We start from the raw sequence: 144,179 nt of genomic DNA on the forward strand, positions 1-144,179 counted from the left end.
GTATTGTTGTGTACCAAGAGCATCTAGTCTGAAATTTTATGAAATGTGGTCCCTGGAGGAAGAGAGAGAAGGTCGTAGCCTTCTGTAGGCCTGCACCTACGTACTAGTAAACACTTTGGCTCTTACAAGATCTAGGGGGTTGTAGCTCCCTTCCAATAGAAGCTGGAAAACGAGAGAAGGTTGTAGCCTTCTGCAGGTGGGTGCCTGCATACTGGTATGAATTTGTACCATTACAAGATTGTAAGCAGATTTTCTTATTATTAAAAGAAGATAGAGACGACAGCAGCAGGTGGTCTTCACCCACATTGGGTTTCCACCTTAAATCTTGGTGTTCATGTGTGTTGCTTATGTGTGATGATTTATTATGTTTTTACCGCACTTTTTAATAAGTTAATGATGCACTGGTTATAGATAAACACATGATAAATTAACTAAATCAAGTTCTTTGGGTATACGCTAGTTTCACTAATCACAGTTGCATGTACACGCTAGTTCACTTCACAAAAATAGCGTATATAAATCTGTTTGGGAAATGAAAAATTATTGATCTGATAATACTGATTCACCCCCCCTCTTAGTGTTATTTCCAACAAACACTTCACCATGTCACTCTTTAGCTCTAATAATAAACACTTCACCAAGTCACTCTTTCGCTCTAGTAATAATGGAACATGAGTGGGATGTTCATCCATATTAAATTGACTCAAATGTTGTGTAAAGTTAATGGAACATTGATTGGATGTTCATCTATATTAGAATGCTTAAATGTGGCATAAAAATAGTTACCTCAATATTAAACATAACTTTTTAAAAAATGTTATTTTCTTAATGTAATTATCTAAAAGCATTATATCATATTCGTCAAACCAATTATCTATAAATTAAAATTGATAATATGTCAAGTCACTAAATTAGTTGGAATATGGTTTCATGTCTTATGAAGTGATATTTTGTTTCTTTTTTGACATTAAAAATGGAAATACATAACTTAATGTATAATAATTATAAATATCAATTGTAATTGCAATGAGATTAAGTGGATGTAATTGAAAGAAAACACCCACTATGACTCTTCTCAAAAGTATTTTTCCATCATGAAGATGTTATTATTTTTTGTTTCTTTTGATTCTTATCCTTCCCATTCAATAAATGTTTATACACTGTTTAGTAGGAATGATTTTATTTACGCCATAATAGATTTATACTGCAAGGTACAAGTCACACATTTCTTTTTAAAGAATATACCAATTGTGCTTGTGTATATAAGACCGATCCAACATCATGTGACTCCTTATTTTCAACATATATTGTTATTCTAATCCTTGTAGAGTGATCATCTACACTCTAATATTATGTACTATACTTCTTGAGATGACCATCATGTCTCTTTATGACCAAGAGGGTATTGTGAATGTGTTACAATCTTTGCATGATTTTCTCCATGCATGATTCATATGTTTCAGGTGTAGCCAGGGGGTCAATAGCCTTTCAGTCCAACAAAGCCCCCAAAAAAACAAAAAACAAAATATTGTTGAATTTTTGCTTCCATTTTTTGCGTTGTTCAACACATGATTTTCACTTTTAGCAGTTTTGTGACAGATAATGGCTCAACCCATGGTTTTGTAATTATGTTTAAATAATTATATTTGTATTATAATCTAGGGTTAATGGATTGGGGGATTATAGATGTTGCAAGATAAAGATATTGTATCATAACATTGTAAAGATATAATATTGAAAAAAATCTAATTTTTCCAGCTTTTGGTTTCCAAGGTAAAATATCTATGTTAATATGTGTATGTGTATCATTGCATATTTTTATTTTTCATTAAGAATGTGTTTGTAGCAATTAACTATATAGGGTTAAAACCAACGTTTGATATAAGGGTCATTTGGCTTCAATGCTATGTCATTGTGGCTAAGAACTTGGACTTAGGCCTATGGAAAACCTTGTTATAGTGGGGAATCTACAATATCAATTTTTATTGTGAAGGGAAATGTCAAGCAATTCAAAGATAGAGATCAAGAAATTCAATAGGTAGAGTTTTGAGTTGTGGAAATAGAAAATGGAAAATATTTATGTGGACAAAGATCAATAGATCGTTGTGGATATGGGTATTGCACCAAGGGAGATGCCAGCATAAGACAATACCAAGATGGATTAGAAGTCAAAGAGGACATTATGATTGTGTCTCTTAGATTTAGTATTACTTAATGTTTCTGGAAAAGCTATAGCGAAATCATTATGGAACAAGTTAGTGAATTTATATTAGCCCAAGTCCTCGGTGAACAAATTGTTCCTTCAAAAGAAGTTGTATAACCTCATGATGAAGGATGGAGACTGAGTGATAGCATCTGAATTCCTTCAATAATATGGTAACTCAGCTATTATCTATTGATATTAAGATTTTAAATGAAAATAAGTGTATTGATTTGTTGTGTTCTCTACTAGACTTGTTGGATAATCTAGTTGTTGGATAGGAAATAATGAAAATACTTTAAGTTTTGATAAAATTATCTCATCCTTGTTATTGGAGAAGATGAGGTGAAACATGGAAATTCAAAACATAGATACCTTATCTATAAGAGTATGCTCCCAAGATAGAAATAAAAATAAGTCTTCAAGTGGAAGACCTAAATACAGAGAAAAATATAAATCTCAAGGAAAATCCATAAAGGTACGTTGGGCATGTGGACAAGAAGGGAATTACAAGAAACATTGTAGATCTAGAAGTGTTGAAAAAGGAAAGGGATATGATGATACTCCTATAGAAGAAAAATCCTCCTCAAATGAAGGAGGGGATGTGTACTTGGATTCTTGAAGCACACATGCAGTTCAAGACGCATGGTTGGTCAGAGTAGGTGCATATTTTCATATGACTCCTAACAGTGAGTGGTTTTCCTAGTATGAAATATATGATGGATATGATGTTTTCCTAGGAGATGACTTGACAACCATTATCATAGGATAAGGAAAATTCTAGTTGAATCTCATGGATGGAAGTATTAGAGCAATCTTGATGTTCTACACATCCCAGAATTCCCCAAAAATTTTATTTTTGTAAGCAAGATGACCTATGCAAGTGTAAAAATTGTGACTAAAAAGGAAACCTATATGGTGGTTCTAGGAGCAATAGTGTTGTTGAGGGAATTTTGACTCTCTATAAAGCTACTAAGAACTACTAGTGGCGAGTGCAATAGTTCCATTGTTCCTAAGAGTGGAGCTATGGAAAAACACCTATGATCGCTATAGAAAGGATTATGTTGAGCATCAAAGACTAGGAAATATTAGAGAGAAGGACCTTTAAGTACCACTTAGTGAAAGTATAGTTGAAGGTATGTCTAATTGTTCTCTAGACTTTGATTTGTGTGAAGTTATATTGCTTATATGGAAGTAGAATTAGATACGAAACTCCTTTGGTGCTAGGAGGGAGAATGGAATATTACAATTCATGTATAGTGATGTGTTTGGAATTGAGTTGATTCCATCATCATGTAAATATGTGTATTATGTCTCATTTATAGATGACTTCTTGAGGAGTACATGGATTTATCTATTCATGAATAAATGAGGTCTTTGACATATTAAATAGTTTAAGGCTCTTGTGGAAAATCAAATAGAGAATAAGATTAAGGTGCTAAGGATAGATAATGGTAAAGAAATTTGTGGGGATGAATTTGAGGAACTATGTAAGAAGTATGGTATAACAAGGTAGAAAACTACTCCATACATACCTTAGCATAATGGGGTTGCAAAAAGGATGAACAAGGCATTGATGAAGGAAGCGAAGAGCATGTTCATTGGTGTCAGCTTAGGATAGGAATTATGGGTAGAGGCAGTGGGTACTATGTGTTACCTAGTAAACAAATCACTCCCATCAGTATTAGATGACAAGACTCCACATGAGGTATGGAATTTTAAGAAACCCTCACTTAAACATTTCAAGGTATTTGGCTATGATGTTTATGTGCACATTTCAAATGAAAATACGATTAAGTTGGATAGTAAAGTTTAGAAGTGTATCTTTATTGGATATAAAGATGGTCTAAAATGTTATAAGTTTTGAAACTTAGAAACTGAGAAGGTTTCATATAGTCCAGATATGGTATTTAGAGAAAATAAATATTGTGAAATGGGAATTCATACCAAGGGAGAAAGAACTAGAAAAAATAGAGTAACAATTAAAGGATGACAAATCAAACTCTACAAAAGGACAAGAATTAGAAGAAGAAGAAGAAAAACTACATACTTTGGTACTGAGGAGATCGGTTTCAGAAAGAAAGCAATCAAATACGTTTACTCCCCATAATTCCATTCCAATTTGTGTTATTTATTATTGATTATGATCCTAGAATTGTTAGTGAGGTGGTGGATTTAGAAAATGGAAAACTCTAAAAACAGACCATGGTTGAAGTAATGGCATCCTTGGAAGAGAATGAAGCTTAGAATCTATAGTTGATTCGTTGGTTAGAAGAAATACCATTGGTGGAAAATGGGTGTTTAAAAAAAGTTGAATGCAAAAGGAAAAGTGCATAAATAAAAATATTGATTAATAGCAAAAGGTTGTTCCCAGGTAGAGGGAATTGACTTTGGTGATATATTTTCTCCTAACACAAGTTAACTTTTGTTATATTTATTTTATCTATTGTTATTGCTTTTTATTTTGAAGTAGAATAGATGGGCATGATAACAACATTCTACATGGGTATCTAGAAGAAGAAATCTACATGAAGTAGCCAGAAGAACTTGTAGTGAAGGGAAAAAATGAACTGATATGCGGGATAAAAAAAAAAAAGTCCCTATATGGGTTAAACAATCATTAAGAATGTGGTATCAAAAAAGTAATACTTATATATTGGGACTTGGATTCACAAGTAAAGTATATTAATGTGTGTATTTCAAATTAGTTGGTGATTGTCTTATTTATTTGGTCTTGATGGGGATGGTATGTCTTTTATTGCGAATGAAAAGGAAATAATCTAGGGTGTAGAAAGTCGACTATGCTCTAAATTTGATATGAATGATCTTGGTGCTGCAAAATTCATTTTGGGCATGATTCATTTTGGGCATGGAAATTAAAAGAAAACGAACATACAAGAAACTTTGGTCAAATCAAAGGAAGTATGTGGAGACAATATTGTAGAAGTTTAATATGCAAGAATGTAAACTAGTAAAGGTCCTTATTCCTATAGGACTAAAGTTATCTATAGATCAATGTTCCAAGACACAAGGAGAGTTTCATATGCTAGTGTGGTTGGAAATTTGATGTATGCAATGGTTTGTATTAGACCAAATATTGTACATGCAGTTGGTGTATTGAGAAGGTAGATGTCAAAACTAGGGAAGGAGCATTGGGAAATAATAAAAAGGGTTTTCAGGTATTTGTGTGGCACTATTGATTATGGATTGTGCTACCAAGGAAGACCAAGATTAGATGGAGTGTTTGGCATACATAGCTTTGTTGATGCAGACTTGGCTAGAGATTTTAATCTCAAAATATCTACAAGTGGGTATGTATTTCACCTATTTGGAGCAATTAGTTGGTTGAGCGAGAGACAATATGTAATGGCATTCTCAATTACAAAAGATGTATACATGCCAATCACTCATGCAAGCAAGGAAGTATGGTTAAAAGGATGGTGTTCAAGTATTGGGTTGGTACAACAAATTGTAAAAATAGATTGTGACATAGTGTAATATTGCAGTGGCATGATCCGGATTATCCACAATTTCATGTTCATTCCGTCGACGTTTCAAACCCCAAAGGGGGTCCATCATCAGGACTAAATCAGAAAGAATATGAATGAAAACTTATTGAGAGAAGAGTTATAATGCCCTGGGTATAAATAAACCTAGAACCCTAATTTTTAAGAAGCCGACACTTATGTAAATAATTTTTTCATTTATTTTTATTTATTTATATAATTATTATTTCCAAATTAGTTATTCCTCTTAATTTACCTAGAACCTAAAATATTTTAATTGATATATCTGATTCATGAATAAGTTTAATTTTTCATTTCCTTCTAACTGTTTTTATTAATTTAACAAATTTTAATTTTATTTGATTAATTAATTAATTAATTAATATAATTCTTACTTATTGTTTTATTTTCATTTAATTAATTAATTTGAATTTAATTGATTAATTAATTTAATTTATTGTTATTTACCATTCTAATTAATTAGTTAATTAATTACTTTAATTTAATTAGATTAATTTATAATCTTAATTATTTATTAATCTAATGTTAATCCTTGGTTATTACTAATTTTTAATTAATTGACTAATTTTATTTAATTTTTATTTTGATTAGAATAGAATAACTAAATTAATTAAAAAAAAATGAAAAAAATATTTACATAAGTGTCGGCTTCTTAAATTTTAGGTTTCTAGGTTTATTTATACCCAGGTCATTATAGCTCTTTTCTCAATAAGTTTTCATTCATATTCTTTCTGATTTAGTCCTGATGATGGACCCCCTTTGGGGTTTGAAACGTCGACAGAATGAACATGAAACTGTGGATAATCCGGATCATACCACTGCAAAAAACTACCACAGAAGCTTAAAATCTAACATAGTGTAATATTCTTCGCAAAGAACCCAACTTATCATTCTAAGATGAAACATATTGATGCTCAATATCACTTTGTGAGAAACATGGTTGAAGGAAAGGAGGTGCTACTGGTGAAGGCGGACACCTTGAAGAATGTTGCAAATTCACTAACAAAATATGTGAGCACTGAGAATTTCTTTTGGTGAAGAGAAACAATGGACATTGGTACCCTCGATTGTTGATTATGTACTTTGTGACCTCTTGTGTGCAAAGAAAATATCAAATGTGTATGTGTTATATTCTTTGCACAATTATCTCCACACATTATTCATATGCACCCAGTGTAGTAGGAGGGCCACAAGGGGGGAAACAAGCCCCCATGTCCGAGGGGTCACATCAAGAGTAGAGAAACAACAAAAAGAAAAAAAAATGGGTGGCCTTTTACATTTTCTTTGGGCAGTTTTTGACACAATTTTCGCTTTTAGTGGTTTTATGGCACATGGTGATTCAACCCATGGGTTTGTAATTCTGGTTAAAGAACTATCGTCATATTCTAATCCAAGGCTAATGGATTGGGGATTTACAGATGTCACACAATGTACATATTTTATTTTAGCATTGTAAAAGATATAATATACTAAAAAATCTCTCTAGTTTTTCCGACTTTAGATTTCCGAGGTAAAATCTCTATATTAATGTGTGAGTGCATGTCGTTGCATCTTTTATGTTTTCAATTAGTAATATGTTTGTAGCAATTGATTGTACAAGGTTGAAACCAACAAAGGATATAATGCACTTTCATCAATTATCTTATAACATAACCCGTTTGCAAAATCTCGAGTATTTTTTTTTGTCATATCACGTTGACTGCAACACAACAAAAGCAAAATTTCCATGTGTAGTCTCAATAATCTAGATCAAATTTTAAATGATGACCTTGGATAGTGATCCCAAGAGAACATAATATGTGATTGAATCTTATTGTATTAGTGTGTTTGTTGAATGATAATAGATATAAGCATTAATTTTCACAAATGGGTTTACACGATCATAATATGATTAATTAATAAATCCCAATTGCATTTAAATTATTAATGTAACAAAAGTTTATTTTCGCCACCAATCATGTTTTATCACTTTTTATGATGTGCACGTTAAATAATTTGATAGGATATAATTATTGTTTTATTTAACTCATTTTTAAAATGTGTCCATAAATTAATTAGTTTTATTGCTAAATTACCATGCATTTTTTCATTATTATTACGAAAAGTTCTAAATAGCACACGGAGATAATGAATGGATCTCAATGGAAGGAGGAAAGCATTGAGAGTTACAACTTAATCCTAAAACAACAAACAATGATGCATGGTTATTTATCTTGACACAATTTAGAAAAGCATAGCGAAAAATAATGATGCATGGTTATTTATCTTGACACAACTTAGAAAAGCATAGCGAAAAATAGCAAGGATTAATGATGGGAATTGTTAGTCTAACAAGGGACAAGATGAGTTGGATTTGGTGGGACCTTGGATACTATTGGGAAATCTTTCCAAGTTGTCACATAATTGCCTCAACAACTTTGAACTGATAATCCGACAATTCCCTTATCCTAGCTAAGTCCTTGTCTTTCATGGGATGCAAAGTTCCATAATTCTTCTCATGAGCCAAATCTTGGTTTTGGATCAATAAATTTGACATCCAAAATCAATGGTTTTCTCATACATAGGAAAATTTAAGATGCAAACTCCTATATTCCCTGTCACAAGACAAATTTGAGATTAAAACCCCTATATTTTCCCTTACAAGACAAATTTGAGATTAAAACCCCTATATTTTCCCTTACAAGTCAAATCATGGATTTTATTGGGGTAATTTTCCCATGAAAAATCAATGATTTACTCAAATTTGAAATCAAAGTCTTTATATTTTCCCTTACAAGTCAAATCATGGATTTTATTGGGGTAATTTTCACATGAAAAATCAATGATTTACTAACACACAGAAGGACATGAAATGAAAACTCCTACAATTTCCTCTTCTCAGATTAATCTAAGATTTCCTTTCACAAGGAAAATATGAGATGTACCTTTTCTAGATTCTTGTCACAAGTCAAATTGTAGATTTGCCCTAACAAATTTGACATCCAAAATCAAATAATAAAAACCCGAGACGCAAACTCCTAGATTCCTCTAAAAATCCACATATGAGATACAAACTCCTAAATTTACTCTCACAATCCAATTCTAAGATGCTCACTCCCGGGCACCCTCTCACAAGCCAAAGTGTAAAGTTACCTCAACAAATTTGGCATCCAAAATCAAAGATTTTCTCGTACATGGGAAAATCCGTGATATAATCTCCTATATTTCCTCTCATCACCCAACTCTAAGATGCAAATTCCTAAATTTCCTTTTACAAGCCTTTCTTTGGTATATTTCACCTCCAATTTCCTTATAGAAGTCAAATTGTTACCTTTCCTTAATGAAACTTGCATGCACAAAAAAGGTCATTTGATAGTGATTTATCTTATCTTAACTTAACAATTTTCATTTTGTAACGGTTCCATGTAAGCATTTTGAATCTGGAACTGTTATATTTTGAATCACACTTGAAATGTTGACTTATACGTCTTATGATTTATATTTTTTAAGTCATAATATGTTAATTTTTCCTATTTTGTCATATTCTGGGTTTTTGTTTTAAAATTTTATTTATTGTGTATTGGATGCAAGAGATAGTGATGTCCACCCTGCACCCACAAAGTCTGGCTACCTTGGCATTTCTATAAGGGTGTTTGAAGGTGAGAGAGAGATCTGCCCACTAATCTTGATTTCAAAAATATCAATCATTCCCCTCCACCTGCACCCACAAACCCTGGCTACCTTGCCTATTATCCCTACACTGGCGCCAAAAAATATAAAATGCAACCTTAATGCTCTATTTCCAGGCAAAGCATAACTAACTAAATTTTTCAATGTGCTATCTGGAATATTTGATCCAATTACCTCTCAAATTTATGGAAGGAAAAGGCAAAAATAATAGAGGTTTGATACTGAATCAAATATGCCTACTATATTCAAATTTCAATCACCTTAACTGCGATTCACGTGATGTTGGATGTTGTCTATAGCCTTCGTCGGAATTTACTTTGATGAGTAATCTTACTTTAACAAGGTTTATTATGAGAATTATGTAATCATACGGTGTTAGATTTCAGGTACGATCCCGTGGATAAAATCAACCACATGCCATGCGTTCTGCATTTTCTTGATACTAGAGACCATAAATTCCAAAGATGTAAAAACTGAAATTTCAACCAGGCTCACTGGATGTTTTATTCCATGCAGTGCATCAAGCACCGTACATTATGTACCGCTAAAAGATACTTTTCATGCTGCCATGAAACAGATCTGACAAACCAAAATTCGTGTTGTATTTTGAGCATCCTCAGAAAAGTATGCCTAGTCGTTGTAGCATTCAACCTAGCAGTCAAATTATCATCATCACCATCATCAGAAATATCACCCGAATATTTAAGGTCTTGCAGAATTATCTTAAGCTCTGGAATTCTACTTGATCAGAAGTTGATGATGGGCTCTGAGCATCATAATATATCTAAGCAGGAAAAGTATGAGACATCATCCATTGATGGAAATTCTGCAAGGTGCTGAAATGTCAGTGTCTCCAGAACTCTATCTGGAGGATCGGTGAAAACCTCTCTGAGAGAATCATGATGACTATGAGCAGAGTTTTGGGGATCTGGCTTTAAGTGAATACCTACATCAAGAGGATTCATAGTCTCAAACAATGACTTTTGTGGATCCAAATCTGATTCACCTTTTGGAATCCTTTCATCACTTTCTCCTTTCAAATCAAAATCAGTTTCCTGCTGTCTTCCAGGGGTTGGAAAGTGGTTAGATTCAAGGCTACATGATGGTCCAGAAAAACACTGAATAAGTTTTCTCAAATGACAGTTTGCATTGTTCTCGCCTTTTAGGGAGTTCATCTCTTCACCGTCTTCAACACACCCTGGAGCAGCATTTGCAGTCAACTCAGAAATTCTATCTGCTACAAGATTGACGGCAGAAAGAACAATAGCTTCTGCACTTGCAGCAGCATCTGCAAGTGTGTGTGCAGCACCTGCAGCATCCTCAAAGCACATCCTTTCTTGAGCTTTTTCTCTTGATGGGGACTCTTCATTTACCCCACCTTTTTTCTCCAAATCAGTGAGAGAGGGTGATAGAGAAAAAAATGGAACAAATTGCTTCTCCCCATGTATTTCACTAGAAGCACAAACAGATGATGTTGGTGATGAGACAGGGGAACCTATATTGACAACTGGAATATCTAATCCAATGGGCTTCATTTGCAAAATGGTTTTACGATGTAATCTGAGAAGATTACTTTCTGGCACAGTTTGTGAAGCTAGATATGCTGAAGATGCATGTTGCAACCTAGGTGTTGGAACACCTTCCCTCGATCTCGAAGACATTTCCTGCTTGGAAACATGTGGAGCTGGAAAAATTAACCGTGTCTCTGATATCTTAGAGTTGTTAGGAAGCTTGATTGGAGTAAAGTGAGATTCATCTTCTTCCTCATCAGGAGCCAATACATTTGTCAGAGTAGCAACATAATTTGGTCCATCCTAGAAAAGGGAAATCAGACATCACATTTGCAGTTTTACTCGCAGATTATAAAAAAGAAATAGTAAATACAGTACATACTCTTTACTTCAAAGAACACGTCAATTTAAGTTTACAACTCACCATCAAATCTTCTTGCAGATTCAAGAATTCAGACTCTGTAATAGATGAATGCCAGTCTACTTGACGCTCTTCAGCTATCTTTTCCATTATCTTTGATTTCACCTCAGCAGTTGGAGCACAAGCTGAAAGTTTTCCAATGATCTACATGTTAACAAAGGAGACATAAATATCTGCAGCTGATGAGAATATTGGTCATTTTGCGTAGACCAACACATACTTATGAAAAGTTCTCATCAAATGTCAAGTATGATGTTATTAGACATGCTAATATTATGCTTACTAACCATTCGGTTAACACCACAATCTGGTTGTAGTTCTGTAGCAGCAGCAACAAATTGCTTTCCATACTTGGCACAAAATAAATTTTGGACCTGCAGTAGTTCTGGAAGATCAGAACATCTAGGCGCAGCAAAAATTAAACTGGTTATTGACTCTTTCAAATCCATAGGACACTCCCTGCAATCATCAAAAGTCACTACATGAAATGAGGTCTTTTAAATTACAAAAAGTAAAAGAAACCAAAGGAACAGAAATCAAATGGGAAAAATTGACAAATAGGAACAAATGATAGTATACAGTCCATCACCTAAAAGCACATAGTCTTCAGCAAGAAAGAAATCAGCAAATGTTGAAGAACTTACTAATGAGTTATTTCCACTTGAAACTTAACACGCTCCATTCTGCTTGTCTAAATCACTAAGACAAATTATCCATTGAGGTAATGCAAAAAAAATTGTCAAAGTGAGAATCCTTGAAGTCATCATTAATTAGAAACCCAAGACACTGTCCAGTGTCTGTGAAATCTTATCATAGGCTACAGCTTGAAAAGTGAGCATATTTCCACTTGAAACTTAGCAAGCTCCATTCTGCTTGTCTAAATCCCTAAGACAAATTATCCATTGAGGCAATGCAAATATAATTGTCAAGGTGAGAATCCTTTAAGTAAACATTAGTTAGAAACCCATGACACTGTCCAGTGTCTGTGAAATCTTATCATAGGCTACATCTTGGAAGGTGAGCATATCCTCCCAAAGGGAGTGGGAACTAAAGAAACGAACTTCTGAAAAACATAAACTTGAAAACTTGATTGGAGTCCAGGAAGGGCAAGAGTGGACCATTTTTTCCTAAGCTTTGAGTCCGAGACAGCTTGTTGAAAGAGGTTATCATTCAATTCACCCTTAGGTCCACGAGTCAGTGGTCATCAATGTTCTTATGAACCCTTTGAGTAACGTGGTAGAATATGGTCATCAGTAAACTTCCCATGTAACCAAAACTCATATAGTCAGCGCCACTTGGCATTCATCCTTTTATCTCATGCAGACAAATATCACATTGTCTAACTCACTAACCTGTGGCTCCACCGAATTACCATTCCTAAGCTCACTTATTAATCAAACGCAAAAAGACCCACATAGGGAATAACTCGATCACGAATTACCATTCCTAAGCTCACTTATTAATCAAACGCAAAAAGACCCACATAGGGAATAACTCGATCACGAGGGTTTCAAATACATTAACCAATGAATATCACAAGAACATTCACATATAGAATACCTCAATCACCAATCTCGTATTCACCTAGAGACCATTTAAATACAAGAAGCAAGCGTATAACCTCCAAGCTATAGAACAAAGCAATGAAACAGTTCAGAGATAGAGGACCAACATAGCATTTGATTACCCATGATGTTATCACCCAACATAACACAACACACAAATAATAATACAGTAATTTGCAACATCCACTTAGAAGAATAGAATAAAATAGAACATTATTAAAACATATACAAGGCCAACTAATCTATGGGATAAAACAACCTACATCTCGTTGTGGCAATTCTTTACAGAAGTAATAAAGCCAAAATGCAAGGAAGGAGAAGAGGAAGAGACAATATCCCATATATGGATGTCGCTAAAGTTATGTTTCTCAGCTAGGTGTGCTCCCTAGAAGGGTCACTTATTGTGATTGTGTTGGTTTGCAGCATCCTATCCCTAAAGCAAATCATCTTTGATGCCCTATTTGTTGTGTCATTTACCTGTGATTCCCAGAAAACTACATCTGAATCATTGTTGATATCCGTAGTTGAAGAAGGTGTTCTTCTAGCTTTGCGTCTTAGCATGGAGAAGATTTCCATCTTTTGCCTCTTTGGGTGCTTGCATGCAAGGTGCAAGTGACTTTTTTATTTCTTTCCTAAGTTTAACTTATGAAAAGTTCAATAATGAATTATTGAGAACTATTATACTCAAGTCTAATGATAAGTAAGTTACTTATTTTAATTTTTAAGTGACCTAGATGATATAGTCTAAACCGTTGATCTCAACTGATCTTAGGATTTAATCCTAGCAATTGATAACTTAGGAGATTGGGGTTAGGGATTTGGCCTAATGAATTCATTAAATAAGCGTAATGATAAGGGGAGAGACAATTTTTTGGTTGAGCGCTTGAGTGAGAGATTTTCCCAAGAGGTTGGCTTGACTTGATTGAGGAGAGAGGAGGAACTTATTGAGAAATTCAGAGGGCCAAGTTGGAGAGAGGGGGGGGGAGGGAGACAGCAAGGAGGGGACTGATTTGTTGGCAGCAGCTCAAAAATGCAGCTGAGAGGAGACTGTAGCTCACTCGCGCAGCTGAGAATGTTTGGGCACCTGATCGAATTTCCTTGCAAGCCGAATTTTCCAATAGCAAAACTACTTTTTTCTGAGTGGATTTTCCTTGGGAACCGGGTCATAGGTTTCTCGAACAACTGATAATTTCTCTATGTATTTCTTTGTGGGTCTTACCCAATATTTTCCATATGTAATAAAAGTGAAGGAAAAGTGTTATGGGTAAATTTTTCTGCTGTCGCATGTCATTGATTTCTCAATTTTGTTCCGCTGCAAATTAATTTACGGGGTTAGAATATTAGTATATTTATTTTACAACAATTTCGATATTTATTTGCAAGAAATATTTTCTGGATTTTGCACTAATTGCTAAGATAAAATAGATCAGGGCTCATATTAAAAATCTAACATGGTATCAAAGCTCTAAAAACTCTGAAGACGAGAGATCAGTGATTTCGATGGTAGATTTTTATTTTGACGGCATTTTTTTAAGGGTTTTGTGGCTAAAGCAACAGTATGGCAGCATCAAGGTTGAGGTATGAAGACAAGTTGGGCAGGGCTGGAAATTTCAGTCCATGGAAGGAGAGGATTTCTATTTTTCTCAAGTCGAATGGCTTGTGGGAGTTTGCAAGCACAAAGATCCAGGTTCCTACAGATGCCACACAAGCAGCCAAGCACAGGTTGAAGGATGTGAGAACTAGAGGCATTATTTTGGACGGTGTGAAGGATCATGTGATCCCTCACATAACAAGAAAGGATACAGCACATAAGATGTGGACGACCTTGACCAGCCTATACTAGAGTAGTAACCAGAAAGAAGATGGTGCAGAGGAAGAAGCTAAAAACCATTTGCATGAACAGATCAAAGATTGTGACTTCTTATCTCACTAGGATTCAGCAGGTTCACGATGAACTATCAGCCATGGGGACGCTGTGGATAATTCAGAGCTTGTAAAAGTAGCTTTGAAGCGTTGTGCCAAGCAATGGACCCCTTTTGTGGAGGGGATCCTTCCTAGGTAGCAGCTTCCAAACTAGAACCGATTAAGGGATGACTTTATCCAAAAGGAGATCTGGGAAAGTTCGATGACTGGTGGGCAACGCAAGGGGGGAGATGAGGAGAACCTTGCTCTTGTTGGGCAAGTGAAGAAGGGCAAGGGAAAAGCCAAGAAGAACTAGGGTGGAGGAGCACTTTCGCAAGGGAAAAAGGACATGAGCAAAGTTAAATGCTTTGCATGTCACAAGTTCGATCATTATGCCGAACAATATCCCAACGAAAAGGAAAGGCAAAGGGAAAACTTCTACTGCGGCAGCAACACAAATGGATGAGCTTTCCGAGAAGTTTGAAAAGGAGTTTGGTTTGGTCTCTTGCTAAGTTGCATGAAATGGGGAAATGGGTATAAGTTTCCGAAACAGGCACAGGTACGAAACGTGACCCCCCCCCCAACCCAAATTTTGGAAACGGGGAAACACAATATAATATATATATATATATATATTAGAATTTAGGACATTTAAGAAATGTTATGTACAATCATAAAGCATACATGATACATTATAATTTATTACATTTAAAGTTTAAACATTATGATTAAATTTACATCACATTTGCTCATGAATGATCACATAATGAAAATAGCAATATCAAAAATCAACCTTTATTATAGATACTAATCTCAAAATCAGCCTTTATTATATATATGAGGTTGCAAGTACAATAAAGACTATGAGGCTGCAAGAACTTTAAAGACAAAAGACCAGTGCTCTCTTCCTCTTTTCTCCTTTGCTAAAATCAGTTGTCTCCAAGAGAAACGACTTGCTCAATTGTGTGATGAGGGAATGAGGCGAGTCTTTTTATAACTTGAGAGAGGCATCTAAAAGCATCCACAAGATATTTTGTTCGCCCAATAAAAAATTAGAAATGAAAAAACAAAAACAAAAAATAAAAGAAAAATTGCAATATGAAGTGGAAACTCCATCGTATGGCCTGGAAACTCATTTCCGACCATACTCGCCATGTTTCCCCAGGCCGAAAACTCGTTTCCAGCCTGTACGGTACGCGTTTCCGCATTTCTGCTTCGTTTCCTGGCTGAAACAGACTTGGGGGCAACGTTTCTTGCAACATAGGTCTCTTGATTTTCTAGCACCATCACTCGTGGTGCGTGGTTTTTGGACAACGGAGGTTCTCGTCATATGACGGGATCTTGAGACCTCTTTACCAACTTTGCCAAGGAGCATCGATCTCCATGTAGAGCTTGGAGATAATGCGAGAGATGCAGTGGAGGGTGTTGGGAGAATACAGTTCCAGCTGGACATCAAGGGTCCTATGGAAGTTAGGGAGGTATTATATGTACCTAGGTTAGATAAGAACTTTCTCTTTTTATTGGCCATGGTGGATAGGGGACTTGAGGTCAACTTTTGATCCAAATTTATGAAGGGAACCAAAGTTATGACCCAAACACAGAGATACAATGAAACTTGACTTTAATTAATAAATGGAAAATGTTGAAATTGTATACATGCAGAATGAAAGCAAACTAGCTCGAACAATGGTAGCTTATCTCTAAGGAGAGATGTTACGGCTACGCGCCTTCCTGAACTATGTTACAATGAGGCTCGAAGGCCTTTTTATCATAAAAAAGCAATAACAAAACCTAAGCATCCAAATACATAACCCTACGAGATGAAGCACCAAAGGCTTATGGGACTCGATGGTACAAACAAAGTTCGTTATAGCAGGTTAGACACTCCAAAAGACTTGGAATATGTAGATCTCCATTGAAGATACAAGAATATATATTAAAATGTATGAATGAAAATGATGTTACAAATGAGAGTGAGGGCCTGCTTATATACCCTAGGCAGGTGCCTCTTCATGGAAGGTCATGTCCCATTTAGACATGCCTATTAAGTACTAATTACTAATTAACTAATCATTATTACAACTATCATCATTATTTATATTTATATTATTTATATATATTTTATTCATAACATTGCCTTCCTCCTCAAAAATCTTTGTTCACAAAGCTTATTGATGAAAAGGCTTGATTTATTTTTCAGTTTCGAATGTCTTCTTGTTTCGGAGTTGTCATCTTCATTGAAACAAGACGATATGATCCTCCAAGTGATAAACAAAATTGTCGCACTGAGAATGGATCTGGCCATGCTAAATTAATCTTCTGTGGTATCTTGTGGTTACTGAATACTTCGTGTGAATTGTTATCACAAGACTGAATTGTACTAACATTAGTAGTCTTTGGAACATAAGTTTGTTGTTTATGTTCAGAGTGATATGGATTCGTAGATTGATTGAGATGTTTGTTCTTGTGATGGATGTAGATAAGGAGTTCTTTTGGTTTGTCTTTTCCCTATCATGTGTCTGGCGATATTCTGATTTACTTTAGGTGATGATGTTGTTGAATTGGCTACAGAAACTTCACTTGGGATGTTTATCATCTGAATTGCAACATCTAAGTGCGTCTTTTCTTCAATCGGTTTGCCTTCTTCTTGAGTTATGATATTCACTGGATCAATGTTTATTCCTTTCTCTTCAACTTGGACTTCTACATTCGATGCTTCCTTCTCGATAAGTTGTTGTACCTTGTTTTCCAACGACTTCTTTTCCTTTTTAAGTTTCCTAACTTGCATCAATAGTTTTTCACTATGGTCTTTAAGCTGAGATACTTCTTCATTTTTTTCAACAATGATCTTGTCAACTTCTCTTTGCATATTTTGTTGTACTTTTTTACGTTCTTGAAAAATTACTTTTGAGATATCTAGTATGTCTTCTAGTATTACTGAATTTGGCTTCACTGTAACATCTTGTAGCGTTATTTTTTTCTTTTTGTAAGAAAATTTCAAAAACTACTTCTTCGTATTTAAGATGAATGAACCCAGGGTTTCCATCCAAGGTGAACCTAAAATAATGTCACCTTGATTGCTCCATAGGGTTTGAACTAAGTATTGTGATATGAACGTATAATCTCCAATGTTTAATTGTAAATTGGTTATGTCATAATTTATTTTGTTAAAACAATCTAATTTTCCGATTATATTAGACTTGGGAATCACTAATTGGTTTGCGATTTTAGGTTTTATATAATTTTTATTTTCAACCAGCGAGATAGCAATAGTAACATCGTTCCCTGTAATAGACCCTTTAATTCTAAATAGCACTGAGGCATAGTTATATGAAGTTTCTGGGAATCTTCCAACCTTCATTTCCGAATTAGACTCCATTCCTTTTTCACTTTAATGATTGACTCTATTTTGCCTTATTAATCATTTTAGGTCAACAATACTAGGATGTCAACAATAGGTGACTTTTTAATATTTTTCTTTTATAACTGAACTTGGGCACTCCCTTAACATTTAACATTTATAGCTTGACTTTTTTTTTAAATATATATATATATATATATACGTATATATACTTGTACTTTATTAAAATGATGTCCCAACAATTTAAGAAAACTTTTTTTTATTATGCACTACTTTCCAAGTTTCTCCTCTTGATAATTAAAGTAGGTAGGAGTTTATTTGAAGTAATAAATAAGCCCAACACCTTGTTAATTAATTTGACCAATCAATATATTGTATGGGCATACCCCTTCAGATTGAAAGTTTAATTTTCCTAAAGATAATATTATAGTATAACCATATTAATATCAACGTACAGATTGTATGGACTGTGGTAAAACAACAAAATTTACTGATTGGTGGAAGGTATAGAGGCAACAAAAAATCGACTTGGTGGTTGTTGGATACGGTAGCAGTTAATAGTGAGAACAACGTGCGGAATTTTTAAGAATGCAGGGAACAGCACACAAACAAGGCAACGGTCTAGTTCGAGGGCAGTTAGACAATGTATGGCGTTCGCAGTGGCGACTAGAGGCATTTGTGTTGATGCAGCGATGGCTTAAAGCGGTGGCAGAAAATGGGTGCAGTGGCAGGGGTAGCAGTAGTCATTTGCGAAATCGGCAACAGTGGACGCAGGTGATGAGAAACCGGGCTATGGAGAACATAGATTGTGCAACATCGACTATGCAGAGATTTGGGTGGTGGTGGTGTAGAATACGGGACAGGGTTTCGACTGTCAAACAACGAAGGAGTTGGGTGGTCAGCGAGGGGACAGGGCAGCGAATCAGGAGCTGTTACGATCGGATCAGCGATCTCGACAACTAATTTTGTCCTTGACAGTGGATGATTTTGGGTGACTGTTGGTCGACAAAGTGAGCAGCAACGGTAGATGTTCCTAGTGGTCAATGTCAATGGCGGAGAAGGCCGCTACATGTGGGGACGCCAATGACAGAGAACGCGGCTGCGAACGGCCAGTCGGCTTGTGTGTTGCAGCTGCATGGTGAACAATGGCCCAGAGGAAGTATGTATGTGTCACGACCTTTTCTTTGGGGTTGGCTTGTTTATGTTTTTAATTTTAATAATAAAAAAATTCCAATTGAGTGTTTTTTTTTAATGGCCAAAGGCCTGAGGATGAAACCTGCAAAATGGAGAACCTCCACACTATGTAGCGAAATGCTTCAATAGCAACAAGTTTGACGAATTCCGGCGGCCAAAGACCAGATCAGACTGGCTTTGTGCAGTGGTTGCGGCCAGAGGATCGAACAGCTCAGATACCAATGGTACGAACAAAGTTCGTTATAGCAGGTTAGACACTCTAAAAGACTTGGAATATGTAAATCTCCATTGAAGATACAAGAATATATCTAAGTCACCTGACACGGGGATTCGGGATTCATAGGATTCAGGATTCGTGGTGTCGGATTCGGACACGTTGACCCCTCGGAACAGGACACGTAGGATTCGTTATATATTATTTTATTAAAATATATATATATATATATGTTTAAAAATATATATATATATATATATTAAAAATTAGATATTTCTTACACAAATTTTACTTAATGATACAAATTTATTGATTTCAAACATAGATCTTCATCTATAGCATGCATAGTACATACAAAATTCAAATACATGTCAGTGGTACTGATCACATAAATCATGATTCATAATTCATAACTGAAAGACAACTTACAACTACAAGATAGTAAGATAAACACACTGACAACACATTTCTGTTTAAAGCAAAGTGATAAATATCTCGAGGCATTGAAATCTAATATTGGTGGAGAGTACAGCACTAATGAGATTGACTCATTTTACAGAGAGCATGGTATCAAGTGGAAATTCACAATCTATGCCGGAGCAAAATGTGATTGTGGAGGCATTAGGTCGATTTTGTTTATGTTTCTAATCAATTACCTGGGATAAAAGGATTTAAATTACCCCAGATTTTCCAATGTGGGGCAAGCCTCAATAGCATGTTATTTCACATAAAAGTTGTAAACCATACACACACTGCAACTTTGTGCATAGTTGCGCCCAAAAAAGATATGGAAACAAGAAAACCAAGTCCATCAAAGAGAATATGAAACATTCTATTGAAAATCTGGATGATACATGTAGAAAAGGAAAAATATAAACCACCATAAATGACTTACAAATAAAACGGCTATCTTGTGATCCTATAGTTGAAAGATTCCTCAATCAAAACTTCTCGTTCAAATAACTTACTTGATTAACATCATCATGAACAAAACCTTAATAAATACATCCTGAATATTTACTCAAATCCGACTTCCACTATACATTTAGGATTTCCAGTATACATCTAACCGTGCTACACTATATCTTGCTAGAAATAAAGGGAATGCAACCAGCAAATATCTTCCAAAAGATGGTCCGGCCAAACACAGGTCACTTTTCCGCCAAACGAATCCTGTACACGCTGTCAAAAATCGGGACACACTGGTGAATTTCTTGACACGCTTGGGATTCGACGTGTCCGGATAGGATTCGACGTGTCATGTTTTTTGGACACGTTTTTCGGGTGAATCGTGTCCGACACGCCGGATTCGAACACGTGGCCCCTATATAACGAATCCGGTTACTTAGGAATATATATTAAAGTGCATGAATGAGAATGATGTTACAAATGAGAGTGAGGGCCTGCTTATATACCCTACGCAAGTGCCTCTTCATGGAAGGTCATGTCCCATTTACACATGCCTCTTTAGTACTAATTACTAATTAACTAATCATTATTACAATTATCATCATTATTTATATTTATATTATTTATATATATATTTTATTCATAACACCCGATGGGGTAAGTTGAAACATCAACTTCCCAGGGTCGTAATTTTGGCATATGATCTTCGTTTGGAGTGCACGATAGCCCGTTGAAAAGGTCTATACAAGGAAAACAATTTTTTATTGTCGATGACAGTCTATCATTTAATCAGCCCATTTCCCCAAAAAAATGCCATTTAGGGCCTCAAAACAGCTCTAGAAGTTCAGGACCTAAAAACTACCAAAAATAGAAAACTATAAAAATAGGAAATTTGTGTTGTGAGCCAGTGGAATATGTGGGTCGCCATTGATATCCACTCGGATCAACTTCATGGGAGATGAAGTTTCTATAAGGCCTAGAGTAGCAGATCCCAGCATGAGGCATATGATAGTAATGTTTTAAAACTCCAACTCCGACACCGACTCGGCCGAGGGCCGACTCCAACTCCGACTCCGACTCGGTATTGACTCGGCCGGCTCGATTTCAGTGAGTCGGTCGTTGTAAAAAATACATTAAATATTTTTTTTTTATAAAAAACATAATTTTAAAGATTTCCATTCATGTTTCCAAACACACAGCATCAGAATATAGATGGAAGACAACATATGATCAAAGTAGGCTCATGAATATATCCATTATATCAAAATGGCACCTAGTGCACTATCCAATACATACATGATCAAAGGTTCAAAACAAAAATACATAACCAAGGAGGCTAGAAATGGCCTCTACAACAAAAGTAAACTGTGACCAATACTACTGGCTAGTAGGTACTGCCAGAGGAGCCAAGATCATGTGGATCAATCTCTGGATCATCATCAGAGTCAGACAAGAGGCCCCATGGCTCCTCCTCATCATCATCTCCAACTGCAACTATAGAAGTGGTAGCACTAGCAGGTTGTGCAGCAGATGCAAGCTGAGATAGACGAGATATGCGGTTGCGCTTCTGTCGTGGCTGAGCAGAGGAAGCGCCTGCAACTAGAGGACTTGCTGGCTGTGAGGCTGAGGCTAGTACAAGTGGATCAAGATCTGCATTCAATTGAACATCATGTTCGAGTGATGCCTCCCCCTGTAAATCCAAATCAAGATCCTCATCAGAATCAAACTCTGCTGGATGACTCTCCACTACCCAATCTGATGTTGGATCAATGTCTTCCAACGTAATGGGATCTAAATCGGGTCTTTTGTTCAGCAATTGGTTGCGTCTGAGCCGGAGGTTGTATTGGACATAGACTAGATCATTTAACCATTTTTTATCCAAACGGTTTCTCTTCTTTGTGTGAATCCTCTCAAAGACAGACCAATTGCGCTCACACCTAGTAGCACTACAAGTTTGATTCAAAATAAAAATTGCAAACTTCTGCAATTCAGGACAATGGCTACCAAAAGCCTCCCACCATTGTGCTGCAAAAAACATAGGAGTGTAATGAGTTAGCTCAACAAAATTACAAATTATATCCAACTTTCAAATTATAAACGATTTAACAAAATTTAAAAAAACTATTAAGAATTTGAAAATTGAAATTTTTGTTTACCTGGCTCATCTGCTTCTCTTGCAATCTTTGCTAGGTTCTTCCCAAAGGTACTTGAGGCATTGGTGAAGGTCGTGACCTGTCGGTGTATCTCCAGCTGATCAGACTCCAATGGGATCATGCAATCAATGCAGTCAATCAGTCCATCTCTAACCTCCCCCCTCAAAGCTCCTATCTCCTTAGCTTTATAATGATACCGTGGGTTCAAAAAATACCCAGCTGCATGTATAGGGCGATGGAGTTGATTGTTCCATCTTTCATCAATGATTGCCCAAATGGGCCCATACTTAGCCACTTTATCCTTGTATGCCCTCTTTATTTTCTCCTTTGCTTGATCCATAGCCTCATAAATGAAGCCCATAGCCAAACTTTCCCCATCCACCAACCGCAACACCTTAACCAGTGTCTCAGCAAGCTTCACAACCTCTACTGCCTTTCTCCAAAATATTTCTTCATTAACTTTCTTTTTCAATTCTTTGCCTTCCAATTTGTGAGACCACTGGCTTTGATTCCATTCATCACTGGAAAACAACTTTTGCAAGTTTCTATGTTGGGAAAGCATAGATTGCAATGTCAAAAAATGAGTAGCAAATCTAGTGATGGCAAGCCTAATAATATCCCTGCCCCCAGTGTGTTTCCTCATGAGGCTCAAAATCCAGGAATAATTGTAGATAAATTTTGTTATGCTTTTGGCATGATCTACAATGTTTTTGACCCAATCTAATTTTCGAATATCCTCAAGCATGAGGTCTATGCAATGTGCAGCACATGGGGTTCAAAAGATGGTCTTGTGTTTTTCCTCTAACAGTTTACCAGCAAGAACATAGTTAGAGGCATTATCTGTGATGACTTGAACAACATTAGCCACCCCCACCTCCTCAACAACATCATCCAATAGCTGAAACAACAATTTCCCATCTTTTACCTTATCAGATCCATCAACTGATTTTAAAAACATGGTTCCCCATGGGCAGAAGATAAGAAAGTTTATGATGGTACGGTTTCTTTGATCAGTCCATCCATCTGACATGATGGTACATCCTGTTCTTGCCCATGAGTCCTTGAAATCTTTCAAATACTCATTAATGGATGAAATTTCTTTCTGTAAATGATACCCCCTTAGCTCATGCATAGTAGGGCCTTTGAAGCCTTTTCCAGCAACATGTATGGCATCAAACATATGCTCATAATATGGTGAATAGGAAGCATTGAAGGGGATATCAGCATCATACCACCATCTTGCTATGTAATCACAAGCAGTCTCCCTCAATTCTTTCTTCCAATGGTCATCTAAAGTGGGCTGCATTTGACTTCTACTAGCGTGAGGACCATGTGCATTTGATGGAGAGGAGGGAGTGAAATAACTTTTGATATTCATATCACCCTTTTTCATTCTACCCTTTCCCTTTTCTTGAATAGAATCAAAAGAGGGAGGAACATATCGGAAGGGGTTGGATGCATTAGTACAAGGGATAGAGGAAGAACCCTCAAAATCAAAATGGGGGTTGGTAGCCATCATTTTTTGTATATCCCTCTTCCTCCCAATTTCAGCCTCTAACTCTTTTTGCCTAGCCTTATCTTCTTTAAACTTCTCAAAGCTGGCTAACAATTCCTTCCTAATCTCCCCAATTTCTGGTGAGGTACATGGAGTAATTTGGCCTCTAATCCCCGCCAAGTGTTGTTTCAGCCTATTAATGCCCCCAGGACCGTCCTTAATTTTCCTATGGAAAAATTTGCAATGCATTTGACTTTCAACCATTTCAACATATGCCTAAGCAGCGTCTTTCACTCTAGGTGCCATTTTTTGACTTGGAAATGAAAGCAAACAATCTGAAAATGAAAAAAAAAAATACATTGATTCAATGTTCATTTCTTTCACAAAAAACACTCTTTAGGATTTCTAGATTTGCACATAAAATTTAATAAGCAAAAATAGATTTGTACAAGTGAAAAAAAATACCTCCAGGCACAAACTGCCTCCTCAAGCTTGCTCTAAGAAACCAACTCCTCAATGCTGCTCCAAATGGCTGCCCAAGAAGCTCCTCACTCCAGCTACAATGCTTGCCCAAGACTCCTCACTGCTGCTCCAAAAACAAACTCAACAACTCCTCACAAACTCTCACTGAAATTCTCACTCAAATGCATGAGATGGCTATGAGAGAATGAGAGGGGTTGAATGGGTTAAATAGGGTTTGGAAGAGGGGAATGGACGCCAAAGACCACAAACCAATTATTAAACCCTTTTGGAGTCCCTCACCCTTAGCAAATATTAAAAAACAATAATAAAAAAGCCATTTTTTTATGTCACCGGGCCGTTGAACGTAACACGGCCAGGTTGATACGGACTCGGCGGAGCCGATCGGTTAATACCGAGCCGGCCGAGTTGTGTAACAACTCAGCCAGCTCGGTATTAACCTGGTGGGCCGAATTGGTTACTTGGCCGAGTCACAATTTTCAGGCTTGGCTCGAACCAACTCGGCCGAGTTGGTTTCGAGCCAGCCGTTTTTTAAAACATTGTGTGATAGGCATCAAGGAGAGCAACCTATATCTGTTGAGAGTCGCATCCTGTGAAGCCCCTGGTGCATGACAGTGACAACCATAGTGAGCTTTGGAATAGGAGGATGGGACATCTACACTACAGGGCTTTACCACCGTTCCAGGAAATGGTCACCGGTTTTCTGGAGATTAGGGTGGAGGAGGAGGGTGTGTGTAAAAGATGTGCACTTGGAAAGCATGCCAAGGCAACCTTTCCTCACAGTGAGAGCAAGTCCAAGGGAGTATTGGACTTGGTGCATTCAGATGTATGTGGTCCTATGTCAATGGAGTCAATCACAGGGTTCAACTACTTTGTGACCTTCATAGATGACTATTCCAAGAGGGCATGGACCTACTCCCTAAAGACCAAGGATGAAGTCTTCGATTGGTTCCAAAAATTTAAAGCTCTTATGGAGAACCAGACTAGGAAGAAGATCAAGGTGTTGAGATCAGACAATGGGGATGAGTATAACTCTAATGAGTTCAAGGGTTTCTACAGGGAGGCAAGAATCAAGACAGAATTCATACTGTCATACAACCCTTCGCAAAACGAGGTTGCGGAGAGGAAGAACAAGACCATAGTTGGAGCAGCGAAGACAATGATCCATGATCAGGATTGCCTATGTTCTTATGGGAGGTAACCTGCAATATAGCAGTATACCTACAAAACAAGAGTCCTCACAGGAAGGTGGAGGAAAAGACTCCTGAGGAGGATTTTACAAGACTGAGACCAAAGGTGAGCCACCTTCATATATTTGGTAGTCCAACTTAGGTCCATATTCCATCAGAGAAGAGGACTAAGTTGGAGCCCTCTTTTGAGAGAGGGATCTTTGTGGGCTATAGTGAGGTATCAAAGGCCTATAGGGTCTACATTCTAGCACAAAGGAGAGTCATCATCAGCAAGGACGCTAGATTCGAGGAGGGTAGGACCTTTATGAGGTCACTTGATACTGAGTCAATGGCGGTAGAGGAACAGGAGTGAGAGGCTCTAAATGTTGAAGAGGGGCCAATAGCACTAGCAACAGGGACACAGCCTTCAATTCAAAAGGAAGAGCGAGATGTTTGTTCTAGCTCTACCAGGAGGCCAAGATGGGCCAAGCAGACATTGAGAGATGTAGAGGAGCATGCAAAGGCTCCTAGTAGGATATTCAGGTAAAGTACACCACCAGCTATATTTTTCAGCCACATGACCTTGATGGACAACATCAGTGATTCCAAGCCTTCTACTTTTTAGGAGGCAATAGAGTAGCAAGTTTACAGGGATGCCATGGTTGAGGATATAGTTCCATCATAAAGAACGATGTGTGAGACATAGTGCCAAGTCCCGAGGGTAAGTCAGCAGTCACTTCTTGATGGATCTATAAGAACAAGCATGCAGTAGATGGCAGTGTCAAGAAGTATAAGGCAACGTTCGTGGCAACAACATTCTCCTAGAAGGGGGAAGTGGACTACACGGAGACCTTTGCACCTGTTGCCAAATATGGATCTATTAGGGAAGTCATATCTATTGCTTCAAAGATAGGGTGGAGGATACATTAGATGGATGTGAAGATTTCCTTCCCCAATGGGATGATTGAGGAAGAGGTGTATGTTGAGCATCCTCAAGGATTTAAGATGCATGGGAGGGATTCCCATGTATGCAAATTGAAGAAAGGTCCTTTGTGGACTTAAATAAGCACCATGCGCATGGTATTCCAATACCGATGGGTACCTTCTTGGATTGGGCTTCACCAACAGTGAGGCAAACTCAAACTTGTACTATGTACTTGTTAAGGGTGAGTCGCTCATCTTGGTCCTCTATGTTGACAATCTGTTCTTGACAGGATCGGAGAAGCTCATTGGGATGTGCAAGGAAAACCTTGCTTTGGAGTTTGAGATGAAGCTTATTGGACTTGTTGACCACTCCATATCAACTACCCCATAGTTGTACATTTTTTTGCGCAAGGACTTCCATCATGTCCGAGCACCCAAATGATCCACAGATTCATCATTATCAGCTATATGTACAATGGAGTTTTGTAAACCTATTTCGCATTTTGTAATGTAAATGATCCTAGTAAGACAAATGTATATAACAACCTAGGTAAAATTATTTTTCTGATGATGATTTCTATCCTAGGAGGTTTTTCGTCTCACCGATTCATGTGTTTCTAAACACGGATGATCGACAGAGTTTTTCTTTCCAACCTCACCCCAAAGCTAGAGTGGATTTTGTCGTAAGGGTCTTAGATGAGTCCTAGTGTTATTTATTGAGTCTCTATAAAAGTGATTTGGAAATAATTTTAGCTATTTGGTTAGATTATTTTATTACAAGTCACTTAGTCTACTAGATCATATTTTGAGTCGCAAAAAGGGTAACTTATAAAGGGTCTATAACGAACGGGTGTTCCCCCTTCATGGGTTAGAATGTATTATTTCATGTAAATATTATTTTAGCTATAATGCTAAAGTATTAGAGGGTTGGAAAAATTAATAATCCCCTCATGAGTCAATTAATTAAATTTTCTGACTAAAATAAATTTAAAAATGATAAGCCAAAAATTTAATTAATTTAGGTCCTAAGAAAAATTAAATTCTCCAACATTTAAAATTCTTGGGTTTTAAAGTTTTTAATTTTTGGAGGTCCTTGGCCAAGGGAATATTGAAAATTTCAAGATATTTTGGACCCTTGGGCCTTAGTAATTAAGTCAAAGTCAATTTTTTGAGGCAATTAACTCAAAATAATCATTTTTTAGTTAATTAAAAAGAAATTAAAAGTGAAATTCGATTTTCCTCAAAAAGGTAACATAATTTCGATGGCGATAATTAAAAAATCATTTGATCTTCATAAACGGTCTAGATTACTTTGACGGGGTCAATCCATCTAGCTGTTGAAGAATTTAACTATAAATTAGAAGTATCTCTCCATTATTTGGATTGGATCATTGAATTGTGTACTTGCTCTGAAAAACTCTAGTAACTTTTTTTTGGTTAATAAAAAGCAAAAGACTTTAGGGTTTCAGACGGTGGTGTTCCTCTTTCATATTTATGTGGTAATATTGCTCTTAATACTCAGCGTTTTTTATTTGTATTTGCTGGATAATAACCTTTGAGGATTGATCTGTGCACAGGTATCTTGCACAGATTTCTGGGTTTTTAAAATATCATTTTGATTTGATAGAACTAGCAGTTATCTCTATTTCTTGATGATTTTATGATTATTTTGAATCTCTATTAATCTAACAATCAAATCTAAGTGTGCAGAAGTTATTATTCAAGATTTGGGCGTTTGGGGAAGTCCTCAGCTGGACCAACTGACTCTCAGATTACAAAATCTAAAGAGCCTACTGTTTTTAATTTCTAAAGTCATCTTACAAAATATTTTATTTGCAGGGTTTTTTGGGCTTGTGCCTCTTTAAAATTTCCAATTTATTTATAAATTCGTGCAAAATTGTTTAGATCTGGCTAATAGAGGGCTTTGATCTGCAAATTTGGGAGCAGAGTTGGACTCGTACTCCTCAAATCTGCTAGATCTGTAGAATATTATTGTAGATTTGTAAAATTCAATTTTTTTTATATTTTTGTATATACATGTTTTGGGGTTTTCTATCTTTTGTTTGTGCAGGAACAGATTGTTGGAAATAATACTAAGAGGGGGGGGTGAATCATTATTATCAAATCAATATAACTTTTCCATTTCCATATTCAGATTCATATACGCTACTTCAGTTAAGGCAAATCGTGTGTATACGCAACTGTGTTTAATGCAACAAGCGTATATCCAGTAAACTTATGATTCAGTTAGTTGATCCTTAATGAGTGCATCAGAACATTATTAACCATATGAACATTAAACAAGAGCAGTAAAACAGAACAGATCATCACACACAAGAAGCACACATTAACACCATGATATAAGGTGGAAACCCAATGTGGGTGGAAACCACCTGCTGCAAATCATCTCTATCTTCTTTTAATAAGAAACTTCTTTTTACAATATTTTTGTACTGGTGTAGTCTTATACCAGTACACAGGCTTCTACCTGTAGAAGGCTACAACCTTCTCTCGTTCTCCAGCTTCTCCTGGAAGGAAGCTACAACCCCCTTATCTCTTGTACTAGCCGATGTACTAGTACGTAGGTGCCAGCCTACTAAATGCTCCAACCTTCACTTGTTTTCTAGCTGCTACTGGAAGGGAGCTACCACCCCCATAGCTCTTGTACTAGTTGATGTACTAGTACGTAGGTGCCAACCTACAGAAGGCTACAACCTTCTCTTTCATCCTCCAGGTACCACGTTTCATCCAATTTTCATATTGGACCCATCAATATCATTGAAGCACAAAATCAATCAACACTAGCATCATCAATCTCTGAATCACCCAATACTGAAACACTGAAACCCAGTCAACAAACTGCAATCACCAGAACACAGAACTCTGCAACAATATTCAGAACCAACTGTATCATCAGAAATCATGCATACGCTATGTGGAAGAGCCAAACCAACGTGTATACGCAACTTCACCAAAGTGAACGAGCGTATATATCAACAATTACTTACAGATAACTTCGTTGCACTTCCTGACTTCAGACATACCCAGATCATTACATATACAAGGATAATACATATGTTAGCAACCAGATCTAGTCCATCAGATCACATAAAGATAAGTCATTATGATCCTGATCCATTATAGATCTCATCCATCAACACTGAAGCTAAACACAATCAACCAAACTGAATATGCAGAATACTGACACCAGTAAACAGTCACCAGAACTCAGACTTTGCATCAACAACCAGAACCACTTGTAACTTCAAACATCATAGTTCATATTGTATACGCTACTTAGATGTATCTAACCTGCGTATGTACGCGCTTTTATCAAAGTCAACCAGCGTATACATCTGTAAATATTCATTCATGTTTTGCAGCTATTTCAATCTTAAGTTATACCCAGATCAGAACATTACATGCGTCAGTATACAGATCTAGAACAAGCATGATCAAACCATATAGAGATGATTCATTCCAAACCATTTGATCCCGATCTATCCTTAGATCTTGTTCTCCATCAACTGCTGAGATTCCTCCTTAGCTCAAATCAAGCAAAGCATCATGAACCCATAACCTGCATACTAGATCTCATACATCATCAGATATTCAAGACTTTTTCTGAATACATTTGCCTAGTGATCTTCTTCTCCTTTTATAGTCTTAGGCCTTACTCAATACCATGGTCCAAAACCATTTAAAACCAATACTAGGGACCCAATACCTGGGTTCAACACTTCGGATGCAATACCAAGGTCCAAAACCATAGGTCTAAATACCACGGACCCAAAAATAAGCTTTCCCACATGTACGCGCTTTTTCGTGCATGAAAGTGCGTGCATACGCATACGCGACTTTTGATCAACAATCCCGCGTGTATACGCGCCTTTGTATATAGTGAACCTGCGTGTATAACCTGCATGTATACACTACTTGGTATATAGCAAACCTGCGTATATACGCGACTTGGTATATAGTGAACCTACGTGTGTACACGACTTGGTATATAGTGAACCTGCGTATATACTTTTCTTTCTTCATTCTTTGTAGTCTGATCATCAATTCTTTGCTACTGACCTGCTGCACTATGATCTGTCATCTGTGTGAGTTGCCATCAAGGACAACACTTGTATCATAATGCCAACAATCTCCCCCTTTGGACTTGATGACAAAGCTAACTTGCCATACTAAGAACTGTCATCTTAATGAGTTGTCATTGTTCATTACATCTGAACTGATCCCATGTATTATGTCACATCTGATATCTCTTCTGTAGATTCATCTAGTTATATATAAGCGAGTTGTTCTTCTACAAGTGGGTTGCCATCAAGTACAACACATGCATCATAATGCCAACACAGATCTAAAGATTGCCGCCGATTTTTGTGGATTCTGGAGACAGATCTAGGCCCTGGAGAGTAAGCTCTAATCTTCATTTTATTTGCAGGTCAAAGAAAAATTTCAGAAAGGAAACTCGTAATATTTCGATCTGGGTTTTGCAAATCTTGTGAAAGATCGTGGGCAAAATTATTTTAGGGCCCAGAGGCCCTGCACTGGCCATCTCCAGCGCTTGTCCCCCTTTCTTTCCTCTCGGCCCTCACCTCCTTATTTCTCCAAGCTCCTTTCCTTCCCCTCTATCCTCTCGGCCCATCTCACGGCCTCCCTTATCCCTCCAACTCCTACCCTCGGCTCCCTTGCTCCTCCTTTCTCCCTCTCCCTCACGGCATCCTCCCTTCCCGCTGCCTTTTCTCCCTCACTTCCCCTTGCCCATCTCCCTTACGGCCTCCCTCCTTATGGCCTCCCTCATCTCCCTTATAGCCTCCCTTATCCCCTCGGCCCCCTTTCTTTCCTCCTTCAGCCCTCGGTCCCCTACCTCCTCGGCCCTAAGCTCCCTCTCGACCTCCTTCTGCGCTAGCCATCTCCAACTCTCGGCCTCAAGGGCTTTCCTTCTCGGCCCTCATCCTTGCAGCCTCTCTTCCTTCACCCTCTTTCCCAAAAACTTTTCACTAAACTTCTCCCTGAAATTTCCAAAGATTTTTGACAAAAATTTCTAAAAAAAAATTAACAAAATTTGAACAAAAAAATTTCTCAAAATTTTTATGAGTTGGCATATGGATCTGAAGATCTTCAGTGATTTGGGCAGCTTATCTCCAAGTATCTTCAAGCCCCTAAGGGTTGATTGGTGCACATCCTCTAAACCCTTACCCCATTTCATTGATCTGATTGAGAGCAAGACTAATACTGGCGTAGTGTTTCAGTTAGTTGAAGTTTGACAACAAATTTAGTTTGCATCTTTTACTCCAGTACATTTCAAAAATAGAATTATCTTCAGAAACTTTTGCATGCTAATTGACAAATTTCTTAATATTATTTCACTGCTTTTCAGTAATTTATTTCTGAGTTTTAAGATCAAATGCATCACTAGATTGGAAATACTTAAACCCAGAAATTTTCTGAATTGTTAGTTATCAGTTTGTCATGTGAAGTTTTTGCTATTACACATAGAAAAAATCTGAATCTTGAATGGTTATAGGATCACTGTTTTAAAATAAATTGGTAGCATTGTCATTTGTTTTAAGAGCAGATTACTAGAATTAATATTTTAGACCTTGCACCTAATTGTTGTAATATGAGTTTAAACACTTAATTTAATCAATGTTCCACCAAGACTCCGGGACGGGGAGACGCACAAGGGGGACATGTGGGAGTACCCTCAAATTTTAGGGAAATTTAGGCAGGACGGGGGGACGTCGGGGTATATATATATTTTTTCCTTTTTAACATATATATATATATATATATATATATATATATATATATATATATCAAATTCATATTCAATAATGAAAGCATAAATACAATGATACATACATAATTGAATTAAATAATGAAATACAATGATCCATACTCATCATCCTTACTAATACATACATGATTCATCCATAGATCACAAGATTCAATAATGAAATACTCCCATCCATATTCATTATTCATTATTCACCATTCTAGAATCTACATTGATTTAAAAACTAAATTCATCATTCATCATTCTAGATTCTAAATTGATTTAAAATCAGAATTCATCATTCATCATTTTAGAATCTAATTAGTACTAAGCAAAATAGACTATAATAGATACTGAAATCTGAATACTGGAATAGTAAATTGATATAACTAAAACTCAAAAACAGTGGAGTGATGAGTCTAAAAGTCACTCTAAATTACAAAGAGGGCTTGGTGCTCTTGATTAAATACTAATTCCATACCCTTGTACATGACAAAATGCAATGGAAACATTGCAATCCATCGAATCCTGAATTCCTGAAAAACTGTTAAGTCTGCTGGATTCTGAGTGAGATCTAAAATTATACTTTCTCCATATGAAATCCAAAGAGGTCAGAACCACTCTCAAACATCCTGAGTCATTTCATGGTAATGTTAAAAATTTAAGTAAAATGATGAAAATGAAAGATAAAGGAAAATGTCACTTTTACTTTAAAAATTTAACATTACCATGAATTGCATAGCATTGGTAGGGAATTATGGTCAAATACTAGGTTTTCCTTGTCATAAATCATTGTTTAAAAGCAAATTTAACAGGGGACACATAGCCCATATTGAGGGAGACGCCCAGGATTCCCCCTTTCGGGGAGCCGCGTCCCCCACACTGGGGAAACGTCCCCCCTGCGTCTCCCCGCGTCTCCCCAAAAGGGGGACGTGGGGAAACGTTTCCCCAGATGTCCCCCCGTCCCGGGTGCGTGGGGTGCGAGGGGTGCGCCCACCCAACCCTGGGAGACGCGTCCCCGTGGAACACTAAATTTAATCCCTGGAGTGCATTTGTTTTTACATGCTCATTCAAGTAGGACTAATTTAGTTTTACTTATGCATCTAATGATTTCTGATTGAGTACCTCATACAAATGGATTTCTGAATATAAAGTGTTTTATTCCCAGCATTTTACATTGGTTTCCTATTGTGTTTTCAGTAATTACTTGTGCAGACTTCATATTTTATGTTGCTAGTAAAGTATTTTTTTCTCACATTAAGATCATTTTTCTGAGCCTTAAGTTAAAAAACATTCACGACATACCTCAGAATAACTCATATTTTATCATTTCACTTTGTATTTGCATACTAAGCTAATACTTGCACATTAAAATTTTACTTCCAAGCATAACTTGGTCAATAGAAGCATTGAGGGATCAAACTTAGAACAAACATTTAACTAAAATTAACCAAGTCCTTGCATTTCACACAGTTTTAAGTTTTGCATTTGCTTATAAGATAGTCAAATCATTTAACAACAGTTTCCCATCCATCACTTGGCCTTTATTTCCTTAGCAAGATAGTTGACTCCACGAGGCACTGGTATCATTTTCCTCAAGTCAAATTAAATCCTTCAAAATCTTGCACAATCTAAACAAGTATTGGTAGCTTAACTGTGTCTCCCAGATTAGTTGGTTCCCAACTAATCTTCTCTCATTCCATTTCCATAGGGTCTCCCCCCTTAGTCTACTATTGGGAGACAACTCAAACGGAGAGATTGGGGATCAAGGTGACAGACCCCAATCTGAGTCATTGTCGCAGTGCCTAGATATTCTATGCAACAACAAGACTCATACACTATTTTTTGAGATTGGAGGTGTGGCAGCAATCAAGAGAGATTTTCCTTGGGCACTAGACTAGGCACTGCAAAAATATTTTTACCTTCTCTCTCTTTTTCTAAGCCCTAACCCTAGTCTCCTAGGGCATCAAACAAAATCAATTGTAGCTATCCAAACTTGATGAAATTTGGTCTAGAACTGCGCGATATATACTTGAGAGGTCCTCCAATTTTAAAGTTATTCCGAAGATGGAATCTCAAGTTTTGCCAAACCCTAGCTTGAGAACCATTCTCCCTAGTTTTCGTTTGGTTAGTGACTTCATATAGGATCATTTCATTGTGGTATCGAGTCAAATCCAATCCCTTTGTTCCTTTTCTTCTCCCTCACTTGGTCAAGACCCTTTGTTTGAAGTTTCACCCCAAACCCTTGACCTCGTTTGGGTCCACTAGGGTTTCTTTGTGGTCCCGCAACCTTGTCACCCCAATTCCACAAGGATTACTTAGATAACCCTATTCTTCTAAGATTCTTAGGTCTAGGGTACTCCATATTAAGAGATACACCTCAACCCTAGGTCTAGATCTCCCTCTAGCCCTTCTCGGAGAGCCACACATCCTAAGTCACCTTGTTCGCGTTCGTGTTCGAGTTCAGAGGCCTTAAAATTTGAATAAAGTTTGGCACTAAAAATTTTGCCAATAAAATTCAGCATAAAATTCAACATATAGAAATTTGAACATATATATATATATATATTCAATTTAAATTTAAGTAGGCTGAAAAACACATTTAGCTACAGTTCTTCACAAATAAATCATGTAGACTGCCCCATAAAAAGCAAAAAATCACCATAAACTTTCAGTAAATCCATAGAGACAATTACAAAATTCCACTAGCGATACATCACAATGGAATTATATCTCGATTAACAAAACTATAAATTGACAAAAATTAATTGTTGTTTTAGTTAGTGAATTTTGTTAACCGAACTGGACAACAATTTGTTATTCATCCCGATGATTCAACCCTCTCGATGGGTTGGTTGACAAAAGCATTACTTGAAGAAGATTGATTATCATCCCATTAGAAAAGTTTGTTAATCGATTAGAAACCTTTCTCATTTTTTCTATGATTCCAAATGCCCTAGTGGCCTAGTTATCAAACTCCCTAGTGGCTTGGTTATCCAACTCCCAAAGGCCCGATTATCTCACTAGTTGGCAGTGGAGTGAACCAGTGTGACAGTGAATGTGAGATTTTTGTGCAGCACCAAGTTTTAGTTACAAACTTACCATTTTAAATTATTTTTAATTATAAAAGATAGAAAAATGCCGAACCACAAAACCCTGAAATGAACTTCAACGAATTTTTGGCAAATTTCATCAAATTGTGTTCGACATAAATATCGTGTTCGTGTTCGACATAAAGTTCGGCAAACAGAAATGAATTTGTTTGAATTGTTTTGAGGTTCGGCGAATTTCGAATCCAAAAGATTAAATTCGCCAAACCCGGTGACTTAGCACACATCTTGCTTCTAAAGCAAGCAAGTCCTATCGTTAGAGTCTATCCTTTGAATAGGCCCTTGAAATCACTGCCTCCACACCATTGATACATTATTCTTAGTGATTTCCCTAATACCAAGACTCCTCCCATTGGTGAAAGTCCGTAAAGAGCAAGGAGATTTAGCTGATGTGACAATGGACTATCGCTCCATTGTTTCCACTTGACCTAGTAGTTGCTCTATAGGACCCCTGCTAGATTGAGCAGTAACATTTTGGCATCGTTGTCAGGGACACGAGATGTGTGTCTTATTCCCCTTACAACATCATTGTATATCATTCTTGGCGACTCCATTGGAAGAACAAAGCCTTAGTTCTTCATTGAACTTTAAGGTCCATGGTTGTAGGGTGAAGCAAGCATTTCTCTAAGCATCTCTAAATTCGCCATGGCGACTCCTAGATAATTTTCATGTATATCTTAATAGGATGTCTTTCTTTAATGATTTCCCAGCCTTGGACATCGTTCACATTCCTGGACGCCCCAAGCACCTTACGTAGACTGTCATATGTGGGGTACCCCAGTTTGATGGTGATCCACTATCTGTGGTTGATCATGTGGCAAGATTTGTTGCATATGCCTCACATGTTGGGTTGGTTCATCACGATGTCCTCATGGTGTTATTCATGAGATCCCTCCATGGTCATAATTCATGGCTACTTAATTACAAACCTAGGAGCATCTCATCAATTAAAATATTCTTTAATAGCTTCCTTGAGCATTTTCAAGCTTGCCAAGTATTTGACATTCAAGAGGAAGCCTTCATTGAGCATCATCATGACCTTGCGAATCTCGATGATGAACAGGAAGGAGGGTCTTACTTGGGTCCACATGATGAAAACAAGGATGAAGATAATTTTGGGAGCACGTATGATAGAGAGGGTGAGTCTATAGAAAGTGAAGATGAGGTTAGCCCCACCCTTTTCGAGGATACTATTTCTAATGATCCACTCTTTGAAGACCTTGGAGAAGGTGATAATGTAACCCTTTTCGAGGTTCACGGAAATCATTTTTGACAAGGACCCTCACTATGACACCGATGATGATGATATCAATAGGACCCTTGTCTTCCCTCACAATCCTATGGTTTTAGTTGAGTCTCATGTGGACCCTTTCCTCAACCCTTCTTACACTATCAATAATATTGAGGAATCCTTCCTCTCTGAAGTGTGATCATCGTGGGAAACCTGCTTGTTATGTCTCTCCATGCCATCAGTTTCCCTTTCCTTCTAATAATGACCCTATGGTGGCCATGAAGCATGACATAAATGATAAGGACCATGATGGAGATGATATGTCTGAGGTTGCCATCCATCAAAAGTTTATGAGCTTGATTGTTGACATCTCTATCTTTTGGTTAGAAGAGAGTATCTCATGGAGTAGATTAGAGCCCTTTGTTCCCTCTTCTCCCGTGAAGCTCCATATGTGGGCATTCTATTCCCACCCCCCGCCCTGGTGACCCTCCATATGATTGTTCCTATCCTTGCTCTTGGATTTGTTGCATAAGTAATCATTGCGCAAATGTTTTTATATTGATCTAGTGATTTCCTGGTTGCATTGGCTCTATGATTACACTTGGTACTTGTACAATGTAATATGCATGTTAAAGTAGGATGCATTGCAAACTGATTTTTCGCATTAGAACTAACATCATGTGACATTATCATGCTATATGAATTGCATTTAGAATAAATTTTATTTCTTGTTGATTTTTTATGGTCTAATATAACCATGGGCGATCATAAGATGCCACAAAAACATGTTTCCCCGTGTGCTTGGTCTTTGACATGTGCAGGTAATAGGTCTATGGTCCCAAGAGATTGTTGGTGTTCTCACGACCTCCCCGTTCGAGTACTATGTGCACTCTTTTGAGAGATAATGTCCCAGTTCGAGCCAAATGTTACCCACCACCTGTGGATGACACCCACAGGAGAAAATTTTCTCCTAGATGGTCCTCAGTCGGCAGCCAACAGCGCCTTGCAGCCACCAGATAGCTCGATGTGCCACTATCTCCGCCACCTGAGCCAACCATATGCTCCCTCGCCCATTTGTTATGATCGTATGTTTGAAGGTGGGCCTTCCAACCCCGAAGGTATGGATTTTCATTATGTAGTTGGGTATTTTTGTTTACTTATCATGGACACTTTTGGGTATGGATTAGTGGGGGGGATTCAGCAGAAAGAGTGGGCTTAGTTTGTGCTCCTGTGTCCTCTGTTCAATTTGATGGTTAACCTTCTATCTTAATCTCATGGGATCTCCTTTATTGGCTACTAGCTTTAGGGGCGACACTACATGAAAAACCTCGATTTTGGTTGCGTGGTCCCGCTTCCCGACACCATATACATCTCTCCCTCCTGCTTATTATAACCCCTTTCACCATATTTCCCATCTGGGTCCACATTTGTCCACTGGGTCCATAAGGAGTTAGCCTCCCCCTCTCCTTGTCTATACCTTTAGTCAAGCTTGGAATGATGCCCTGGAGGTTGATGTAGCTAACAAGAAATAAAAAAGCACAATTTGGCCACTCTCAACAAGAAACGTACCACAAAATGAAAAAGATGGTCAGGACATACAAATTTAGCACGTAGGCAAAATCCAAACATGAGCTCTACCCCTATCACTATGGCCATCACCCTAGTTCCTAAGGCCACTCATGTCGGCCCCTTACATCATTGAGGAACCCATGATTGTCCCAACCCTTGGTGGGCAATGAACTACCTCACCTGAAGGGGGTATTCATTGCTATATCTTGAAACAACATGCTCTCATCCCCTGGAGCCACGAGCAGTTATAAAAGAAAAATCAATAAAAGGATAAAAGGCATATGAAAAAGGGTGGAAAAACAAAGGTCAGGGTGACTCATATAATATGATTGCTCCCTCCTACATTCAGACACCCAAGCGTGGGCTTCACCTATCATAGCTACCCTTGTAATGTAACATGTGGCTTGGACCACTCTGTTTCATCATTATATCACATGTCACCTGCCATTTGATGGATGTACCATGGACATGTCACCCCCTTAAACGCTGAAACCACCTAATAGGGTCCTTGGTTAACCTTCCTCTTGAACTTGGAGACACTTGTAGGTTTTAAAGCCCATTATGGAAGGGCATGCCACTACAAAGTTCCCACTTGGTTCCATGATTTGTAACCTCATTTACTCAATTACACTAATGTTTAGTTGAACTGAAAGGTGAGGAGATGCATTGGATCTTATACAGGATTGCAGGTGCCTCTTAATTTAGGGTTTGGTCTCCTTATTCGGGGTCCAAGCCCTCCAAAGGGTCATATTGGCATTTGTAGGGTGAGTGTTGAGAGCCATGGGCCTCCACCATAACAGAGAGCAAATTGCCACATCATGGGATCCTTCATTTCCAATCATTGCTTGCTCGTGTTCCATTTATTTGACGATGATGATGCACTTGGACCACCTTTCCCAGTGAGCTAAACTCTTGCACCACACACTTGGTATTTGATCCAGGGACCAAATGAGGATGTGTCTCACCATGGGAGAGAATGGGAGGGCTTGCATCACTCTTTCAGCCCTTACAAATGGGATACAGGCTTGTTCGATCCATTTGGAGACCCATGAAGATGTTTTGTGCCCCCATAGCCACTTTGAGGCACCACAGGTCATTTGCTTGGATATCAAGGGGCGACACCCTTTATCACTAAGTTTGGAGCCCATTCATTCATTTTGGCACACATTGGACTCCACTAGGCCTCTTCAATGGCCCTTTGACCTATTGTATCTATCATTTTTCCCACTTGAGGGGCTTATTTTTGTCTTATGTAGCTATCTTGGTAGGCTTGTCACCAAGGAATGTTGTTTTTTCACATTATTTTATTTGTTGCGGCATAATTGGGCCTAATTAGGCAAATGAAACCCCTTAGAGGAGGATATATGTTGATGTGATGATCATTTCATTTGAGGATCACTTGGATTTGGCTCTTTATCTTTTCTTGATAATTTCACCATAGCTACTGGAGGACGAGTTGGATATCTTTAATGCACTTTGATATTTGGAAATATTTTCTTGGTCTTGGAGCTTCAATTTTTGTCTTTCTTGATGATTGATATATTCGTTATACTTGTAAGTGCCATTTTCATGATTTATTTCTCTATTTCATGTCAATGTATAATGTATGAAATTTTCGCTCATGAAGTTGGAGTTGTTGCCCTAATGGGAATGTGAATTAGTTGAATCTTGAATGTTTTTCATACGTTTTGTGCTTGGTATATAGTGAATGAATGTTTCTAGGGGTATATGATCTTCATAATTGCCTTGATAAGTCATCAATTGCGGCATCAAGAAGTATAATTTTTTCTTAGTGACCTAATTGTTTCCTTTAGGGCTATGCGAAGTTGTTGGGGAACCCCTTGATTGGGTAAAAGAAACTCTAAACATTAAAATCTCATTGACTCCATTCTCCCAATAGACCAGGCACTGGTCTGATCCTTGATGATCACCTAAACAAAAATATTTTCACCTTCTCTCTCTTTTTCTAAGCCCTAACCCTAGTGTCCCTATGGCATCACACGAAAACAATTGTAGCCATCCAAACTGGATGAAATTTGGTCTAGAACTGCATTGGTGTGCCCTTGAGAGGTCCTCCGATTTTTATGTTATTAGGATGGTGGAATCTCAAGTTTCCAAGCCCTAGCTCGAGAACCATTCTCCTTAGTTTTCCTTTGGTTAGTGGCTTCATATAGGATCATTGCATTAAAGTCTCAAGTCAAATCCAATCCCTTTGATCCTTTTATTCTCCCTCATTTGGTCAAGACCCTTTGTTTGAAGTTTCACCCCAAACCCTTGACCTCTTTTGGGTCCACTAGAGCTATTTTGTAGTCCCACAACCTTGTCAATCCAATTCCACAAGGATTAATTAGAGAACCCTATTCTTCTAGGATTCTTAGGTCTAGGGCACTCCATATTAAGAGATACACCTCAACCCTAGGTCTAGGTCTCCCTCTAGCCTAAGTTACCAGAAAACGGATACGGGAACAGATACAGGTACGGGGTTTGAAACGAATACGGCAAATTTTCAAACAATCTGGATACGATACGGCAGGAAACGGCACACACACACACATATATATATTTTAAAAATAAGAATTTCATATTACTATTCATATTTCAGAATCTAGATTATCATTTATGATCTATCATGATTCATCATCGTCAATTCAACATATGCCATAACCATTCAACATTGTCAACATCATTAACGATTATCGATAAAATTTGAATTGTGCCTCAAAGAAAAGCATAATATATTAATACATCCAAAAACAGTAAAACAGGGTTGATGAAACTTCAAGAAAATGGCAAGTAGTTAACTTTTTTTATATAACTTCAAGAACAGGTTTGAGGTTTCTCAATCGGAAACCAAGAGAGTGAATTTACTAACTTGGAAAGAACTTCATCGGGAACAAACACACGTTAATCAAAACTACATGATGGCATAGTATTATAAAAACATCTGCACCAGAACAAATCACTGATTCTCCAGACAGAAAAAGATTTGCTTATTGCCATTAAGGTCCAAAATGAATTATTATTTTTATTTATTCTACAAGACGTTGGAAAGAACTATAAATAGTTCAACCTACCTCACAAAATAAAATATTATTTTTATTTATTCTAACATATGTTGAGAGAATTATAAAAGTATCCTAAATGGGCGAAATAGATTAATAGAGCCTACACAAAACACAACATGAAGAAATTAGATGGACTTGGCGGCCACATCAATGCCCTTGATACTAGATAATGGGGATGGCCCCATCATGAGGTTGACCAAAACGCCATAATATGAACGGCTCTCTCTACAACGCTCAGGTCAACCGCATGGTTAAATCATCTCCTGTAAACCATATCTTCGTGGACCCGAAAACTGAACCTATATTCGCGTCCTCAAAGACCAGAGTTCAACGAAAAGAGATGTAGCGTTGAAATACTTTTTGGCCCCTTCTAAGCTCAATGCATTAATTATATCAAAAAATACCTTTCGCTGACCACCCATGAAATATCGAGCTCATAACTTGTTTTAACATGGTTCCGTCCAATTTATCATACTTGGCCGCTGCATAAACGATGCGGATTGGCAAGGTGCTTAGCTATAATGTGAAGGCGGCCCATTAAATTTTCCAGATTACCATTCATTCGGTTTAAGAAGCGATCCCTGATAAAATTTTTGATATACAATAATGGAATATGGCTGCCAGAAAAAATGGATGCGGTATTTGCGGACCTCAAAACAATTTTTTTTGTTGTAAAACGTTTAAAATTTTTCCAAATACGTTTTAGAATTTCAGAAAACGTTTTCAAATTTTTAAAACAGCACGTTTTTTCTACAAAAACGCCATTTGAAAAAAATGTCCCGTATCCAAAAACAAAAAACGGCACCAAAACGTTTTTCTGGCGTTTTTCCGGCGTTTCGTTCCCGGATCCGTATCTGAAACGGGAAAACGCCGTTTCGGGGGTTAGGGTAGCCGTTTCCGGTAACTTAGCCTCTAGCCCTTCTTGGAGAGCCACACATCTTGCTTCTAAAGCAAGCAAGTCCTATCATTAGAGTCTCTCCTTTGAATAGGCCCTTGAAATCACTGCATCCACACCATTGATACATTATTCTTAGCGATTTCCCTAATACCAGGACTCCTCCCATCGATGAAAGTCCGTAAAGAGTAGGGAGCGTTAGCTAAGATGACAGTGGGCTATTGCTCCATTGTTGCCACTTGACCTAGTAGTTGCTCTATAGGAACCCCTCTTAAGACCCCTGCTAGATCGAGGGGTAACAACTACTTTTAATTATATGCCTAATCTAAGTAAACCCTTCTTCTCAATTCTTTTGAAACTAGTCTCGAACGCAAGTTGTAGAGACAAGCCCAAAGGAAGGAGGCTAGGGCCTCATTAACAATACTTCCTGTGGGGTTATAAGCACCTAGGTGCCTTCGTTCCTACAAGGGACTACCCGCAAGAGAACTGTAAGGTCACCTATGTTAACTGTGAATGAGGATCTAGAGTCCTCAAATTGTTTGGAGAAGGTGGCCCAATCTTCTTACAACCAAATAAGCTTGGAGTTATGTTTTTAGAAATGCACTTCTAACTTAGAATGAAAATGCAAGATGTGAATGGCAGCTTCAAGGAGATTATTAAGTGAATTTAAGTACTTCAACAAGACAAATTACTTGAAATGCTTATAGTGATATCCAATACAAGAGAAACTAGATAAAATACTTAGAGCGCAATGGAAACATTATCTCAATGAAGCTAGATAAACAATTTTAATGAACACAATTAGCAATTCCAACCGCTTCAAGAGCTTATAAGATTCTTCTAAGAGAGATAAAATTGGAGCAAAACAATGAGAGCAATATGTTCTTATAACATTTATCAATTAGAGACAATGTTTTCTCATTTAGTTATGCCATGAGACAAAAATGTAATCTCTCTTCGGCACAATTCATAAGAACCCTAAAGAATTATAGAGATTGCTAATAGTGATTTTAAGAATGACAAAATAAGATGCCAAAAATGCAAGGATGCAAAATGCAAATGGGAGAGATACTTCAACGCCAATGCAATGCTTTGCAATGATGCGATAAGAGATGCAATGAACAAGACTTAAGATATTAGAGAGCTCCTTTACAATAAATCATTGCTATAGATCAGTCCCAAAACACTTGTTGTAAGTCAAACAAATCAATGTTCATTCATCCCTTTAATCAAGATGACGACTTTTTAGTACATTAAGCTTATTTAGATGAGTTTTTAGAGCAAGATGTCAACAATTATACTACTGCAACACTTATATCAGACCTCTACAAACTCAGATCAGACTTCACGAATGCATAGGACGGCCATCACAAATCAATTAAATTGATGGATTAAGCCCTTACAATCAATGTGTGATGTCTTATATGGGTTATTAGTTTATTAAGGACTTGTTTAGGCCTATGTTTTGATTTATATGCCACTGAAATATTAATATTCAGATCTGATTACTAATGGAAGACATCGAAAAAGAGAGAAAGGGAGAGAGACCGAACCCTCTAGACCTAGCGGCCTAGCTTCAATGGCAAATTTGAGTTGTTGGAGCACCAAGAGATGATCCTTAGGCCCTCCAAACACCTGCAACACAAAAGATTAGCCCTGAAATCCAAACAAAATGATAGACCAGACCTTGAAAAGCCATCAGCTAGGCTTAGAAAACTTGCGGCCTAGTGGAAAGAGGCTTTAGCCCTCATGGCTAGGGTGTTTAGCCCTCTAACCCCAGTGGCCAGGTCAAGAATGGCCTCTAACCCTTGCAGGTAGGCCAAAATAGCCTTCAAACTCTGAAAACTGCCCAAAAATGACATTAACCTTGAGAATCCACCTGCAAAACAACTTTAGAAGATAAATGCTCAAGAAAAACCCTAGTTGCAGCAACAGAAAAGCCCTCTAGGGTTAGTGGCTTCCTCAAGGAAGTTGGACATTGCAAAATTATGACTTGGGTCTTGTAGCTTGAGGTGTTTAGACCCCAAATCAGCCCTTATAGGCTGAACGACTTGCTCTCTTAGGCTGGACAGCTCTTTCCAAGGCTGAAACCCCCTCCCAACCCTAGTCGTCTAGGCTAGGTAAGGGTTACGACCTTCACACTTAAGTTTCTCTTTGAAATTTTAGTCCCTTGGCCCCTGTAAGAGGAATATATAGAGACCAAAACACAAGATCTAGAAATTTCTCAAATAAAACCCCAAAACTATTATTTACAAATCAAAAAATATAATTCACAAGGGTTAGAAATAATTTACAAAAAATATTTACAATAATCTACAAAAGAATATTGGCTCTAATTAGAAAATAATTCATTAATAGCTCAAGTATAAATTTTGCAACATGATTTGATGGAAACAATTTTAATATTTATGCACAAACCCAAACTCTGCAAAATAAATTTGTTAGATAAGCTTGGGGTCCGAACAAAATGTGATCACCTCAAAGTCCATGAACTTGAGCTTTCCCCAAGGGTTGAATCACCTAAAAGATCTATATACACTTGAACAATAGATCATTAGTCTCATAGGGTTTCGATTCACACAAATAGGCCAGTGATTTAAAGATACCTGCTAGATCAACTAACTTCTAAGTGTTTACTACAAAAACCTAAAGCAAGATACATGTGTTAATAGATACTCCAACCACTGGCTATGAAATAATAATCTTCAATGATGATACAAAATTAGAGCATTAAGCACATTCAACAGATACCATGAATCATTAAGTGAGAGACACCTTGAATTGCCACCCCAAAGTATTTATTAATGCAGAAATTTTGGTAGAGCTTAGCTCAGTACAAAAAAAATCGATCTAGTGAGATCAAGATACAATGACGAACTTGAGAGCTTCCTTATATAGAAAAACGAGAGGGAATAAGCCCTCCAAGTGGAAATAACGGCTAGTTCCTTGATCCATGGCTTGATCCTCGTCAAAATAATTTGATCCGTTGATCTTCTTGAAAAAATTCGATCTCCTTAGTTGATGGAGAAAAATTCTTTGATCCCAGTCAAAATTTGAATTTTATTCCTTGATTTTGAGGAAAAATTCGAATTCCACATTAAACCCCTTTTTTCTTAGTCCAAAAAATAATATTTTGAACTTTTACCCTCAAAAAATCTTCTTTGACTTAACCACCATGGTCCAAAGGGTCAATTTCTCTTAAAAATTTGATTTTTCCCTTGATGGATGACCCCAGAAAATTAATTCTTTTTTTGACCCACGAATTTTTGATAATTTTCCACTTGGAGAGAATTTAATTTCTCTCAAATTAATTTTTTGACTCAATTTAATTAATTTTCTGGCTAATTATTTTCTTTTAATTTTTGCCAGAAAAATTAATTAAAAGACTGTAGAGGGGAATAAATATTTTTCCATCCTCTATGTGTATCGAAAAAATAATTTAGCCATGGTGTCTAATTATGAGTAACCATGCACTAAATTATTCCTAGACACACTTTTACATCAAAACATTATATTAAACACTTATAGAAAGGGAATTTACAAATTACACAACCCCTTACACTTAACCAAATTCTGCGACACAAGACACATGATCCAATAAGAAAAATACATTGACTCGATAACACTAGGACTCACCTAAGACCTTGTCAATGAATTCCACCCTAGCTTTGGAATATATCTGGGAGAAAAACTCTGTCAATTATTCATGTTTAGAAACACAAATAATTTGGTGAGGTTAAAAAACTCCCTAGAGTGAAACCCTTTGAGAATAATCATATGCTTACTTAGGTGTTGTTACATGGCTTAATAGTCATACTAGGATCATTTGCAGAATTTGGAATTACATGATGACAATAATTTTTTGAAAAAAAATTGATCCATCTAACTGATACTTTGCTTCCTAGAACAATGGACACATATGTGGTCAACAAGACTAAACACGGAGATTATTTGATCCTATCATAAATAAATCGTCAGCATATATAACCAAATATCAAAGACATCCCTGCAACCTTGAAGAGAGGTTGGAGTCTGCATCCAATGATCATCAATCCAAGTATGCCAAGAGCAGAGGGCTTGTTCAAGTCCATATGGGACTTTCTTCCATCTGAAATCATGAATCTCATCTCATGTGCCTCAAGGCTTTGAGGTAGGTCCAAGTACACTTTCTTCCTTATCTGCATCATGTTATTTTTTGTAACATCGGATGTGTTCTAACCACTAAATTTGGTGGAGAGGCTAGAATGCATGAGATCTCCAAAACTCAGAAATTGTTTCTAGAAATTCCCCCTAGAGATGACTTAATTAGATTATTAACCTATTTTTTAATGTTTCCTAAGTCTAAACTTAAGAAAACTTGTTGATTAATCAGAATTAATTAAGTCAAGGTGAGAATAGTTTAGAAACTGACACAGATCGACTTCAAGATGATCCTAGCCCTTGATTAAGTTTTAATTTTGGTCATTGGTGCTCCAAAAGAGGATTATCAGAAGAAGTTGATGGGCACTCAGAGGACACACAAGAGACACTTGAGCAGTTCGATTTCCTTAGCAAATCGATTTCCAAAGAGCAGCAGTAGTTACCAGAGAGCTAGAGATCGAAGCAGAGATGGTGAGGTGCAGGGACAACCGAAGGAAGTTTTCCAGATCCGAAGAGGCAACAGCAAGTGACAGAAGTGATCCACGCAGAAGCAATGCAGAGACTGTGCAGTAGCTGAAGCAGATCAGTTTGAATTAGCTGGGGAGGAAGTCGATTCAGCTTCCAGTGGTCGAGAAATTCTTCCAGAGGGTCGTAGAATCACCTTCCAGCAGCAGAGACAGGCTAGATAGCTTGCTCAGAGGCAAATTTGAGCCACACATGTGGAAGGCAGAGCAAGGACCGCATAGAGGGCCTACGTTGGGGTTTGGACGGTAAGATTTTCTAAAGGCACTAGTGTCAGGATTGCTTGTGGGGTGAGAGAATTTTCTCTCTAAATTATTTCTATCAGATACTTGCTATTTGGATTTTCAGTAGGGCATCCATATATTGTACTTAGATTTCATTGTTGCATAATAATAAAACCCTCAGCTGCTGCACCAGTTTTCCCAAGTTGGATTTTTTGGGGGACATTCGTCTAAAAATAACTGTCATATTTTTACGTGCGCTAGATTTTCTCAATTTCCAGGGCTATTTTTCTTCCGCAGTATTTATTTGTGAAAATCACAATGCGAATTATTTGGTATTTGTCATAGCAAAACTACAAATAAATTAAGAATTAGGAAAATAATTTCCAGATGCTGTGATAGATGGAATTTTCACATGGTATCAGAGCGTGATTGATCAGTCGAGAAGCTCAGAAGTAGAGAAGGGACTTTTGTTGTTTAGTGGGAATAGCAGGCTGAAATTCCTAGAGGTTGTGGAATTCATTAACAGGAAGGCCGAATTGTTGGGACATAAATTCGATTTTCAATTGCAGGATGGCAGAAAAGTCGAGTTGCCCGAAATAGTGATTCTAACAGTGAGAAGGAGCAACAACAGCTCAGATTTTCGCTGAGAAGATTCCTTGGTTGGGCGCAAAGGGTTTTGCAGCGGCAGAATCAGCGTCAGGTGGAAGAGAAATTTCACATACAGGGGGAGATTTCTCTCAGAGGGTTCCTAACCAAGAAATCTGATTTTCCCAATCAAAGATTGGTAGAAGCAGCTAGCAGACCTGCGCATTCAAAGAGGGAGTGCGAGTAGCAAAGCAGCAACCGAGCAGAGGAAGAGGGAGTTTCTAGATCAAATCCAGATATGACCACAACAGGGCTTAGGGATCAAGATAGGTTGGATGGAGCTTCCAACTATGTCATCTAGAAGGCTAGGATGTCCTTCCTTCTAGATGAATATGACCTAAAAGCCTACATAGATAATGTGGTGGAAGTTCCCCAGGATGCGTATCAACTCAAAGAATACAAAGGCGATGGCAAGGACGAAACGGTTGATCTTAGATGGAGTCTGAGATCATATAGTCTCACATGTGGCAGACAAAGGAACTACTAGGGAAATGTGGGTAGCTCTCTCTATGTTATATCAGGGTACTTTCGAGCAAAGGAAGATGTTCGTGGAAGAAAAGTTGAGATGCATCAGGATGCAGAAGGGGGAAGGCATAGATCCCTTCCTCGCCAGGATTCAGGAGGTCTAAGATCATCTTGCAGTTGTTGGGGCAGTGCCTCAACCATCAAAGCTAGTATGGTTGGCACTAAACAGTGTCTCGGAGGATTGGCAAGTCTTCGTCCAAGGTATACTGGGCAGAGACACGCTACCTAGATGGGACAGGATGTCAGACAACTTGCAGCGAGAGGAAATGAGGCGAGCTTTATTTAAGAGCTCTATCAATGGAAGCAATAACAGCGGATCAAAGGGTGTGAAGGAGGAGGAGAATGTGGCCCTAGCATCGAAGGGTCCCAATCAGGGGCAGGGGGAGCAGAAGAAGAAGAAGGACCTGTCAAAGGTCAAGTGCTTCAGGTGTGGTGAGTTCGGTCACTATAGTACCCAGTGTCCTCTCAGGAAGAAGGACAAGCAAGAGAAGCAAGACTAGCAGGCAGCATTCGCGGAAATAGACAAGCTTTCCTCTAGGCTAGAGGAAGAGTTTGCTATGTTCGCAGATATACCTCCAGGAGTGAGGTGGGGTGATTTGGTGTTGTAGCCCCAAAGAGCTACAGATATTGGGCAGGGTCCTTGAGGAGTCCACCTCATGGATCATTACCTAGCTATGAGGGCCCACAATATTCAGTAGCAGGATGGATCAGTGACAGTTGATCTAAGTTGCAGGAAATGTGGGTCCAGGGTCCATTTCCGTACAGAAACGAAACGGAAATGGGGAAACCCGTACGGTACGACCCAGAAACTCGTTCTCGGCCATACTGGCCTGTTTCTCGAGGAGGAAACGTGGCCAGTACAGCCGGAAACGAGTTTCCGGGCCGTACGGCGGAGTTTCCCCACGCAGATTGACTTTTTCTTTTCTTTTTTTTTATTATTTTGTTTTCTATTTTTTAATTGGGTGACTAAAGTGGCTTCTAGTTGCTTCTAGATGCCTCTCTCAAGTTATAAAAGTGACCTTCGCCTCATTCTCTCATCACACAATTGAGCAAGTTGTTTCTCTTGGAGACTAGCGATTTTAGCAAAGGAGAAGAGAGGAAGAGAGCAGTGATTTCAGCTAGGGTGTTTTCAACAGTGAGCAAAGGAGATTTCAGCAGCAGATTTGGAGTGCAGAGTTTCCAACTACGACATTCTTGGCTTTTTGGCTCAGCTACAGCCATATTTCTCGTCTTTTCTGGCATTTTGGGGTAGCTTCAGCTACAGAAAATTAATTTGGGTAAGCAACATTCATTTTCTTAGTTTTTTTCCTACTATTTCTTCAATTTCTCAAGGGTTTATGCTGCCAAAAATATGAAAAACGTTTTTTATTTACAGATTTGTTTTTTTTATTTATTTTTGCAGCAATGGCTTCCAACCAACGTGCAGCTGCAAATTCAAGCCCTAGGGCCAACCCAAGGGCTGAATATTATCCTCTTTGGAGGCATGTTCAGAAGCTTCAAAAATGTGGAGGTGGTGGCTCATGGGAATGGCGATGTAATCTTTGCAATAATTCGTACAAGGGCTCCTACCCAAGAGTGAAGGCACATCTTTTGCATGGAGGAGGACAGGGGGTTATGGGTTGCACAAAAACAGTAGATCAATTGGCAAGGAGGGCATATCAAAGAGAGCAAGATGAGGTGGATGTTATTAAGAGAAGGCAAGATGAGCTTACTCAAGCTACTCCTCAAGCTCCAACATGATCAACCAGCACCCAAAAATACTAGAGGGGCATCCCCTTCAGTTCAGGATAGGAGAATTGCTAAATTGGTGAATGTGCAAGCAAGAGAAGAAACTGATTCCAGAGTGGCTAGGTGCATTTATGCATGTGGTATCCCATTCAATGTTGTTCGCTCTCTTTACTGGCAAGATATGATAAGGGCAATTAACAAAGCTCCTCAAGGGTACAAGGGGACCAACTATGAAAAAGTCAGAACTCAGCTTCTCAAAAATGAGAAGGAGCTTGTGGAGGATATTTTATCACCAATTCATTCTTCCTAGAGTAGCTCTGGGGTTACCATAGTCTCAGATGGATGGACAGATACAAGGCGCAGACCATTGATAAATATCATTGCCACTTCCCCCAAAGGAACAATGTTTATCAAGGCGGAAGACCGCTCAGGAGAGGTAAAAGATGCACAGTTCATTGTTGATGTTATTATAAAAGCTATTGAACAAATAGGGCCTAACAAGGTGGTGCAAGTTATCACGGATAATGCACCAGTTTGCAAAGCTGCAAGTTTAATTATTGAGGGGAGGTATGACCACATCTTTTCGACACCATGCATTGTCCATAATTTGAATCTGATCTTAGAGGAGATCGACAACAAAGTTTCCTCGAAAAAGGAAATCATAGGGGAAGCAAGGGAGATTGTCAAATTCATCACCAACCACCACCAATCTCAAGCCATATTTCAAGAGTACTCCAAATTGGAGTTGTTAAAAGTTGCTGAGACAAGATATGCCTCAAACTTCCTGATGTTGCGCCGCCTTGTTGAGGTTAAGCATGCATTAGTTTCTATGGTGGTGAGTCACCTTTGGATTGAGTGGAGACAAGCAGATTCAGAGCGGGGATATATGGTGCGTAGATTGTGCCTTGATGAGAATTGGTGGAGCAAGGTAGATTCCTTGCTAAAGTTCACAACCCCTGCATTTGAGCTTCTTCAGAGTGCTAACACTGACCAACCTTTCTTAGGAGAGGTATATGATGGCATTGATTCCATGGTTGAGAAAAATATGGAAATCATTTCGCAAGAGTCTCCACAACTTTTGTTTGTTGATGCTCATTTTTCTGGTTTAGTCAAGAAAACCATTGTTGATAGGTGGAACAATTTCAACACTCCATTGCACACTTTAGCACATGCCTTGAATCCCAAATTTTATGATGAGGAGCTTATTGCTCAAAGAAATGGGAAGAGAAAGGCACCCATAAGGATAGAGAGGTGGCTAATGGGGTGAAAAAAACCATGAGAATGTTTCCTTCTCATCTACACAGGGAGGTAAAGGAAGAATTTGCCAGTTTTACTACAAGAATAGATGATTATGCAGATATATCAGCTTTGGAGGAGAGAAGCACCATGAATCCAGTTAGGTGGTGGATTTTTCATGGAGCAAATGGTGTACATTTGCAAAACCTTGCCATTCGTATTCTTTCACAAGTGGCAAGCTCTTCATCAGCAGAAAGGAATTGGAGCACTTATGGTTTTATTCATTCTGTGAAGCGCAATAGGTTGGGCTCACAAAAGGCAGAGGATCTTGTTTATGTGCACTCCAACCTTCGCCTTGCGTCTCGTAGGGGTCTAGAATACAACAGTGGTCCTTCTAAAGAATGGGATGTGGATGTAGAAAGTCCTGATTTGGATCTCTCTCTTGCTGCCCTGAATATTGAGGTCCAGCCTGGAAGTAGAATTGGCCCATCATCTTCTTCAGCACCAACATCCACTGTTGGGCATGGTTCTGCTTCTATTTTTTATGAGGATTATGATGATGAGGATTAGTCTTTTGTCTCTATAGTTCTTGTAGCCTTATAGTCTTTACTGTACTTGCAGCCTCATATATTAATATATAATAAAGGTTGATTTTGATATTTGGATATATAATAAAGGTTGCTTTTGGATATTCTGATATTTTTATTTTCATTATGTGATCATTCATGAGTAAATGTGATGTAAATTTAATCATAATGTTTAAATGTAATAAATTATAATGTATCATGTATGCTTTATGATTGCACATATATATATATCTATATATATATATATATATATATTCGTGTTTCCCCTTTTCCAAAATTTGGGGAGGTTGCATTTCGTACCCGTGCCCGTTTAGGAAACTCGTACCCGTTTCCCCGTTTCGTGCAACTTAGTAGTTGATGCAGTTAGCACCAAAGTGACAATTCCAGACTAGTAGCAGTCAGTGCTGAGGAGCGCAGTGCAGTGTTGACAGCAAAGCAAGTTGCTTAGTGTAGAGTCAGCAGCAGTGCAGAGTCTTTGTTAAAATTGGACAACTAGGTCCAAACTCCATGTTCTGATGCTCAGATTAAGAGGCTAATATTTTTGTTGGATTCCTCTTTCTGAGAGGTGTAAAATCCATATAAAAATAGTCTTAATCCGATGAGCAGAACTTATATTTTGAATTTATTATTCTTAATAAATTATATGTGCAAGGTCAGCCAGTTTTGTAATGTAGGCTCACATGCCCAACAGATGTGTCACACACCCTCATTGATGGATATATATACAGGAAAAGTTGGAGAGAATTTGAACACAACCAAAACTCACATCTTCCTCTCTCATCCTAAAAGTACGAGCTACCAGGAGGGTTGTTGTGACACATGCTGGGCTGGCTGACCAAAGGAGACTTTGCTGGTTGAAGCATCCTGTTGACCGCCGAAACGAACACATTCATTTTTCTTGTTTCTGATTTGTCTTCTGTAAGATCTGCTTATATGTTCTATCTGCATTTTGCTTATCTACTTGTATGATTGCTGTGAGAAAAGTGAAATTGCTCTTAGCATAGAACATCTACAAAACTTTACATGGTATCGGAGCTGAGGTGAAGACAAACTCTATCTATAGCAATCATCATCGAAGAAAACACATTCTTGAGGTAATCTCCTCCTCTCCACGTCTTGGGTTTTTGGAGAAGGAGTGAGACATCAAGAATAAGATGCTGGCCCATGATGCCCTAGCTCTAAATCTCAGCAATATGAAACCCTATACGCTGGTCATGAAGACTCATACGCAGTCTTGGATGCCACAGTGATCAAGCTGCAATTATGAAGAGGTCATTACGTATGATACAGTCATAGAGGAAGCACAACATTCACGATATATACGACACCTTAATTATGCACAGCATACAGTCACGCAGGAAGTATATACGCACTTCATGATACATCATGCAGGAAATTATGTATATATGCTGTCATATATATATATATATATTGGAACGCAGTTATATATAATATACCACGCAAAGTTAGCCACAGTGAAGGAAGGAAAACAGCGTGGATGTATACACGTTGTCATACCACGCAGCCCTAATCTGCTTCGGTCATAACTATAGTGATACGTTAGTTATATTGAACGCATTATGGGATGACAGCAACGTAAGCCAATGCAGTCACATTGAACGCAGGGACGCAGTCATATTATATACGCTGCTGTAATGTAAATGTTGGATATATACGCTGGGCACTGGAGATATATACGCTGGGCACTGGAAATATATACGCTGGGCATTCATATAAATATCTTGGAACGCAGTCATAACATATATCTTGGAACGCAGTCTATACACGCACAATTGGAGAACTTAGCCGCTGTTCACATGGTAGCCGCATTGATATATTGACATGTTGGAACCCACAGTCTATACGGGAAACGCATTCAGGTATGGAAATACGCACAGCAAAGAAGAAAAGTAATACGTTGCTCTGGGAAAATCTAGCCACAGTTCATGAAGAGATACGCATCAACTCAGTCATGATATATGCTCACAGGCCCTAATCCATAGTGAATCTGGAAGCGTGGTTACTGACAACACTTATACGCCGTTTATGAAGAGATACGTGAGTTCATATATATGTTGGGGTGATACGCTAGTCGATGGACAGTGTATGCTGGTCTATGGGCAGTAATCCGCTGTAGCAATATATTTATATTCGCAAGCAAACCAAGCAGTGATATATACAACTATATATACCTTTCCACGCTGTCATATACACAACAATATATACGCTGTCATGAAAACACTTCTTACGTTGTTCATGTAGACATACAGTGATGCCCTAGCTGCAGTGGCCGCAGTGAGGAAGACATCTAGCTGCAGCAGCCGCAGTGAGGAAGACATAGTCACAGTAGCTGATTACATACGCAGCCATGGTGATAGTTAATACGATGTTCATGTGATACCTTTATTCGTTGTATACGCAGTCATAACCACAGTCAAAGAATTGGCATGATGAACAGTCTCGGCCTAGATGGAAGATAAGATCACACGTTGGATCTACTTCATAAGCAATCAATGTATATGTGATACATTGAACTTAGAACCCTTACTGTTCTCCTTGTCTCGGATTTCACAATGATCCTTAAGGTACAACCTCAGTCTCGATATATATATATTTTGGAAATCGCTGGAAGTCTGGGCACAATGAGAAACAATGTTGAAGGTTTCAAGAAATGTCAGTGCTGCTGTAGTAATGACAGTGATAGTTACATTCTCAGCATAATGGAAGAAGCTGTGTCAAGAATGATCTGAGACAAAGACATGATCTAGTTCTTGTAAGATCATGATCTCGTTGAAGATGTAGAGATTACCTCCATGGTAATTTCAAGGGACAGCCATGGTGCAACAATAATGTTATCAATGATGGTAGCAGTACTGAAAATATCAGTGATGCAGTAGTATAGCAGTGATAGATTGGTGGCATACTTGTAGCAGCAATAAACAACTATAGGTAGTATATCTGTAGAAACCCTATCACATGAACAACAAAGGATGAACAGTCTCAGATCCTGATGATGTAAGATGCAGCATCATAGACATGTTCGTAAATGGCAGCACGATGATGAATGAGACAACATGATGCGGCATGATGGTGCTACACAGTAAGGTGCAGCAAACGAACGATATGCAGCACGATGATAGGTGAAGGAGTCACCTTAGATACTAATCTTTCTGAAGCACTTTCTGACATGGTTGAAAGGGATACTAATCTAGAAATTATCCTTGGGGATAATGCCACTTATCCTGTGAAAGGGACCGGGACTGTGACCCTCCACTTGTCTCAAGGACAAGTCCTCCATCTACAAGATGTACTCTATGTACCCAAATTGAAGAAGAACCTTGTGTCTGTATCTGCCATGGAAGACAAAGGATTCAATGTAACTTTCTCTGATGGAAAGGTACTCATGTGGAAGAAGAGCTTCAAGGAAGCTATCTCAATTGGTTTTAGAGTTGGTACACTCTACCAGGTTGGAAGGAGTCCGTTGGGAGCTATGACTTGTGATACTATCCGTCAAACCGAGCTATGACTTGTGAACACTTGCCATTCATATGCAGCACGATGATAGGCGAAGGAGTCACCTTCCTTCCCGAAGCAAGGAAGGAGGTGACAGGGATGCCTGATTTTGGAAATAATCATAAAGGTGTATGTAAGGGCTGTGCTGAAGGAAAACATACAAGGGGACCTTTCCCCTCAAGTGTCACAAAGACATCTAAGATATTGCAACTGGTCCATTCTGATCTTTCTGGTATGTTGCCTGTAACATCCCTGGGGGGATGTTCTTACTATATGACATTTACTGATGACTTCTCTCGCAAAACCTGGATATACTTCTTGAAGAAGAAGGATGAGGCTTTCATGTGGTTCCGTACCTTCAAAGCCTTGGTGGAAAATATGACCGGAAAGAAGATCAAGATTTTGAGGACTGACAATGGCACTGAATATGAGTCAAATGAGTTCAAAGACTTTTGCAGAGAAGCTGGCATTAAGAGGGAGACTACCACTGCATATACTCCTGAGCAGAATGGTGTTGTTGAACGCAAGAATAGGACTATTGTGGAAGCTGCCCGTGCCATGCTATGTGACCAGGGTCTTCCAAAGTTTCTGTGGGGAGAAGCTGCAAATACTGCTGTGTACATTCAAAATCGATGCCCTCATTCCGCTTTGGACTCCAAAACTCCCGAAGAAGTTTTCTCTGGTAAGAAACCTGATGTCTCACATTTTAGAATTTTTGGATGTCCTGTCTATTTTCATGTGCCGAAAGAAAAGAGAAGTAAGCTGGATGCTACTGGGAAGAAAGGAATGTTTGTGGGCTACAGTGAGACTTCTAAGGCATATAGAGTCTATGTCCCTGGTCAAAGGGAAGTAGAGATAAGCCATGATGTCACTTTTGACGAAGATGCTTCCCTGAAGAAAGTAGTAGATCTTCCTAGATCTGAAGAAAACCATGAAGAAAGCCCTCTATGGGTTAAAGCAAGCACCCAGAGCTTGGTATGAGAGGATGGATAGTTACTTGATGAAGCTGGGCTTCACTCGAAGCAATGCTGATCCAAACCTTTACTTTAAGGTTGAGGAAGGAAAGCCTCTCATTCTAGTGCTGTATGTGAACGACCTCTTCCTGACAGGTGATGACCCTCTCATTCATCAATGTAAGAGGGAGCTTGCTGCTGAGTTCGAGATGAAAGACCTAGGACTGATGCACTATTTCCTAGGCCTGGAGGTCTGGCAGAGACCTGGAGAGATTCTCCTTTCTCAAGGAAAGTATATTGTGAAGCTTCTGGAAAAATTTGGGATGGTGGACTGTAAGTCCGTGTCGACACCAATGGAACTCAACTTTAAGAAGTTGAGTGGCAGCGCTGCAGGGCCTATCTTGGCCAATCCTACTGAGTATCGTCAACTCATAGGAGCTTTGATGTTCTTAGTGAACACCCGTCCGGACATATGTTTTGCAGTGAATACTTTGAGTCAACAGATGGTTGAGCCTCATCATTTTCACTGGGTTGGTGCCAAGAATCTTTTGAGATATCTTCGGGGCACGATAAACCATGGGCTGAGATACACTGCCGGGAGTGTGATACTCCAGGGATATACTGATGCCGATTGGGCTGGCAGTGTGGTGGATCGTAAGAGCACATCTGGATGCTGTTTCAATCTTGGTTCTGCTTCGATCTCATGGATGAGCAGGAAGCAGAAGTCGGTGGCTTTGAGCACCGCGGAGGCCGAATACATTGCTGCTAGTATGGCCTGTTGTGAAGCAGTTTGGTTGAGGAAGCTCTTTAGTGAGCTGTTCCAACATGTGCTAGATACCACTGTAATACTCTGTGATAATCAGAGTGGGATTCGTATGACTGAGAATCCTGTGTTCCACGACCGATCCAAGCATATTGATATCAGGTACCACTTTATCCGGGATATGGTACAGCGAGGCACCGTAAGGCTCGATCATATAGGAACTGATGAGCAGGTCGCGGATATTCTCACTAAGCCCCTGGGGAAGGTCAAGTTCCTAACCTTCCGTGAGAGTCTTGGTGTCGTGGAAAGACCCTATGATATGGGTCCTGTTGGACGATGAGCTCTGGGAGCTCTGGGGGGCTTTGAGGATAGCTTCTCGGAGCTATAAGCACTCATAATGCTTCTGCCCCACCCTTGTGATTATTGAGCTGGTTCGCCACTCATTTAATCTGTGCCCCGTATGCATCCTACCCATTGAGTTCAGGGCTCATGGGAAGTACCTCTCATTTGGCCAATGAGGTGTGGAAAAGCTAGAGACTATTAGCAAAGACTGATGGACGCATCAGAGATTGCCGTACTCTCTATCTAGGATGGCATGGTCCAACCACTTGATCTGGGATCAAGATTTGTGAGGTCTGGGACCTCTGGACTGATTATGTCAGTCGGGGAATGATGTCTTTGTGACTGACCCACTTCTGTTCTGAAATAAAGAAGCCAGCAAAGCAAGTTTCGGCGGGATGACTCACGATGTTAATTGCACTAATAGATGGAGTTCTCCCTAGTTGAGAGGGAGTGTTAAAATTGGACAACTAGGTCCAAACTCCATGTTCTGATGCTCAGATTAAGAGGCTAATATTTTTGTTGGATTCCTCTTTCTGAGAGGTGTAAAATCCATATAAAAATAGTCTTAATCCGATGAGCAGAACTTATATTTTGAATTTATTATTCTTAATAAATTATATGTGCAAGGTCAGCCAGTTTTGTAATGTAGGCTCACATGCCCAACAGATGTGTCACACACCCTCATTGATGGATATATATACAGGAAAAGTTGGAGAGAATTTGAACACAACCAAAACTCACATCTTCCTCTCTCATCCTAAAAGTACGAGCTACCAGGAGGGTTGTTGTGACACATGCTGGGCTGGCTGACCAAAGGAGACTTTGCTGGTTGAAGCACCCTGTTGACCGCCGAAACGAACACATTCATTTTTCTTGTTTCTGATTTGTCTTCTGTAAGATCTGCTTATATGTTCTATCTGCATTTTGCTTATCTACTTGTATGATTGCTGTGAGAAAAGTGAAATTGCTCTTAGCATAGAACATCTACAAAACTTTACAGTCTTCAGTGACAGTGCAAAGGCTAGTAGCAATAAGGATTCAGGAAACAGATGCATCATACTAAACACAAATGATGCAGTATTTCGGATGCTTCTCAGTTGCAGTAGTTGTAGATGCAGCAGCAACATATGAGAGGGAGTTGCAATGCATATGCAAGGTTGTCAGCAGCATGACAGTGTCAGCAACAGCAAAGATGCAGCATCAGAGTTATGCAGTGGTTGGTGGGCAACAGTGGCCAGACATCAACAGTATGATAGGAGATGATACAAAGACAGAGTGTTGTGGCAAGGTGTGCAGCACTAAAACACAGTCCTCGCTAAGAGGGAGGGTTAGTTTTTGTAGCATTGGATGTGTTCTAGCCACTAAATTTGGTGGAGAGGCTAGAATGCATGAGATCTCCAAAACTCAGAAATCGATTTTAGAAATTCCACTTAGAGATGACTTAATTAGATTATTAACCTATTTTTTAATGTTTCCTAAGTCTAAACTTAGGAAAACTAGTTAATTAATCAGAATTAATTAAGTCAAGGTGAGAATAGTCTAGAAATTCACACGGATCGACTTCAAGATGACCCTAGCCCTTGATTAAGCTTTAATCTTGGTCGTTGGTGCTCCAACAAAAGATTATAAGAAGAATTCGATGGGCACTTGGAGGACACAGAAGAGACACTTGAGCAGTTCGATTTCCTTGGCAAGTCGATTTCCATAGAGCAGTAGCAGTTGTCGAAGAGCCAGAGATCGAAGCAGAGATAGTGAGGGGCAGAGACAGTGATCGGAAGAAATTTTTTCGGGTCCGGAGAGGTAGTAGCAAGTGACAGAAGTGATCCACACAGAAAAGCACAAAGACTACGCCAAAGCAGAGTAGTTCGAATTAGCTGGGAGGAAATCGATTCAACTTCTTGTGGCCGGGAAAGTCTTCCAAAGGATCGGAGAATCACTTCCAGTAGCAGAGACAAGATGGACGCCTTGCTCAGAGGCAAATTCGACCCACACGTGTGAGAGGCAGCACAAGGACTATGCAGCAGGCCTACGTTGGGGTTTGGACGCCAAATTTTCTGAAGGAGCCAGTGCCAGGATTGCTTGTGGGGTGAGAGAATTTTCTCTGTAAATTATTTTTGTCAGATATTTGTTGTTTGGACTGCCAATTAGGCATCATCCATAGATTGTACTCAAATTTCATTGTTGCATAATAATAAAACCTTCAGTTGTTGCATCGGTTTTTCCAAGTTGGGTTTTTCCGGGAACATTTGTCCAAAAATAATTGTCATATTTTTGTGTGTACTAGATTTTCTCAGTTTCCAGCGATATTTTTATTTCGCAGTATTTATTTGTGAAAATCACAGTGTTAATTATTTGGTATTTGCCGTATCAAACTGCAAATAAATTAACAAATAGGAAAATATTTTTCACACATCATGGAGGAAGCCAACTTCATATACATATAATTAGTACATCCGGCAATAAAATCTACAATCCCCTCCTCTGAGTGTATATGCCTTATCACTGATGAATTTTAATATCACAAAAGCATCTGATACTATTGTATCTTGCCATGTAGAATGTTCCTTGATGTATCTGATACTATTGTATCTTGCCATCTAGAATGGTCCTTGCATGAAGGGTATATAGCTCTTATCATCTTATCGGACTGCTGCATTGAACTTGACAATCTACTCCCTCTGACAAGGAAGCCTCTTCAATCATGGTTGTCAATCTGGGAGACTGCAATCCTTCCTTCAAGGTCTGAGCTCTTGTCCAACTTCCAAGTGTCTACTTTATTCATGGGATGGCTCGACGTTCTTCTTAATCTCGATATAGAGGATTTGGTCCTCACATTTGTCAGATGTACCTGTTGATCCCTGAACAAGAGCAAGAGCAAAAATAACGATAATGAAAATGTACCTGGTGATGAGGCAGGATTGGCTTTCTTTAGATATTATCCTGCAACAACTCCCTTTTGAAGTTTACTTTTCCTGCACCAGCTCCCTCTTGGAGCTTACTCTTCCTACAACCCTCTAGCCACAAACCTCACTTTGAATTTCTCAATGCTGCCATCTGCAGCATGCTTTACCTTGTAAAGCCATCTGGAAGTAACCACGGATTTGCCCTCAGGCCTTGGCACCACCTCCCAAACATCATTCTTCATGATAGAAGAATACTCCTCCTGCATGGTCTCTCTCCAGACCTGCTGGCTAGCTGCCTCCTCATAGCTAGAAGGCTCAGAGTCAAGGATGCTGGTAACCATCGCCATATAGCTACAAAACCTCTCAGGTGGTCTACTCTCTCTGACCGGCCTCTTCGGCTCAGCAACAGATGTGGCATCTCTCAAGGTGTCCTGAAGCCACTTGGGCTTTCTCTTCCCTGAGCATGCTTCTCCCATAGGAGAATGAAACTCCTCCTCCTCATCACCATCAGTAGCCTGAACTCCTGATTGTCTGTCTACTGTCCTCTTGCCTGCACCTGAACTTGTAGAAGCTGAGGCACCGTGTGAACTGTCCATCAATGGACTCCCTAGTGAACTGCTCTGTGAACTGCTTTGCATGCTGCCCGGAGCACCACCCCTCTGGCTCGGCGAGCCACTGCTCACTGACGGAACTGACATCCTCATAGATGTACCTCCGGATCCTCCTGATCCCTGCCCACTGGATCCCTGCGACTGACTCAACCGCTACTGAGGGTCTGGCTGATCTAGATACTCTAACTCCCGTGATACTCTAACTCCCGTGACCTCCTAAAGGCACCAGCTCCCTCTTGGAGCTTACTCTTCCTACAACCCTCTAGACCTTCGCTCCCGTGGCTCGATATACTTCGATCCGCTCCATTATATCGATAGCAGCAGAGATGGGTTGGAAGATCCACCAGATGGATGTGAAGACCGCATTTCTCAATGGCTTCATACAGGAGGAGGTGTACATTGAGCAGCCACAGGGCTTTGAGGTGCATGGGAAGGAGTCCCATGTGTGCAGACTGAAGAAGGCCCTTTATGGCCTAAAGCAAGCTCCCAGAGCTTGGTACTCCAGGATAGATACATATTTGCAGGGGATGGGTTTCACAAAGAGTGAGGCAAATCCGAACCTTTACTTTATTGTGATTGGTGAGGAGCCTCTCATTCTGGTGTTGTATGTGGATGACTTGATCATTACAGGTGCAGAGAGACTCATAGAGCACTGCAAGAGAGATCTTGCGACGGAGTTTGAGATGAAGGACATCGGCTTGATGCATTACTTTTTGGGTTTGGAGGTGTGGCAGGAGGAAGGGCATTTCTTCCTGGGGCAGGGGAAGTATATTGTGGACATCTTTAGCAGATTCCACATGGAGGATTGTAGACCCATGTCGACACCGATGATCACCAACTGGAAGAAGCTTCATGCTTCGGATTCCGAGTTGGTGGATCCCACATTGTACAGGCAACTGATTGGTTCCTTGATGTATTTGATCAACACTAGACCAGATATCTGTTTTGCAGTCAACACAATGAGTCAGTTTATGTGTGAGCCTAGGAAGGTTCACTGGGTGGCTGCAAAACACATTTTGCGGTACTTGCAGGGGGCAGTGGATTATGGTCTGGACTACAGGCAGGGAGATGGAGTGAGATTGGCAGGATACACTGATTCTGATTGGGCAGGTTGTGCTTCTGATAGGAAGAGCACTTCAGGGTGATGTTTTGGGTTGGGTTCAGCAGTAGTGTCATGGTTCAGCCGGAAGCAGCAGTCAGTAGCACTGAGTTCAGCGGAAGCAGAGTATATGGCAGCCAGTCTAGCTAGTTGTGAGGTTATCTGGCTTCGCAAGATGTTGTTTGGCTTATTTGGTCAGTCGTTGAGACCTTCAGTGATTTACTGTGATAATCAGAGTTGCATTAAACTCACGGAGAATCCAGTATTTCATGACAGGTCAAAGCATATCGGGATCAGATATCATTTCATCAGAGACTATGTTCAGAAGGGAGTTGTGAAGCTTGAGTATATTTCCACTGATGAGCAGGTTGCAGATATCCTTACCAAAGCCTTACCACGGGGCAAGCATGTCTACTTCAGAGACAAGATGGGTGTGGTGAGGAACACCTTCCTCGGTAAGAGGGAGTGTTGAAATTTGGTACCAGAGGACAGGTGGTTCCCTTAGGCTTTGATCTTTGGCCTAGGGAAAAGTGTCCAAAAGAATTTAATTTTTCTCCTAAAGTGACTTTATAATTTTATAAAGTTAAATCTAATTTAAAAGTGACTTTAAGTGATAAAGTTACTAAGTCTAATTTTAAAGTGACTTTTATAAAGTCAATGAAAAATTAGAAAGGAAAAGTGACTTTGGAAATAAATGACTAAGTGGGTCTTTATTAAAGTGGGGTGAATTAAAAAATAAAAAGTGAGATTTAAATGAGCATTTAATCTCAGCCATTGATCTAAATCTATTTCAGCCATTGGATTTAGAGATCACCCAAAAGTCACTTGGGTCACCCAAAAGTCATTTGGAGTTATATTAAGGGAGGAAAAGGAGGAAAAGATCACATTCGATTCAATTCTTTCATGAGCAGATTGGGAGAAGGAGAGCAAGAGAGCAAGAGAGATTTCTGAGCAGGGAGGAGAAGGAGACAGCAACTTGGCACACATTCCAAGGCAGCAGTTGAGCAGATTTGTACAGCTGATTCAGCACACAGTGAAAGGCAGATTTTGGCACGATTTTCGAGGAGAGGTTTGCACAAAAATCGAGGAGCAGTTTGCTGGTTTTTCTGCACGCAAAACGAGGGCCATACAACAGCATTTAATGCTTAAAGTGGGCACGAAAATCGAGGAGACCGTACAGCATTTATTTCTGTCCTATTTGCTGTAATTTCCAGTTTGTTGTGAAGCATGGGAAAAGAGATAAGTTGTAAATTTGCTTGCTGATTTTTTGCTGAAAATTTCTCACTGTAAAAGGCAATTTTCAGAAATAAAGAAGAGCTCTTAAACTGGTTTTCCCCAAGAGTTGTAGGGGGTTTTTCCAGAGTCACATTGACCAAAAATCTCAGTGTTTAAATGTGTTTTAATGGCTGTTTATTACTGCTGATTTTTATTTCTGCAATTTCCAGCATTCTGTAAAATTTCCAAAATTTGTGTTTTCAGCAAATTTATTTTTTCCAGCTTGTTAAATGTATGGTTATGGGAAAGGGCATTTAACTACATGGGAGAAATAAGGTGAAACTGAAAACCGGGGTGGGAAAACATAAATTTCTACACCATTGTTGTAGTTGCTCCCTCTGAACTAGAAGACTTCCATGCTTTCTTTTGCGAAAACTGATCTGAAGACCTGTTCTTTCCCACCATGCTCTACGAGTCTATCACTTCAGTCATAAGTTCCATGTACCTTGTGTACCTCTATGGTTGCTTCCTCTGGCTGAAGGTGATAGTGCAAGATCCAACTCTATCTTGATCTCCCTTAAACGTATCCTCTGCCCACTTGGCTCGAACTCTACCTATACTGGGAGTCATGAACTGAGTGGTTGCCTCCACTTGCCCTGGGATATTGTCCTCATCATCCTGCTAGTCAGCCCAACTGCCAACTAGCTTAGACTCAAACTGAGATAGTGGCTAAGGCTCCATCTTGAGAGCTTTGTCCTGCTCTCGCTCAACTATCACTTTTCCCTTTTGAGAACTTCTTGCCTTGTTGCTCATGGTTGTTCCTATCTCTACCTGCAACTTGTAGAGATTCTTCACCCTCACACCTATCTGCTTCTTACATCCAGAAGCTAAGTTTCAGAGGTAAGCCTTACCTCTATTGAAGATGACATCAAAACCCTTGTCCTCAAGGGTAGCTACCGAAACAAGATTCTTATTTATTCTTGGAACATATAGGACATCTCTAAGATGGAGAGAATTACCTGACTCCATCTGAAAACTGACAATGCCAACTCCACTAGCGAAATGCATGCCATCATCTCCTAGCTCAATCTGAAACTGCATGTCCTTCTCCTTCAGGTGGCTGAAATTCTTCTTGTTCCCGGTCATGTGGAAGGATGTTCCTGAATCAATATACCATACATTGTTATCTACTGAGCTTGCCATGCAAGCTATCAATGAGAAATCTTTCTCGAACTGGGCAGAAAATGCATCTACCTCCACTAATGCAGCTACATGATCCTTACTAAACTCCTTCCGCTTAGGACACTTAGTGGCATAATGTCCAAACTCATGGCAATGGAAGCACTTTATCTTGCTTAGATCCTGCTTGTTGCCCTTCTGATTAGACTCGGCCACTCCTTGGCCTTCCTTGCTCTTGCTTAACAGGGAAAAGTTCTCCTCGTCCTTTGTCTTCATCGATCGACCATCTCTATTCCCCCTTCGGATCTCTTCCTAAACGCAGTCAGTCCAAAACTTTTCCCAATTGGTAAAATTCTCTCTACCATTAACAGCATCCTAGAAACCATACCAAGGCTTGTGAAGTTCCAGTAAGGCCAAACTCACAAGGTCATCATCCGATACAATCACGCCCGCACCACTCATCTCGTCTTGTATCTAAGTGAACCTTGACAAATATGTGACGGTGAGCTCATCCTTTGCTCATGTGGATACTCCTCAGCTTCTCCTTAATAGCTCGCTTCCTGGTATCACTGGTACTCCAATATAGTTCTAAAATAGTTTTGAACATATCAAAAGTTATCTTCTTCTCATGGATATGAGGAACTATATGATCTAGAATAATCATCCTTCAATTGATATCATTCTTAGTATGTTGGGTCAACTGTTGGGGATCTTGTGGTGGTGTTATGACCTACTTCACAAATTCTCCCAACCCATTATCCTCCAAAACTATCATGATCCTCCCTTTCCATGGAACAAAGTTTGAGGCTCCCTCTAAACAGTGGTCTATTCTCAACCCTTGGAACACCATTCTGCCTACTTAGAGAACTCTCCAACACCTGCCCACTAACAGTCTTGTAGTCCTTCACAAGAGGTTGTAATTTAGGGCACAATAAGGCAACTTCTAATAGCACTTGACCTATAATTAAGATGCCCACCAAGCTATCCAAAAGACTTCACCACTTAGCAATGCATCAACATGGAAGAACAAAAAACATACCTCAGAAAAATAACTTCTTTTTGCCCTTCTTAGGTCATAGTTTTGTGGTTGATCTCTTAAATTCTCTAACTCTGGTTAGGACACTTGTCCACAGTGCACCAATCCTCCAACTCGGCCTATGAAACTCTCTCAAATTTGCATTGTCCCCTCTTCTAACCAATCCAACTCCTAAGTAACCTTATGAGCTAAGTTGCACAAAACACTGAAACATCTAGAAGCTTTCGAAATGAGTACGACTGGAAACGCAACCCCCAAAAAACAGAAACATCGGGCAAAACATCATATATGTATGTATGTATGTATGTATGTTTGTATGTAATTTTTTTTACAAATAAGTTAATAACGCATCATGCAAGAAAAAAAGAATGAGACACATAAATGACATTTTAGAAGGAAAACCCAGTCTATGTTAACTTGCATAGATGATTACATGATTCAAAATCCAAAATTATGCTTTATAAATGAGGTTGTACATCAAAGATTCGAAAATCAACCTTTATACACGAGGCTTTACATCCAAAATCAACCTTTATACATGGCTATATATGCTGGAAATGAAATATAACATGAGCTAATGACAAATACAATTACATATTTTATAATCCTAATCCTCATCTTCATTAACAAAAATAGAACAAGTTGCTTTTTTAGGAGAACTAGAGTATGGATAGATTAGAAAAAAATTAGTTTGTGGAGTTGTTAGAGATCAAATTTAGCGTTATATTAAATCTATTTTGGCCATAGAAAGACCCCACAACCTTCTTGGGTGCTTGAGTGAACCCGCAAAAGCAAAAAAGTCACGGAAACGAGGCAAAATTGGGGTGGAAATGGGGCATATTTGGGCCAAAATGCTCCTGAAATGTTTCAATGGCATTTCGGTTGCGTTTCCAATTTAGGAAATGCCACAGGCATTTCAACCGCTTTTTGGTCATGTTTTGATGGTGTTTCAGGGAGTTTCGGGTATAGGTATGCCACCTTGGGGGTCGTTTCCAGCAACATAGCATATGAGGTTACTCGGCCCCTGTTCCAGCTCCCTCTTAGAGCTTGCGACCCTCCCAAACCAGAGCTATAGGAGCTCAGCCTCCTTCCCAAAAGACACAGTCACTGCGGCCTGGTTAGTACAGAATTACGCCCAAAAAGACGGTTGCACAAAATAGACTAGAATTTGTCCTCAACCACTCAGCTAGCTTTCTCCTCAACTCGGCCTGTACCTGTCACAAGAAGAGACAACATAATCTTCTTCTCCACTTCAGCCATACTCATAAAGGTTATGACTCAAGCACAAAGGTCTTCACCTTAGATGCTTGCACTCAACTTGTGTTGGTCTTTATTCTATTCATAACTCTGATACCATGTTGAATTTCCTTGGAATTTTGCAACCACTTAGATGATTTCTGAAAATTGAACTAGTTAACTTATCACCAAGATACAAAATTCCTCATCAATAGAAGCAGTGGAATTACACACAGAAATAAAGACACAATTACACAAGATTTTTCTAGGGAACCCAACTGGGAAAACCCTCTGCTTGTTGTAGATTTTATTGACAGAAAATTGAACAATTAATCTCTTTACAAGGAAATGTGTTTCAATAGAAAAACAACCTAGTCTTCACTGCTAAGACTTGTGAAAATTCCAAACTGGAATCCTATTGCAGCAAAAGTAAATTATTCTCCTAATTGTTAATTTTATTTAACAATTTATTTGTTGTTCGCTACGGCAAATACTGAATAAATCACACTGCAACCTAAACAAATAAAACTACGTAAGAATAAACGCTGCAAGAAATGCTAGCACACACATAAAAATAACACAATTATTTTTGGACAAAAGTCCCCGAAAAAAACCCAACTTGGGAAAATCGGTGCGACAAATGAGGGTTTCATTATTATGCAGCAGCAAAGAATCTGCGTACAAACTGGATGCCTAAAACTGGCAATCCACAGCAAGAAAATCTGGCAAAATACTGAAGGGAATTTCCCTTCTCCAACAGGCACTCTCTAGCACGACTTGCATTCAGAAAATTGGTCGTCCAAACCCCAACGTGAGCCCTTCTGCGTTGCCTCTACGTTGTCTCCAACATGTCTGGCTCGAAACTGCCTCTGATGAAGTCGTTCTACCTCCAATTGTTGAGGAAATCATCTCTCCAGCCTTCTGGAACCTTTGTCCGACCTATGGAATTGAAAACGATTTTTCTCACCAGCTAATTGATTTGCCTTGTTGAAGCTACTGCGCAAAACCTTTGCGCTGCCTCTCTGGGATAACTCAGGCCTCTTGTTGTTGCCTCTCTGGATCTGGAAAGCTTTCCTTCGAACTCATTGTCCCTGCCCCTCTCACACTTCTTCGGTCTCTAACTCTCTCTCCGACAACTGACTGTTGCTACTCTAGAAATCGATATGCTCATAAATCGAACCTCTCAAGTGTCTTCTCCATCGCTAGATCAATCTCCTCTTATAATCCTTTGTTGGAGCACCAACGACCAAGATTAAAACTTAATCAATGGCTAGGATCATCTCTGGATCGATCCGTGTGAGTTTCTAGATGATTCACGCCTTGACTTAATTAACATTGATTAAGTAACCATATTCCCTAGGTTTAGACTTTAGGAAATATTTAAACAATGGTTAATAATCTAATTAAGTCATTTCTAGGCGGAATTTCTAGAAACGATTTCTGGGTTTTGGAGATCTCATGTGTTCTAGTCTCTCCACAAAATTTCAAGGCTAAAACACATTTGATGCTACAAAAAATAACTCCCTCTTAGCAAGGAATGTGTTTTAGTGCTACTGCACACCCTGTAGTAGCACCCTGTCTCTGCATCATCTCCTGTCACGCTGTTGATGTCTAGCCATACTAACCACCAACCACTGCGCAACTTTGATATACGTTGCATCTGTGCAGCTGCTAACCCTGCTGAACTCCTGCCAACACTGCATCTGCACTGCAACTCCCTCTCATCTGTTGTTGCTGAAACTACAACATCTGCAACTGAAAAGCGTCCAAAATACTGAATCAACTTTGATCAGTATAATGCATCTGTCACCCGAGTCTTTGACTGTTGCTAGTATTTGCACTGTCACTGAGGAATCTACGCTACTACTGACTCTGCACTATGCCAACTGCACTGCTGCCAACTCTGTAATGCGCTCCCAGCATCTGACTGCTACTAGTCTCTGCAACTATCACTCTGGCCTTTGACTACATCAACTATCACTGATCCATCCTGCTACTGAATATTGTGGGCCCCTGTAGCAAGGTATTGATCCATGAGGTGGACGCCTCAAGGATCCTACCCATATGTAGCACTTTGGGGCTACAACACTAAGTCACCCCATCTCACTCCTGGAAGTATATCGGCAAACATAGCGAAGTCTTCCTCCGTCCTGGAGGAAAGCCTATCTATCTCCGTTAAAGCTACCTGTTGGTCCTGCTTCTCCTCCTTGTCCTCTTTCTGAGAGGACACTGGGTACTGTAGTGACCGAGCTCACCACACCTAAAGCACTTGACCTTCGACAGGTCCTTCTTCTTCTTCCTCTGCTCCCCCTGTCCCTGACTGGGACCCTTTGATGCGAGGGCCACATTCTCCTCCTCCTTCACCTGCTTCGATCCACTGCTGCTACCACTAATGGAGCTTTTTAGAAGAGCTCGCCTCAATTCCTCCTATTGCAAATCGGCCCACATCCTGTCCCACCTTGGCAAGGTATCTCTGCCCAAGATACTTTGGACGAATACCTACCACTCCTTTGAAACATTGTTGAGTGCAAATCGCACTAGCTTCGTGGGTTGAGGTGCTGCCCCAACAGCTGCAAGTTGGTCCCAGACCTCCTGAATCCTAGTGAGGAAGGGGTCTATGCCTTCCCCATTCTGCATCTCAACTTCTCCTCTAAGTACATCTTTTGTTGCTCGGGAGTCGGAAGTACCTTGGTATAGCGTGGATAGAGTCTCCCACATTTCTTTGGCAATATCTTTGCCAGCTATATGTGAGACAATATGATCCCGGACACCGTTGCTCGTGCCATCTCCTTCTTGTACTCTTTCAGCTGATCTGCATCCGTGGGAACTGCTACCACTGCATCAATACATGTTTTCAAGCCAAATTCATCTAGCAGAAAGAACATCCTTTCCTTCCAGATGACGTAGTTGGAAGCTCCATCCAACTTGTCCTCATCACGAAGCCCAACAATGGCTATCTCAACGATCTGTCAAAAACTTCCTCTTTCCTTTTGCTCAGTTGTTGCTCTGTTATTCGCACTCCCTTCTGGAGTGAGAAGATCTTCTCACGATGACTGTCTATCGCAAGGAAAACCAAAAAGACTAGAAGTTCCTTGAGGAATTCCCTCTGTGTGTGTTCTTCTCTCTTCCACCCCAACGTTGGCTCTGCTCTAGCACACTGCTGCAAAAACCATTGCGTCCAAGCTAGAGATCTGCTCAACGAAAAATCTGAGCTTCTCCCTCTACTTCTGGAATCACTCAATCTAGTAGGATCGAATTTTTTTGCCCCACTCAGAAAAATCAAACCTCCACAAGTAACTCGGCCTCCTGGCATAATGATTGCGCTGCCCTTGGGAATTTTGTCCTGTTGCCCACAATAAGCAGCGAAATGCCTTCTCTCTTCACCTCTAAGCTCTCTAGTTGATCAACTGTGCTTTGATACCATGTGAAAATTCCAAACTAGAATCCTATTGCAGCAACTAGAAATTATTCTCCTAATTGTTAATTTTATTTAACAATTTATTTGTTGTTTGCTATGGAAAATACTGAATAAATCACACTGCAATCTACACAAACAAAATTGCAGAAGAATAAACGTTGGAAGAAATGCTAGCACACACACATAAAAATAACAAAATTATTTTTGGACAAAAGTCCCTAGAAAAACCCTAATTGGGAAAACTGGTGTAGCAGATGAGGGTTTTATTATTATGCAACAGTGAAGAATATGAGTACAATCAGGATGCCTAAAAATGGCAATCCACAACAAGAAAATCTGGGCAAAATACTAAAGGGAATTTCCCTTCTACCACAGGCAATCTCTGGCACGACTTGCCTTCAAAAAATCGGTTGTCCAAACCCCAGCATGAGCACTTCTGTGTTGAATAAAGTGTAAATAGGTTCTGTCTTCATAAATGTAATTTTGATCTTTGTACTTGTAAAAGAAAAAGAATTATTATTTCTGTCAATTGCAAAAATGAGTTTCTTGCTCATTGCATAGGTCTAGCACATGTTAAGGTGCTATAGAAAGTCAAAGAGTCAATGTAAATGTTGAAGACCCATGTGGGCATGTTACACAATGTAAACATATGTATTAGAGTCAAAGAATGACCTCCAAGCAAATTCATAAGCCTTCTCCTTATGTCGACCTCAACAAAAGGAAGTAATTCGGAATTGAAAGGACAAGTTGGCCTCAATTGATCAAGTCGGCCCAATAAGTGGGACAGACTCCTATATATAGGGCCATTCGACCTCACCAAAAGACCACCAAGTGATCTCTGAAATCTGTGAAAAGGAGGTCTAGAAAAGGGTGTGAAGAAAGCAAGAGAAGGTGTCTCTACTTCAACATAGAAGGAAGGGAAGAAGGCCGAGTTTGGAAGAACGATTTTCGGCCTTATTACAGTGACACACGCGAAGAGAAGAGGCTCAATCTGCTGCCACATCAAACCTATTATTACAGTTATGCGAAGAAGCTTGTTTGGGCTAGCAAAGAGTGTCAAGTAGGCCTCTTACTCCAGCGAAGGAAGAGACTACTCAAGCGAAGGAAAGAGAGCATGCATAGGAACAATTCCTGAAGGTATCCCCTCACACCTGCGAAGAATTAGGGCCATACTACTGTTGTCCCAGATCTGCAACTACATCAGAGAAAAGAGCTCAATTGGGTTAAGAATAAGGTCATCTTCCTGATTAAGAAATCCTACATCTCAAGCAAAGGAAGAAAAGAAGAATGTCCCTTCTAGGGCATGCAAACTAGGGTTGTTGCAATAAAGCTATCAGTTGTCGGAAGAAGGACAAAGAAGGAGAACGAAGTGCTGCAAGAGGAAGTGATCTCGGATCAAAAGGAAAGGCTTGACTTGTGCTTGGAGGATCTTCTTGTCAAGGGTCTAGGGTTTGCCATTTGTCAATTGAAGCTTCAATAAGAGAAATTTGCAGAAGGGTTTTCCTCTCTAGGAGAGAGGTTTTGCCCTGGCTGAGAGCCAACATCTTGTGTTCTTGTCTCTTTTGTTTTGGTGACTGTTTGATGAAGTAAGAGAACATGATCTAATAATAATAAGAGGAGATTGTGCTAATAGGAAAAATTAAAAAGTACTTCACAAATAGTTATCATCGTCAGAAGAATCTCATCATACCCAGATGCCCTAGATTCTTCAACATTTTGCACTGCCTCTCCCACACGTGCGGCTCAAAACTGCCTCTGATGAAGTCATTTTGCCTCCAGCTATTGAGGAAATCGTCTCTCCAACCTTCTAGAACCTCTGTATAGCCTCTAGAACTAAGAACGATTTTTCTCACCAGCAAATTGATATGCCTTGTTGAAGCTACTGCACAAAGTCTTTGCGCTGCCTCTCTAGGATAACTCGGCCCTCTTGTTGCTGCCTCTCTGGATCTATAAATCTTTGCTCCTGACTCATTGTCCTTGCCCCTCTCACACTGCTTCAATCTCTAACTTTCTCTCCGACAACTGACTACTACAACTCTGGAAATCAATATGCTCAAAAATTGAACCTCTCAAGTGTCTTCTCCATCGCCACATCGATCTCCTCTTATAATCCTTTGTTGGAGCACCAACAGCCAAGATTAAAACTTAATCAATGGCTAGGATCATCTCTGGATCGATTCGTGTGAGTTTCCAAATGATTCACACCTTGACTTAATTAAAACTGATTAATTAACCATATTCCCTAAGTTTAGACTTAATAATATAATTAAGTCATTTCTAGGCGGAATTTCCAGAAACGAATTCTGGGTTTTGGAAATCTCGTGTATTCTAGCCCCTCCACAAAATTTCAAGGCTAGAATACATCCAATGCTACAAAAACTAACAATAGTTAGTTGAAACTCCCTGCAAGAACACCTGATCCAACTCCTCTTCCTTGTGTTATCTAGCTCCTATTATCTAGCCCTGGAAATCCCTATTTCCTAACGCAGATCTAAGCCCCTATTTCCTAGGAATGTAATAGACTAGGACAATTTGGTTTATGGTTTACAAAAAAAAATATTTTATTTTTTAGTACAGTTTTCAAATTTAATATATTTTTTGAACAGTCAGTTATTCTTGCCACCTACACCTACCCGTTAGTGAGAAAAGCCTTCATCCCCATAAGGTGTGGTTGGTGCCTTGGTGGCAAGGGCAAAGAGTTGGGTCTGTCACCTATTCCCAACTCTCTCCGTCTAAGTTATATCCTAGGTTAGCTAAGGGGGGTGGTCCCTAAATGAAAAGTTATATGATGGGAGTTTCTAGGAGATTAAGTTAGTGTTAATTTGGATTACTTGTCAAAAAATATCTTGTTTCCAAGAAATAAACAAGCAAAGTTGAAATATAAATTCAAAATGTAGACTAGTGCCTTCAAGTAAATAACAATTGCTTGCTCAAAATGAAATCAAAATACAAATGATAGACAGTTCAAATGTTAGACCAAGATAAGCATGTGAACATCAATTGGAACTATAAAGGAAATAGTACTTTGGAAGTGAATGCCCCGAATAACAAGATACATCAATTACTCATGAGCATAATGATCATCAAAGCAATAACATGAAATAGAATTGCACCAATTCCAAGTACAAGAAAACTAAATGTTGCAAAAGCAAAAGAATTCACAATCCTTGCATAATAAATGCCTTTTGAAATAAAAGTGATATTTGCAAACAAGACTCAAGTAAATTCAAGATAGCATAAATAGGAGAATTGCATTTGTAAGTAAAGTAAAGTTGTGATGTAGATGTGCTCTTCGTTTATTTTATTAGTTGTATTCTAAAGCAAGGTTTCAATTGAACTCCTATCCACAGACCTCACCCTCGCCCGAAAAGTCGGATATAACAATGAGGAGTCAATAGAGGTGGAGGGTCCCTAAAGTCTATACAACCAACGTAAGTTGGAGGTAAGTTTTAGTGATGTTTGGTGCATATAAGATTACCCAAAGTAGCTTTGCAAAAGGAAACTAACTTGAGAGATTAGATTGACATAAAATAAATGGTTGCTTTGGAAAATGAAATTGCCCAAATACACAATGCATCAATACTCAAGATATGAAAATGTTGCACAATAATGAGGCATAAGTGAACTTTAGACAATTACCAAGCTAAATGTATCAAGTTAAAGAGGTGCTTGCATAAAAATAAATTGCTATGAAATGGAATGTAACTTGTGAATTGTAGAAATCAATGTAAATGGTGCAAGCGAATTGTAGTGAAATTTGGTAAAGGGAATGTGATGTGTAATGTTAATTTCCAACTTAAAGCATGCATAAGATGTGAGCAAAAATGGAAATGCCAAAACTAACAATCAATCTACCTACAAGCCCTCTCACTAAATGGAGAGATAGGATGCCAATGGGTTGAACCCACGCTCCCACAAAATTTTATTTTTTTTATTATGGTTTACAATGAGGTTAATGGCTCTTTGAGAGCTACCCGAGGAATTGGTGGAAGTACAATATGAGGCTTTGAAACCACAAGGAAAATCCTTCAAGTATGGAACCTCAAGAGAGATGAAGATGGTGCTACAATTAGGAAATACAAACTCCCAAAGCAATGCACGTCCTAGCCTTTTTCACCAGCCCTCCTAATGCCCACGGACTCCTTGAAAATGGAACTTGAAGCTTGAGAGAACCTACAACAAAAATGTTAGGGCTGCAAAACTAAAACCAAAGTTAGTGTGAAAAAAAGCATGCAAAATGAGTGATAACGCTACAATATAATATACAAAAAACTAAATCAAGTGATGGGAAAAGACCCCACCACTTGTCTAGCTTACAAGGAGCTCTTAATTAGCTAGATAAGAAATGAAAGCACAAGAGTTTATGAGATAAATTTGATTGAAATATTGACCTATGCACAAACGATGTCAAAAGGACTTTGCAAAACAAAACACTTTCAAAAGATAAACTTATGAAATTCAAATAACGATAGGAGCTCCTTGAGAGCTATGCCAAGAGTGGGTTGGTCTCTTGAAGACTTCCCCTCACGCTTGTTAATCGATCCAAAGATGTTCCCTACAAAACTTCACATGCACATTAGCTCATATGGATTTAAACAATACACAATAGCAAGAAAACTCTAGAATTTGTATGAAAATAGATAGAGTTGTCTAGCCTAGAGCATATCAAATAAACAACTGTAAATGTAAGATAGTTGTACATTCACAACTCGATAAAGAATATGAGAAAATGGAAAAAAATAAAGCATAAGTAGAGAAGTATACCATCATTGAAGCAAATACAACCTCCAAGACAGAAACACCCATGAATGAATCCCAAAGACTTTTTTATTCATATGAAGCACAGGTGTATGATTCTCGCCACAGTTGAAACACTTGACTTTACTCAAGTCCTTTTTCTGCTTACCCTTCATTCGTGCTGCAAGTGCCATATCATCATTAGAGCTCTCTTCTTCAAATGAAGATCCTCATCTCACAATTCTTCCTTAATGAAGTCACCCCACAACTTATTCCATTCTAGAAACTTCTCTTTGGCAGCAATCCCCTTGATGAAGGGCTTCCATTCCTCGGTGAACCCTTTCAAAGCAATCCTCACCATATCAGAATCTGAAATAGTCACACCGACGACAGCAAGTTCATCTTTGACCTCAGATAATTTCGTCAGATACAAAGTCACTCCAACCTGCATCATCTTGGTGGACTTCAACTTATCCTCCAATACCAATACCTAGTTATTATTCTTATTCTGGAACAAATTATGAAGAGCCATCCGCATCTCATGTGCAGTGTTCTTCCCAAACAAATGAGGTATTAGGGGATCCTTCACACCATCAAGGATGAACAACCTTGCCCTCATATCCAAATCCTCGTATGCTTCCAGCTCCTTTGGGTCAATGGCTTCTTGATGGCTTTCTCGGCGAACTCCCAGATCTTGTTGACCTACAAGACCAACTCGATCCTTTCCTTCATACCAGAGACAATCTTGCTGCAGTCTCTATGTGGTATCTCGTCCTATCGGTCCTTCGCTTCCATTTTGCTCTCTAGCTACCCCTTAGTCCATCAAAGGAAAATCCCTCCAACATATCCTCATATCGGAGACTAGCCTACAACTTTGACATTGTAATGAGCCCTTCACCTACAATGTAACCAACTCCCTCTTAAGTTGTACACACTCTAATTCACTGTCTTCCAAAGTAACTCAGATACTCTCTGATACCATGTTGAATTTCCACGATCTTAGGTCTAGGATAGAATTTTAGAATCTCTGACACTACCAAACCAAGAATCTAAACAAAGCTACTTTGCACAATGGAATAATATAAATCAGTAAATCACACATGCACAATTATAGACAACATTTTACAAATTTCAACCCAACTTTGTTATATTAATCAACACATAATACAACTATCTAGGGCTCCCATACAAGGAATAATGGCCCTCAATTATCCACAAGTACAAATATACAAGATACACTGACAATCTCGACGCAGTCTCTATGTCATATCTCGTCCTGTCGGTCCTTCACTTCCGTTCTTCTCTCTAGTTTCCCCTTAGTCAATCAAAGAACAACACATAGAGTCTCCAGGAGGGTTGCCTCCTATCACTGCTGCAAGTCGCTTCTGCTACACTGAACACGGGTTGATGCAATCTGCTCTTCTAGGTTGGCCAACACCTGAGCTTTAATCTACCTTCTAATAGCTTCTTTCGTCCATCAAAGAGCTACACATAGGCTCAACAACTTCACCCAACCTTCAGCTATCAACCTCCCTTTATAACTGCTTGTCAAGGGCTCCTTTGGGCTATTAACACGCTGCTCTCCACCAGTCCAATGATGCCCAATACTTCATTGTGAAATCTGCGCCAAGGAAAGGCTTCTAACCACCACGTTAAGCCTTCCAATTGGCTCCCACAGGCTACAAATGTAAACTCATCCAAACTGATCCAAATACTAGGATCCAACACAAGTCACCAATGGAGAAATGACATACCTCTTCATTGTTGTTCATGAACAGAGTTTTGGTCACTGGTTAGGGCTTCTTCTGTAGCCTACAGTAGCCCACTTATCCAACCAAAACTCACCTTATTTGCTGCTGCTTCCTTCCCTTCATAATGTTGGTGACCTCACTGCTTGAGTAAGCTCCTACAGCTCCCTATTTAGGGTTGTTTGTCCCTCAAACCAACCACTACAGGCCTGCGGCCTAATCATCACAGTAAGGTCATCACTTCGGCTTACTTCAAGGATGAAGTCCTATGCTCTATTTGCCCAAAACAAGTCTCTTCTAATTCGGCCTTCCAACAAACTTCACTGCACCTTCAAACAATCACCAAGAAGCCCCAACTGAACTCCTTTCCTTTCGTTGAAGATGCTTTTGTTCTACGGCCACCACAGAAGTGTCACTCTTCTCTACGAGTTGCCTTCTAAACTAAGTTGCACGAAATGCCGAAACGTTTTAGAGTTTCCGAAACGAGTACATTTAGAAACATCACTTCCCCCAAAAATGGAAACGTCGGCCGAAACGTCATATATATATATATATATATATATATATATATATATATATACACATAAGTGAATTACACTTTATCTTGCAAGAAAAAAGGGAATAAGACCCATAGATGACAATTTAAAAAGAAAAACAAGTCTATATTAACTCTAATAGATGATTACATGATGGTCGAGTTTCAACCGAGTTTCGGCCAAGTTTCGGAATTTTGGGTATGGGTACGGCCCGAAATGCCGAGTTCTTTGAAGTTTCGTGCAACATAGCTTCTAAACCTCTTTGTTGTCCTTGTGTTGCTCACTTGGATTGTCTCAAATGAAATCACCTCACCTCCTTTTTATACACTAAAGGAGGGCTCCTTTAAGACATCCACATTAGCATGACAACCTATCATCAGGCCATTATAACACTAGGCCAACCTTAACACTTGTTATCCATTCCCACTCCTTAACTTAAAAAATTCATAACTCACTAAGGACAACTCGAATTTTGACGATTCTCGAAGCGTTGGATTCACCTCGCCATCCTCTATCATCTCCATCCATCACATGTCCAAAATGCTCCATGGTTATGGCCCAAACATCGATGGATGAAAAACCCAAACCTTGGGTTCCAAGCCCACAAGTGACTCTTGTGGTGCTCCACCCTCCAAACCCTGAACCCTAGGGCTTGGAGTATCTCCCAAGCTACTAAAAAATCAACAGTCCACCAGTGCATCCATGTTTGACAACCAAAAAGTATGGACAACAAATTGTCCACAGGTAGAGAAGGCCAAGAAGAAGACATTCAAGGAGACTTAAGTGAGGACCCAGTAGTGATAAACCGACATGATGAGGATGATCATGAGGGGCCGCATGACAAATATAGTATGCAGGATAAGCCATTTCTAGAGATTCGGTCAAAGGTTCAAGTTGGAGCTATGATAGTTGAGTATGTGGTGCAAATAGATACAGAGGCATTCAGCAGGGCACCAAAATTGCCAGTAGAGGACTTTCGAGAAAAGATCATGCATTTCAAGACAGATCTTATGATGTTGAAGCAGAGAGTCTCGACTGTCTGAGACACTGTTTTAAAGGAAAACAGAAAAATTGAGGAGCTCATAGGGGTATGTGTCAAGTCAGCAGCCAAACTGTCTAGTGTAGAGGAACATCTCAAGTCCCTCACAAGGCAGCAGGAAGAATACAGTTGGGAGTTCCAAAGCAACCCTCTACAAGAGTACATAGATAGGGCTTGCGGCACTATCAACCCACCTTTATACATTAGGAAGAGTAGGGCAGAGTTCTCCAATGGATCATGTTGGGTGACCGGGCAGAGCAGCATGAGTTAAGCATGTGCTGGCAACACCAGCCTAGTAGACTTATTCCATGTGCTGGCACTCATGCATTAGATCCTTCCCACAAAATGGATTGGCAAGAGCTTATGATTTGCAACCAATGCTACTTGGGAACGGGAGCGAAAGCGGGGAGCGGGAGCAAAAACAGGAGCGAGAGCGAAAACAGGGGTGGGAGCGACATTTTCAGAAGCTCCCGGTTTGGGAGCGAATCCCGAAGTGTTTTTTATATAATATATATATTTTTTATATTTTGATACATATATGTCGACAAAAACATGTAGAATAATGAATTAGATATAAAAAACATAAAGAACAAAAAAAAAAAACAAAACAAAAAACAAAAGCAAAAACAAAAACATAGATTGAACCATATAACAACAATCATCTAGAAGTTATAATCTTCATCAACCACGTCCACAAGTTAGTAACATACAACATATTGAGTCTCATGATTCATCAATCTTAAAGTTTCAAGCTTTCAAAATTCAATATATAACATTTATCATCATTGATCACCAAAGTTGTACTTGTAAGCTAAAACCATTACAACAAATAATATCTAACATGAAATGAAATGTTATAAAATGAAATGAAATGAAACAAATTTCAACTTTAATGAAGCATCATATTCATAATTCATTACTAATGAGTTATAATTGCCAACTTCAAACTTAAATTGTCATATAGTGTCTAAAAAAATATCATAATAAATATGAAAGAGTCAATAGTTATAAAATCTACTAGAAACTAGAAAAGAGAAGTAAATCTATTATCTATTTCTTATGCTTGGGCCTCTTGCCACCACGAGAAATGTCTAATTTTTTAGTCTTGTTGGAAAATCAGGATCTTTGTCATTAATATCACCCTCTAAGTATTAATATCCAGAGGTATCTTTGTCATTACCTCTGTATCTATATAGGGATCTTTGTCATTAATATCACCCTCTAAGCATTAACATAAGATAGAAAAAGCATAGCATGTCAAGTCAAGATTTTGTTTGAGTGATGCGTACATTTTTAGGAGGGTCATGATAGAGGTGTTCGACAACCAATGTCACTAACATCAAGGTACATAGAGGGATTGGTGCTCTTGATTAAATATGAGTTGCATACCCTAATGTATGACAAAATTCAATGGAAACATTGCAATCCTGAAATCCTGAAAAATTGATAAGTCTGCTGGATTTTGAATGAAATCTAAAATTCTACTTTCTCCATATGAAATCCAATGAGGCCGGAACTACTCTCAAACATCCTGAGTCATTTCATGGTAATGTTAAAAATTTAAATAGAAGGATGAAAATGAAGATTAAGGAGAATGTCACTTTTACTTTAAGAATTTAACATTACCATGAATAGCATATCAATACTAGGGCCTAGACTTGATCATTAAGCTGCCCCACTCAAAAATTATATGTTTCTTTCAAAAAAAATTGCATTTCAAACATTACTACAAAAAAAAATTGCAAAAAAGGCAAAACGCTCCCTAGAAGGCAGGGAGCGAAAAAAAATTTAGGGAGCGCGGATTGGGAGCAGGATCGAGGGTTGGGGGGGGGGGGGGAGCGCGCTCCCCCGCAACACCGTTTGGAACTCTATTGATGGAATGATTCCTAGGAGGATACCCTTAGCCAAGGGCATATTGCAGCTTGGGCTCTTAGGCACGAGTAGTGATAGAGGGCTGAGATGGTATCATAACCCACAGGTCCCAAGACTTAGGCGGCATTGGGATCCAGGTGAATCTATTGAGGGCAGGATTGGCCAGAGGATTTTCTGGGATCCAGGTATCGAAGGATTCATTCAGGATCATTTAGCATGGAGACATGGAATAACACACTGGTTTGTATGGGATCCTGGTATCATAATACAAATGCTTTTGCTATGGAAAGAAGTGGATTGCTTGAGGGCAATCAATCTTTGGGCGGGAGGTTTTGTAATATACCCTTTTCTTGATATGTTCAAAATGGATGGAATCTACCCATGGTATTTGCCCATGGTATTTGCCTTCGTTTTTTGAGGAAAAATAATAAAATGAGGTTTCTGGAGAGTCCATCAAGCCTATTAAAGGGATAGGAGCTAGGAATTTGGGGTATCTTGAGTTTATATATCTTATTGTGTTTTTCTTGAGAACTTGGCATGGCCAGTTCCAGTTTGATCCCAAGGACGAAAACCCCGTGGGTGTGATTTGTCTGGTGGATCCATCCAGGGTCCATGATTGTGCTTCAGTTTTTTGTTTTCTCTTTTGATGAGCAGTTGTGCATGCCATTGCAAGGGCTTCAATATTATTGTATGGGCATGTACTATTTTCTTCAGTTAATAATATAAATAAAGGCTGCATTTCCAGATCCCGTTGTGTTCAGTGTTTTGATTGCAAGCATTTTTAACTAGAACACTAAAGTGTGCTAGATCTTTAAAAATTTTAAGGTTTGGGATCTTACAGAACAAGGGACATTTTGAAGGATACACGGTGACCTATACTAGTTGTTAGAGGAGAAGGACATTTTGGAATATTTGTCTGATCTAGTTCTGAGTTAATTTTGGTTTGGCAATAGATGTATCTTTGTGATAATGCCTATATTAGAGAGTTATGACTCCTTAAAGGAGATAATGTAATGCTGTAAAGCATCTGCAGATTGTAATCTTGTTTATTATATGCAAATAGAATTGCGAAATTTTTTATTGCACATAAACCAAACAAAAAAATTAAAGTGATAAAATGAAAAAAAGTAGAGCTGTACTCCAATATCAGCATTTAAAATGCACATGTTATTCATGATATATTCTAAGCACAGAATTTGAATGATAACAAGGCTGTTAAAACTTAATATATCTATAGACATTGAGCATCTAGCCTGGTTAACAATCGTTGACAATACGATCATGGAAGATGATTAACAAAAAGTAATGCATAGTAACCAAGCTAGTGTATGACCGTAGATGCATAGGCAGTAGAACCATAAAGCACTTGATGCATAACCAACCTCTGCTTTTCAATAACAGGGACGTGAACCACCACTATTTCACAAAAAAGCTCAATAATTTCATACACATCCGTCATGTTTTGCTCCCATACAATTTTCTCGACCTGAGAGTGACATAAATGATGAAATTTAGTTGCAAAAAGTCATTTCTGTACCTCTTTTCACACAGGAAATTTTGCTTCATGGAAATTAGATATTAAAAGAAAGCAGATCATTCTCAAAAAAATTATGAATGTGCGAAATTTTCTTCTAATACTAGGAAATTCACACTTCACTGATTAATGCCCTCTCTTACGCATACACTCATAACACTGATTAATGCCATCTCTCACACATACACTGCCCTCCCAAATAAACTGCACATATAACTGAAATTGTCACACACCGAGATGTAAGCTGCAGCCTCCTTCCCAGTCAGAAGAAACTCTCCAATCTCCTTATGCATTTGCTTTAGACGATTCGTGCTCTTTTTTCTCAGCAACTTGATTCGTGAAATAGTAAGCTTCAACAAGGTTTTGCTATTCAGGAAAACATTAAGTGGTCATTGTTCAGTTGAATAGATGACAAAATCTAATGAACCAATAAGCTAAGGCTGCTTAGGTCTTAATCAACCTAGTAAAAATATAGAAATTCCGAACTTCTTTGCAACCAAATCTCGTCATACACTTGACAATAAACAGGCAGCTGGGCAGTGATGATATATTATAATGTTCATATAATTTCATAAGCATTAGGGGACCATGATAAGCCAAGTTCTGTTGGTAATTGATGTCAAATTTCATGTTTTCTCATGTAGAGGACCCGGGTAAGTTTTTGAGGGAAACAGAGTAAGTTTGTTGTGAAGACAAATGCAGCAGATTCCACGTTTTGTGGTCATTAGTTCAATTCCCAATCCCAAAGAGACAACACACAAATTAATCCTAAACAGAGAAATAAGCCTGCTTAGGTTAATGATCCGGACATTGAATGAGATTTTTTGTATTTTATTCCAGTGTTGCCATGTACATATGATTTTCATGTGCGGCTTGCAAACTGCAATTATCAGATGATAACCATACACCACACCTACATTGTACGTGTGGAAACAGAAATCCATTGCTGGTATTTGGGCTAAGGTCTATGAAACTAATATGGAAATGGTCAAGGAGGAAGGGAGAACTCAAAACTAATCATCTTTCTATTACTTTGTCTTATGAAAACAGTTGCAAAGAACTTTTCAAAATGAGAGACAGTTCCCAAATCTATTAACATTGCAGCTCAAAAGTGATAATCCTTCCTCTGACTATCCACGGATTTACTTTCGGAGAAAATCTACTTCAGAGAACATTTGTGACAACCACCCAAATTACCTCCTTTCATCCACTATGGGGCACTGGGGGAGTAAAATGTCCCAGAGCCACTCAGTTGAGCAGTGCTAGGGCCATCTGGTATTTCTACTTAGCCCGTACCACCCAGACTCCAGATCATCTCATGTCGAGGACGCCTAGGTGGATCAAAGCCGCTAAGTAGAGCTGCCACTGCAGAACACCTACTCAGAGATGCATCACTATTTTCTTTCCTTCTAGCATGAATTCTTCTGCCATGGATGCTGGGAGCGCTTCTACTTCTTATTCATTTTCCGCCCCAACCACCATAAGGTGCATATTCATGTTACCAGGGATTATTCCTAAGGCCCTATCAATCCAGGCCACTCTGCAGAGAACATTATTCTAAAACAACTTGGTGTTAACATCTGCACTATTGATTCAGATGATAAGCAGGGATAGCTCCTTTCTCTCCCCTTGTGGCAGCTAACTTTTGTCGCAGTATGTGTGTCATTACTATTTAGTGGCCGCCCTTCACTTTCTAGGGCTTTCCTCTTTGGTATAGCCAATTTATACACCCTTATTTAGGACACTTTATTTCATGTCATTTTTGTATTCATTTTTCGTTTCATTTCAGTTCATTTTATAGATGCTTTCAGCATCTGTCTCTCTTGCTTGGCTACAATTGCTGATTGTAATCACTCCTCGATTTAACCTATTTCGGTCGCCGGTAAAAATTAAGACAAATTTCAATTTCAATCTCACAAAGCGGATGTATCATTCCTGTTGCTGGTTATGTCAATTAATTTCCAAAAATCAGAGTAATTATGCATGCCGAACGCTTATTATGTGTAATCTGAAATTTTGATGACAGTTTCCAGCACTTATCTGGAAACACGAAAGGTTACATAAAGGCAAATTCTGGACACTTATCCGGATCAATACTTTCAGATAACCATTGGGAAATGAATGTTTACATAAAGGCAAATTCTGGACACTTATCCGGATCAATACTTTCAGATAACCATTCGGAAATGAATGTTTACATAAAGGCAAATTCTGGACACTTATCCGGATCAATACTTTCAGATAACCATTCGGAAATGAATGGACACTTATCTGAAACAACATTTTCAGATAATCATTGGGAAATGGAAGGAAAACAGAAATATTTTCAGACCAACGGTATGAAAGCAAAGTTCGATAGTTCAGACGACGAAACATGGTAGGCTATTGTTACTGAGATTTAGTATTAAGTTTCAACAAAGACCCCTAAAATCACAAGTCATCTTCCAATGTTGCAATCACAACCACTCTATAGACACCCAAAAAAAATATAAAAGGAAAGGAACATAATCTTACCATTTTGCTCCATCGAATCTATTATTGAAGAATAAATCTAGCATATACATGGTCGCTTCGATCTGTTCTTTCCCAAAACAAAATGAATGCAGTAAAAAAACTGAGACCCAGATGATAATCGCATCAAAAGAAACAGACCCAATTTCTCAAAGTTGTTGCAGAAAGACATATATCCTTATAGTGTTCTTCCTATACTACTACAGTCCCGGATAGACAACCCAATATTTGCAAAATGGGTTAGAGCTATATCCTTCTTTCCTGTATATTGGTTGAGAATGATTATCGCAGAAAACAGGATTGAATTTGAATACCCTGCAACGTGAAATTGCGGGTCATCTAAGGATGACACATCAATCATGCTCACGGCGGTTGCGTATATCACACTGCACTCTTTGTTCTGTACGGCTATAATCTTCTGACACGTACCTCAGCAATCCTCGTATGTGTTCTTAGCTTTGCATAAACATAGGGGCGTATGAAAAAATATTACATAGATCAAAAACACTTTAAAATCTGCCTAAAACGCATGGAACTATTTTTGGTCTAGAGTCCTTTGCCAGTCCTTATTTGGATGGGATCAAAGACACGTGTGTGGATTCTTAGGCAGAGTCGTGCTAGTGGGACGAGAACTGAATCAGGGCTAGACTGGTTATAGTAAACTCCAATTCATTTTTGAATGAACTGTTACCATGTCGGCCAAAGGTGTTGCGTCTATGTATGTATGTGGGACATATGATTAGTTGTAAAGAGAGCCAACAAACTGAGTGTGCTGGCCACGTTGTTGGTCTATGCTCAACAAGGACCAGTAGATGACATTTTAGCTCATGCTATAAGAATTTTATATCTCACGGTGGTATATGTGGATAGGAAGAGTAGATGAGTTCTCGAGTGATGATGTAAGAATTTCATTTCTCACGGTGGTAGGTGTGGATGGATGGGATGAAAGGGTTTAGGTTAAATGTAATTTATTTTAATTGAATATATGGATTATTTTTGGTAGTTTAAAGGATAAAAAAAAAAGATGTTTTATAAGATTAAAAATAGTTTATAGAATAAATGATATTTTAATGTTTACGAGACTAAAAATATTAGTCTCTTTGTTTTTTGCTTTTTGCAATTTAATTATTTTCTTACTCAAATTGATGATGAGGTGATCCAACCTACTAAGAGTCCCTTCACTAAAAAGACAATGTTAAGGAATTGATGTTAACATATTGCCATAATTGTCCATGATGTCTCTGAAAGCATCACATTCCAAAATGAAATGCCCTCACTGAAAAGACAATGTTAAGGAATTGATGTTAACAAACTGCCCCAATTGTCCCTGATGTCTCTGAAAGCATCACATTCCAAAATGAAATGCTTTTCCGATTCCATTGCCCATAAGTGCAAAAAGTACACACCCATTTTTCCCGAGCTTCTTTAGGTCTCTTCCACCGCACTGTTTCACACCGAAGTTGATGTAGTTAGTTCTTAATTGAGCACTAAGAATCTTTTCTCTCCACGGAATGCTAGCTCCAATGTACTCTTTTTGTTGGAGATCACAAATGGGCTTGAATTCCTGAACATAGTACTTCTTCTTTCTACCCAACTCTTTTTCCCATATACGCTTATAAAACTTCTCCATAACAAAATTCTTTAATTCCTTGTTATTTGTGGGACATGCATTAAAGTAAATATTCCATTTTTGCATCCATTTGTTGTTTTGTCTCATCCATGATTTCTTTCTTTCACTCATGCCTTCATTGAAGATAACTTTCGACCATCTACCTACTCCCATTTGCTCAATTCCTTTTAGATACTTTATAAAATGCACCATAGTAATTGCTTCGATGGGAGTTGCTCCTATTTCACTCAACATTATCTCATAAGAAACCCAACTTTTTATTTCAAACTTCCTCATGATCAAGCATTTTTGGATTTTCTCAATTTATTTCCATTTTGAAACAGGGATGTTACTAGCCCACAGTTCACACCCATATAATATCACTGGACAAACTAGGAGTCCAAAAAGTACTTTAATCGTTTTCCAATCCCGTAACTTTGTCTTGCTACATCTATTTTGAAGTGCATATAGTGCTTTCCACCCTCCTAAAATTATCTTCTTTCTACAGTCCTCCCAATTAAGTTTGTTGTTGAAATTGATCCCGAGGTACTTGTGTTTATTTACTTCTTCAAGTATGTTGCCTTCAAAGAAGAACGTATGTTGGCTGTGCTTCCTTTTATTAGAGAAAATCATTATTTTGGCCTTATTGGTATTGACTTGTATCCCCATTACTTTACAAAAATGCTCAAGAGCATATAGGTGCATCTGCAATCCATGGGCCGATTTAGCAATCAATACAATATCATCAGCATATAAAAGAAGCTTTATCACAAACTCCCCCAACTGAACACCATCCCCACTTTGCAGATTTAGCCACTCTTTCAATTTGTCAATATATAAACCAAAAAGGGTAGGGGATAAAGGGCAACCTTGTTTGACTCTAATGTCACTTCTAAAACTTTTTGAAATGTCGATTGAAGTTCTAATTTTGACTTTCACCTCTTCATAAAGCCTATGGACAACATCTCTATATTGTAATGGTATTTCAAGTTCTTCCCTTCGACGCAACAACTCATCTCTAAGGACCATGTCAAATGCCTTTTTGAAGTCAACAAAGCAGCAAAATACTTCTTCTTTGTCCCCCCAAACCTTTTCAATAATGTGTCTCAGCGTGATACCATGATCTACTGTAGAATGCTTCGACTTAAAACCCACTTGCCCTTTTGCCCTCTTTTCTTTTACTTTTGCCCACTTACTGATTCTATTTTCTACCATGCCGCTGAAAAGCTTTGCAAACAAAGGATTGATCATAATGGTTCTATAGTTGGAAGGATTATTAATGTCTCCACTTTTAAAAAGGGGTATTGCTAGACTAGTTGTCTAGTCCATTGGGAATCCTTGCCGAATAACGTTGTTGAATATTTCCATAATGTGCGGTGTCAGAATGTTGATTCCCCACTTTAGATATTCTGCTTGAAGTTCAACCAAGTCCTTTGCCTTCCCTGTTTTCAACTTTTTAATTCCTACCTCCACCTCTTGTAATGTGAAAATATTTGTAGTTGTGTTGATCTTGGGAGGAGGCTCAACCTCTAATTCTTTTTCATAGAGTTGTCTTGCATAGTCAAACCATTGATTGGTTGTAATATTATTTTCAATTTGCTTCTTCCTTAGTTGAAGTTCCTGCGAAAAAAGCTTTGGGTTATTCTTGCCTAGATATATTTACTCCTTGCCTTATTTGCATGAACTCGTCTTTTTTCCTTTTTAAAATCTTCTTATATAACTTTACATTCATCTTCTCCTCGCTTGCCTTTTTCAAGGTTCTCCTTGCCATTTTGCATTCCTCATCGAACCAAGCATTCATAGGAAAACAATTTGATTTTGATTTCCTATTTTTTGCTCTTTTGCACTTCTCAAGTGCACCCTGAATTATATTTGTTAACTCATGACTGTTGAGGCTTTGGGGACCAATTTTCTCCTTCTGAATTGATCTCTCCAACATTGTTTTGAAGATAGTGCAATTTTCTTGTGTTAGAATAATTTTTCCCCTTGATGCCGATTGTCGAGAACATTGGGTTTTCCTCCTATGTTGTCTTTCTTCTAACCAAGATATCTTTATATAGATTGGGTTATGATATGATTTTAAGTCCCAAATATGCTCTCCAATATTAACTTCATCTATCATTTCTATTAAGCTTTGTGAACATATAACATAGTCAACGACACTTGCCCCATTGTATCTGTTGCAAGTGAAGTTCCCAAAAAATTTCCATCTATGTAGACCATTGCAAATAATCAAGTTGAAAGCACCACACAATGTAAGCAACTCATCTCCAAAATGATTACTAACTTTGTCGTCCTCTGAACATCTCAACCATCGAGGATTCTCCTCTTCAATGAGCCAGATAGGATTGTGATCCTCTTTGCAACAAAGAATATTAGCTTATTGATTTGTTGTTCGAGCATTGAAATCTCCCACTAAAGAACTTCTTCTCGCTGAGAATGTGCGGCAATATCTTGCTTTAAAGTTGCATGCGGATCTTTGTTGTCCAAACATATTTTTGTAAGTTATTGATACTTGAGGCGCAAAATAACATGTTGCAATTCTTATGTGGTTCTCATTCTCTGTTATTTTCAACCATAAATATTGTTTATTTGTATCTTCTTTCACTAATTGAATGTGACAGCCTTCTTTTTCTTTCACTAAAACCAATATTCCTCCATACCCTTTGTCATTTTATGCTGCCTCGTTCTTAACTGCTAACTTCAAATAACCATCAAACATAGGAGTTGTGTAACCATCATGTTCATGAGTTTGTGTGAGACAGATTATGTCTCTACCTTCTGCAATAGGTCCTATCCTAAGTCCCCTCCTCCAAGGGTAACCTCTACAGTTCCAACAAACAAGACTTAGGTAGACCTAGGTAGGATTTGATTTCTACACAGTTTGGCACACAAGACTCAAATTTGAGTCTTCACCCCTTTTCATCCATGTTGATCTTGTTGTTTCCTCCCTGTTATAGAATTACCTGTTTTTTCTTTACTGTCATCTTGTTGCCCTGTTTTGCCATGAGGCCCAAACACTACAATAATCGCTTTACCATTGTACAACCATGCTATTTTCCCTTCATTTCTCGTTGATCTAACTTTCTCCACTTCTTCTCTTCTCTCGTCTTGTTGTTTGTCAGTTAAATCTTCATCTTGGAAGAAGAGTGAGTTTTTCAAGAGTTTCTTTTTTCTTAAGAGATGGTGTTTGTCTTGCACACTTGCCATGATGACTTTTATGGGTCGAGGCCTCTCTTCACATATCTTTCCCACCCTCCTTACTTGGAAAATTTGCCCTCTCCATTGTAATTTCTCTTTCAAAAAGTCCCTTGTCAAATTGAAAGTGCTTTCATTCTTTCCATAGTCTCTTATTCCCCTGATAATAAAGTTTGTTTCCCTATCTTTTCTTTCTTTGTGTTCTCTTTCTTGTGCTCTATGAGAACTTACATCTTCTTTTTCCTCTATCATGTAACCATTAGTGTCCTTAGCTCTAGTTTTGATTTCTTTTGGAATGTATGTCCTCTTGTTCTCTTTTGCCTTCTTTTTGGAAATGACTGCTTGTTGAACTATTTGTGTATCTACCTGAGTTGTTTTAGTGATTCATTCCATATTTTCCATGTATCTACCTGCGTTGTTTTAGTGATTCATTCCATATTTTCCATGTCGCCTTCATGTTTTACCATTCATTCCATCTACCTGAGTTGTTTTAGTGATTCATTCCATATTTTCCATGTATCTACCTGCGTTGTTTTAGTGATTCATTCCATATTTTCCATGTCACCTTCATGTTTTACCATTCATTCCATATTTTCCATGTCGCCTTCATGTTTTACCATTCTCGTTTTCCTGCCTCTAAAACATCTTGTAACATTGTTACCTGCTCTTTCATAATTCTATTACCTTCCATTAAACATCAATTTGCAAGTGAAATCTCTGAAAGTTTGCAATCCCTTTCCTGTTCTTTGGCTTCCAAAATTTACAGCGTTTCCCTAGCCTTCATCAGTTTTTGGACATAAAGATTTGATGATCAAGTAAGAGGTGTAGATGTGGGATTGTAAATGGTTGACTCTTCTTTATTTTTGTTACTCTTATTTGTCTTCTTTCTCTGAGACTGTCTTCTTTTTTCCCATTTAAAGCGGGAAATCCCATGCTTTAAAATAGCCCAATTTTGTTTTACATTTAACCAAATCCACTTTCATGTGACTTGGCCCAAATAATTTATTTCCACAAAATCTGAGACTTCATTGCCATTTTTAATATTTACTAGTAATTTGTTTTCCATTTTGGGATTTTAAAATCTACTGTTTAAAGTTGAAGCCAAAACACAACTTCAAAATTGGCCCACCACCGATAAACCAGTGGACAATATTTCTCTGAAAATGCCAGAGTGAACCAGGGATTCCAATTCTTTCTTTAATCTTTTTCTTCTCTTCTGGTGTGACTTTCCGTCTTTCTTTTCAAATGGGAAATCTGCTTGATTTGACTCAGGTCACCTTAATTTTGCCCAACTGTCGCGTTCGAAATCTGCCCCGTTACAATTCCATGCACCAGCTACCCAATCGAATATATACGTGTTCGGGTTCTACCTCGGTTCTTACTGCGATTTACCCACGTAACATGTACTGGAATCTCTGCTGGAAAAATGTGGTCCTTCGTACAAAGATACAAAGAGGGTGCCTGTGCTGGAATGTTAAAGCTTTATTTGCCTTAGGCAACCTCCAAATCGTCCTTCAATTACAGATTTACTAGTAATGTTGTAGTAGAATGTTGCTTAGTATTTAATGTTGTAGGAGAATGGTGCTTAGTATATTTTTGATGCAGACCCTAACTTCCAAAAAATGCTCTGATCTTGTGCCACAAACCTTTGAAACCCTACACAGGAGATTTGTGAGAATATCGTAGGGATGTCAGACTTCCTCCTTACACCTTTATCCAATGCGCATGCCACAGGAAATGATGTGTATGGCTTCGCTGACCTTCTGTGCAGTACCTCAAGGCGGAGTCTTCTATGACCTGTGTATCTTTGTCAGGTTCAATTCCCAGCCCACCCGGTCTCTGCTTCAGAATCCCGAAAAATAAGAGCAGGTTTTATGGAATAAGATAACAAGTGGTCGTTTCTACTTGTTTATTTTAAGTGGTTGTCTTTATTTGCTCACTTTAAGTGGTCTTTTTTTACTTGTTTGTATTTGCACACTCTAAGTTGTTGGGTTTTGTGTGCTTTTCATTTGTTTATAGTTTGCACATCATATTTGGTAGTTAGATTCCCTGAAGGGTAATTGTTGGTCCATGGTAATTAGATATTGAATGTAAAAGCTATAAATAAAGGTATTTTCATTCCATTCATTTAAAAGAGGAGTTTTTAGATACCTCTTATGTCATCCCTTTGGTGGTGTTTATAATGTTTGCAAAATAATCAACATGATTGGAGTCTTTTATATTCTAAGCTTCTCTCATGTCTCACACTCCAAGTCTTTCTATCCAAGTTAGCTTGATTATCTATTGTCAAATTTGTGTAGCTAACCTACCCTTTTACCTAGTTTTTAGACTAGACTTAGACCAAAATATTGCAGTCTAATCACATATATGACATTAGTAGAGCCAATAGGAATATGGGACTATATTCTTATAATATATTTTAAGAAATTCAATTGGGGTTATCTCAAGTGGTTGGGAAGAATGGTTGTTATCTCCCCTACCCAGGATCAATTCCTTACGAGTGACACGATGATGAGAAATATTGTTGTAATGGTTACGTGCCTACTACGAATATTGTTGTATTAACCCTCACTCTCGCCCTTGGGTTGAGAGAGAGGATGATTTCCCATGAAAAAGTATATTTTAAGAAAGCTCAATAAAAAAACATTTCTATGCACTTTGCCTTACTAATTTGAGTTACTTCATGACTCTTGTGAATACTTATTATTTTTGAGCCAACACTCAATTGGAGGGAGAGTTGAATTCAAAGCTCAAATTTTAGAACATTTAGACTACACATTATCAATTGCTCTCCCTCCATATAAGTGGTGTTGATGCAGTGTATACATGCTACATTAATAAAGAGTTGAAGAAGTTGTTGATAGGTGTACATTTTGGATTCCATAGTTGAGGACATTGTTGAAGGCCCAGAGATTTGTGTGAAAGTTGGTAGTCACTTGTAATTCCAAGTACATAGATTCTACATTACCTTGAGCAGCATAACTTCCTTAATTATGAAGTAGACATTATTTCATATCACTAAAATATAACAAGAATGGAGAAACAAAGTCATGGTGTTTCCAATTTAGTAGGTAGAAGTTTGTGTAGCTAACATACCCTTCTACCTAGCTTTTAGACTAGATTGAAACTTGTTTCCCGCAAAATCTAGCACCTTAATGCAAAGCCTCACTAAGAAACCTAGATTGAGTGCAACAATGTAAGTGCTACCATTGTCACCTCGGCAACAACTCCCCATGTTTTAGTGATGGACACAATACAACACAAAGGGGGATTCCCTAGTAGATTTTAGGCAATGTAATCTAATTTAACTTAAGCTAGATTCACCCTAAGGATTCTACCTCAAGTTCCCACTGAGAATATGGAGATAACATTTAGGGTTTCAAGTAGATTAAGGTATAATTCCAAGATTGTGAGTTCAAGGGTTCCTATGGCTCAATCTAGAGGTTTAGGCCAACCGATAAACACTTATATAAGTTCCCAAATGTGTACGTTTAAGAATTATACTTGGCTATCAGTCGGTCAAAAACTAAAGTGCTCTCCCGCTGCTTTGAAACCCTAGTTGACTGCATCCCTTGCTTTCTCACCAACGATGGTCATCCTAGAGGGGGCTTCTCCCCCTAAGATTAACGATGCAACTGTCTTCCAGGCATTGATCACCTCTCTCCCACATAAGCAATGATCCAAAGACAACCCTTCGAATTTCGTCAAGTGAATGGAGGAAATTCCATCACTAGCAATGCCACCAGTCTTTTGTCAGTCAACCTTGGCATATTTTGATCGGGCCCTAGTGGGGAAGTTTACAGGCATTTGGCCTTCCCCTAAGTCAATGGAACTCTAGATTGAAAATAATTGGAAGGACAAAATGAAGGGAAATTTGGGTGTCTTTGTTGTGGACAATGGTTTCTTTGCCTTCTTATTTGAGCTCAAGGAGGAAAAGGAGGTCATCTTCAGAAATGGCTCCTACTTCTTTGGAAATAGAGGAATGTATCTGAACATATGGAGTTTGGACTTTGACCAAGCTAAGGATATCCCAAACGTTGTGTTGGTGTTGATTAAGCTTCCCGGCTCCCTCTGTCTTGTTGGAGCGATGATTGCCTTCGAGTCATCAACAACAGAGTAGGGAAACATATAGATAAAGTTGAACCAAAAGGAGGACAGTTCACTTGTGCTAAGATTTGTGTTGAGGTGGACTTGGAGAATGGGTTGCCTGTTGAAATATTTCTTACGATGGGAGGATGGAAGCACTGCCAGATCCTAGACTCTGGAAAAATTCCCTTCAAATGTGGGGTTTGTCATGGGAATTAACATTTTGCCAGGGATTGCAAAAAGTCTCAATTTGAAGCTTTAGAAGGGAATCAAGTTGGACAAGGAGACAAATCTGAATAATGGTAGACTCAGAAAAATGGAGGAAATAAGAAAGGGCAGGCAAACAACAGGAGGACAATGCAGGTTAACATGCTCTATCTTCTTCTGTGAACCCATTTGGGGCTCTCCAGTCCCTAGAAGCCTCACAACTTGATGCTTAGGATAATCAACCATAAAACATCAAGGATAACAATGCATAGGATTCTCTAGAAGAAGGAGAAATAAACGAATCCAACAAGGAGCCATCCCCCCTATGACTCAACCTCAACAAAGTCGGTGCATTCAAAATCTGGATGGGGGGCCTGTTCTTTGTTAATTGGATCAATCATCCTCCCTAGTAAGGGCGCAGCGTGAGACCTAAGAGGGCCCAAGGAAAATAATAACTAGGAATATGTTGTAGGCTCAAGGAGGTAGTGAAGAAATCAGTAGGCAAAAAATAGGGAGAAATTCTAAGAAGAAGGGAATACACTCCAGAAAGGAAATTAGAGAGTCTGAAGCCAAACAAAACAAGAAGCTTGGGAGTTAACTTCAGATCCCTGATATCCTAAAATCCTTCAGGCTTAAAGGTATAGCATGAACATCAGAGGGTGGTCCAAAATCACTTTCGACCCCCAATCTATGAAGCTACTCTCATGGAATATAAGGGGTATGGGAGGACCCTCTAAATCCCTCTCAATAAAAGATCTGATAAAAAGGAAAAACCTGTTTTTTTTCCATGACCTTGGTGTCTAGGATAGAATCTTAAATCTCTAACGCTACCAAACCAAGAATCACTAGGAAGCTACTTTGCACAGTGGAATATAAACAATAGTAAATCAACTAGTGCACAAAATATAGACAACTTTTTACAATTTTCAACCCAACTTTGTTATATTAATGAAACTGAATAATACAACAGTCTAGGGCTCCCATACCAGGTATAATGGCCCTCATACATCCACTAGTACAAGATACAAAACTGGGGCTTAGTGTCAATCCATCGACAACCAATCTAACCTCAACAAGATACTCTGAACATCAGGTTGTAACGCGCTCTCTCAGCTCCTCTCGGTCGTACCCTGTACCTGTTAGGTCCTTCGACTCTCGATCTGCAACACTACCTCTATCAATGATCCAAGTATATCTGGCCACTGAACCTCGGTTATCCAATATGATCACTATTTGTGCCATAGTCCATCAAGGGCACAACACATAGAGACTCCTATTGAGTTGTTCACAACTTCGTTTGTGAACAACTCTCAATCTTCCCACTACTGCTCTCAGCTACTCAGGGACATCAACCCACTATGGTCTTCCTGTGTTGCTCCAATGAAGACCAACATAGGGCACGAAGGGTTGCCACCTATCATTGCAAGATGTCCATCTCCCACAATGAACATAGCCTAGGAGGCTGCCCATCATATGTTGTAGAAGACTTTCTCCACACACAAGTCTAGTGCTACTCAACTGCTCCTTTGACTAATCAAACCTTAATCTCAACAACTGCCACTCTAGCAACCACCTAGTTCCATGAAGATGGTGCACACCAAGCTCCAACTTGGGCACTATCACATTGTCCTCCACCATATCATAAATGCCCAATCCATGTTCACACTTGGTCCACTCTCACGTTGCCATCCAACAGACCACGAGTGACCAATGTTGTTGTAGCTTCTACCTTTGGCTATTGCATCCTCACACATAGGAAACCCTCCTATTAGCTGCCAACAGGCTCCATCAAATTGTCCTCTCCTAGGACACCATCCACCTAGCATCCATCCATCAACAAGGTGACATCTACAACATACTATTGCTACCTCCTTGACCTCGATTTCTGTGCATTCACAAGACTGGTTAGGGCACACAACATCCCTAAACCACAACTCCAAATACCATTGTATTCCTTATCCAAACTACTGCTCATTTAATTCCCTTTACTAGGTCTTTCCACACATTGTTTAGGCCCAAGGGTCCTCCTTAAAAACCCTCACAACATGTGGTCTGCTATAGTAAAGGTTGTTTACCTTTAACACAAGGAAATACCACTTGATGAAGTCATCCCTGCCTCTGTTTAACTACACTACTGCTCTTAGTGGTTATGGCCTAAAGTCTGCCCTCTCCTTAAGGCCTCACGGCCCTCAAGCTGTCTCAAAACACATGTTGTTTTTACAGTAGTCTTGTGACCACCCCCCACACCTTAATGCACAGAAAAACACTCTCTAACTTACCTTGGATCAGTGGCTAGGATATGCACTTGAGTCTGCTCCAAAATTGGTCAAAACACGTCCTCAAATCACCTTGATGGATGCCTCAGACTTACGGCCCTGATCCTCAAAAATCCACACCCTAAACAGACCCAAAACTCGTGCTCCTTACCACTTCTCCTTGTCATAGACTCGTTGTCCAAATCAAAAAGATATCTTTGATGTTTTTATGCACTTTAGATATGTGGAATGACCTCCAATGTCACTCCTTTTTATAGCCTCCATGTGGGTGTGACATTAGCCCTTAAGGCCACTCTAACATGTTGTCTGACTTGTTCTAGTAGGCCTCACTACCATACATTAAGTTCAAAAAATCGTAACTCAACAATGACAACTTGGAATTCGACGATTCTCGATGCGTTGGATTCATCTCGACATCTACTATCATCTTCATCCATCACATGTAGGTGCAAAACCCCAAGCTTGGGTTTCAAACCCACCAGGCCACTTGTGGAGCTCCTTCCTCCAAACCCTCGATCTTCCAGGCTTGGAGTACCTCTCAAGCTACAAAAAATCAATACAACCATAAATTTTTCTCATACAAGAATCGAATATGGAATAAGAAGATTTAATGAAGGCATCTAAAATATTTTGGAAGGACAGTGAAGGCATAGGTCAAAGTCCAAGGGGAGCCTCAGGTGGATTGGGGATCTTTTGGCACAGTGGACAATTCTCCTTGGTCGATAGTGCCAAAACCCCAAACTGGATTGCGGTGGAGCTAGAAAAAAAGGATACAAATGAGAGGTACAAAGTAATAAATTTTTATGCGCCCTCTACTTATGCAGAGAAGCTATAATTTTGGGACAAGATGTTGTCCCTTAAAAATAACAGCTGGAACCAACATGGCATAGTGGGTGGAGATTTCAACACTATTTTTCTATCTTCCAAGCACAAGGGTGGGAACATAGTTCGGGATTTGTTCAGAGAGAATATGAAGGATCTCCTTTTTTAGTGGGATTTGGTAGATATTAAGCCTCTAAACGGAAAGTTTACATGGTCGAATAGAAGAGTCGAAGCAGGTTGCATCGTTTCTTGTCTCGATCGATTCCTCATTCATATTTCATGGATCCTTGAGGGGTTGGGACCACACTCCATCTTGGCCTCTGGAGAGTTGTATCATAGACCAATCTTATTGGTGCTAGAAGATAAGGAGGACTTAGGGTCAATTCCCTTTCGATACAACCCATGATGGCTCGCAGAGGAAGGGGTCAGAGAGCTTATCTCTCAAGCATAGAGAACAAAATATGTCAGAACCCCTGCCTATGTATGGGAATCTAAAATCAAGTCAGTAAAACAAGCATTAAGGAAATGGGAAAAAGAGGTGTATGTCCCGCCTGGAAAGAGAAAGGAAGAATTGGTAAAATAATTGGAGCACCACTTTAACATAATGGATGACCATGCGGTGGAGGAATGACATATATAAAGGGAGAAGAGTATCAATAAACAAATCTTTCAGGAGAATAGGAAAGAGGAGAAGTTAAGGACGTTAAAATCCAGAAGCACTTGGTTGAAAGCAGGGGATCAAAATACCTCATTTTTCCAAAAGCATAATATAAAAAGGAAGCTCTAAAATAGGGTGAGGGAAATATTTTCATAAGGTAAACCCCTAATCACCAAGTTTTCTGAGATAAATGAGGAATATTTTAACCACTTTCGATCTCTATTCTCTTCAGACGGGGATCTTAATAATGAGAAGTTAGAGGAATTCTTGACTCCCTTCTCCTTAGAGATCTCTGAAGAAGAGAGTAATCTTCTCATGCAAGAGATTAAGGAGGATAAGGTAATTGATGCAATCTGGTCTATGGATCTAGATAATGCCCTGGACCTAACAATTTCTCCATCAACTTTTACAGTTTCTTTTGGTCTTTGATCAAGAAGGATCTGATTAGAATGCTCAATTGGACCAGAGTAAGAGATTAGGATGGAGGAGGGACAAACTCTACCTTTCTAGCACTAATTCTGAAGGAATCGAATGCCACATCCTTCAACAAGTTTCAGCCCATATCTTTATGCAACGCCTCCTACAAAATCCTCACAAAAATCATTGCGAGAAGACTAAAAAGGATCCTTTCGAGATTTATCTCATAAAATCAAGGTGGGTTTCTTAAGAACAAATATATATTGGACAATATCATTTTGGTCCAAGAAGCAATTCGTTCAAACCAAGAAAGTGGGGAACGAGGTTTTGTCATAAAGTTGGATATGACGAATGTGTTCGATCAAGTATGTCACTCCTTTCTCTTCCGCATTATGGAAAAACTTGGTTTTAGCAAGGACTTTGTCAAATGGATAAATTCTTGTATCGACCTACCCTAGGTCAACACCTTGATTAATGGTAGACCAACCCCCTTCTTTAAAGCGTCAAGAGGCATATGTCAAGGTTGTCCATTCTCTCTCATGATTTACATTATTGTAGCCAATATTTTGAGTCAAAATCTTGAAAAAGCTCGAGAGTCTGGGACCTTACGAGGACTCTCTATTTCCCGAAATGTTAAAGTTTCCCATCACTCACAATTCGTGGATGACACCATCCTATTGGTTGGTGCTTCCAAAATAGTTGAGTCAAGGTTTAAAAGAATCCTAGACAATTATCTAGAACTTCTAGGGGGTTTGGTAAATAAGAGGAAGATCCACCTCTATGGTTGGAACTACTCGACTTCCGTGCTTCAGGAAATAACATTGATCCTGGGGTTCTCCAACCAGCAAGAGTGGAGATCATTTAAATATTTGGGAGTTCCCATCTCATTAGGAAATCCTCACAAGGAAGACCGGGATGAAATTTTGCAAAATTTTAGAAAGAAGATTGAAAGGTGGGGAGCATTTTCGTTGAATCTGGTTGGCAATGCAATCTTGATCAAGTATGTGATTTCCTCCCTTTCAATTTATCTCTACTCTGGGCTTCTAGCTCCAAAAGGAACCCTAAATCAAATCAGTATCATGCTCAAGAAATTTCTCTGGAAGGGGGCCAAAAACAATGATAAAAAATTCCATTTGATCAATTGGAATACAATCTTTCTTCCCAAGGAAGTGGGGGGCTTAGATATTAGAGATCCTCTTATGGTCAACATAGCCTTAGGAGCCAAATTGGTTTGGAAGTTGATCAATGACTCCAAGTAGTGGTGGAAAGAGGCATATCTAAAAAAATACTTCCACAAGTCTCGAATTCTAAGAGTTGAAAACACACAATGGATGGGTAGTGGATAAAAAATATGGAGACTATGTAAAAAGGAAGTTGTAATAGCCCTGGTCAAAATTCCATGTAATAAAGGTAAAATAAATAACCAAGGTCATGGGACATGTATTCTAAGTTTGGTGTTCATTTGGTTTATTATGGTTAGGGAAATTGGCAAAGGCAATGGCAAAGGCTTTAGAAAGGCAAAATGGCATTAATTGACATTTTATTTATGAAAATAATGGAAATTAGGAGAAAAAGAAGGTGAAAGGTCACGAGTTTCATGTGAGGAGGAAAATGAAAGAAAATAATGTAAAAATGAAGAAAATAGAGGTCTCATTAATAAAAAGGCTTCTAAGGATCAGTTGGTACCTTTTGTCTGTTCAGTTTGGAGCTATATCTCTATTCTCTCTCTCTAACTCTTGGACAATTAGAGTTTTCTTGAAACACTTCAGCTTTGGATGAAGGAAAGCAAAGAAGGAAAAGAGGAAGCAAAGATCAATCAAGGAAGAGCAGGATCAAGAAATTACAACAAGATTATTTGCAGGAATCGATTTGCATGTGTGATTTCCTTGCTAGATTTGGCATGCATGGTACATGCATGTGTGTATTTGGTTCTCTTGTTATCATTAGCACGAGTTTTTCCAAGTGTGACAATGTTCTCTAGCCTTTCCTTCCCATTTCTGGATAGCCATGGTGTGATGGGTTCTCTTGTATTTGGTTGTGTTGGATTGCCGAATGGTTTCGAAATTGAGTGAAGTGGTATTTGAAAGAAATAACACATGGCCTAGGAATCCCTTAACAAGATTTGGATTGTGGTAAAGGCGAATTTTGTGTGCCTTAGTGGGCCTAGGAATCCTCAACCATTGTATAGCGGGATATACGGTAAAGCCTAGAGGTGTGAGCCCTCGATCAGGCCTAGGAATCCTTGGCCAGTGAATTAAGAGATATACGGTAAATCTTGGAGGGTGGAGTCTTTATTAGGCCTAGGAATGCTCGACCATTGTATGGCGGGATATATGATAAATCCTAGAGACTAGGAGATAGGAAAATTCCTCATGATGCAGGTGGATAATTACGGTGGCATCCATGCTTGTTTAGGGCCCAGTGATCTGGTGGGGATTGCGGTAAAACCTGTGAAAACCTATTTTGGTTTGGTTTTGAGTCCCACATTCATGCTTGGAATATGACATGGGGGTTGGTGATCCCTGGTATTGCACCAAGAATTTTGCAACTCCCAAGGGTTCCTCAACTCAAATTGTCAACCTGGGGTTCGTACAAGCTTTGAGGTGATAGTGCTATATGCACAACAGATAGGATTACACTTGTGCCACCCTCAGTTATGGCATTATATCAAAAGTTCTTAGAGAGCCTTCCTCCTATTGAATTAGAACAAAAGCTTCTTGATAAAGGTACAATTGGAAATTGATTCTAGCTATGAAAATAGAAATGCCATTGACTCAACTTGTAAATGCTAACTAATCAATTCATGAAAGGACAAAGGCTAATCTACTTGCAGAAAGAAAGTTATGTTATCTTGCAGAATTCATCAAATTACCACATCTACTTGTAGAAAGGAAGCTAATTTATCTTGCATAATTCATCAAACTACCAATCAAAATTGCATGTACCATCTACCTAGTTCACACTTGCTTATAAATTAGTAACCTACTTGCATGATAAAGAAACTAACTCTACTCTATTTTTGCAGTGAAGAAAAGGAAGGGTTGGAGTGGCCTAGGAGCTTTCCCTGATCATAAAATCACAGTTGGGGGTCATTATGCATGTAAACTGAGTTAAAGTTGTAGTGGGGATTGAAACTGTTGAAGGAAAATGTTGTTACAGGTTTGCTACAGGTGATTGCTACAAGAGTCCTGTAATGCTATAGGAGGGCATCCAAGTGGTTTTTGAAGGTGAAAATGTTGTTTTGATGGTATGGAGAGGTAGATGGAAGTTGAAGCAAATGGAGGGAGGTTGTTTTGAGCCCCTAGCCATGCTTAGGACCTCTCAGAGGCCTATCTTGCACTAGGATGAGTGCCCTTGGTGTACTAGGAAAAATGACTTATAAAACAGGGTTTTGGGACAAAGTTTGGAAGTGGAAGGAGAAGATGAAGGAGATTCAGATGAAAGTGGTGAAGGTTCCCTTTTCTGCAGATCAACCAACCCTGCAATCAATCACATACATGCACCCATTTATCATTTGACAAAATGCAATAACTTATGATGGAAAAGATGAGTTGAATTTAAATAACATCTAATTTATGCAATAACACGTATCTAATCACTAAAATGGCTTCTAAGCTACAGAAATAAAATTTAAAACAGGACATTTAACACTAATCTATTTCCAAAAAATCATAAACACAATATTTTTGGACTGTGGTTGTAAATCCTTCCACTCATTCTCCCACAAGAGAGGTGATGTAGAGGCTGCAACCACATGATTTTATAGATTAATCTCTACTCAAATGCAAAAAACTATGAATTGCTTCGAATCAATAAGAAACATAAGTACAAGAAGAGGGACTAAAACCTCTATGTTGGGCCTAAACCCAAGGGTCTCAGCCCTCTGAAGCTAACTCAAATGCAACTTGAAATCCAACTTCTCATTATAAAAAAGTGCAGGTCTAATACATCACATAAAAGTTGAAAATAACAATGTCAAGCTTGAAGCTCAATAGCTACACCTACCTAAAAAAAACTTCGAATCCTAATGAGCTCTTCTTCTATTTTATTTATACAAAAGGGAAGCTGAAGCAACTCCCTTGAAAGTAGGAGTGGTTCCCTCCTTGATCTCGAAAATGGTGGATCTTGTCCCTCTTGATCTTCACTTGGACTAGGAGTCACTCAGATGCCAATGAACTCGAAGAGGTGAGAGAGTATATTGTGATCCCAATCCGAGTTTAGGGAGTTAAGGAGGTGGACAAACCCCCTAGATTCTCTCCTACTTGTCTCCATCAAGCCCCTGCATAGTCTGCAATTAAACCACATTAGGCCACATACTATGAAAAACACATTTTACTCCTCTTACTAAGCATAATATAACACAAAATGTGAATTAATGTAGGAGAAGGATAGTTTTAAGGCTGGAGGATGGCATATCGATATTCAAAATGTACCTATTGATGTGACTAACCATCACTCCCCTGCTGAAGGTGTTGCTCATCCTCTGAACAACTCAGTGATCCATGTGCAACTCTTTCATGGCCCTGGTGGCCTCCCTAACATCCTAAGGCTCCTTAGATGATGTGACCTCTTGGGGGTAAAACCCTGCATTCCTCTTTATCTTTGTCCATTCCTTCTGTTCTCTTGCTTCATCTCTTCCTTCTTGTAATCCTAGCAATAAGGGTGGACTGAGTTTTAGTCCTATCCACCTGATTTTCATCGTCTATGTCATCCTCTTGTATAATGGTGTTCTCTCTAAGGCATTCCTTAGCCTTTTAGGAGAGTGATATTCACTGATTTGTAGACTATGGGGTAAGGCATGCCATCTTCTCTAGCAAGCTTGTTGAGACTTTCTATTCCCAACATCCTAAATGTGTCATCAAAGTGTAGAATGGGTTGCTCCTAGGTAGAAATGTATTTGGGTGCTAAAGCAGCATCATTGGAGATGAGGTTATTATTGCTAATGACAACCTTTGGGCTCACTATCTCTACCCTGATATACAATGGTTCCTTTTCCATTACCCTTTTCACCTCCTCAGCTCTTGTCTCCTCATGAGTCATCCAGGATGCTAAATCCATCAGTTTCATATCTCCTAATCTTGAATTGGGGTCCAAAAAATCATATTTGTCAAAGTGAGGTTGTGCATGTAAAATTCAGCCAATTTTGCTCTGTGTTCCATCTAAGTTTGGTTGCAAAATTCAATGAACTGCTTGTAGTCCTGAAAAGGCAGAGATCCATATTGTGCCAAAGTTTTGATTTGGAACTGCAGCCATTGTTCTTTGAGAAAGAGGGAATAATACTTTGATGGTTGTCTGCATTGCAGTGCTTCCATGGAGAGACTTGCCATGGTGGCAAGTTGTGTTTCTTTCTCTTGCAACCTCTCTCTCAACCTCATGTTTTCTGCTTGTAGTTGCTCCTTCATCATAAACTCTCTCATTCTCAAATCACTTAACTATTTTCCCATTTCAATGAAATTTTCTTCCATGAGGCCTACATCCTCTACCTTCTTAGATTTAGCAATTTTCATCCACCTGTGGGTTCTACCTCTCTCTATCTCCAGCTCATAAAGGAGTGGGATTGCAATTTTTTCAGGGATAATCCTTCCTCCTTCAATGAATTTGTAGTAGGAGCTCAAGCTAGGTTGTGGGCTAGGTTCTTGGAGCTCTTTTAGGTATTTTCCAACAATATTTGAGGTGGTGGATTCCTCTTGTGAATCTTTCTTGTGCTCCTGTAGCAAACCCTATCCTGCCCGTAGCAAACTCTACCCCTCTTGTAGCAAACCCTGTCTCTCTTATAGCAAACCCCGATCCTCCTGTAGCTTCTCTTTTTCTTCTTCCTCAAAGGCAGATTGTATCCTTGGCTTCTTGAAGGTGACAAACCTAGTGGTAGGCCTACTCACAGGTGCTATGGGTGACTTGGTTTTGGTTTTAGGAGGAGTGACCTCCTCAATTTTTCCTTCATTGGGTCCTATTTCTTCCTTTTTGCTTGGTGACTCATCAATAATTATAGGAACCCTTGTAGGAGTTTGTGGCTTCCCTTGTCTAATTCTAGTGCTCTTCCTAGTTCTAAAATACATTTGACTTGGTATTGATTGCTTCCTCTTGGGCTTGACAGGAGTGCCCAATGTAGATAAGGTTGCAGCTACTTCCTATTCAATGTCTTCTTCTCCTTGGGGTGGAGAAGTCTCCTCAAGGATTATTCTTTATTATCCTTTCTTCTCCTCCTCTTCTCCTTTCATCTATGCTTCTCCTTCCTATGTCTATGCTACCTCTTTTTTCCTTTTCTTTTCTTTCTTCTTCTTCTTTTCTTTTTGCCTCTTCCTCCTTTGTCTTTCTTATTCTTATTCCTTTGTTTTTCCTTTTCTTCCTCCAATACTAGAGGTTGAAGTCTCTCCTGGTGTGAGGGCTTGTGTTTCTATTAAATTCTCCCTATCCATGTCCACAAATTTGTTCCATATGACAGAGATTCTCAAGTGGTTCAGAGCATCCACCATTATCAACTTGATGAGACCATGGTGAGCTAAATGTTGGTGTTTTCCTTCCCTTACCTTCTGACTCATCTCCATGATTGACTGCAGAAGGAAATGAAGGACACTAAGCCTTTAAAAAAGGGGTAATTATTCCTAAAACTCATCCCCTGGAGCAGCCTGAAGTGGTAGGCATAAACCACACTTAATATCCCTTCACAAGATATATATTTAAGGATATGGTAAGCTACCTCATCCCAAGGGTAAGGCAAACTTTCTCTTCTCACTCCATTCTTGTCTTCTACAAGCTTCTCTTTTGAAAGGAAGAAGTTTTTCCTAGTTGTGACACTTGCTTGTCTTCTTTGCTCCATCTAATTCCTAGAGGCAAGGTGGTCACTCTGTTGATGGTTTTAGGACTGAGAGAGATGGCCAACCCTCTGAAAACAGTTGTGGCATTGTCTTCCTCTTGAGAGTGTAATGCCATGGCAAATTCATGGGCAATATCATCATCATACCCCTTTACCAGCTCAAAGAAACCCAACCATCGGTGGTTTCTAAAGATTTCAACTACTGGGGGGGGTGGTGAATTCTCTCGGTGTCTGAGGGTTCCCTTCGGTTAAACAAACACGCCCCCCCCCCCCCCCAACATCTCTTCTCTATTACTCCTTGATGCTATGTAGGTGTGAAATTCAAAAAAAAAAAATTCAAACAGTCTCAGTGGTGAAATAATGGCACAGTGCTTGGTAATAGTGAGGAAGAAGGGTGCTTGAATTGATATCAACCAAACTATTTTCTCTTCTTTTAACCACAAAAAACTTCCAAAAGGACCCCCTACTGATCAATTGACTGCTATAGGCTCTTAATTTCAAGTAGACTTCTCATGAAATTGGGTGTAGAAACAAAGGAGGGTATCACTTACTTCTTATCAAAGAAATTATGGGTGTAGATGAAGGTTTTGAGACAGTATCAAGCCACTGTGACTCCTTTTTCTCCTCCCAAATCTTCCTGTATCTCCTCTCAACCCTCTTGTAGCAATTGCAGGCTTGCCTATAGCTTTCTCTTGTAGCACTTTGTAGGCAGGGTTCGAAGCTCCTCAATGACACTCTAAATTGATTGATGCACTAGCTCCTCCTTCCTCTACCTATTTTTGGAATGAGTGATGGTGAAAATGAAGTCGAGCCAACACATAATATCCTCTTTTGGTTAAAATCTTAGAGCACTCTTGTGACTTGGCATTAACACGATTTTCCTCTTTTGGACTATTGTCCCCACCAATTGTAATCATTTCTCCCTCCTCCTGATTATCACCCCACTCTTTGAGGACACCCATTCATTTTGAGTTGAAATTTCCACATTGCATGAGTGAATTAACTCACACTTGAGCTTACTAGTCGAGGATAGCCAAGTTCACTGGCCACCTCTAGCATATTAAACACCTTTTCTCGTTTAAAACACATTTTTGTCAATTTTATGCAGAGGGGGGAGGTTAGGGTTGCCATACTTGAGCCTACTTGTGGATCAAACTATTTCATATGGTTTCATGCTAGAGTTGGACCATATATCATTATGATCAATGGAGTTGACCTATTTGACTTATTTTCTTTGCATGTATTCACTCTTGATGCTACCTTGATCATTGCTTTTACTGTGTGTTTGCAGGTGCCTCTTCTAATATCCAAGTTTTTGTTGCTGGTGGAAATCCTCCCTCATAATTAGGTGTATCTTCATAGCTGCAAACAAAGCTTCATCATTCCTTCTGGTGGTGAAAAAAATTAACATTAGTGATTTTTGTGTGGCTACACATGCTGCTACAGGGGGGGTTTCTTCATGTAACAGTTTTTTGTTCTCCCCTTGAAGTCTTCAGTTTGCATGAGGGAGATGATGATAAGATATGAGGATGGGTTTAGAGTCATGGAGGAGTAGTTTAGACATCGTAGAGATAGAAAATAGTAGCTTCTGTGTTTTTTTCTTAAGGTAGGACAAAGTGGAGAATTTGAGAAATTTTTTGGTGAAATGAGTAGATCGGTGATTGATGGATGATGGAAAAGTCATAGGAGGACCTTCTTTATCATTTATCAGGGTTAGGATGGTCTTTTGGATTTTTTTCCTCCTCAAATCTCCCTCCTGTAGCTCCATAGGTTCCTCATGTAGCGTTACGGGACCTTCCTATAGCAATACAAGTCCTTCCTGTAGCATCACATAAAGGAGGTGAAATTATGATTTCTTGATGATGGGATGGTGGAGGGAGATATTAATATGAATGGAGAGGATGGATATGAGGTGTATGGATGGAGGAATGAATTATAGCTTGTAGTTTTTGGCCCGTAGCCATGAAATCTGCCATTATGTACTTTTTTGCAAAACAAAAGAAAGGTCAGCAAATATGATACAATTTTTTATTTTTTTTATTTTTTACCTCATAGGAGGTGTTCAAGATGTATGCTTGCCTTAGGTGCCTCAAGGGAGGTTTTCACCTAGGGATATTTATTATTTTTTTCTCCTGGGCTGCCTCAGAGAGGTTTTCAACCCTGGAGTTGGCCTCATATGCCTCATAGAGGTTTTCATCCAGGCCTTTTATTTTTTATTTTTTTTCAAATTTCTAGGAATGTTGTGGACTAGAAGCTATGAAACTCCTAAACACATTTAATTTTTTGCCGACTAAACTAATAAATTCCTCCTTGGACATATGTCTTCTATATAAATTCAACCTATAACCATTTAAAAGCAAGGGAATGCCTTCCTCATCAATGGTTATGATCTAGACAGATCCATTTTCATGACACTTTTCCACTAGGTATGGACCCAACCATCTTGTCATTAGCTTCCCTTTAAAATATTTGAACCTAGAATCATATAACAGGGCCCAATCCCCTTCTTGAAAAGTCTTTTCCTTGATATGCTTGTCATGCCAGACCTTCCTTTGCAGTTGTATGACTTCAGTGTGTAAGAGAGCTTGCATTCTGAACTCATCTAAGCCATTCAGTTGGAGAAGCCTTTCTTGTTGTGTTGTGGTGACATCTAAGTCCAACTAAGCTGCCATTCTCAAAGTGTTATATTCAAACTCAATAGAAAGTAGAGATTTATTCCCATAAACCAAATCATATGGAGTGAATCCAATGGTGGTTTTACAAGTGGTATTGTAGGCCCATGTGGCATTACTAATCTCTATGCATAATCTTTCTTGATTTTGCAAACAACCTTGGTGAGGATTCTTTCTAATGCTCTGTTTGTGACCTTTACTTGTCCATTTTATTAAGGATGATAGGCAGTGGATGTCTTGTGTTTGATATGGTGCTGCCTCATGATATTTTCAATAAAATTGGATGTGAATTATACTCCTTGATCAATGACTACCTCCCTTGGATACCCAAACTTGTAGAAGATGTTTTCTCTTAAAAATTTTGCTATTTTCTGCTCAATTCCTGCTTTTAATGCCTTTGTCTTAGCCCACTTTTTCAAGTAATCAATGCACACAATGATGTACTTTTTGCTGTCCTTATGGTGGATCAATTGGCCCAATGAAATCCATGCCCCACTTGTCAAATGGCTCTAAGGCCACTTGAGGTTGTAGGGGAATTTCATCCCTGAGTGTGGGTTTTCCCATCCTTTGGCATTGATCACATCTAGTGGTATATCTCCTTGCATGTTGATGTAAAGTGGGTCAATAGTAACCAACCTACAAAAATTTAAAGGTTGTCCTTTTTGTAGCAAAATGACCTCCACAAGGACCATCATGACATGCTGAGAGGATTTCAAAGACCTCCTCTTCTCTTACACATCTCCTCAAGATTTGATCTGGTCCCAATCTAAAAAGATTGCCCCCAATCCAAGTGAACGGGGAGATTTTCCTTACAATCTTGCTTTTCTCCATGGAGATATATTAGGAGGGATCCTCCCAACAACCAAGTAGTTTTTTGTGTCATAAAAGAAGAAAGCACCAAGATGGCAAGGAGGTGCTCATGTGGCGGTGGATCATCCACCATCTCTTCATTACCTGTAGGCAAGGTTAACCTGGACAAAAAATCGCAACCACATTTTCTTTCCCTAGTTTGTCAATAATAGTCAAATCAAACTGTTGTAATAATAAAAACCATCTAATTATCCTAGCATTAAAATTAGGCTTGTTCATCAAATATTTAATGGATGCATAATCAGTATGAACAAAAGTTTGATACCCAGTGATATAGTGCCTAATTTTTTTTAAAGACTGTACTATAACTAAGAGATCTTTTTCAGTGATAGTGTAATTCGTCTCATCTTAAGACAATTTATTACTAATTAAGTAAATAACATAAGGTAACTTATCCTCTACTTGTCCCAAGGCTCCCCCCACAACTTTATCTTATGCATCCGTATGGATATGGAAAGGCAATGCCCAGCTGGGACCTCTTAGGATGGGTGTAGTGGCCAACTTTTCTTTCAACACTTCAAGGGCATCTTGACAACTAATGGTCCAATAGAAATCTGAATCTTTGGATAGTAAACCAAACAAAGGTCAAACCACTTTACTAAATTATTGGATGAATCTCCTATAATACCCATCTAGTACCAAGAAGCTCCTGGCATCTCTTTGCTTCTGAGGGGAAGGGACCCTTTTGATGATGGAAATTTTGTTTGGGTCTACTTGTATCCCTTCCTTGGATATGGAATGGCCAAGGACAATCCCCTCATTAATCAAGAACTTACATTTCTTAGGGCTTAGAGAGAGATTCGTTTCAATGCATTTCTTCAAAACCCTGCATAGATTGGAGAGATATTCATGGAAGTCACATCCATAAGGAGTGAAATCATCCATGTATATTTCAACAGATTCATGAACCAATTCAGAAAAAATACTAAAAACTACCCTCTGGAACGTAGCAGGGGAATTTCACAAACCAAATGGAAAAACTCTATAAGAAAAGGCACCCCAAGGACATGTGAATGTGGTCTTATCTTGGTCATCGGGGCTGAGCTAGATTTGATTGTATCCACTGAATCCATCTAGGAAGGAGAAAAATTTCTTCCATGCAAGGCCATCTAGGACTTGGTCAATGAAGGGCAAGAGAAAATGGTCCTTCTTTGTAGCCTTGTTGAGTTCCCGAAAATCCACACAGATTCTCCACTTCCCATTCTTCTTAGGAACTAACGCAAGAGGTGACACCACTTACTATCTGAAATGGGGTATGTGAAACCTGCATCTAGTAGTTTTTAAAGTTCTTCTTTCACAATGTCCTTAAGAGTTGGGTTCATCCTCCTCATGGTTGGTCCATAGTAATGCATCCCTTCTTGATGTAAATATGGTGAGTACAAACCGAGGGATTCACACCTTTCATTTCCTTATAGTCACAACCAAAATCATCCAAGTGTTTCCTCAACACTTTGCGCAATAGTTCATCCTATTTGGCCATGAGAGAAGGGTTGATATTTAAGGTTCTGGATGGGCCAAACTCTATAATCTTGACATGGTCTGGACTTGATTCAATAGGGCATAAGTCAGCCCAAGGATTACTCCCATATTCTTTCATCAACTCATCAATTGGTATGGGAATGGGAGGTTGATTATGAAGGATATGGTCAATGAGATCATCTTCATTAGGTTCCCCTCCTCCTTTAATAATGTCCAAAGTGTAGCTTGGGTGGAGGGTGGTGCAATACAATTCATATTCTTCCTCCTCTTCTAACCATAATGACAAGTCATGCTCAATAGAAGGCTGAGCAGGAGGATACAATACCAACTGTTTAGATAAATTCCCATTTTTAATGGTCACATTCCTAACCCTACAACTAATGTAAGCATCAACAGTGGCTAACCATGGCCTTCCAAGGATGAGAGGATAGCCATTAAACTTGGTTTTGGGCTGGAGAAACTAGAAATCAGTAAGATACTCCGAAGAGTAAATGGAGACCATAACATCTTCAACAACTCCCTCAGGAGCTACTGTGGATCTGTCTGCAAGTTGCAGCACTGTGGTGGTCTTTCTCAAAGCCCCTTGGAGGTTTAGCTTTAGCATGGTTTCCTTAGTCATCACATTGATTGCAGCCCCAAGATCAATCAAGGTGTTAGGGACTATAAGGCCATCAATGTGCACATCTACTACAGGGATTCCAAGGTCTAGATATTTCGGGAAGATCACCCTCCCAAGCATCAAATCAGATAATTGCCCAACAACATTTATGGTGGGGGTGTCTCTTTTTCTTCTCCCAGGATTTTTGAAACATTTCTCCTTGATGAGCTTATTATAGATGGGAACATCTTTAATAGCCTGGAGAAGGGGTATTTTAACACACAAATTCTTCAATTCTCCCAAAAGTTCAACCTCTTCTGGGGTGTGTTGGCTAGGGTGGATCAACCTCTCAGGAAAAGGAGGTGGATTGACTTGAGGAACACTCTCTTCCTTCTCTTCTTCAAGCTCTTTAGGTGGAGAAGGTGGGTGGTTATCTGGAAGCACTCTCCCAGACCGAAGGTTGATCTCCTGGATTTCCATAACATAAGTAGGATAAGATGTCTCTCCATTGTAGACCTGCTATGCTTGCTTCTTGTTCGGGTTCAGATTTGGTTGAGCAAGAATTTGAGGTTAATTACGTGGAAATAGTATAAGTGAGTTGTGGTTTAGGTAGTAAAGTAGGAGGCTAGTTAATTTAAGGCATCCACCCTTGTGATGGGTTGCCCCATTGAGAATATTGGGGTGGATATGACAAAAAGGGATGGTTGACAAGTTGAGGAGGATATGGAGGAGCATAAGGCCAAGAAGGAGGTGTGGAACAGGATGGATGAGTGGAAGAATACCAAGGTTGCAAGGGTGCATTCTAATTTGGATTATAATAAGAGTAGTGTGCACCTTACATGCCTTATTGATATGGCTGAGGTCCTTGAGGTCTTCTTTGATTTATGAAACAAATTTTCTCTAAACCTCCTTCTACCCTTTGATATACAACCTTTAGTCCTAGCGAAGAAGGGCATTTGTTTGTTGCATGATTTTCTTCACAGACTAGGCAGACCTCTATGACATTCAATGGGCACTCATTTTAAGGATGTATTTTGGTGTGTCTAGGGTAGAAAATAGTTAGTGCCTTTTCTGCTTCCTCTTGCTTTCTTATGATTTGCATGGTATACATTTGCAGTGCAAAGGTATGCAATGTTTCACTTTTGAAGTCCTCCAACGTGTTACCTATGTCATTCTTAATGGATATTGTGGAGGGAGAGGAACTGACCAAGCCTTGATTAGCCCTACCCTTCTTCCTGGCAACCCTAGAGTGATTATTGAACACAATTTTAATGTCATCATAGGATAATTGATAGATATCCTCCAAACAACATGTTGATGGTTTCCAACATATCTTCCCTGATCCCTCGAAGAAGAACTAGTTTGAGTGATTCAAGATCAAGGGTGCAGTTGGCCCTCCTATAATTGAGTTGAAATCTCTCCTCATAGTATTCTAGGGATTCATCAGGTACAAGAGTCATCCTAAATATTTATTTTGTAACACCCTCCTTGCACATCTACCCATGTAACCATCCAACCGAAGTAAACATGTGACGAGAGGCTACTATGATTGGATTCAACCTCCTATGTGATCTTAAGGGAGTGGAATCGATGGAAACACAACATACATACCTTCCACATCAACCACAAGACTCCTAGGAACCATCCCAACCACTGAAGTAGCTAGCCCCTAGGTCCAACTGAAGTTTTTAACCACTTGACCTCTGGGTGCTCCCATGATATATGCCTACGAGTGTCCAAGAGGCTCTAGACTCTCTCATGACAAGGCATGCCAACATCCAGGGACTATATTTCTCAGTTTTGTGACAACATCCCCGGGATATGAGTGACTTTTACAGACCCAGAGCCCAAGTCACTGCACATAATTGAATTACACCTTTAGAACAGTAAGATAATAGGGAAACAATGATGCAAAAGTAAATACTTAAACAAGCCCTTAAGCGGACCCCTACTAGCCATGATAGGCATTTCGTCAAACATATCACAAATATGTAATCTACAGGTGTAAACAACAGATTTAAGCATAGGTATCTCATACTTATCTAAGAATCGCTAATAAGCATTGTTGCCTCATATCATTTTCTGCATTATCATCTATTAGGTCATAGATACATTGTCCATTCATTTACAAGTAAAAACATGATGAGAGCCATACATAGCCACTATCATGAAACATATGCATAACGATCATAATAGCAACAAAAATACCAATGAAATCACAATCATATGATCCACATATAAACCAATATAATATTCATAGAAATACAAGGAGAAATGTACTCATATTGATGATGCAAAATCCAAACTCGGGATGGAACTACATTCCACCCGACCATAGAATGGCTGACCCAAATCTCTCTTCAACCATTCACCCCCGTGCCATATTCCAAGCATGAATGTGGGACTCAAAACAAAAGAACCAACCAAGGCATCCCAAGGCTAAACCACCTCACCCTCATTAATAGAAACCAGGCTTTACCGTAATCCATCCCGGATCACTAGACCAACACAATGAACATGTAATAACAAGATTTAATATGATCTCCACCAGATCACTAGGCCAAAACAAGAATGGATTCCACTGGATTTATCCACCTACACCGTGAGAAATTTTTCTCTCTTAGCCTCTCAGTATTTATCGCAATCCACAATCCAATCCATGGATCACTATGCCCTAAACCGAGACACCACCCTCTAGGATTTACCGTATATCCCTTCCATTCAATGGAAAGGATTCCTAGGCCTAATCAAGGGCAACCAGCTCTAGGATTTACCATATATCCTGCCATTCACTAGCAAGGATTCCTGGGCCCACTGAGGCAACACAATCCTGCTTTACCGCAACCCACAATCTGGCTCACGGGTCACTAGGCCAGTGGCTTTACGGTGATCCACAGTCTGGCTCACATACCACTAGGCCATGCTCTCTATCATTCAGAGATCCACCTCACTCAGCTTCAAATCCATCCGACAATCTAGCTCAACCAAAACATGAGAACCCCATCACACCATGGCTATCCAGAAATGGCAAGGCTAGGCTGAAAACACTATCACACCTAGAAAAACCCATGCCATAACAACAAAAGAACCACATGCAATACCATGCATGCCAAATCTAGTAAGGAAAATACACATGCAAATCGATACCTACAAAGAATATTGTTGTAGTTACTTGATCCTGCTCTTCCTTGCTTGATCTTTGCTTCCTCTTGCCTTCTTTGCCTTTCTTGATCTAATGCCAAAGTGCTCCAAGAAAACTCTAAGTGTCCAAGAGCGAGAGAGACAAAGAATAATGAGAGAGCTCCAAAGTTGAACATACAAAAGGTTACAAACTGATCCTCAAAAGCCTTTTTATCAATTAGGCATCTATTTTCTTCATTTTCCATTATTTTCCTTCAATTTCCTCCTCACATGCAACCTGTGACCTTTCACCTTCCTTTTCTCCTAATTTCCACTATTTTCATAAATAAATGTGCCAAAAATGCTAATTTTCCTTTCCAAAGCCTTAGCAATTTCCTTTGCCAATTTCGTTAGCCATTAATAACCAAATAAACACCCACACTAGGATGTGTTGCCCAACATTCAGCTTGGAATAAGTGTCCCATCAACCGTGGTTATTATTTTTCCTTTATTAACTTTTATTACATGGAATTTTCACCAAGGCTGTTATAGAACCCTCCCCTTGGGGGACACTGTCCTCGGTGTTCAACCAAAAAAAAAAAAAAAACACTGCCCATGGAGATTTATAACATAGCTCGATGCAACATTTACAATAATCACCTAATTGAAAAGAAAACCAACATGACAACATAACAAGCATAACATCATAATGACATGACACCCATATTTCTTATTGGAGCTTTATAACATATCTCATGGCGGTATTTACATCCATATACATATGTACATATACCAAAACATCACCAAACATGTACCAAAACATATACCAAGACATATACTAAGACATATACCAAGACATATACCAAAACACCATACCAAAATTGCTTTGCCTCAACTGGAAAACAATGAAAGATACATAACTCGCATTTGATCAACCATCTCCCATGTAGCTTCATTAGGCCCAAAGTGCTTCCACTACAATTTAACCTGCTCGACTTCTCGGTTTCGGAGCATGGGTACCTTTTTCTCCAATATACACTGAGGGTCCGGCTAGAATTCTCCATTTGGTTCCACTTACAATACAAAATAGTCAATCACATGATCAACATCTTTAACATACTTCTTAAGTAATGAAACATGGAAAACATCACTGACTTTCACTGTCAGAGGCAGTGCAAGTCGATAGGATACTGGCCCAATCCTCTCAATAAGATTGAAGGGTCCACAAAACCATGGTGCCAACTTGGCACATGATCCAATCCGTAAGGAGCTTTTCTTTGGTTTGATGCGCAAGTAGATCTGCTCCCCAATATGGAACTCCTTTATCAACTTGTTCCGATTTGCATAGCTCTTATGCCTATCCTGTGCTGCCTTTAGATTCTTCTTTATAACCTACATTTCATGTTCCATGTCCGCTAACATGTTTGATCCAATCAACACCCTGTTAACTGAATCACTCTCAAATGGACTCATCTTCAAAGACTCTTGATACCCATTGTTATAAGCGAACTATACTAGTGGAAGATACTCTTCCCACTTTTGTTGCTGATGCATCATGTACATCCTCAACATGTCCTCCAATATATTGTTGACCCTCTTTGTTTGTCCATCTGTCTGCGGATGATAAGTTGTACTGAAAGCCAACTCTGTGGCCAAACCTGCAAACAATTCCTTCCAAAAATTGGAAGTGAACTTTGCATCCTTGTCTAACACAATCTTCTTTGGAACACCATGAAATCTGACCACATCTCGAATGGATACATGTGCTACATCACTAGCTAAGAATGTAGACTTCACTGGAATGAAGTGTTCAACCTTTGTCAACCTGTTGACAACAACCATGATGGAATCGTGTTGTCTCATTGTCCTCAGCAAACCTGTGATAAAATCCATGGAAATGACCTCCCATTTCCATTCTGGAATCGCAATCGGCTATAATAGTCCACTTGGATGCTTGCACTATGCCTTCACATGCTGATAATTGAAACATCTAACTACAGACTTTGCTACATCCTTCTTCAGATTCGGTCAATAATAAAATTTCTTCACTGCAGTGAATGTCTTCTGGTAGCCTGGGTGACCTGAATATGGTTTCGTGTGAAACTCTCTCAATATCACCTTCTTGAGCTCTCTGTTGTCTAGTACATATATCCTGCCCTTAAATATGACCAATCCATCTGTTGTAAGACAATAATCCACATCATGTGCACCTGCACCTGTACCTGTACCACTACCTGTACATGTACTTGTACTACTACATGTACCTGTACCTGTACTCTGCTGCAACCTGTGCACAATATCCATATACCTGACATCCTGCAGACCTGCCTGCAAGATCATATCCTGTAAGTCTGTCGCATAGGAGCTCATAACTACTAAGTGATTTACCTATACCCGTGTGCTAAGAGCATCTGCCACCTTATTCTCCTTACCTTTGATGTACCTGATCTCGAAGTCAAACTCACTGATCATGGCCAACCATCTAGCTTGTCAGGCTTTTAGATTTGGTTCGTCAAACAAATACCTCAACCTAATGTGATCACTCATCAGTACAAACCTTCTGCCAAGATGATAATGCCTCCACATCTTCAATGCATGTATGATTGTTGCTAACTCAAGATCATGTGTCAAGTAGTTCTTCTCATGCTCGTTTAGTTATCACGACTCATAGCATGCCACTTGTCCATCCTGCATAAGGACTCCACCAAGTCCTCTTTTGCAAGCATCTGTGCATACTACAAAATCTTTGTACATATCTGCAATATTTAACACTGGTGCATGTGTCAATAATTTCTTAAGCTGCTCAAAACTAGCCTCACACTCCTCTGTCCATTCAAACTTCTTACCTTTCCTCTGCAATGATGTAATAGGATAAGAAATTTGTGAGAAGTTTCCTGATGAACCTCCTATAATAGCTTGCCAACCCCATGAAATACATCACCTCATCTACATTCCTGGGAACTAACCACTCCATGATGACCTTTATCTTTTATGGATCTACGACAATGCCCTCCTTGGAGACAACATGTCCCAAGTAATGTACCTCAATCTGAAAGAAACTACACTTGTTGAGATTAACATACCACTGATTCTCTCTCAATAATCTCAACACTGATCCTAAATGCTCAGCATGCTCTTCTTTGTTTTTAAAATATACCAACATATCATCAATGAGCACAATGACATACTTATCCAAATATAGCAACACACTATTCATCAAGAACATAAATGTAGTTGGAGCATTAGTCAAACTGAATGGAACTACAACAAACAATTAATTCCCATACCTGGTCCAAAAATATGTCTTGTAAATGTCCTCCTCTTTTATGCGTACCTGCTGGTATCCTGATCTCAAATCAATCTTCGAGAACACTGCTGCTCCCTTCAACCGATCGAACAAGTCATCCATTCTTGGTAACAAATTCTTGTTCTTGATGGTCACTTTGTTCAACTTCCTGTTGTCAATGCATAATCTAAGAGTACCATCTTTCCTCTTTACAAACAATACCGGTGCGCCCCAAGGTGATACACTTGGTCTAATGTATCCCTTGTTCAACATTTCCTTCAACTGCAATTTCAACTCTACCAACTCAAGTGTGCTCATCCTGTAAGGTTCTTTTGATTATGGCGCTGCCCCTGACACTAACTCAATAGAAAAGTATACTTCCTTGTGAGGTAGAAACTCTGAAATCTCTTTGAGAAATACATCCTGAAACTGTTGTAGAATTGGGTACCTTCTCAAAACATCTGCATCTCCAACTTCCTTACCTTTGTCACTAGAAATGTACACACGAATAACACACACCCTTTTATGCGACTACACTTTGCCTGAACAACTGTCATCATCCTAACTGATGTGGCTTTCTTCTTTCCTTGTAAGACTCTTGGTTCCCCATTGTCATCAACACACTCAACAAATTTTCCAAAACAATCCACCTTGGTTCTATGAAGGTACAACCAATCCATGCCCAACAACATACTGTATGATCCCAATGGTAATACATTCAAATGTGATGCAATAGGCATACCATTCAAATCAAATGCACAAGCTCTTACCCAATGATGAACTCGCTTCTTTGTACTTATAGCCAATTGCACTAACCAAGATTATGCATGCAATTCCTTACTCAAACCACACTTATCCACCAAGTCAGGACTAACATAGATATAATTAGATCCAGGGTCAATCAAAATAGAAATAACTTGATCACAAAGCTTACCGTCCATCTCAATGATAGATGCCTGATGGTCTGCCTGTTTGTTATCCAATGCTGCATAAATACGAGGAACGCTTTGACCAACATCCCCAACAGTATGTGCCTCCTGCACACTATATATCTAAGGCCTACCACCCTAATTCTGTGGACAATCTCTCTTAAGATGCCCCTTATTGCATGTTCAATACTCCCATTGAACAATACCCTCACCTTTATTTTGTTGTTGTGACCCATGTCCCTATCTAGTTGCATTAAAAATCTTTTGTGGTGCCACATTTTCTTTCTCATATGCATTCTAAGGTCTTGTTCTTTTCGGCTACCATTTACCTTTACCTTTGTCTTTTCCTATCCATCCCTGTTGAGATTCATTCTTACGCTTTGACTATTCATAACAATGCTTCAATTTCCCAATAACTTCCTCGAGTGACTGAGGCTCATCATACTCAATCCTATCTATAAATGCTAATGGAGATCCACTGAAAAATCACTAAACTTTACTCTTCTCATCTTTAAGATACAATACATACCTCAATAACTCCAGAAACTTAGTCATGTACTCTTCATCTGTCATTGATCCCATCTTTAGCTCATAGAATTATTTGGCCTTACTGTCGTAGTACCTTTCTAACAAGTACTTCTTCCTGAAAAGCCTCTTGAACTCATGCCAACTCAAGTCCTTTGTCCTGATGTCTCTGACCCGCTTCACATCTTCCCACCAAATGTCTGCTTTACCTTTCAAACTGAAGATAAAAATTCCAGCCTTCATGTTTTTTGTGTACTCGTGCAACTCAAATAATTTTTTCATACCAAGTATCCAAGCCTCTGCATCTTCCAGTTTCTTCAAGTATCCATCAAAGGTAGGTGGATTTTCTTTCTTAAACTCATTTGGAAAGTATCCCTTATCACTCCTCCTGTAAGGATGATAACGATGACAATCATGATGCCTATCAAAACCAAAACTAGAATATAACCTGTATCCATCACCTCTCCTATTTGAGGTGTCCAACAATCTTTCATCTTTATCTGACCTATGACCACCATGAGACCTACTGCAATATTCCCCATTAGTTATATCCTCCTATCCATGGCTGATCCGAAGTAGCCCTTGTCAATGCAATTTTGACAAACTCTGAAGAAGTATAACATTAACCTCTACTTGTTTCTCTTTTTCTTGTATGATCCTGTCATTGTCTTCTTTACAACTCCTTATTTCCTCCTTCAAGCTTCTCAATGTGTCTGCCAAATCATAAGAGTTCCCAACACCACACTGCTCATCTGATTCATAGGGAGAGTATTTGTAGTCTACCATCTTGCTATTCATTTTGATGTTTCTCTTGCAAGGTATACTATGTCAGCTAAACCAAAGCACAATAAATCAAAGTACCTTAGCAAAATTCGGGGAGGATACCTTGTCTACAAGATCAACAAATCAGTGTAATACATGTATAACATAATCATAACAACATATAGACATATGATACATAAGCATATAACCATGTAACCATCAATCTAGCTAGAGTCTAGCCATCAATGCATGACCATATTAACTACACATACCACGACCTCATGCATGACAACAACAACCATATCGATGTACATTGACAATACACAAGCATAAACAACATGGAACCAATCATACACTCATGATGACATACTTCATAACAACAACATCCTCTTCCACATGGTAACATCACTACAAACATGACTGACACCATGCATATGCGACAAGCACATAGACCACAAGGATGATTAATCACACGTGTAAACGACATGAGTGCATGACCAACACACCGTACATCTAGTCTGAGGGGTGAACCATGCTCCGATACCACTATGTAACACCTTCCTCCCACATCTACCCAAGAAACTGACCAACTGGGGTAAACATGTGACGAGAGGCTACTGTAATTGGATTCAACCTCCTATGTGACCTTAAGGGAGTCGAATCGACAAAAACACAATATATAGACCTACCACATCAACTACATGACTCCTAGGAACCATCCCAACCACTCAAGTAGCTAGCCCTTGGGTTCCACTGAAGGTTTTGACCACTTGACCTCTGGACGCTCCCATGCTATAAGCCTTCCATAGTCCAGGAGGTTCTGGACACTCTCATGACAAAGCATGCCATCATCCAAGGACTATTTTTCTCAGTGTTGTGCCAACTTTCCTGAGATTTGAGCCACTTTTTCAGGCCCAGAGCCTAGGTCACTACCCATAATTGAATGACACCTTCAGAACAGTAAGATAACAGGGAAACAATGATGCAAAAGTAAATACTTGAACAAGCCCTTAACCAGACCCCTACTAGCCATGACAAGCATTTTGTCAAACATATGACAAATATTCAATGTATAGGTGTAAACAATAGATTTAATCATAGGGATCTCATACGTATCTAAGAATCGCTAAGAACCATTGTTCCCTCATATCATTTACTGCATTATCATCTATTAGGTCATAGATACATTATACATTCATTTACAAATAAAAACATGATGAGATCCATACATAGCCATTGTCATAAAACATATGCATAACCAACATAATAGCAACAAAAATACCAATGAAATCACAGCCATATGATCCACATATAAACTAGTATAATACTCAGAAATAAAAGGAGAAATAACCTCATATTGATGATGCAAAATCCAAACCCAGGATGGGACTACCACGTTCCACTCGACCATCGAATGGCTGAGCCAAATCTCTCTTCAGCCATTTAACCCCATGCCATATTCCAAGTATGAATGCGGGACTCAAACCAAAAGAACCAACTAGGGCATGTCGAGACTAAACCACCTCACCCTCATCAATATAAACAAAGCTTTACCATAATCCATCTTGGACCACTAGGCCAACACAATGAAAATGTAATAACAAGCTTTACCATGATCTCCACTATATCACTAGGCCAAAACAAGCATGGATGCCACCAGATTTCTCCACCTACATCGTGAGGAATTTTCCTGTTTCCTAGTCTCTCAGGCTTTACCGTAATCCACAGTCTGATCCAGGGATCACTAGGCCCTAAACTGAGACACCACCCTTTAGGATTTACCGTATATCTCGCCATTCACCGGCAAGGATTCCTAGGCTTAATCAAGGGCAACTACCTCTAGGTTTTATCGTATATCCCACCATTCACGGAAAAGGATTCCTAGGCCCACTGAGACAACACAATCCTGGCTTTACTGCAACCCGCAGTCTAGCTCACAGGTCACTAGGCCAACGGCTTTATCGTGATCCATAGTCTGGGGAAGGGACCACTAGGTATGTGCTATATCATTTGGAGATCCACCTCACACAACTTTGAAGCCATCCGATAATCCAACTCCACCAAAACATGAGAACCCCATCACACCATGACTATTCAAAAATGGCAAGGCTAGGTTGAAAACACTGTCACACATGGAAAAACCCATGCCATGACAGCGAAAGAACCACATTCAATACCATGCATGCCAAATATAGCAAGGAAAATATGCATGCAAACTTATACCTACAAAGAATATTGTTGTAGCTGCTTGATCTTGCTCTTCCGTGCTTTATCTTTGCTTCCTCTTGCCTTCTTTGCCTTTCTTGATCCAACGCCAAAGTGCTCCAAGAAAAATCTAAGTGTCCAAGAGTGAGAGAGAGAGATAATAATGAGAGAGCTCCAAAGATGAACTGACAAAAGGTTACAAACTGATTTTCTTCATTTTCCATTATTTTCCTTCAATTTCCTCCTCACATGCAACCTATGACCTTTCACCTTCCTTTTCTCCTAATTTCCATTATTTTCCTAAATAAATGAGTCAAAAGTGCCATTTTGCCTTTCCAAAGCTTTAGCCATTACTTTTTCCATTTTCCTTATCCATTAATAACCAAATGAACACCCACACTAGGATGTCTTGCTCAAAATTAAGCTTGGAATAAGTGTCCCATCAATTGTGGTTATTATTTTTCCTTTATTAACCTTTATTACATGGAATTTTCACTAGGGATGTTACATATTCCTTGGTTTCTTTGGACCTATAGTAGTCCCTGTAATTGCTATTGAAGGCCTATTGCATTTGGGCCCAGGTAGTGATGCTACTTCCAGGCAGACCCATAATCCAACACAAGGCTGCGTCTTTAAGGGTAGAGGGGAATAAATTCAGTTTTTTCTCATCAGAGGCATAGTCATAAGTCCTACAAACAACAACAAATTCAAACATGAAGGTATCAAGATCCTCAGAGGTCAAGCCATGGAAGTGTGGAAGGGAAGTAGGGATCATGTTCTTCATTCTAGCTTCTCTATTGGTCTCTCTGATAGGGAAAACCTCATAATCCCTATTTTCAGCGATAGTTTGGGTAGGTGAAGTGGGTTCTTTTTCTTCTCCAATAGGTTCTTCAAAAAATTCAGGTTTCTCACCTAGAGGGTCTTCTAACTCCCCTATAGTTAGAGAGGTAATATCACAGTCACTGAAGAAGAGTGAAGGTTGACTGTTTGAGGTTGTGGGGGTTTTTGGTAATAATTTTCCCTGATTATCCCTACTCCTATGAGGCATGAATTTTTTTTTTTTTTTTTTTCAAAAACTGTATGCAAAACATAAAACAATGCTTAAGAAGAAACAACATCTACTTAGACATATCCCTGACAATGACGCCAAAAAGTGGTGAGCCCTGATATTGGACCAAGAATGTTGCAATTCCCAAGGGATCCTTAACTCAAATTATCAACCCAGGGTTCATACAAACTTCGAGGTGACAATGTTATATGCAAAGCAGATAGGATTCCACTCATGCCACCCTCAGTTATGACATTAGATCAAAATTGCTCAAAGATCCTTCCTCCTACTGAATTAGAATGAAAGCTTGTTGATAAAGGTACAATTGGAAATTTCTATAGCTATGAAATGGAAATTCCATTGACTTAACTTGTAAATGCTAACTAATCAATTCATGAAAGGACACAGGTTAATCTATTTGCAAAAAGAAAATTATGTTATCTTGCAGAATTCATCAAATTACCACATTTACTTGTAGAAAGGAAGTTAATTTATCTTGCATAATTCATCAAACTACCAATTAGAATTGCATGTACCATCTACCTAGTTCACACTTTCTTATAAATCAGTAACCTACTTGAATGATAAATAAACTAACTCTACTCTATTTTTGCAGTGAAGAAAAGGAAGGGTTGGAGTGGCCTAGGACCTTTCCCTGATCATAAAATCACAGTTGGGGGTCATTATGCATCTAGACTAAGTCAAAGTTGTAAGGGGGATCGAAATTGTTGAAGGAAAATGTTGCTACAAGTTTGCTACAGGAGGACTGTAATGTTATAGGAAGGCCTGTAATGCTACAGGAGGGCATCCGAGTGGTTTTTGAAGGTGAAAATGTTGTCTTGAGGGTATGGAGAGGTGGATGGAAGTTGAAGCAAATGGAGAGAGGTTGGTTTGAGCCCCTAGCCAAGCTCAAGACCTCTCAGAGGCTTGTCTTGCACTAGGATGAGTGCTCTCGGTGTACTAGGCATAATGGATTATAAAACAGGGTTTTGGGATAGAGTTTGGAAGTGGAAGGAGAAGATGAAGGAGCTTAAGATGGAAGTGGTGAAGGTTCCCTTCCCTGCAGATCAACCAGACCTGCAATCAATCACATACATGCACCCATTTATCATTGACAAAATGAAATAACTTATGATGGAAAAGATGAGTTGAATTTAAATAACATCTAATTTATGCAATACCACGTATCTAATCACTAAAATGGCTTCTAAGCTACAAAAAGAAAATGTAAAACAAGACAGCTAACACTAATCTATTTCCAAAAAATCATAACCACAATCTTTTTGGATTGTGGTTGTGAATCCTTCCTGTCATTCTCCCACAAGAGAGGTGATGTAGAGGCTGTAGCCACATGATTTTATAGATTAATCTCTACTCAGATTCAAAAAACTATGAACTGCTTGGAATCAAGAAGAAACATAAGTACAAAAAGAGGGACCAAAGCCTCTGGATTGGGCCCAAACCCAAGGGTCTCAGCCCTTTGAAACAAACTTAGATGCAACTTAAAATCCAACTTCTCATTATCAAAAAGTGCAGGTCTAATACATCACATAAAAGTTGAAAATAATAATGTCAATCTTGAAGCTCAATAGCTACACCTAGCTGAACAAAAACTTTGAATCTTAATGAGCTCTTCTTATATTTTATTTACACAAAAGGGTATCTAAAGGAGCTCCCTTGAAAGTAGGAGTGGTTCCCTCCTCGATCTAAAAAATGGTGGATCTTGTCCCTCTTGATCTTGACTTGGACTAGGAGTCATTCGACTGCTAATGAAGTCAAACTGGTAAGAGAGGTTATTGTGATCCCAAGCTGAGTTTAGGGAGTTAAGGAGGTGGATAAACCCCCTAGATTATCTCCTAGTTGTCTCCATCAATCCCCTACATAGTAATAGCCTAAAAAATGCTTCATTTTCTTGCAATTAAACCACATTAGGCCACATACTATGACAAACACCTTTGCTCCTCTTACTAAGCATAATATAACAAAAAATGTGAGTTAATGTAAGAGAAGGATAGTTTTAAGGCTGGAGGATGGCATATTGATATTCAAAATGTACCTATTGATGGGACTCATCAGGGGTGATTGGCTGAAAGAAATATTTGGTTTAGCCAATCTACGGTTGGGTGGTTCGTGGAAGTCCCATACCTGGTTGGCTTTTTCATTCATTAATAAGAGCTCTTTCTCCTTGGTATTTCATTTGAAAATGTACTAACTTATATGTGGATTTTATGGCTGTTATATCCTTCTTATTTCTGTTCGTTATATGTTGGTTATGAGTATGTTTTATGACATACTTTATGTATGGCTCTCATCATGTTTGGATTTGCAAATGAATGTACAATGTATACATGACCTAATAGATGATAATGCAACTAGTGTGATCTGGAAACAATTCTTCTTTACAAATCTTAGATAAGTATAAGACCCCTATGCTCAGATTTGATGTTATGACCTCTAGATTTCATATTTTTGACATGTTTGATGAAATTCCTGTCATGGATAATAGGGGTCCAGTCAAGTCATTGATCAAGTGTTTGCATTGGTACCTTTTTTTCAAAGAGATTTATCTTTTCTGAAGGTTTCATGAAGTTTGGGGTAGTGGCCTGAGTCCTGGCCGTGAAAATGTGGCACAAAATCCAGGGTCACTGGCTCAGAAATATCTAAAAATATCCATAGTTGCTAGCATGCCCATGCTATGAGAGGGACTGGAAGGCTTCAGTCGCATGCATGGCTTTTCATGGGAGCGACTAGGGGTATAGATTAGTGAAATGTCAATTTTCCTCAGGGGTTGATCACTTAGAAGGGTTGGTTGGATCCTGAAGGTTTTGTAGCATGTGTGGAAGGTCAAATTGGGTTGGTTTTGTCAGATCCACTTCCTTAACTGTACATGGGGAGTTGAATCACATCATAGTAACCTCTCGTCACATGTTTACCCCAATGAACTGGTTAACTTGGGTAAATGTGGGAGGAGGGTGTTACAGAGTGGTATTAGAGCATGGTTCACCCCTTGGACTAGATGGGCAGTATGTTGGTCATGAATTCATGTGGATTGGATGGGCGGTATGTTGGTCATGAATTCATTTCAGTTGCACATATGTGTTCTCTATTATTGTGCTCTCAGTACTTGTTGTGTATGCATGGTGGTGGCCATGGTTACAGTGGTGTCGCCATGTGAAAGTGGATGGTGTGTTGTTGGAAGTGGTTGTCATGAGTGTATGTTAGTTATGCATTGGTTATGAATGTCAGTGCTTATATATTGTTATGCATACATTTATATTGTTGTAGTTGTCATGCATGAGGTCATGGTATGTGGTCAGTATGGTCAGACATTGATAATTGGATAGTGGTTAAACTGGTGTTATATGTTGATGTGATTATGATTATACATGTATTGTGCTAATCTGGTTGACCTTTCACATGAGATATCCAACCCTGAACTATACTGAGGTATGTTTATTATGTTATGTTTTGGTTTTAGCTGACATGGTGTACTTGCAGGAAAGAGATCAAAGATAACTAGAAAGATGGTAGACTACAGTTCATGAGACTCTCCCTATGGATCAAATGAGCAACGTGGTGTTGGGAATTGTTCTAAATTAACAGACACATTGAGAATCTTGAAGGCATAAATAAGGAGTTTCAAGGCAGATAATGACAGGATCATTCATGCACAAGAGAAACATGTAGAAGTTAATGCAGTAATCCTTCAAAGTTTTTTGGAATTGCAGATATGGGGACCACTTTAGATCAGCCATGGGTAGGAGGAAAGAACTAATGGGGCATATGACAGTAGATCTCATGGTGGGCATGAGTCAGATATATATGACATGATCAAAGATGGTAGGCTCTTGGATACTCCAAATAGGAGAGGTAATGTACACATGTTCTATTCTAGTTCTGGTTCTAACAGGCACTATGATTGTCATTGTTATCATCCTTATAGGAGGAGTGATAGGGGATATTTTCCAGATGAGTTCAAGAAAGCAAAGCCACCTACCTTTGATGGAGATTCGAAGAAATCAAAGGATGCAGAGGCATGGCTACTTGGGATGAATAAATTCTTTGAGTTACATGATTACATAGAGAACATGAAGGCCATAATAGTTATCTTCAACCTCAAAGGGAAAATAGACATATGGTGGGAAGATGTGAAGTGGGTTAGAGACATCAGGACAAAGAAGTTGAGTTGGCATGAATTCAAAAGAGTTTTTAGGAAAAAGTACTTGTGAGAACTGTACTATGACAACAAATCCAAGGAGTTTCATGAGCTAAAGAAGGGATTGATGACAAATGAGGAATATACGAACAACTTCTTGGAGTTATTGAGGTACGTGCCATACCTTAAGGATGAAAAAGCTAAAGTTCAGAGACTTGTTGGTGGATTGCCAATTTAGAGATCAGATTGAGTATGACGAGCCTCGGTCTCTTAAGGAAGTTATTGGGAAATTGCATCATTTTTATGAGAAGTCAAACTGCAAGACAAAATCTCAACAAGGTTGGAAAGGGAAAGATAAAGCTAAATGTAAATGGCTGCCAAAAAGAACAAGCCCTCAGGATGTAGGTGAGAAAGAAAATGTTGCACCTTACAAGAATTTTAATGGGTCACAACATGGAGGGAAACAAAATAAAGGTGATGGTATAGGATGGTTGCAGTGTTGGACATGTGGTAAGGAGCATATTAAGAGGGATTGTCCACAGAATCAGGGTGGTAGGCCTCAAATTTACAGTGCACAAGAAGCGCAAACAGTTGGGGATGTTGGGCAAATCATTCCATGGATTTATGCGTCGCTAGATAACAAGCATGTGGATCACCAACTATTATCGAGAGGGATGGTAAGCTTTGTGATCAAGTTGTTTCCATTTTGATTGACCCTAGATCTAATTATAGTTATGTTATTGATGACCTGATGGATAAGTGTGGTTTGAATAAAGAAGTGTATGCAAAATCCTAGTTAGTGCAGTTGGCTACAAGTACAAATAAGGGAGTGTATCATTGGGTAAGAGCTTATGCATTTGAGTTGAATGGTATGCCTACCACAACACATTTGAATGTATTGTCGTTAGATCATATAGTATGCTTTTGGGTATGGACTGGTTGTATCTTCATAGGACCAAAGTGGATTGTTATGACAAGGCCATTGAGTGTTTGGATGACAATGGAGAACATAGAGTCTTGTAGGGTAAGAAGAAGGCAACATCAGTTAGAATGGTGACAACTATGCAGGCAAAGCACAATTAAAAAAAGGGTGTGTGTTATCTGCAGTGCATATTTCCAGTGATAAAGGTAAGGATGTTGAGGATGCAAAGGTATTCAGTAGGTAATCGATCTTGTAGCAGTTCCATGATGTGTTTCCAGCAGAGATTTCAAAGTTTCCACCTCACAGAAAAGTGGACTTTTCCATTGAGTTGGTACCAGGGTCAACACCAACATCAAAGGCACCATACAGGATGAGCACTCCAGAGTTAGTAGAATTGAAGTTGTAGTAGAAGTAAATGGTGAACAAGGGATACATTGGGCCAAGTGTATCACCTTGGGGTGCACCGATATTGTTTGTGAAGAAGAAGGATGGTACTCTCAGGTTATGCATTGATTATAGTCAATTTAACAAGGTGACCATCAAGAACAAGTATCTATTGCCAAGGATTTATGACTTGTTCGATTAGTTGAAGGGAGCAACCGTGTTATTGAAGATTGATTTGAGATCACGATACCATCAAGGAAGATGACATATACAAGATAGCTTTCCTGAATAGGTATGGACATTATGAGTTTGTTGTAGTTCCATTTGGTTTGACTAATGCTCCAACTACGTTTATGTGCTTGATTAATAGTGTATTGTGTCCTTATCTGGACAAGTTTGTTATTGTGTTCATTGATGACATCTTGATATATTATAAAAATGAGGAAGAGCATGTCGAGCACTTAGTTGCAGTGTTGATATTACTGAGAGAGAATTATTTGTATGCCAAGCTTAGAAAATGATGTTTCTTTCAGACATAGGTACATTACTTGGGACATGTTGTTTCCAAGGAACACATGGTAGTGGATCCAAAGAAGATAAGGGCTATCATGGAGTGGGACACTCTTAGGAATGTGGATGAGGTAAGATCATTTATGGGGCTAGCAGGTTATTATAGGCGGTTCATCAAGAACTTTTCTCACATTGCATATATGATTATGTCATTGCATAGGAAAAGTAAGATATTTGAATGGACAAAGGAATGTGTAGGAAGTTTTGAGCAATTGAAGTAGTTTTTGATGAATTCTCAAGTGTTAAAGATTGCAGATTCAGACAAAGAGTTTGTGGTATGTACATATGCTTGCAAGAAAGGACTTGGTGGAGTCCTTATGTAGGAAGGACATGTAGTGTGCTATGAGTCATGGAAACTGCATGAGCATGAGCATAATTATCCAACACATGATCTGGAATTAGTAGCGATCATCCAAGCATTGAAGATGTGTAGGAACTATATCCTTGGTAGGAGGTTTGTATTGATGAGCGATCATAGTGGATTGAGGTATCTATTTGACCAACAAAATATAAATTCTAGGCAAGCTATATGGTTGGCCATGATTAGTGAGTTTGACTTTGAGATCAGGTACATCAAGGGGATAAAGAACAAGGTTACAGATGCTCTTAGTAGGAGGATACAAGTAAATCACATAACAACTATGAGTTCTTATGGGACAGACTTACAAGATCAGATCTTACAGGAAGCACAATAGGATGATAAGTACATGGAGCTTATGCACAGGTTACAACAGGGTACAGGTGGTCAGGATGTGGACTATCATCTTACATCAGATGGTTTGGTCAGATTTAGGGACAAGATACATGTGTCAAATGACAATGAGATCAAGAAGAATATTTTGTGAGATTTTGATGCAAAACCTTATCCAGGTCACCCAGGATACCAGAAGACATTGACAATAGTGAAGAAGTTTTATCATTGGCTGAATCTGAAGAAGGACGTGGCAGAGTTTGTGGTTAGATGTTTGGATTGTCAGTAGATGAAGCCAAAGTCTAAGCATCTAGGTGGACTACTACAACCAATTTTGATTCTAGAGTGGAAGTGGGAGGTCATTTCCATGGATTTCATCATAGGACCATCGAGGACATCTAGAAAACATGATTCCATCATGGTTGTGGCAGATAGGTTGACTAAGGTAGCACACTTCATTCTAGTGAACTCTACTTATTCAACTAGTGATGTGGAATATGTATTCATCAGAGCTGTAGTGAGGTTGCATGGTGTACCAAAGAATATTGTGTCAGACCAGGATGCCAATTCACTTCTAGATTCTGGAAAGAGTTATTTGTAGGTTTGGGTACAGAGTTGGCCTTCAGCACAACTTATCATCCATAGAAAGATGGATAGAAAGAGAGGGTCAACATGATCTTGGAGGACATGTTGAGGATGTATGTGATGCATCAACATAGGAGATGGGAGGAGTACCTTCTGTTGGTTGAGTTTGCTTATAACAATGGGTATAAAGAGTCAATGAGGATGAGTCTGTTTGAGGCACTACATGGGCAGAGTTGTAATACTACCATCAGTTGGAGTGACCCAGTGAACAAGTTATTGATAAGACCAAACACGTTGGCAGATATGGAATGAGAAATGCAGGTTATCAAGAAGAATCTAAAGGAAGCATAGGACATGCATGAAATTTATGTAGATCAGAACAGGTTGTTTAAGGAATTTTAGGTTGGGGAATAGGTGTATTTGTGCATCAAGTCGAAGAAGAGCTCCTTGAGGATTGGATCGTGTGCCAAGATGACACCTCAATTTTGTGGACCTTTTAAGATTCTTGAGAGGATTGGACCAGTATCTTATCAACTTGCACTGCCTTTGACAGTGAAAGTCCATGATGTTTTCCATGTTTCATTGCTTAAGAGGTATGTTAAAGATGTTGATCATGTGATTGACTGGTCTGTATTGCAGGCAGAGCCAGATGGAGAATTCCAGCTGGAACCTCAGTGTATATTGCAAAAAAATATGCTCATGCTCCGGAACCAAGAAATCGAGCAGGTTAAAGTGTAGTGGAAGCACTTTGAGCTCCATGAAGCTACATGGGAGATGTCAGATCAGATGCGGGCTATGTATCCTTCTCTATTCACTGGTTGAGCGAATGTTTTTGGTATATGTTTTGTTGTGATGTTTTGGTATATGTACATATGTATATGGATGTAAATACCACCATGAGTTGTGTTATAAAGCTCCAATAAGAAGTATGGGTGTCATGTTGTTATGGTTATTATGTTGTTATGTGTCATGTTGGTTTACTTCTCAGTAGGTTGATAATTGTAAATACTGCATCGAGCTAAGTTATAAATCTCCATGGGCAGTATGTTTTGCTTACAACAATTTTGTTGGTTGTAGGTGTCGTTGAACACCAAGGACGGTGTTCCCCCAAGGGGGAGGGTTCTGTAACTGCCTTGGTCAAAATTTGTTAATTTTAGGTATGTTCTATGCTAGAGCAATTTATTTAAATTTTCACAGTTAGCAATCACATCAGCATTACGATAAACTGCAGATAGAACATAAATATAAAACGCAGAAGACAAGCCAAGACAAGAGGACACAAGATGTGGCGCGAGCCAGGGACAAACCCCACAATGTGTGGGGAAACCCTTTGATCAAATTTTCTTTTATCTTCAAAGTTCAGCAGAGAAAGAGAGAGAGAGTACATTTACAACAGAAGTCAACACTTTGACTTATCTAGATCTAGCATAGATCATTTCATATAATGATGAAATCAGTTGAAGACATTCTGATTCAACTGATCCTCCAAGGTGACGACTTCACCTATCGTAGTGCTGCATCTAGGTCCACTTGCTGCACCACTGTGTATGACACCATGCTGCACCAATCATGATTATCATCATGCTGCCCATGTCCATGTTCTTTATCATTCTGCTCTTCATGTTCATGATCTTGTAATGTTGTCTATGTTTATCATGCTGCCCATGTATCTCATGATGCTGTCCATGTTCTACATGCTCATGAAGATGCTGACACAATTCTACTGAAGATTGTTACAGTGATATCATTGACTGCTATATCAACATTGTTGCCCTTCAAAGATGACAACGTATATGTTCTGGCACCTTTATATTTGACTGTGACTCCCATCAACATTGCTGCCCCTGATTGCGTTATATATGTCCAGATCACACATCCATACAATGTCCTTATCTCTATGCCACCGAAGTTTATATACATCACTACTGTTCATTATATTAGGGCTGGGTATGATTTATAATGAACAACATATTTGTACCTCCATGAACAACGTATATGATCCATAATGATCAGCGTATATACCCAGCATGTATCTGCACAATGTGTATTCATATATGCATATATTATATGCATTCTGGACAGTGTATAGAATCTAGCATTCTGTAAAAACATCATAGCATTCATACTACAATGGCATATTACTGTGACTACCTTCATATCTGCATTACCTAATTTCAGTTTTGACTGCGGTTACTCAGTGCAGATACCCGAGTTTGATTTTGACTGTGGCTTCATCGTTACCCTTATGTGACTGCGGTTGTTCCTTTTATGACATCGGAATATCAGACTTCATGAATAGCGTGGATATGAATCTCATGCCCAGCGTATGCATTGCCAAGACTGCGTTAGGTTAATGCCATGATTGCGTTCACAATTGATTACGTATAAGTCATGAGTCTTCATGTCCGCGTAGAACCCTGGCAACCACCCATGCGGTGAGCGAAGGTTCTCAGATATGTTACACCGGTCTGGCGTTTCCACAGATCTCCGACACCACAGCGGTAGGCCTCGATTTTACTCTTTTTGTCAATGGTATTCGATCACTGAAATCCCTCTATAAAGAAACATCAATAAAATTGCAGATCCTCCTTAATTCAAGCTTCAGAGTCAGGTACGCACTGGAGTAGCCATGTTGGTATATCAGGTAGAACCCTGTTGTGCATACATATATATTGCTGGTCATTTCAGGTCAGTACCAGCGTATATATATATAACCATGAACAGCATGTAAGTGAGTTTCCATGAGCAGCGTAATAGTCCTCTTCTTAGCAATGAGTTAGAGCATCATTTGACTGTGTATATATGTCTTCATGACTGCGTTGAAGGAGTCTCCTTGTCACTGTGTTGGATCAACATACGTTGGCTAGGGCATCATCAAATAAGGACATCGTATTCCTTTTGTGACTCTCCTTCTCCAAAAACCCAAGACATGGAGAGGAGATCAAATCAAGAATATGTGCAAATGATATCAAATCCTCATCTATTTATACTAAAATGAGGATGATGAATAGACACTTCGGTTGGGCTTCTAGAGCCTACATAAGAGCTGGTCGGCTTGATAATAATTACATAAACAAAATAAATTCATATCTCCATAAATACTTATCAGAATCGGATGATCTTTGGATCAATCCTACACCTCTCAACAAGAGGGATCCAATAAAAATATCAGCTGCCATAAATAAGCCGACCCACATGGAGTTTGGCCCTAGTTTCCAATTTAACACTCCCTCTCAACTAGGAAGAACTCCATCCATTGATCCATAAGTCCGACTGTACTATCTCTGCCATCAATGCCCTGCACTGTTCTGCCCAACTCTGCTCAGCTCTGCTGGCTCTGCTAGCTCTGCTCTGCTCAACTCTGCTGGCTCTGCTAGCTCTTCTATGCTCAGCTCTGCTTAGTGCTGCTGGCTCTGCTAGCTCTACTCAGCTCAGCTCTGCTGAACTATGAAGAAGAAGAATTGATCGAGAATGTCCCATGCCATTCTCCACTGACCCGAAGTCAGACTCAGAGTGCGTACCACTGGTCCCAGACCAGTCTCAATCGACCCAAAGTCAGTTTCATAGTAGGTACCACTCCTACTACTGGTCCCAGACCAGTATCGCAGTCTCAGAGAGTGTACCACTGGTTCCAGACCAGTCTCAGCGGACCCGAAGTCAGCGTCATAATATGTACCACTCTCACTGGTCCTAGACCAGTACTGCACTGACACAAAGTCAGTCTCGGAGTATGTACCACTGGTCCCAGAGCAGTCTCAGCCGACCCGAAGTTAGCGTCATAGCATGTACAACTCCTACCACTAGTCCCAGACCAGTATCGCAGGCTTAGAGAGTGTACTATTGGTCCCAAACCAGTCTCAACCGACCCGAAGTCAGCGTCATAGTATGTACGACTCTCACTGGTCCCAGACCAGTCCTGCACTGACATGAAGTCAGTCTTGGAGTATGTACCATTGGTCCCAGACCAGTCTCAGCTGACTCGAAGTCAGCGTCATAGTATGTACAACTCCTATCACTGGTCCCAGACCAGTATTATTGATCCTAGATCGATGGAGGACATCCTAGTGTAGGGAGTACAATAGATACAACGATGCGTCCATCGGTACTACTATGGTCCCTAACTTCATTTCCCTGCTCATTGATCAGATGAGAGGTACTTCCCATGAGTCCCAGACTGCATGGGTAGGATGCCTCAACATGAGAACTTAATCAATCTTGTCCTCACAGGAGAACACATCAATCCTGCTACAATCGCCATGGAGAACACATCAATCCAGGCCGCCATGGAGAACACATCAATCCAGGCCTCACAGGAGAACACACCAATCCTGCTACACAGGAGAGCAAATCATCCTGTTCCACAAGAGAGCGAATCATCTTGTCCCACAAGAGAGCGAATCATCTTGTTTCAGTGCGCACCACCAAGGGAGGGTGAGTCACCCTGTGGTCGTATGTTGCTCCAGTAGAATTGCAAGCCCCCCAGAGCTCCCAGAGCTCAATGTATGCAACATGCAGGACCCTTTTACAAAGGTCTCTTGATGACTCTAAGTCATTCGGGAAAATCACAAATTTGATCTTTCCTCGGGGCTCTATCTTGTACATCATCTCAGTGCAATGGAGCCTCCTTGATCATCAACTTACCATATCCCAGATAAGGCAGTATTTGATGTCTATCTGCTGGAGCAATTGTCAAATACAGGATTCCTCAATAATCGAATCCCACCTCTGGTTGTAATAGAGAATCACAGTGGTATTCATCATGTGTACAAACAGCTCACTGAAGAGCTTCAGCGACCAGACTGCCTCACAGAAGGCCATACTATCAGCAATGTATTCTGCCTCGGTGGTGCTCAAAGTCACCGACTTCTACTTCCTTCTCATCCACGATATCAAGGCAGATTCCAAAGAGAAACAACACAGAGAAGTGCTCTAGTGATCCTCCATACTGCCTACCCACTCATCATTCGAATAATCATGTGGTTTCATATTTCCGGCAGTGTATCTCAATTCATGAGAGATTGTGCCCTGAAGATATCTTAGAAGATTCTTGGCACCAATCCAGTGAGGCTCAACCAAATATGAGCTCACCATGATAACTGCAACACAGATGTCCGGACAGAGGTTCTCCAAGAACATCAACGCGAATGAGTTTATGAAACTCAGAGGCATTTCCCAAATCAGGTCCGACATCACTACCATATAACTTCTGAAAGTTAAGATCCTTGAGGTAGTCATAGGCTTGCAGCTTATCTTTCCACATTCAAAATCCAACTCCCTCTGTCTCCTATAAATGAGAGGGTCTGCACCTGTCAGACATAGGTGCCGGTATGAGAGGTTTATCATGCACAACCTTCGAGTAATGGTTTGGATCGGTTTCACTCCTTGTGAATCTTAGCTGCATTAGACAGCTATCAATCCTCTCATACTATGCCCGAGGTGTTTTTCTTCAAGCTATAGAGGGCTTTCTTCCACCTGTATACATGAGATTCCTGATCATGAGTCTCAAACTCCTCGGGTTGTTCCGAGCCTATGGACCTGCTGCATGAGGGGAATGATCCCCTTATAATGTTTTCCTTCGGTACATTTCAGACATGTACCTTCATGCTTCTTTTTGAATTCAGGCATCCTAGTCACCATCTGACTCACAGACCTCCGGTGCTGAGTCAATGGACATGGTCCCCAGTGGACTTCCTGCAACTTGATACAATCCTGAACTCAAAAACATCTTTGAAAGATCTATTTTCAAACATGTACCTTTCCATCGATAAGTGCCACCTTGTAACCTTTGACTTCCATTTCCGAGATGGACATCAGGTTCGATCAGGTACATAAAAGAGATTTTGGGGTTTCTTGCTTTTGTGGAGGAGTCGACCACTTCCTTGATGACCTGCATTACCAGTCATTCCTTTGATTATTGAAGATGTCCCAGGAATGATTGTTATCTTCATCAAGAGATGTGTCTCTGCCATGCACAATAGCCGAACTTATTTCAACAAGGCATCTGCCTTTCCTTCCACCCTTAGATCCGAACTTCCCAATGAAGTGATCATTAGATGGGCCATCAGAAACTTCCGCTGCGCCATTCTGATAACATTCTCTGGTTCGACTTCACCCTAGGTGAATTATGAGAAACCCATTGATCCTTTTGTCTTGTCCCAACTGTCTTCGGTGATTGCTCTTTCACTCTTGCTTGGGCAATGTCTTCACCTCAGCTCTGATACCATGTTAATTTTAGGTATGTTCTATGCTAGAGCAATTTATTTAAATTTTCACAGTTAGCAATCACATCAGCATTACAATAAACTGTAGATAGAACATAAATATAAAACGCAGAAGACAAGCCAAGACAAGAGGACACAATATGTGGCGCGAGCCAGGGACAAACCCCACAATGTGTGGGGAAACCCTTTGATCAAATTTTCTTTTATCTTCAAAGTTCAGCAGAGAAAGAGAGAGAGAGTACATTTACAACAGAAGTCAACACTTTGACTTATCTAGATCTAGCATAGATCATTTCGTATAATGATGAGATCAGTTGAAGACATTCTGCTTCAACTGATCCTCCAAGGTGACGACTTCACCTATCGTAGTGCTGCATCTAGGTCCACTTGCTGCACCACTGTGTATGACACCATGCTGCACCAATCATGATTATCATCATGCTTCCCATGTCCATGTTCTTTATCATCTGCTCTTCATGTTCATGATCTTGTAATGTTGTCTATGTTTATCATGCTGCCCATGTATCTCATGATGCTGTCCATGTTCTACATACTCATGAATATGCTGACACAATTCTACTAAAGATTGTTACAGTGATACCATTGACTGCTATATCAACATTGCTTCCCTTCAAAGATGACAGCGTATATGTTCTGGCACCTTTATATTTGACTGTGGCTCCCATCAACATTGCTGCCCCTGATTGCGTTATATATGTCCAGATCACACATCAATACAATGTCCTTATCTCTATGCCACCGAAGTTTATATACATCACTACTGTTCATTATATTAGGGCTGCGTATGATTTATAATGAACAACATATTTGTACCTCCATGAACAACGTATATGATCCATAATGATCAGCGTATATACCCAACATGTATCTGCACAACGTGTATTCATATATGCGTATATTATATGCATTCTGGACAGTGTATAGAATCTAGCATTCTGTAACACATCATAGCGTTCATACTACAACGGCATATTACTGTGACTACCTTCATATCTGCGTTACCTAATTTCAGTTTTGACTGCGGTTACTCAGTGCAAGTACCCGAGTTTGATTTTGACTGCGGCTTCATCGTTACCCTTATGTGACTGCGGTTGTTCCTTTTATGACATCGGAATATCAGACTTCATGAACAGCGTGGATATGACTCTCATGCCCAGCGTATGCATTGCCAAGACTGCGTTAGGTTAATGCCATGATTGCGTTCACAATTGATTACATATAAGTCATGAGTCTTCATGTCCGCGTATAACCTTGGAAACCACCCATGCAGTGAGTGAAGGTTCTCAGATATGTTACACCGGTCTGGCGTTTCCACAGATCTCCGACACCACAGCGGTAGGCCTCGATTTTACTCATTTTGTCAATGGTATTCGATCACCGAAATCCCTCTATAAAGAAACAACAATAAAATTGCAGATCCTCCTTAATTCAAGCTTCAGGGTCAGGTACGCACTGGAGTTTCCATGTTGGTATATCAGGTAGAACCCTGTTGTGCATACATATATATTGCTGGTCATTTTAGGTCATTACCAGCGTATATATATATATAACCATGAACAGCATATAAGTGAGTTTCCATGAGCAGCGTAATAGTCCTCTTCTTAGCAATGAGTTAGAGCATCATTTGACTGTGTATATATGTCTTCATGACTGCGTTGAAGGAGTCTCCTTGTCACTGTGTTGGATCAGCATATGTTGGCTAGGGCATCATCAAACAAGGACAACGTATTCCTTTTGTGACTCTCCTTCTCCAAAAACCCAAGACGTGGAGAGGAGATCAAATCAAGAATATGTGCAAATGATATCAAATCCTCATCTATTTATACTAAAATGAGGATGATGAATAGACACGTCGGTTGGGCTTCTAGAGCCTACATAAGAGCTGGTCGGCTTGATAATAATTACATAAACAAAATAAATTCATATCTCCATAAATACTTATCGGAATTGGATGATCTTTGGATCAATCCTACACCTCTCAATAAGAGGGATCCAACAAAAATATCAGCTGCCATTAATAAACCGACCCACATGGAGTTTGGACCTAGTTTCCAATTTAACAAAATTCCATGTAATAAAGTTATAAAAGGAAAAATAAATAACCAAGGTCATGGGACACATATTCTAAGTTGAATGTTGGGCAAAAACATCCTAGTGTGGGTGTTCATTTGGTTTATTATGGCTAAGGAAATTGACAAAGGCAATTGCAAAGGCTTTAGAAAGGCAAAGTGGCATTAATTAGCATTTTATTTATGAAAATAATGGAAATTAGGAGAAAAGGAAGGTGAAAGGTCACAGGTTGCATGTGAGGACGAAAATTAAGGAAAATAATGGAAAATTGAAGAAAATAGAGACCTTATTAATAAAAAGGCTTATGAGGATCAGTTGGTACCTCTTTTTTAGTTTAGTTTGGAGCTCTCTCTCTATTCTCTCTCTCTCTCACTCTTGGACACTTAGAGTTTTCCTTCAAGCACTTTAGCTTTGGATCAAGGAATGCAAAGTAGGCAAAGAGAAGCAAAGATCAAGTAAGGAAGAGTAGGATCAAGTAGCTACAACGCGATTATTTGCAAGTATTTATTTGCATGTGTGATTTCCTTACTAGATTTTGCATGCATAGTACATGCATGTGTGTATTTGGTTCTCTTGATGTCTTTGAAGTCGGTTTTTCCAAGTGTGACAATGTTCTTCAACCTTTCCTTTCCATTTCCAGATAGCCATGGTATGATGGGTTCTCTTATATTTGGTTGAGTTGGATTGCTGGATGGTTTCGAAACTGAGTGAGGTGGTCTCTGAAAGAAAGAACACATGGCCTAGGAATCCTTGAACCAGACTTGGATTGCGGAAAACCTGGATTTTTAGAGCCTTGGTGGGCCTAGGAATCCTCGATCGTTGTATTGAGAGATATACAGTAAATCCTAGAGGTGTGTGTTCTTGATTAGGCCTAGGAATCCTTGGCCGGTGAATGGTGGGATATCCGGTAAATCCTAGAGGGTGGAGTTTTGATTAGGACTAGGAATCCTCGACCATTGTATGGTGGGATATATGGTAAATCATAGAGACTAGGAGATAGGAAAATTCCTCACAATGTAGGTGGAGAAATACAGTGGCATCCATGCTTGTTTAGGGCCTAGTGATCCGGTGGGGATTGCGGTACATCCTCTGGAAACCTGATTTGGCTTGGTTTTGAGTCCCACATTCATGCTTGGAATATGGCACAAGGGTGATTGACTGAAAGAAATATTTGGTTCAACCAATCTATGGTCGGGTGGTTCGTAGAAGTCCCATACCTGGTTGGATTTTTCATTCATTAATAAGAGCTCTTTCTCGTTGGTATTTCATGTGTAAATTAAATACCTTATATGTGGATTTTATGGCTATTATATCCTTGTTATTTCTATTGGTTATATGCTGGTTATGAGTATCTTTTATGAGAAACTTGATGTATGGCTCTCATCATGTTTTGATTTTCAAATGAATGTATAATGTATACATGACCTAATAGATGATAATGCAACTATTGTGATATGGAAACAATGCTTCTTTACGAATCTTAGATAAGTATGAGACCCCTATGCTTAGATCTGATGTTATGACCTATAGATTGCATATTTGTGACATGTTTGACGAAATTCCTGTCATGGCTAGTAGGGTTCTAGTCAATTAATTGATCAAGTGTTTGCATTAGTACCTTTGTTTCAATGTCATTTATCATTTCTGAAGGTTTCATGAAGTTCTAGGCAGTGGCCTGAGTCTTGGCCCTAAAAATGTGGCACAAAATACGAGGCTGCTAGGTTAGAACTAGCTGAAAAAGTCCATAGTTGCTGACATGCCCATGCTGTGAGAGTGACTGGAAGGCATAAATCACATGCCTGACTTGTCATGGGAGTGTTTGGGGGTCCAAATCAATCAAATGTCAAGTTGCTTTAGGGGTTGATCACTTGGAAGGGTTGGTTGGCTCCTGAAGGCTTTGTAGCATGTAATGAAGGTCATATTGGGTTGGTTTTGTTGGTTCCACTTCCTTAACTATACATGGGGAGTTGAATCATATCATAGTAGCCTCTTGTCACATTTTTACCCCAGCGGACTGGTTAACTTGGGTAAATGTGGGAGGAGGGTGTTACAACAACCCCCTTATAATTGAAAATCCTGGAAGGCATGCTAGGAATGGGGCCATAATCAATTTGTGGAAGGAAAAGTATCTTCTTGGTTCCCTTCTCTCTTGCTCCAAAGAATTCAAGCCCCTCATGGATTGGATGTGGGATAATGGGGTCAAAATACTGAAAGATATTGCAATATGGGATGATTCGGGCACTTGGACGGGATGGGAATGTCAGGGTCTTCCCCATCAGTTGCATTCTAAATGGGACACAATGATCCCCTATATGTAATATATAGATCCCTTTCATGAAGATAATAAATATTTATGAACATGGAGGCCTAGTAAGACATCTAAGTACACAATAAAAGAAGGATATGATTTCCTATTGAGGAGAATTCCCCTCCTTGCCCAATCAAAATTATGGAAAGAAATTTGGAATAGAGATGCCATTCCGAAAGTGAATGCCTTCAGTTTGACTTTGGTCCATGTAAGTATTCTCATAGGGAAAAATTTAAAATGAAGAAGTATTCAGGGTCCCTCTTGGTGCACCCTTTGCAAAGGAGAAGAAGGATCAATCCCCCACTTATTTCATGAATGCCCTTTCTCTCTTACTGTGTGGAGATATGCATTTGAGAAGGTCCTACACATAAATGTCATCCCTCTAAATTGGTAGGATATGTTCATTAACTAGACATATGATGGATCCTCCTAGGCTTCTATCATAAAAAGGGAGTGGAAAACTTTATCGAAGTTTATATGTTGGGTCATATGGATTACAAGGTATTCGAAGGTGAACCCCTTCGACCAGCAAGGCCATATCTTTGTTCTATGAATCACTCTCTTTAAGAGGTATTAATAAATATGATGTGGAAGGGCTATCGGAGCCAAAGAGGAGTTGGTATTCACTTGTCGACGTATTGGAGTATCGAGGTAAGTTGTTAAGAGCCCCATAGAGTTACATGTGTGAGCAGAGAGGTTCCATGGACAACTGGTTTAATTACCTTCTTGGGAGGACAACATATCAACCAGGTGCTTTAATGTCAAAGAGACAAAGACAAATTTCACCTCGTGCCACTTCGAATTGGCTGCTTGGTTGGTTTAACAGGTCTCTTGTGTAGGACATCTATTTAATGGGGATGAAGATCGAAGATTTATCGGAATTAATGGTAAGGGCCAAGAGAAATTGCGAGATTCGGGAGGATGTGTTATATAAGGTGACTTTGCCTCCACTAGAGGCATTTGTTCGCTTAACCTCTAAGTGTATTCCGAAAAATTACGTCTTATTGAGCAGCTTGGTGATGGCATCTTCAGGAGGGAAACCTTCAGAGACTGACATGGATCAATGGAAAAAGGCAGTTAAATTTTTATTCAAGTTTTTGATGGGTAGGCTCAAACTCCTCAAGCGATGGGTGGAATTGTTTGAATATGATCGAGTGGCCAACGTAGACCGCATGAATGCAAAATTTAAGAGTGTGGAGGAGAAATTGGATCGGAAAATTATTCAGATGGAAACATACCTTCTCACATCCAATTCCGAGTTGATTAGCAACAATCTATTCACAAATATACAGGAGATAATTTCCAGGCTACCTGATCTTGCTCTCACTCAGCAACAGAGAAATCTGGGACTGGAAAAGATGACACAGGAACAAGAAAAGAGGACAAACGCACCAGCAAAGAAGCCAAGCCTTCAAATACTAGTTAATGTTGTTGTTGTTGTTTTTTTGTTTTTGTTTTTGTTTTGTTTTCTTTTGTTTGTTTGTTTGTTTTTGTTTTGTTTTGTTTGTTTGTTTGTTTTGTTTCGTTTTGTTTGTTTGTTTGTTTTGTTTTGTTTGTTTTGTTTTGTTTTTGTTGTTGTTGTTGTTGTTGTTTGCTTGCTTGTTTGCTTGTTTGTTTGTTTGTTTGTTTTTTTTTTTGCAAGTATGTATTGATTTTGGGTAATTTCTATCAGTCATATGGAAAATATTAGTGTAATATTCTAGTCCATAGGGCTCCTATGGGGAAGAAAGTTATTTTTTGGTTGTACTGGAACATAGAAGCGACTAAAATCTCTGAAGCAAGTTTTGTCTTTTTTGATGTAAATGGTTATGGTTGTGCAATCTAGGTTTTACAATATAAAGTATTTGTCCCTTCAAAAAGAAAAGAATTATACTTGGCTATAATAAACTAGGGTTTTAAAACATAAGTTGTAGTAAGAAAATAGTTTATAATAGAAATAAGAAAAAGCCTCAGAATATATGATAAAGAAGTGTAAATTTATGGTTAAATAAAGAGTAAACAAGAGAAAATATTACAACAAGTTTTCTATGGTACAAATAAGTATAGTAGCACAATAAACCCTAGACACCACACCTAAATTATGATAGAAAAATATATGTAAATTGATACTTTTTTCCTTTCCAATTGATTGTAAATAAACCTAACCCTAAGACAATGACATTAAAGACAAATAATGTTTAAATCGTATGATTTTGCTATAAGTAGACTCTAATTTTTGTTAGAACAAAATTATATATATATGGACACGCACACAAACATTGTGTGTGTGTGTGTGGGGGGTTTTAAATGATTGGCACAATAGATAAAGCCAATGCCTTTTTCAATGTAGGGGTAATGGATTCTAGGAGTAAAAACCTTCGGAAGAAAACAAATGGATGTAGATTCAAAGAAATCATGGGAGATAAAATAGTGGCCCTCAATTATTTAACCCTAGCATCCTTTTATCTTCTTTGCAAAATTCAAAAGAAAGGAGATAAACCTAGGTGACCTAATCTTATGTAAGGACATTTTTACTACCATAAAACATCAACAAAACCTTCGTGAATATTTTAACAAACCTTAATTCATCAATAAGAATAAGATTGGAAGAATATAACTCACATTTTCCTATCACATATCATCAAAGATCATCAATAAAAATCCAAGAGAGAGAACCATCCACCAAAATTTATCCAAGAGAAGTTTGCTTCGCTAGTGCTCCATAGCTGTCTATAATGCACAAAAGAGAAAAAGATAAATAGTTGGTATAAGTGATCTCCAAATATGACAATGAATCCATGGGTAAATTGACGTTCTATTTATATGGGAAGTTTTGACCATACTTTGTCAAGAATTCAAGGAAGCAGAATGCAAAGATGTGAAGACATTTTTTCAAAGTTCAAAGTCATTAGCCAACACAATTTTATCACTATAAACCCAATTTCTGCAAGTTATTTTATAAATTATGCTAGTATGATTGTTTAAATATGTAAGAACACCTAGGTAAGCCTATGATTTTGGCAAAGGATTTCATCCTAGGAAGTTTTTTAACCTCACAGAATTATGTGTGTTTCTAAACACAGATAATCGACCAAGTTTTTCTTCCAACTTAGACCCAAAATCTAGGGTGTAATTCATTGACAAGGTCTTAGGAGAGTTCTAGTGTTATATCGAGTCTTTGTAAAAGTGTGTTTGGGAATAATTTAAGCACATTTGGCTAAATTATTTTATTACAAACATACTTGGTCTATACTAGATCATATTATGTTGCAAAATTAGGTAATTTATGGAGGGTATGAGTTTAAATGTGTTTTCCCCTTTCAAGGGTTGATATTGTAATAATTTGATGTAAAAAATAATTTAGTGCATGGTCCCTCATATTTAGACACCATGGCTAAAATATTTGAGCGTGGAAAAATTATTAATCCCCTCTAGTGTTAGTTTTTTTTTTTTGGAAAAATTAAATAAAAATCCTAAGCTAGAAAATTAATTATTTTTGAGTAATTTTTTTTATGAAGAAATTAATTTCTCTCCAAGTGGAAAATAATAAAAATTTAGTGGGTCAAAGAGAAGTCAATTTTTGGAGTTCCCCCACCAAGGGAAAAATGGATATTTTAAGAAAATTTGAGCCCTTGGATCTTGGTGGTTAAGTCAAAGTCAAAGTTTTGAGGAATTAATCCAATTTTTTTCTGGATTAACTAAAAGTGGGGTTTAAGAAAAAATCAATTTTTTCCTCAAAATTAAAAAGTCAACAGTGGAGATTAAAAGTCAATTAAGCTATTTTCAACGGTCAAGATCATTTTGATGAGGATCAAGCCAATTGGCGTGATTTTCCACTTGAAGGGGTTTTTTTTATATAAAGAGGCTATTGTGCTTTTTTTTTGTAAGATTGGTAGAACTACAATTTTCAACGTGTCTACTATATCACCCCGATCGGGGTAGGGAATTGAACAGATGACTTCACATCAAGGAGTGCCTTAACAGAGCATCTGATCACCGTTTATCCAAGACCCCATCGACAACTATTGTGCTTCTATTTGATATCTTTGGATTAGGTAATTTTTTGTACTGGGATACAACTCTACTGGAAACATTTTTTATCATAATAGAAAGACTTTGGGGTTCAGTTCATGGTGTTATTCTATATGCTGATTTGTGGTATGTGTTGGCTATGTGTTTTTCCTATGTTGTGCTAAATAAAATTTTATTTGTTATTTCATTTGTCGGCGATAAGAACATTCTATTGATAAAAGTATCTTAGGTGATCTGATTCACCATATGAGCTAACAATTTATCTTAAGAATTTATAGATATATATAGATACGTAGCCCTTGGCCTCCAAGTTCACAGACTGTGAGGAAAAACAGACCTTGTTTGGGCTCTAAGATTTCATTTTGGTAACTTATTTTTTAGGAAGGTCTTGGCGTGGTTATCTTAAGAAATTATTCATCCATAAATTTTATTTCAAATTCTCGAAAATAATTTTT

At 39.0% G+C, this 144,179-nt stretch overlaps 1 protein-coding gene across 3 annotated transcripts; it reads right to left on the reverse strand.

Annotated features, from left to right (window-relative positions):
• Positions 1 to 9,726: 9,726 nt before the first annotated feature.
• Positions 9,727 to 84,288, reverse strand: LOC149202397 (uncharacterized). 3 transcript variants are annotated; one of them, XM_089403169.1, is made up of 6 exons: positions 84,208 to 84,288; positions 81,927 to 82,059; positions 81,542 to 81,645; positions 11,616 to 11,730; positions 11,332 to 11,472; positions 9,727 to 11,210 (listed from the first exon to the last, which is right to left on the reverse strand). In XM_089403169.1, exons 1-6 carry the CDS (start codon positions 84,255 to 84,257, stop codon positions 10,170 to 10,172), a joined length of 1,584 nt encoding a protein of 527 aa, XP_089259295.1. In that variant the 5' UTR covers positions 84,258 to 84,288; the 3' UTR covers positions 9,727 to 10,169. The 3 variants fall into 3 exon arrangements, with proteins under 3 accessions (XP_089259295.1, XP_089259294.1, XP_089259296.1); XM_089403168.1 differs by having other exon boundaries at positions 11,616 to 11,787; XM_089403170.1 differs by lacking the exons at positions 81,542 to 81,645; positions 81,927 to 82,059 and having other exon boundaries at positions 11,616 to 11,787; positions 84,208 to 84,285.
• Positions 84,289 to 144,179: the final 59,891 nt, after the last annotated feature.

The sequence above is a fragment of the Pinus tabuliformis genome, chromosome 2_1 (assembly GCF_031772625.1).
Source record: "Pinus tabuliformis cultivar Carrire ecotype Pingquan chromosome 2_1, CPIR1, whole genome shotgun sequence".
NCBI lineage: Eukaryota > Viridiplantae > Streptophyta > Pinopsida > Pinales > Pinaceae > Pinus > Pinus tabuliformis.

Coding starts and splice junctions, on each gene's coding strand:
- LOC149202397 (XM_089403168.1), bottom strand. CDS start 84,257: ATGTATATGCTAGATTTATTCTTCAATAATAGATTCGATGGAGCAAAA. Junction 11,473..11,615: donor ATTGTGGTGTTAACCGAATG/GTTAGTAAGCAT, acceptor GTTAACATGTAG/ATCATTGGAAAACTTTCAGC. Junction 11,211..11,331: donor ATCTGCAAGAAGATTTGATG/GTGAGTTGTAAA, acceptor TCCCTTTTCTAG/GATGGACCAAATTATGTTGC.